The sequence below is a fragment of the Chenopodium quinoa genome, unplaced genomic scaffold, assembly GCF_001683475.1.
Source record: "Chenopodium quinoa cultivar QQ74 unplaced genomic scaffold, ASM168347v1, whole genome shotgun sequence".
Classification (NCBI taxonomy): domain Eukaryota; kingdom Viridiplantae; phylum Streptophyta; class Magnoliopsida; order Caryophyllales; family Amaranthaceae; genus Chenopodium; species Chenopodium quinoa.
This window is the reverse complement of record NW_018743196.1, coordinates 412,123-539,922: the sequence shown is the minus strand read 5'-3', so window position 1 is coordinate 539,922 and position 127,800 is coordinate 412,123. Positions and strand designations below refer to the sequence as shown.

Here is a 127,800-nt window from a genome sequence, read left to right as displayed (position 1 = left end):
GAAATAGTTTCATCCTTGAATTGTAAAGTAACACCTTATCTCCAACATTGAAGGTCTTCTTTTCAATTTGTCGGTCATGCCACTCCTTTGACCGGTTTTGTACAAGCTTGCACAATCATAAGCATCCATCCGTAGTTCCTCTAACTCATGCAAGTCTAGCCACCTTTGTTCACCCGCACTCGCCAAATCAAAGTTGATCTTTTTGATAGCCCATTGAGCACGGTGTTCAAGTTCAACCGGAAGGTGACAAGACTTACCATATACAAGCCGGTAGGGGGTAGTGCCGATGGGGGTTTTGAAAGCGGTTCTATAGGCCCAAAGGGCATCATCTAGCTTGTCCGACCAATCTTTCCTATTCCTAGCCACTGTTTTCTCAAGAATTACCTTGATTTGGCGATTGGAAACCTCCGCTTGCCCACTTGTTTGTGGGTGATAAGTCGTGCCAAAGCGTTGATGGACCCCATTCTTTCTCAGCATCTTTTGAAACACATTATGAATAAAATGAGAACCATTATCGCTAACCACTGCTCTAGGGATCCCAAATCTTGGAAATATCACCTTTTTGAACATCTTCATCACTACCTTGTGGTCATTAGTTGGGGAGGCAATGGCTTCAACCCATTTAGAAACATAATTAACCGCCACAAGGATGTATTGATTTCCATTAGATGAGGGAAAAGGTCCCATGAAATCAATGCCCCACACATCAAACACCTCAAGTTCAAGAATCGGTTGTTGAGGCATTTCATTTCTCTTCGAAACATTACCGGTTCTTTGGCAAGAGTCACATGTTTTCACAAAACCCCATGAATCTTTGAAGATATGAGGCCACCATAACCCGCTTTGTAGTACTTTCAAGGCTGTTTTGTTGGCACCCATGTGCCCTCCACAAGGATCAGAGTGGCACATCTTCAAAACACTCTTCACTTCATCATTTGGCACACATCTACGGAGTAAACCATCTACTCCTCTTTTGAAAATGATCGGATCATCCTATATGTAATGCCTTGCTTCCCTTTTCAACTTCTTCTTCTGGTTCCTTGAAGCATTTGGAGGAAACTCCCCACAAGCCAAATAGTTCACCAAATCCGCAAACCAAGGAAGATCTTTCTCGGCCAACAAGTAAAGCACATCATCTTTTAACTCATCACAAATTGGGACCCCATCGTCATTATCTTGCACGTTCTCTAACCGGGATAGATGATCCGCAACCACATTTTCGGCCCCCTTTTTGTCCCGAATCTCTACATCGAATTGTTGAAGTGATAGCACCCAACGAAGAAGACGAGGCTTGGACTCTTTCTTTGCCACAAGGTACCTAATAGCCGCATGATCAGTGTAGACAATAGTTTTGGAACCAATGAGGTAGTTCCAAAACTTCTCAAAAGCATGAACCACGACAAGAAACTCTTTCTCCGTTGTGGTGTAGTTCCGTTGAGCTTCATTCAAGGTCTTAGACATGTAGTAAATCACGTGAAGCCTCTTCTCTATTCTTTGCCCCAATACTCCTCCAATCGCAACATCACTTGCATCGCACATAAGTTCAAATGGCAAATCCCATCTTGGCCCTTGCACAATTGGAGTTGAGATTAAAGCCTCCTTTAATTTGTTGAAAGCTTGGAGACACTCTTCATCAAAAATAAAGATGGCATCTTTTTGAAGAAGAGCATTTAGGGGTCTAGCAATTTGTGAGAAATCCTTGATGAATCTCCTATAGAACCCGGCATGCCCCAAAAATGACCTTACTCCTCTCACATTGATTGGTGGCGGAAGCTTTTCTATCACTTCAACTTTGGCCTTGTCAACCTCAATCCCTTTGTTTGAAATCTTGTGACTAAGGACAATTCCCTCTTCCACCATAAAGTGGCATTTCTCCCAATTCAAAACCAAATTGAACTTCTCACATCTTGTCAAGCACTTGCCCAAGTTGGACAAACAATCCTCGAACGAAAGGCCCCCTACCGAGAAATCATCCATGAAAACTTCCATTTCGGCTTCAAGCATGTCCCCAAAAATACTCATCATGCATCTTTGGAAGGTTGCCGATGCGTTGCAAAGCCCGAAGGGCATCCTCCTATATGCAAAAGTTCCATAGGGACAAGTAAAAGTTGTTTTCTCTTGGTCATCCGGGTTTATAGGGATTTGAAAGAAACCCGAATAACCATCAAGAAAGCAATAATACTTGTGCTTGGTTAGTCTTTCAAGCATTTGGTCGATAAAAGGGAGAGGAAAATGATCCTTGTTGGTGGATGCATTTAGACGTCTATAGTCTATGCACATCCTCCAACCGGTCACCGTTCTAGTTGAAATGAGATTACCATTCTCATTTTCAACTACGGTCATTCCTCCCTTTTTAGGGACCACATGAACGGGGGAAACCCATCTAGAACTCGAAATGGGGAAGATGATGCCGGCATCAAGGAGTTTGGTGATTTCTTTCTTCACCACCTCCCCCATTTGAGGATTGAGTTTCCTTTGCCTCTCAATGGAAGGCTTAGCACCCTCCTCAAGTGTTATGTGGTGCATACATAAAGCGGGGCTAATACCTTTGAGGTTATCTATGGTATAGCCTAAAGAACCTTGGTGATCTCTCAAAACACCACATAACATTTGAGTTTGGCACTCGTTCAAAGAAGAATTCACAATAACCGGAAAAGTTGAATTGGGGCCCAAAAACTCATACCTTAGGTGTGATGGTAGAGGTTTCAACTCTACCATTGGAACACCCTTACCTTCTCTTGAGGTAGCTACTTCTAATGCATCATGTGTTGTGATTCCCATGCACACTTGCTCATTGCTTGATTCCGTACTTCCTTCAAGCATCTCTTCATACAATGCCATCTCTTTGCTTTGGTCACCTATCTTTTCCTTGTTCAAAAGGACATTCTCAAGGGCATCGTTAGTAGTGAGCAAGTGCTCATGCATAGAAGTTACAATAGAATCAATAGTATCAATCATCATGCAATTATCAAGACTAGAGCTTGGATATTTCATGCTCTCATTCAAATCAAATTCTATCACCTCATCTCCTACTTTTAGTGAAATTTTAGCACTTTGAACATTTATTAAAGCACCCGAAGTAGCAAGAAAAGGTCTTCCTAGAATTATTGGAATGTTAACATCTTCATCCATCTCTAACACAACAAAATCCACCGGGATTACAAACTTCCCCACCCTTAGAGGAACATCCTCTACCTTACCCTTTGGGAATTTAATAGAGCGATCGGCCAATTGTAGGGTGATGTTGGTGGGTAGAAGTTCCCCTATCCCAAGTCTTTGGTATACCGAGTATGGCATTAGTCTAACACTAGCCCCTAGGTCACACAAAGCATTATCAATTTGCATCTTGTATATTGCACATGGGATAGAAAAGTTACCGGGGTCTTTTAATTTGGGTGGCATCTTGTTCATGATAATTGCACTACAATTCTCGGTGAGACTCACCGTTTCAACCAATTCACACTTTCTCCTTCCACTCAAAATATCTTTCAAAAACCTAGCATAGTTAGGCATTTGCTTGATAGCATCGGTAAAAGGAATTGAAAGGTGAATTTGTTTCAATGTTTCAAGAAATTTTCCAAATTGCACATCTAATTTGTTTCTAACAAATTTGTGAGGATATGGTAGTTTTTGCAATTGTTTTGTTTCTCTCTCTTTTTCTCTTCTCTCTTCACTCTCTTTTTCAAAATCTTTCTCTTTCTCAAATTCTTTTTCTTTCTCACATTCTTTCTCCTTTTCATTCTCATGGTTTTGCTCTCTCTCTTGTTCAAAATCACTTTTAAAGGGAGGTTCACTCATGTTCATTCTCTCATTGCTTTTTTTAGGAACACTTTCTTCCAAAACTTTACCACTCCTTGTTGATATAACATTTACGGGCCTCTTAGGATCTAGTCCTTGGGGTGGTAGTTTAGAAGTGCTAGTCCCTTCCTTCAAAGCATTGGCCAATTGTGAAATTTGTGTCTCTAGCATTTTATTATGGGTCATCACTTCACTAAATTTCTTTTCACTTGAGGCCATGAAAGAATTGAACATTTTAGTTTGATTTTCCATCATTTCCTCCCAAGCTAGACCTACTATGTGGTGCTTGTGCATAGTGGTTGTCTTGGGAAGCCCTATTACCTCTAACATTCGAATTGGACGTATTTTGATTAGAAGAACCTCTATTATTATTGTTGTTCCAATTGTTCCGATTATTAGAGTTTCCCCCTTGGTGAAATTGCCCTTGATTCCCATAGTTTCCTTGATTATTATGATTATGGTTACCATAACCACCTTGTTGGTTGTAGTTACCTTGGGGATTTTGGTCCCTTTGGTTCCTACTTCCCCATTGATTTTGATTATGGTAATCGTAATCATTTCCTCTTTGGTTATAGGAATTCCCCCCTTGTTCTCTTCTATTTGGTGGTAAGTATCTTTGATTGTCATTCCTATGTCTATTATCATAAGACAAGGCATTGACTTGTTCATTTTCATTTTCATTACCATCTTCGTATTGGGGTTGGGGTTGGAAATCATAACTACAAGAAGAGGTATCATGGTCATAAGACCCACAATTTTCACAAAACAAACATCCATGAGGCATGTTATTAGAAGTAGAGGGAGAAGAGTTAGAATTCATACCTCTCCCCTTAGATTGGGAGGGATGCTCTTGTGTTGAACTAGAGGTCTCTAGTTTTGCCTTAATGGACGTCATCTCCTTTCCAAGGTTGGCGATTTGGGAGGTCAAATTGTTGATGGCATTAAGGTGATCAACGGAGTAAACCGCATTTCCTCCCTTGTTTAGAGAATCTCTCTCTCCTTCTTGCCAATCCATGTGGTGCCTCACCACATCCTCAATTATCTCTATGACTTGCTCCTCCGTCTTGTTCATAATCGGGCCACCCGCTCCTGCATCCAAGCTAGTCTTTCCTTGTGGGCTCAAGCCCCCATAGAAAATTTGAAGCACTTGATATGGCGGAATGCCATGATGAGGGCACTCCCTTTGATATTCCTTGTATCGTTCCCATGCTTCATAAATGGTTTCACTAGCTTTTTGACGGAAACCTTGGATCAAAGCTCTTGCCTCGGCCGTCTTCTTTTGGGAATAGAATCTTCCTAAGAAAGTCGTGGTGACCTTGTCCCAAGTTCTCAAAGAGTTAGGCCTCACCTCCTTCTCAAGTCATTCGAGAGCTCTTCCTATCAAAGAAAAAGGAAACAACTTTAGTCTCACAAACTCTTGAGTTACCCCATTTACCTTGATCGTGTTACAATATTTTTCGAACTCGTTCAAGTGTGCAAGAGGGCTCTCATGTTTTGCTCCACTATATTGCCTCCTTTCAATCAAATTAATCATTACGGGCCGAATCTCGAAGTCATTGGCTTGAGTAACGGGTGGAGCAATGCCGCTTGAAGCTCTATAAGCTCCCGGAGTTCCCAACTCCTTTAAAGGTCTTTGAGGTGGTGCTTCCGCGTCACCCATTTGATCTCGATCCTCCTCGAAATTGGTCTCTCTAGCTGGGGGAGTAGTAAACGGCCTAAAACCGACTCTTTTTCTCCTTCTATAAGTTTGCTCAATCTCGGGATCGTAAGGTACCAAGATCCTGTTATGAGTTCTGCGCATACACTCTCAACAAACGCAATTAGTACCAAGGCTACAAGTGTAGTCAAAAAGAGACAATATTTTTGAAATTTTTTTTTATGGTGAACTAGACTCAAGTAATCAATTAGCTACCAACAACACCGTTCCCCGGCAACGGCGCCATTTTGATGGGCGTTAGAACGGTCGTACATTCCACACTCAATCAAACACATTTATTAACAAACACCTTACAAACCAAGCATAATGACAAGTAAGAGTTCGGTCCACAAGGAACGGGATATGATTGCCAAAGATCTTTACACTTAAGCTAACTCGAAGTCAATTGGTGAATTGGTGTTCGTCAAGAAGACAAACAAACTATGGTTCTAAATCAATGAATTAAAGATACTAGGGAATGAGATCCACTCAACCAAGGCAAATAGGCAAACGGGGAGTAAAATAGACAAGATATAGCAAGGACTATATGTAAAATCAACCTCATGCAATTAGAAAACAACTCACACTACTAAACTTAGATTCCTCATTAGTTTAGCAATAGATGATACATAATCAAATTACAATAAGTAATGACGTACTCAATTTACACTTCCATGTCAAATTAGGCATATCATACTATCAAGCTCCTTAGTCAAGGGTAGCTAAACCTATCATGAGGAACTAACAAGCAATCTCATATAATCAATTTAATTGCAATACAAACATCAATGCTTCTCCCACATTTGCATAGTTAACCTAAAAGGTCGAGCTTCACCCAACCCCTAGCAAGAAGACTACTCACAACTCATGTTTATCAACATGCGATCAAGAATTAGGGTTCTAAATACTTCAATAATTGGGGAAAAGTGGTTAACAATTGAAATAACTATCATCCAATAACAAATTACCAAGAACTAAGAAGATTTAAATAACATGCAAATACCAAATAAAATCTGAAATTAAAAGGAAAAAGGTTGGAGAAATTACTAATTGAAGCTTCAAATGTTGAATACAAATTGCCAAACTTTGAGAATAATTCTTGAATTTCACTAATACAATGATTTTATTTGATGAAAACTAAGCTAAATTAATCCTAAGGAATTGTTCAAACTAAGAGAGGTTTCTGAAAACTAGGCTACTGTCCTTTTTTTTTCTTTTCTTTTCAAAAACGATCTCGAAAGGACCTTAAAAGTCCGTACAAAATTGGCTGAGATCGGGAAAAGGTCCGACCGAACTCTGGGTAGGTTCGGTCGGACTCAGGGTAGGTTCGGTCGAACCCTGTGTAGGTTCGGTCGAACCTCCCTGATCCTTGTTTGGTCGAACTTTTGAGGTTCGACCTCTCCTGCAAAATTGCTGAAAACTGGTTTGACACTGCCTTCACTGCACCCTGGAGGTTCGGTCAAACTTTTCAAAAGTTTGACCACACAAAGGTTCGACCGGACCTTTCAGAGGTTCGGCCACACCTCCTCTTGCACTTCCTTTTCTTGCTTCCTCTTCTTCCCTTTTGCTCCTCTTGCCTTTGTCCATGGCTTCCATACTTGGCCAAGGGGCCTCCCACCGTGCATAGGACCGTCATGGAACCTGCAGAAGATACCAAAGTTCACGAGAGCATGGGGATGATAAAATAATGCATAAAGATTATCAAAATAAGCGCAAATAAGCATTACTTTTCATCAACACAAAAAGAAGCCATAAGAGGATAATGAGGTGGAAAAACCTAAGAAAAATAAGAGGAAAAAGACCTAAATACTACCCCTAAGAGTGACATAAATGTCACTCATCAGTAGGCTTGAGTTGATGAAATCGGTGCAAGTTGTAAACCGGTAAATTGGTCGTTTAAAGACAAATTGGATGGTTTTACCCACCCAATGGGACTCCCGGACGGTATTAGGGATCATGGTTAATATTTTGGCAAGTTTTATTTACGGGCGAAAAAAGTCAAAAATTACAAAATTGAAGGCTAATATCAACACTTTTTGAGAAATTTTGGTGGATTCGGGTAAAGTTGTCAATTCGGGTAAACGGGTCAGGTTTGGGTCGGTAAGATTGGGTCGGGTCAATTCGGATTAATTCCATAACCTATGTGGGTAGGGTCAATTTCATAACCTATGCGGGTCGGGTTCGGGTTGGGTCATGCTTTAGTCGAGTCATACTTTTTATCGGGTTTGAGTCGAGTTAATAACAAGTCGGGTTACATTCGGGTCGGGTGAGCAAAAGGTCGGGTTTAATTCGGGTTTTCACGGGTTAAAACGGGTTAGGGTAATTTTCGGGTTCGAGGCGGGTTCGGTTCAAGTCAATAATTTGCGGGTTATAATCAAGTCGGGTCATTCTTGAGTTTGAGTTGAGTTCGGTTCAAGTCAATAATTTACGGGTTACAATTATCTCATTTGACCATACAACAAATATATAATATATTTAACTCTTAAATTTGAGGATGAGGCTCCTTTCTTTTGCTGGCCTAGACCGACTTGGTCTCTCTAGACAAAATGCTTTGATCAACAATAATAAGGTGGTCTAAATTGCATTTAAGGTGATTTGAAATCGGGTCAGGAACAATTTAGGTTGAATTTAGGTCGGGTCAATAACTAGTCGTGTTGATTTCGAGTCGGGTTTGTAACAGTTCAGGTTGAATTTTTGGGTCGGGTTAGTAATAGGTCTGTGATAAGTGGTTTATTTGACCACTTATTGTGTAAATTTAAACCCGATTTTGCGATCATTTTCCCTCTTTCTAACCCAATTTTGAATGAAAATGTTTTGTCTCGGCTTTCCCCCTCTTGGTTTGTGTTTGTCCATGTTTTGCAGGTCTATGGACTCAATTGGGCAGGCTTTCGGTGCATGAATCGTGTTTAAGACAAGAGGACTGAAGATTGGAGAGGGCGCTCCAGGGGAGCGGGCGTGCACCTCTCATGGAGCGGGCGCTCCTCGACTCTAGCTACATTCTACGCAAGTTCAGGTGCTGTTAGGAGCGGGCGCTACTCCCTTTGAAGTTGAATCTGCCCATGCTGCTAGAACAGGGGAGCGAGCGTGCATCATGTGAGGAGTGGGCGCTCCTCCCTGACACTTTTAAATCTGATCCTTCATTGAAGCATTCTAGAGAGGGCGTGCAGCCAAAAGGAGCGGGCGCTCCTAGCTTAGGAGCGGGCGCTCCTCATTGTGGAGCGGGCGCTCCTCTCTGGGAATCCGTTTTCTTTTGACGGTTTTCCCTATGTGTTTCGGGGAGTATAAATACTTCCCCTTTTAGCTCATTTAGGGGGAGAGTACAGTAGCCTAGTTTTCAGAAACCTCTTTTAGTTTGAAACATTCCTTAGGATTAATTTAGCTTAGTTTTCATCAAATCAAATCATTGTATTAGTGAAATTCAAGAATTACTCTCAAAGTTTGGCAATTTGTATTCAAAATTTGAAGCTTCAATTAGTAATTTCTCCAACCCTTTTTCACTTAATTTCAGATTTTATTTGGTATTTGCATGTTATTTAAATCTTCTTAGTTCTTGGTAATTTGTTATTGGATGATAGTTATTTCAATTGTTAACCACTTTTCCCCAATTATTGAAGTATTTAGAACCCTAATTCTTGATTGCATGTTGATAAACATGAGTTGTGAGTAGTCTTCTTGCTAGGGGTTGGGTGAAGCTCGACCTTTTGGGTTAACTATGCAAATGTGGGAGAAGCATTGATGTTTGTATTGCAATTAAATTGATTATATGAGATTGCTTGTTAGTTCCCCATGATAGGTTTAGCTACCCTTGACTTAGGAGCTTGATAGTATGATATGCCTAATTTGACATGGAAGTGTAAATTGAGTATGTCATTACTTATTGTAATTTGATTATGTATCATCTATTGCTAAACTAATGAGGAATCTAAGTTTAGTAGTGTGAGTTGTTTTCTAATTGCATGAGGTTGATTTTACATATAGTCCTTGCTATATCTTGTCTACTTTACTCCCCGTTTGCCTAATTGCCTTGGTTGAGTGGATCCCATTCCCTAGTATCTTTAATTCATTAATTTAGAACCATAGTTTGTTTGTCTTCTTGACTAACCCCAATTCACCAATTGACTTCGAATTAGCTTAAATGTAAAGATCTTTGGCAACCATATCCCGTTCCTTGTGGACCGAACTCTTACTTGTCATTATGCTTGGTTTGTAAGGTGTTTGTTAATAAATGTGTTTGATTGAGTGTGGAATGTACGACCGTTCTAACGCACATCAGTCTGGTAAAATTCGGGTCGAGTCATAACAAGTCGGGTTGAATTTGGGTCAAGTGAATAACAAGTCAGGTTGATTTCGAGTCGGGTTTGTAACAGGTTCGGTTAAATTCGGGCCGTTCAGGTCTGGTTAGTTAACAAGTCGGGTTAAATTCGGGGTTTTACGGGTTAAAACGAGTTTGGGTCAATTTCAGTTCAAGTCGGGTTCGGTTCAGGTCAATAATTTAAGGGTTACATTCGAGTTGGGTCATCTCTAGGTCAATCGGGTTCGGGTCTCACATACTCGGGTCTAGGGTTGGTTTCAGGTCAAATCGGGTTTGGGTCACCATTTTTTCGGGTTCAGATGGGTCGGTTAATAATCGGGTTTGAGTCGGTATTTCAGGTTGGGTCAACTTTTAACAGCTCTAGTTCCAAACACCAATGCAGAAAAATTGTTTGAATTTCATAGTTTGTCAAGGTAAAACGATTCTAAATATATTGGCTCACTATAAAAATTAAAAGAACATATTCATTTCAACTAGTCAAAGTGTATATACCTTGTCCTGACCTCCAACATCCCACACAGTGAAGCTGATGTTCTTGTACTCAACAGTCTCCACATTAAATCCTGTTGAACAAAAAGAACAAAGAAAATGAGAAGCAACTCCATCAAGATTCCACCTCTTTCAATAATCATTACCTTCAAAATGCGATGAAGATAAACATACCAATGGTGGGGATGGTGGTGACAATTTCTCCCAACTTGAGCTTATACAAGATGGTAGTCTTACCAGCCGCATCGAGACCTACCATAAGTATACGCATCTCCTTCTTGGAGAATAGTCTGCTAAATAGCTTGGTGAAAGTAAGCCCCATCTTCGCATCCTCTCAACTCCAACAATCTAAATTTAGCCTTATTAATATATGATGTCAAATTGTAATCTACAAATTTTGTATTGCAAATCATATACTCCGTACAATATAAATAGTATTAGATCCTAAAGTTTCCATTTACAATGAATTTATTAAGGTAGCATAACAAATCATGTGGTAAAACATTTGATTCAATTCAACGAAATGTGGATCAAAATACATTGTATTATACTGATTACATATTCAAGTCCATAACTTTGGTTCCCAACACCCAGATCTCAGCCACATTACAAACGTCTTCCAAATTCTAATTAGAACAATTAATGGCAAAAGAAAAAAAAGACAAAATCTTGTTGCGAATTACACAATTTTAAATCCCAGATTATAAACTCCATCACATTTTCTATGGCAATAATATAAATCACAATAATTATTCTAGTTCAAGAGGAAAACACAAGGAAATGTACAAACTATTGTATACTAAACTGCAAATTAAGACAAAGATTCACAACATACTTGAGGGGAATTAAGAAATCATAATGAAGAATTAAATCGAGAATTAACATCCTATGATTAACAGATCAAGAATTAAAACTCAATTAACATATGGATAGTGCATGAACTATAAAAAAATGGGTAAGAGGAAAAGAACCTGAGCAAGGAAGAAATTTGAGATAGAAGAAAGAAATGAGGAAATCTGGAAAGTAAAAGTTAATTTTTGGAATGACGAGGTGTGCAACTGTGGAAGATCTCTCTTGACTCTCTATTCCCAATTGTATGGGGCTTTATTTTAGTTCATTCTTCATTTTTGCCTTTATATATTTGGCTTGCTGCTTTTGGACCTATCTTTCATTTATTTATTTTTTTTTAGATTTGCCAACTCGTAGTAAAATAATTTATATGCACTCGGAATTCAAGGTGTATCAGATCAATTTTTTTTGCTCATTTAATACTTTGTTTTTTTAACTACTATTTTAAATGAGTAAAAAAAACAAAAATCAAATGAGAAGAAAAAAAACTACCCTTGTGCAGAGTTACCTTTATGAATACTCGAGTGCATATAAAAGGTGTCGGCTATTTAGCTTATTTCTTTTTTTCCTCTAATTTAACATTTTAATACTTGAATCGACGCGGTCAATAATTATTTTGTACTACCGTATTTTGAAAAAATCATATGACAATATAGTAATCATTATGTAGTTCCGTTCTTATGTGTGTCACATGCCTTATTCAAAATTGTTACAGAAGTGCATCACTAATGAAACTATTCACCATATGATTAGGGATGAGCAAAAATTCAGGGTACCTTGAACCAGAATTGGAAATGGTGCAACTTAAAAAACGAAGGAAGAATATCACAAGCTAAATGCCAATCATAATTTCTTAATTGCAAACTTTAATCATTATCATTTCAAGAAAGTTAGAAAATTTGGGCAAAGAGTTGCAAAAACTTGGCAGGACTTCTCATTTTCTCAATGTTTTGCCCAAAGGCAGAGCCCCAAACTTTTTAAACCTAGCTCTGATTTGACATGTCATGCCGTCCTCCGGACATCCTCTCTGCTTCTTCTCCCCGCTCACCTGCATATCACAGCCATGCCAAGAAGCAATCTTCATTAAGATGCAGAGGTGGAAAAGGTAAATCTGTAGGTGCTAACTAATGAAAGACTTATTACCAGTGCGCACTCTTATGATGTCAGAAACAGGCAGCACTGCACAAATCGTTACATTACATCAAGTCCAATTATCATTAAACTTAGAAAATATTTCAAGATAAACCAAAGAAAACTATACCTATACCTCTGACTCTGAGAGACCAGGAAAGAACCTCCATGCAGTTTTATAATCCTAACTGTAATGTAATTCCTAACTAGGCCTTGTCTAGCGCCTCAACATTATACTATGAGCCAAAAGCTGCGTATTGGTTTGTAGCTTGATTGTAGTACGATAACAACTGAACAACTAATGTGAACATTTACTTTGGTGTATTTCTTCTTGAATATGAAAGTAATTTGTACAGCAAAAGCATTTCTCATCCATTCCACATTATTTGCAGGTGAGCTTGCAAGGAGCCCAGGGCAACTATACACTTAAAGTTGGTATCAGTAAGTCTTTGTTATCCTTTGTAAAATGGGGAAGTCAAGGGCTTTAAGTGAGCAGATTTCCAAAATGGTACAAAAAGCAGATGATCTGAAGTTGAGAAGGCAGGTGGCAGAATAAAACTCTAGCTTCATAAAAAAATTTCAGCAAGTCTACTAAATCTTACTTTGTATATTTCTAGAGTGACTTTGTCCAGCAACAAACAAGTATATGGACTTCAATTTTCCTAAAGACATCTTACCGAAAATTTTTCCATCACCAATTTCACCAGTCCTTGCTTCCTGTATTATCAAGTCCACAATTGGATCAACCTGAAACGGTGTAACAGTGAACTTTAATAAATCATAATAGGGCTTGGAATAGATCAATGATAAAACAATCAGAAAATTATGCACTAACAATTAGAAAATTATGTACGTATAGTGGCAAGACATGAGAGAAAATAATTCGATGTTTGAGTTCAAAGGGCAATAAAAGTATAGTATTAGCTTTTGACATTAAACACCTGATCTTTGCTGACCACTATTTCCATCTTAACCTTGTTTACAAACTTATCCTCAGAAAATTCAGATCCTGGGAAAAAATAAAAAGTAAAATTAAACCATCAAATTAAAATGATGCACAAAGACTGTAAAACAGAGACAGCATTTTCTGAAAATTATATTTTCAGACAAACAAGCATGCACAATACTATATTCAGGGGAATATATGAGCTACTCTATCTAATGTACATAAGAGCTACTCTATATGCACAATACATTATATGTACAGCATCCTTACAATCGAATTAATCTGTCTAGAATTAGTAGTCACATATACTGATTAAAGATGCCTGGAATAAGTTGTCATTTTTCCTAAACTGGAAATAATTTCTAAGTGGTTTTCTTAATACGCCCCTACACAAGTTAATTGATGGGGAGAGGATGTAGTGACGTAACAGTTAAAAGGGGACTTCTGTATAATCACTTCATATCCGTATTTTTGAGGGGTTAGCAAAAATATGGCAATTATTTCTGGTTGAAGAGAGTAAACAGCAGCAAACTGTTAAGGTTCACATGAGCATCGAGTTTATGATAAACCCATTAAGCTCAGTCTATGCACTTCTGGAGAGAGGGGATACAAATGAGGCCAGAGTGAAATGTTCAAGAAGCAACTTACAAAAAAATGGGATTGCGGTTCATAAAGTGATGGGTAATTTTAAGTGTTAACGACACTGGTCAGAACTCAGAAGTCCTTTCATACAAAACATTGACCTCAGTATAATACTATATGTGGAAGGAAAAATAAATGTGAGTCATGATATTTTTGGCAGGCTATGACTTAATACAGTTTCCATGCCATTTGGTTTCTTCTGCTGCTTTACAGCCTAGTTTGAACATCAGAAAGTACTAACCAGCATGTCTTTCTGCGACTCCTCCTTGTGCTCCAAAACCTCGAACATCAGAAACCGTGACACCGCGAATGCCCATCTTCAGCAAAGCCTTAAATCCATCCCAGAAAATATTGAACAAAAAGTTTAAGAATCTCAAACCAGAAACAAAAGACAATGAGTTCCAAACAATAGTAGCGTCGCCCCAAACTAAAGCATTCAATCATGTTATGCACTCACTTAAGAAAGAGTTTGTCACTTGTTGAGAAAAAATAAGGATGATCGGATCAACAATCAATCAATCAATCAAAGCCTTAATCTTATAAAAGTAAGGGTGATCGGATTAAGAAGAAACACCAAAATAAGTTACCACATAAATGTATATCTCTTCATAAGAAAAGCAATGTAACAAACCAAACATATAAGAAACCGAGGCATACAAGTACGCATACGATTTACATATGAATGTAGTGGCATCAGGGCATAGTGTATTCACATATGTATCATTTGATTAGAGGATGATAATATTTTTGGTTATAATGTACGAGTATGTGGTTATCTCAACATGTTGATTCCCTCAATAACATAGGTGATGCAACCTAAGCATCTCTTCTAAGTGGTATGCAACTATGCATGATAGGGAAAAATGAAAATTAACTTCCTCTACTCCCTACTCCACTTCGTCTTTTGAGCAGCTGCCTTTAGCAGTAAGCATTCCCGGATTCCCCATGCCTCCCCCCTTCCCCCGCGCGCGCACACACACAAAAACTAAACAAAATATCTTCTTGGTATGCATTCACCATCTTGCTATTCTAAATTTCTAATGTATTTCAATATAAGTGTTTAATATGTATTTTGGTAAAATATAAGGCATTATAATTCAGCACACACGAGCAAGTGTAGCATTGCAATTATAATTCACAAAGTTGAATGGGCAGAACATAATAAAGTGTGTTGAAGATGAGTTCTTACCGCAGAAACCTTGGGGATTCTCCAGGGTCTTTCACCAAAAAGATTCATCAACACAGCAGTACAGGCACCACAGAAAAACAACCCCCCAAAATAAAAATATCAGAAGTGAACATGAATATATACAAAAATACTTCTGCGATACCACATTATTATTAATCAACTATAATTCCCCTTTCGTATCGGTCAATGAAATGCGAATGTGATATGCATTCTTCATAAGAATTCCATTAAAATTTTGCAGTAGAATCCATAGCATTGAATTAAGGGGTGTTGCTTAATTTCAATTGTTAATCGAAATAGAGGGATAGTAATTAGTAAAGAAAATGCACCTGAGAATTGCCTCCACTTTGTAAAACTTGGTTTCTGGAACATACTCTAATTGCCAAAAAGCACGATGATTAAAAAACTGCCCATTTGAAAACCCAGGATAGAATAATTGATAACTAAAAACCCAAAAACACAGAAATAGTACCTGAAACAGTTTGAGCTCTAATTAGAGGCAAAGTACGCAGCTTTGCAGAACGATTGAAAGTGAGATTGAGATGAAATGGCTGAAAGTGAGCAAATTTAATTCCAAGGTTGGAGTTCTTGGATGAGAAAGAATGATTCAAGGGTCCTCCACCAACCCCGATTATAGCAGATTTCGATGTCAAATTTACAGCCATTGTTTGTCTGTTGAGAGCGCAGGGTTTTACCTGGGTTAAACCGCAGAGAATGAGAAACCAAGTTAATGAGCCTCATTGACTTCGTTTTGTAAATTAAGGGACTATTTTTTTTTTTTAGGGATTATTTTCATCTATTTAAATGAGGCTGTAAGGGTATTTTCATCTAGTAATGAGGACAAATATTGTAATTTGAGATGAAAACTTAGGACAAGTATTTACGAGAATGTCACTTGGTATGTTAAATTTGATATGTTAGACAAATTGATGGGAAATAATTACATTTATTAATACAATAATACCTTTTTACTTTCTTTTTCAAGGCCCATGTATAGTAACTTTATACTGACAAGTAACAACCTCAAAATACCCTATAAATATTAAATCCTTTTGTCCATTTCTTTTCACCTCTCTCTCACACACGAGCACGTATTCAAACATGTTCCATGGCTCAATCCCGAATAATCTTCACCACAACTATTGTAGTACTCACAATAGCTATTTAGCAAGCACCGAAACACGTTCTCTAGTTGTTGATCTTAATCCTACTAAATGACTCGATATTAATTTGATACTTAATTTGCTTCTTAGTAGATGTATTAAATATTTCAATATTTGTGTTATAAATTATTAGTTGATGTCTTTATAAAAAGTTAATTGTATTCTCGATAATGTATAAATGATTTAGTGCGGCTAGTCATTGTCGATTGACACAAATTTAATAGTTGAAGTGGAGCATATGAGGAAGGGAATGTCATATTACTACTCAAGTACTCATTACATGCGAATTTGATATGTGGTAAGTTTTCTAAATGCTTGAGGCTTCATTACCACCCACCTAATAGCAATCTTGTGTAATTGTAATTTTTTTGGCACAATCACATGTAATTGTAGAAGTAAATTTAGTTTCACTTAATACATTTATAAGACAATGTCATGGTTAGTCTAATTAATCTAGTCATATATATCATTGATTTCTAATCCCCATGCTAATAAAGGTGTGTGAACGATTTTATCTTAAGAAGAGCCATTTTATTTGGCAATCGGAAGTAAAGGACGAGCCAATTTTGACTAGCCGTCTTCTAACTACGAAGTATAATCTAGTAATCTACTTGCATGTTTTTTTTATTTTTACATTCATGCCGGATAAGTTCTTGACAACTAATCCCCAAAATGCCCTTAAAAAAATCCCCAAAAACCAAGATTGAAGTGGAGATTAATTCTTGATTTGGTCCTGTTGAGGAGGTTGTAGTATTGCGAATGGCTCGGGAGAAGGATGGAAAGGAAGAGGAGAAGTACGTTTACAGAATAAGCACCGCCAAAGAGTGGGATGATTTCCAGAGTAATGGTCATACTTTTGGTGCCGATCTTGATAAATCTACTGCTTGCTTTCATCTCAGCACTCTTTCTCAGGTTCTTTCTTTTTCAAACCCCTTTTCTTTCCTGCTTTTTTCCACAATATTTGCTTATTCAACATATAATTTATTGCCCATTAAATTAAGGGCTCAAATTCACTATTTGGGCATCGAAAGAAACATTTTTTTTTTGTTTTGTAAAGTCAATCAAGTTTTAATTTTGTTGTTCAATTGAATTAAATATTGTACTTGGCTTAATCGTTCTCTCTTTTTTAATCATTCTCTTTATTTATTCTTAAATAGAACAATTTTTTTTAGTTTGAATGTGTATGATTGCTTAAGATATAGCTTGATATTCGCGATTGATTAGATACAAGTTAAGCAATTGGGACATGTGTTATCAGGTACAACCAACCTTGCAAAGATTTTTTACAGACACTGATCAGGAGTTATACCTGCTTCAAGTTGATTCAGACAAGGTGCTTTCAATTCTCTTTCTTATTTTGAGGTGACAGTGATCATCCAATTCTGCATTTAGTTGTATGCATTACTCCCAACTCCCAATTTTTGTTCATAATAAGCTATCAAGTTATGTACATATTTCCACTTTCCAGGATTCTTTCAGTCTAAGTAGGATAGGTTTTTAGGTGATGCATTATCAATACTTGGAGAGCACAAGCTGCAATCAATGATTTTGAATTCTTGTCGAATGTCCAAACTCCGCTAAACTTGATCTTGTTTCCCAGCTTTCTTGGAGATGTTTGTTCCATTAGTCTATTGGCTGAGTACATGGGTTGATCTAATCTTATGATGGTAAAAGCATAGTCTTCACTGCTTTAATGCTCTCTAAATATGTCTATTGAAAAGTTGAACAGTGATTACTTATCATACCAGTTGTAGTAGCATATAATACACCGTTACCTCTACATCTATAAAGAGGCTCTTCTGGGTGAGGATGGGGGAGGGATTCATATACACAGCATTTAACATACGTTTATGTGGAAGCTCATTCAGCTGTACATATACAATACATGAAAGTTGTATTTATGAAACCCTTAATCCAAATGACTGATGTGCTGCAATGTGGTGTGCTATAGTGAATTCCAATTAGAACTTTTGATTCAATTTGTTGTAGTTCATAGTTGAAATTTTCCCATTAAATATTATTATGGAATATGGAATTTAATTTCATTGGTCATGCTTTCGTTACTTTTCTTTGCTTTGCTCCCCTGTTTAGGAAATGAGGTTTGATCTGGGGTGCATCACTATTCATTCCATCATTGTATAGAAATGAAAGATAAATTTGTCAGTGAGATGTCTTGACTTACTTCAGATACTCGGAATCTTGAACCTTCTAAACAAAATTATCATCAACAGACAGGATATGATGATTGATGAATGTGTTGGTCAAATCATATACCAATGCGATGATTGGTTGTATACCCTTTTTGTTTTCTGTATCAGTTCCCTTACTGCAGCAATCTAAGTCTCAACATCTTTTTTGCAGCTTGGGGATGGATTGATATATGAGCTTGTGGAGGGAACCCATTGGTTCCCACATTTCTACGGGCCATCACGTAGTTTTGCTCCTCTTCCTCTTGATGCTGTCACAAGGGCAGAAAAGATCACATTCTCAAACGGCAAGTTCACTTGCAGTTTGCTTGATTGAGAGGTTCTGCAAAGAGGGCATTTTACAACTCATTGCTATCAGAACCTTCTGTTTATTAGATTAAGTTATATGAATATGAATTTACTTTGATCTCGTACTTGGTACTATTTATTTTAACTCTTCCCAGACACTTTCAAGATCACTCCATTCTGTAAAACTTCTTGCTATTTGTATTTCGGGGACAGCTTATACTACACCTTTTTTTCAAGTAGAAACTATGAATGTTTTTGTTGACCAAGTATTTTCCTCATTTATGCTCTTAAGCACCACCTAAAAAAACTTTGCAAGTTTAGAAGTTTTGTTGACGGTTGTGTTTGTTTTGACAGACTTGAATCACAATATGCGGGGATAGCTCAGTTGGGAGAGCGTCAGACTGAAGATCTGAAGGTCGCGTGTTCGATCCACGCTCACCGCACTGTCTTTTTCTTTTTTTTAATCCCCACTAATATTACTCCTTACTAAACTACTATATATACTACTATTGGCCTGACTGGCTATCACACTTATCAGTCCAGAATTGCACTATGATACCTATTTTGAAATTTGAAACACCCAACCATACTATATACACACATTCTATATATGTAATTAAAAATAAAAAAATAAAAAAAAAAGGAGGATGTTTGAGGATGAAATTAATCAATTTGACACTCAACCCATTAACTTTTCTTCATGCAAATGAGTCTATTTCATGATGCAGCCAATTCAGTAACTAATCTATATTATGCCACAGGACAAGGGACTTGATTGATGAGGAGGTGTCCCCTGGTGCACTGTATGCTTAGCATTGAACAAAATTGAGCTTCCAATCACCCTTTGTTCATCAAAACTAACCTAAAAGCCTGTTGCTCAAAAGATCCGTTTCTCTAAGGAATGAAATTAGCTTTCCGGGTGAGTCATCTACAACTGATTTAGTCCAATATAATTTCTTGCACAAAGTATATTATACTCTCTCCGTCCGTAGTAATTGTTGTATAGTCTCAATCCATCAACTTTAAGTATTTGGTTTTAATATATAAAACATGATTTTGCTAACATGCACTTTGTGTTTATTGCACCCCTCTCTCCCTCATTCCAAATGACACTATCATATGAAATCCAAGCATGATATATTACTCATTTAACACAACTGTATCAAAATTTCCGAGTACTCCAGGCTAGTTAATGTGATGGCTGATGAGTGACAAAGTATCTGAACACTAAAAACAGTAAAGTGTGACAATTATTACTGGATGAAGGGGGGAAATCCAAACTTCTTCTCAGACAATCTGAACTTGGGTCTTGAATAATGTAGAGGATGAAGGGGAAGCTAAATTATGAAAAGTTTTGATACCAAAGTTTGTATAATAGCAGATGATATGATAGTGAAGTTTTTTCATGTCAGTAATTGTCCAACCTAGGTTTAGTTTTCTATTTTCATTTTCTCAATGATAATATGATATGGGTTCAAATAGTCCAAGAGCAAAGCCACCAGAAAGATTACTGTATGGTAACTCTCAACTGAAAAATGAAGTGTCATGACACAAGGAAAGGCATTCACGTAAAGAGGTAATTCGGATACTCAATATCCAGCCTTTGATTGACGTTATTTTTCGGATACTCAATATCCAGCCTTTGATTGACGTTATTTTGCTCCTACTTACAGAAAAAGGTTGTATACATCATACTTGAGTCATTTTTTTCACCTTAAAAGGTTCTTGTTTAAGGAAAACTAAAATTGCAGATTATGATTAATTAAGTTAGATAAAATAACATTAAGTTCAGTCATGGATCAGTTCGAAACAAAAACTAATACATACATAATGCACTTCCATGTATAAGAAAGATGAGTTAAGATGGAACCTTACCATCTTTCTACACATGATCTGTCTCTGCTCTAGATTCTCCTTGAATTATGTTAAGGATAAATTGAAATACACTTCATAATTGAGTATGTTTGTATATTCTACTTTTAGCATACGGCGAGGACGATCATAGCAGGTAAGAAGGGAATCAATTATACCAAACCAAAATAATGCAGATGAGGACAAGCTTGAAAGTTGAAAGTGATAACTCTCTTAAAGGCTAAAACATCCCACAAGTTTTGTTGGATTCATTGGTGGTAGTCCATTAGTAGTCTGATTCCATCATTGAGTTTACTAATCATAATCATAAGACCATTAAAATGTGACAACAGCAAGTTAGTAATAAAGTATGCAAAATTTTCTAATGCAGAAAGTGTGTATAATGCATTTATTATGAATGATGGCCTAAATTTTGTGTCCTTTATTATCAGTATGATTGCCTCAGCCTTGTGGGGCTTCCCTTCTTTTGATTCTCTCTTTTGCAATTACTTTGATAAGTCACCTTAAACAAATTAATCTCTATTTGTTAAATCTAATCATTAGTTTACTACTTTTTTGATATTCTAGTGTCTCAGTCTGGCTGTCAGAATTATTTGGCTATCTGCTTGTGCTAGGTTCTTGTAATTTTCTTCCCTCCGCATTCAGAAGAACAAAAGAACCTTCCTATTATTAGAAAAAGGATTGTAGATTCTGTGATTATACAATTACTAGGTTGTTTGTAAGCTATGAAGCTCTCTGAAAAGATTGTTTGATGTCAATTTTTCTAACATACTTAAACCATAAGTTGCGGGGATAGCTCAGTTGGGACTTGGGAGAGCGTCAGACTGAAGATCTGAAGGTCGCGTGTTCGATCCACGCTAACCGCATTTTCTATCTACCTTTTTATTCTAATCCGTTGTTAGGTTTAATTATTGTTCTATTACTTTTTGTATGAGATTCCAATGTCTGTCTATCAGCATTATTTGGATTTTGCTGGTTTTTGGAGGTTTGCTCATTCTGTATTCAGGAATGTTGAAGGACCATTGAATTATTTTATTTTTTTTTGTGTTAAAGGCCTTTCCATATAATAAAATAGATACAGTAAGTGTTGATCCTTTGATTCTCCTTCACGAACTTGTTTGCAAGCTACGTAGCTTTCAAAATTATGTCTTTTGTCAAGTATTTAACACATTGTAACCTCAATAGCTCAGTTGGGAGAGCGTCAGACTGAAGATCTGAAGGTCGCGTGTTCGATCCACGCTCACCGCACTCTAGTTACTCTTTTTTGCTCTTCACTGAGACAATGACTACATATTGATCTTTCCGACTAATTTACCCTTCAATTGTTTTCCTATTTTAAATGCAATCTACAAATTTGAGATCTGCTTACAAAGTCAAGGTTTGATGTAGAGGAGTTATCCTAAACATCTCACTTTCAAGTTTACTGCATCCATGTGGCTGTTTACATCTAATGCATTATTTTATAATTCATACTAGACTTTCAAAGTTGTGCGTATGTAAGGAACCGATTTTAATATTTGTTTAATTTTTATCTCAGCTTATTTTGAGGATCAAGGAGAAGATAAACTATCTTTAATTGAGCCAAAATTTAAATACAATTACTAATGGTTGTATTTTCAATTTGTAATGTTTCTCTATTGCTTTTCGAGATAAAAATTATGTCCTCTTGCCAAATTGCTGTATTTTGGAAAATAAAATAAAAATTGACCAAGAAAAGAAATAAAAAGAGAGGATTAAAGATGCTAAGCCTGAGAATAAGTGACTCGCTGGAATAATGATGGAGATTCGGATGATGAGTGCAATGTGGTGTTGGATGAGCATACTGCTGCTGCTGCTGTTACTAACACTCTCAAATGGTGTAGAAGGTACTGGACGTCTGAAGAGGCCCCTTGTTGTTAATTTTGGAGACTCGAATTCAGATACTGGAGGGGTGCTAGCTGGTACTGGACTTCCCATTGGCCTGCCGAATGGTATTACATTCTTCCACAGGGGCACAGGCCGATTAGGCGATGGTCGTCTTATAATTGACTTCTTCTGTGAGTAAACTTTATACCATCGTTGGGAGTGTTATTTTTCTATGTTTGAAAAAATCTAATTCATTGTCTGGCAGGTGAGCACCTGAAGTTGAACTACCTGAGCCCATACTTGGATTCACTGTCACCAAATTTTACCAGCGGTGTTAACTTTGCTGTCTCGGGTGCAACCCTGCTGCCAAAGTTTGTTCCTTTTGCTTTGAGTGTCCAAGTTCGTCAGTTCATTCACTTCAAAAATCGATCACTTGAGCTCCTTTCACTTGGTAAATTAGTAGTATTAACTTACATAACAAGTCCATAATTCTTGAATGAAGCCTATTATATGTATATGGTCTAGAAACTGATGACTTACATTATATGCAGGATCCAGGGACTTGATCGACGAAGAAGGGTTCCGCAGAGCACTTTATACGATTGACATTGGACAAAATGATCTTCTATTGGCCCTTTATGCATCAAATATAACATATGATCCTGTTGCTCAAAAAATCCCATCCTTTCTTGAAGAAATTAGGTTGGCTGTGCAGGTAAGCTCTCAACTTGTGCATTTAGATTCTGGACTACATTCAGGTTCATTGTTAGGTGATTGCTAAAATAATTACAGACAGTACCAATATGGTGGGAGAAAATTTTGGATCCATAACACAGGGCCCTTAGGCTGTCAACCCAAAGAACTTGCCCTGCATCCCCACAAAAGCAGTGACCTTGATCGCGTGGGATGTCTTCGTGTACATAACCGAGTTGCAAAAACCTTCAATAAGGGGCTCCGCACACTGTCTGAGGATCTAAGATCGGTGTACAAGGATGCTGTCATTGTTTATGTTGATGTATATTCTGTCAAATACAGTCTCTCTGCCAACCCTGAAAAATATGGTAATAACTTTCTGAGCTCTCTTAAAGCTTATGTTTATTATTACTGGTAACAAAATAAATAAAATAAAGAAGCCCTCTTTATATATTATTATGACTATTTAGGGGTAAGGTTGTGCCCCAGCGAGATTAATTTTGAGTTATTGCTGTTGTTTAATCATTCTTGTTTATTTCTCAATTAAATTTAAGTTAAAAATGTGGTGTATTGTTCTAGGATTCAAAAACCCATTTGCAGCTTGCTGTGGTCATGGGGCTCCATACTTCTACGACAGAAACGCAACATGTGGGCAGCCAGGTTACAGCATATGCAGCAATGTATCACAGTCCATAGTTTGGGATGGAGTTCATTATACTGAAGCTGCTAATTGTGTAGTAGCTGCAAGAATACAGTCAGGAGTTTATTCTAGCCCGAAAAGTAAGCTTGAGCAATTCTGGAACTAACCCCTGATTTGCACTAATATAGGCTATTACTAGAGTGAGTACATTGAATGTTTGCTTAATCATTTCTTGAAGTGGGATTGAGCAGGAAATTTAAAGAAAAACTTTGTAGTTTGGAATGTTTGCTTCATTCTTTCTGTTTCGGATGAAAACAATGGGGCCTTGCCGAAGGCCCGCTGAAGTGGCTGAAGACTGGTCCGGTCCAATTGATGCTGGGCCGAAGGTTTCCTGCACAACTAAAACACGTAAACTGGCCTCGGGGGTGGATCCGAGGAAGACCCCTCCGATGCCGAAGTCAAACAGTGTTTAGAGAGAGAAAGATATGCAAGAGATTTAATGCTTGAGGCTTTGTTGTGTTGTAATGTATAAATGAATGAATTGAAGGCTTTTATACCTTTGCACATGATGAGGGGAGAGCAATTGGGCCTTTAAATAGTCATGGGCTGACCATGGCAATTCGGACCAAAAGACTCTTGGTTGACTTGGCTTAATTGGAGGCTCGGGCCTTGACCTTGGAATATGAAGTCATTTAGTGATCAGGCCCAATAAGATAATTGGACCCAAATACATGACTAGGCCCAATTAGATAAATTGGACCCAAACACTTTCTTTGACCCAATCAAGGTTGAAAGACCAGAATTTGCATAGTAATAATACTTGCTTCCTGGCTGTGAATTACTTCACAGGAATAACTTTCGTTGTAGCTTAGATAAATAGTCAAAAATCCTGCAGGGGAAATAAGAACCAGAAATCAGGAACAGACTAGTGGAACCCAATTGATCGCAACATGTGACGTTTCATTTACGCTTTAATCTGTCAATGATTAAGGTTCAATCAGAGGTTTATAAACCATGTAAAAACATTAGATGGAAGAGTTATGGACGAAAGAAATTAGGAATACAATAGGATGTGTGGACCATGGGAGAGGAAGAAGATCAACCATTAAATTTTCTTTTTGTTGCTGTTGATGAAGCCCTTAATCTAAAGCAAAGCCACCAGACAAAATCATTGCATGACAATTATTAATAATGGAGGAATTTTAAGCATAAAAAGTATCGAGTTTTTGAAGGAGAACACATAATTCAATAGAGGCGATTAAGGTAACAGTATGAGTAATTAAAAACCAAATTGAAGCTAGCTACCTACTAATAAAAGAAGTGAAGTTGACATGCATACATAAATAAAGATTGAAAAGCTTGGAAAGAAAGAACACTAAGAAATAAGAATGTGAGTATGAACTATTACATCAGCAATCTTATCAGTCCCACAGTCTCCACTATTAAGAGGGAATCCTATAATTAAAGACTGTCTTATCATTAGTTCACTTCCAATTATCAGATACCAAGTGAGCCCTTGCATTTGAATATATAGCTCAAAAAAACCACAATTTAAGTCTTATGTATGTATAATGTATTGGTATATGTCAACCTATGTTGGTTTATTGTACTCCTTGGTATATTGGTAGCTATGTTGGACGGAAATACGGAAGGATGAGGATTATCAAAAGTTCGTTAGTACTACAACGTATTACTATAGTACTTTACTAATCTTTATTAGTGTGTGCATCATTTTACATGTTATATTTCAACAACTAAGATGTATCTTCTTAGAAATATGAATTTTGGTTTGTTTTTTAACCAAATCATTACTTCCTCTCATCTTTATTTCTTCTCTCTTTATATGTTTATATTCTCTCTTCTCATGACTAACCTCGTTAATCATATGTTTTTTTTTTAAAAAAAAAAAACCTCGTTAATCATATGTTTTTTTTTAAAAAAAAAAAACCTCGTTAATCATATTCTTACATTCTCATATCTCATTTTCAATATTATCAGACCCCATTCTTTAATCAATCTATTACTTGTACTTAGTTATGAAATATGTGATATAGAGTACTAATCATACTATAGAATATAATATACAAGTAACAATTTTTGCTTTTTTTTTACACTATACAAGTAATAATTTTGGACTCCCCTATTACTAAATGCACTTATGCAACCCAAAAATGAAAATGAAAATTAAAAACCAAAAAAAAAAAAAAAAAAAAAAAAAAAAAGAGGAAGAAGAAGAAAATTTGGGCTTTGGGCTAATTAAAAGAAGAAGTTGGTAAGAATGGTAAGCATCCAAAATCCGAAAATTCTAAGAACCCAATTAAAAAAAACCCTAGTCCAGAAAGAGCAGTTATAAAAGCATCATCTTGAAAACCCTAATTTTAGTTCTCTGCCGTTCCACACGTTTGACCTCCAATTCCATTCCTGAGTGAGGAGAGAGATGACGACTCGATTGAAGAAGAACAGGAAGAAGAGAGGACACGTGTCAGCAGGACACGGTCGTATCGGAAAGCACAGAAAGCATCCAGGTGGACGTGGTAATGCCGGAGGTATGCACCACCACAGAATCCTGTTCGACAAGTACCATCCCGGTTACTTCGGCAAAGTCGGTATGCGTTACTTCCACAAACTCAGGAACAGGTTCCACTGCCCCATCGTCAACATCGACAAGCTTTGGTCAATGCTTCCTGAAGATGTCAAGGAGAAGGCTTCCAAGGAAGGCAAGGCTCCTGTCATTGATGTTACCCAGTTTGGTTACTTTAAGGTTCTTGGTAAGGGTGTTTTGCCTGATTCTCAGCCTATTGTTGTTAAGGCTAAGTTGATTTCTAAGATTGCTGAGAAGAAGATTAAGGAGAATGGCGGCGCTGTTCTTCTTACTGCTTAGCTTCTTTTTATCTTTTGTTTATGCAATTTTGTCATAGGAATGTTATCCAGGGTTTTAAATTTAGATCTGGAATTTGAGGACTCTTTTTGTTCTTGTTTCATATTCATTTAATGATATGAGCTATTATTTGACCATTTTTGTGATCATTACATGCTATGCTATGAAATTATTATTGTTTTTTTTATAGTGTTGATTGTGTATGAGTAATTTAGAACTGGTCGAAGGGTCTGTTAGGTTTGCCTTTTATGAAATTTGCAGTAATTCAATAAGTTGAAATGACAGGAAAAATAGGAACTTATTGTATTAATATTAATGGTTTCATATCCTTTTGATTTGTAAGGTTCATACTTGAGCTTCTCTGAGAATATTTGTTATTGATCTGAATAGACAGACTATAGGAGAGCTTAGGGGGGCTATGAATTCATGGTCAGTAAAATTGTCGTGGATATTGGATTGCATTGAGGGGCTACTCTGTTACTTTAGGAGACCTGAAGTAGTTTATTTTAATCTTGTGTTAAATTTCTCAAATGATCTGAAGCTGAACAGAGGCTGCATTTGGAGGGTTTTCCCCTTTTCTGCTTTTCTGTGTTTTGTGTTTTTGTGTGGTATAAGATGGCTGCTGCAAAGTATTGCGCATGTATGATATATTAGTGTTAAGGATAGTATTGATAAACACAGGTCCTGTTCTGAAATTAGACAATGTAAAAGTGAATGTACCCCTGTTCGTAATTAGTCCTAGTTTTTGGGATGCCTAGAATTAGTCTTAGATAATAAAATACGTTATACAGAGATCACCTGCTCATCCTAAGAAAATGGTGGAGCGGGTTGCAACACTTGCAAGCTACCGGTAGCTGTCTCTTAGAATTGCACCTAAGGGATTAGAACAGTGTAGCATTACATTCAGTTTCTTTACGTTTTGATGTCGTTTGGAATAGAAACAGAATGTGAGGCGGCGAGGGTTGTGGAAATGTGGACAAATAAGATATTTGGCTCCATTGGAGAAGAAATATGGAAATAATGGGGGTGATGAGAGAGATCAGAATACTACTGTCAACTTATTTTTCTTGTTTGTTCTTATCCATGGATGATGATGCTCTCGACTCTTAAAGCCTCAACTTCAAATCAATGCTACTAAATTTGATTGAATTTAACTACTACCTCCGTTAACTATTATTTGCAACAAAGGGATAAATTCACATGTCTTGATTTTGGAAGAAACTGAATATTAGCACTTTCATATGATTTCATGAAAATGGATAAAAGTTCAATTTGAAGACTCAGTTGTGGTGAAAATGCAAAACTTCTTGTTACAAATAAGCTTGGAATCCTATAATCAATTGAGTTTGGTACTCCCCTAGTAATATGTTCTCCCTATTATGAATAATTTAGTCTCACGGTAAGATTATAAATAGAAAGAACAATATGAAATGGACAGAGGACTAGTGAACTAATCACCTAAAGGCAACCTTATTATAGTAACATTTGGGAAAGAAAGTTATCCAAGGATGTCATGTTCTGGGGAATGAATATTGTTTGAGTATGAACTTCTAAATGAACTGTCTTACTCTTATGAATCTTATCAAAAACTATAACTTTTTAGTACTATCATTGTTAAATACTACGGAGTACCAAAGCTTCATTTCATTAGGGTTTGAGTAGCCATGAACACTCCTAAATGGCCAATTGGAGTGAGTTTTTAAGTGAAGTTCTAACTTTAGTTTAGTCAAAAATTAAAAAAGTTCTAACTTTAGTACTACTTTGTATTATATTATGAGTATAGGCCGCTCTACAACCAAGTTTAGTTTCGCCTTTATAATTAAATAAAGGCGATATTAAATATTCGACTAAAGTCCCAAGATAGGTTGAAATTTGGTGATGCTTAAGTAATGCATTTTCCTGAAAAATGGGCAATCAAATAATCTAAGCTAACTTAATCAATAATATAATTTCCATTCATTAACTAACAGACTGTCTGGTTGACTTGTGATTGCCTCCCTGTGGGTCAGTCCTTAGTAATTGCTCTTGGGAGATGCATATTCATCAGACAGACAGATTCAATGTTTTAAGCTTTGGACTATCAGAAATTTGAATTGCTGGATTTTCTCTAGTTATATGATTGTTACATGCTAAATTTCTTTCAGACAATGTTAAGTGACCAAACTATTGAATTATATTGTTTGATCGCGATCGAGAGCACTGTCAGCCAGAAATCAAAGCTTATTTTGTCTGTAGTTCGAGCACTTGCAATCGAAAGAAGAAATAAAAAAAAAACATATAGTACGAGGATCTCTTTCTTATTTTGTAGTATTGCATCTTTATTTGTTTTGGTTTCTGCATGATTTAAGTATATATGATTTGGTTGGTTTGCATGTATTATGTATAATACTAATTTATGTAGCCTTAGCTTGTAGGAATAGTATCTTAGTTGGACGAGCATGATCTGCAGTTGGTAGGCAAATAAACTAGTCATTCTTTTCACCTTTTTTTTCAAATACACGAGCAATACAAAAATTTCTCCACTCAACTCTTTCTTTAATAAAGCACATTTAACAGACAATGCCGGAAAGAGAAAAGAATAGGTGCTCTAAATTCAGCTGGAATATTCTAGGATTTGAGTTTTGACAACCAAAAGTTTCCAGATATTCAACTACACCCCTTTGAGCTTCTTGTTTTTCTGTACTGTGGAATTGTGGTGTTGGTCATGTTAATGTGGTTTAGAATTGATTTCAGCCAAGATTTTATACTGTTAAAGTGTTAACGACATCAACTTGTGCTGTGTTATATCCCTGGACCTTCTTCATGCAAGGGTAATTTGTGGCTTTTTGCAGTACTTAGTTGCCTTTGTATACATTACTATTACCCTGCTTGATGTTCCAATTAAGTATCAATGAATGGCGCAATGTAAGTCATGGTAGTGGTAGGTTTCTATCTGTGTTATTGTCCTTTGATTGACCTGGTGCAAACAAGTTCAATAAAAAAAAAAAAAAGGATAATATGCTCCATTTCAAGTTGCTAATTTGATCACTGTCAAAAAAAAAAGTTATTAATTTGATACAACTTGTAGCAAATTTGACCTGTTAAAACATACAAGTATGTAGTTATGTAACCACAAAGGCTAGTAGAGTAGATGAAACTGTTCTCGAATTCTGAGTATGTATAATAATTTCTAAACTTTGCCAACAATTGATTGATATCCTTGTACGTCGTACTAAACTAATACTTCCTCCGTTTTCTTTTAGATGCAACACACACTTTTTCAAGGTATTTAAGAAATGTGGGATTCACATGATATAATACACTTTATAATGGGATGAGTGGTTGTTAGGAGTGTAATTTAGTGGGCTATGTGCTTTAAATAAGGGAAATAGTATAGTTTTTCCCTAAAGTAACTTTCCTTTTATAGTGTGTTGCAAGTATTGTGACATTTCCTTTTTAGGGAAGTGTTGCAAGTAAAAGAAAACGGAGGAAGTACTATTCCTTAAATATATAAATATAGTCATTCCTTTTTATTAAGACTTTTATTGAATAAATCGGTATGCTTAGATAATTTATTAAAAACCACTTATAGAGACGACTTAAATAGAAATAATACAAAATAGCTTAAAGGATGAGGATATGTTGTAATAATTCTCCATTGGTAATTTTTGTTTTTTATTTTTCCACTAGGCTATAAATTCGTAGCCCCATAGGCTGGTTGGCATTACAATAATGCAATGTATATTTGTATGTAAAAGAAAAGAAGGATAAAAAGAAAAGTCGTAGGGTGATAAAAGTTGATGCAGTGAACCAGTGAGCAGTAGCCAAGCAGGATAACATAAAAATGTATCTTTTTATCTTGACTGTAATAACTAATAAAGTAATGTGACAATGATATTGTCCCATATTGATAATATATTTATCACCCGACTTTTTTCATGGAAGCTAATTTGCCATGTAGAGTTGTAGGACAATAATTTATTTATTTCTCTGTACTTTGTTTGATTAATTGCCTGCAAGTCTAGAACTGTACATATGGCTATCTCTTTCTTTAAAAAAAAAATGTTAGAGGGGTTATATAGATCTATGCATGCAATCCTTCTGCTATCTCTTTTTCATAAATGTTGAATTAAGTTCTCAACGGAATAACATTCATACTGATTTACGAATATGGGAGGACAAATCTATTTTAGAAGCGTTTTGGATCAACATTTAAATTGGTTCAGGCATGTTGGACAATCATTAATGTGCAGTGTTTCGCAACTTCGAAAATACGGGCGGTACTTATTGTTTCCAGTTTCCGAGCATTAGAGTGCGGAGATAAGCAAGGCTAGAATTGCAGGACTATGTATTTTACGGGGTATACCGTACTACCAGTACTTAAAGTCAAGAGGAAATGCCTTATACTAGTATAAAAATTGTAGGTGTTAGGGAAGGTAGCAGCAACTACTGGTATAATTGTAAGATGCATCAAAAATAAGCTGTATTGAACTGGCAAGCTAAGGCCCATGTCATCAGAATCTTCCGTCTAGGAGCCTATAACTTTGTCCAACCATTTTCATTTATTTACGAGTGGTTTTTAAGTTAAGTGGTGGGTGATGCCTTTAATTTAAATATAACAAATTATAAGCAAGGTCAATATTATGGCAGATTTAGAGCCACATAAAAAATGAAAACTTGGGGGTGAATGTTGATGTTTAACAAAGTTAAATTATTCAACTTCTGAATTTTGTTTTAAAGTACTAACTACTATGTAGATTATGGAGTATGTAAGATCATATTGTTGCTGTATTTTGGCATATATATGTATATATATTACAAAAACTATACTGTAGTCAACATAAAACAAGATATTTCCAAAATTTTGGCGTCTGCTATCAATATCTTAAACTAGAAAATAAATTGTCGCACACCTAATTTTCTCCCATTTTCCGTTGATGTGTCAAATTTCTAATGGTATTGTATGTAGGGTCAACATACAATGGTTGTATGTGTATCAGCTCTCGTGAAATACTAAGGGGTCGTTTGGTTCATTAGGGAAGTGAAAATTCCCATGGAATTACAATTTGTAGGAATTAAATTCTTTTGTCAAAATCATGGGACATCATGAAATTTGTTTGGTTAAAAATGGAGGAAGTAAATTCCCATAGGAATTGTAACTTACCAAAGGGGGATTGGGTAAGTTAATTCCCATGTTTTGAGGGAAGTCAAAATTCCCATGAATTGGCATTGTCCCCATTTTTACTTTTTTGTGTCAACCAAACAAGAAGTCTAAAATGAAATTTATGAAAATTTTGAATGCCCACAAGATATTAAGCCAACCAAACAACACCTAATTCCAATGCATAAGCTCTATCTTATAATGTTTGCCTAACAAAAAAAAAAAAAAAGATTACATGCATGTGTATTGTATAATTATTTGAAGTACTCCGTATAATGTAACAGCAGCATCTTATGACTTTATAATAATGGCAGAGTGAGGTATTTTAAATTTAAACAAAAGGATTTGACCCGCACTTTGCTTGTTTTATTCATCAACTTCTTTGCACCTTTTCCAGTTTCATCACTCAGTACTCACCCACCCTTTGCCTTATTATACTTGTTTTTTTTTTTTTCTTTTTATTAATTTTAATTTTGAAGCTGTTATATATTTGGAGCTTTCCTTCACTTCACAATACTCTCATAACTAATAATATTAAGGGCAAAGCCTAACTTCAGAAACTCACCTCTTAACCTTATTAACCCAAAAAGGTTATTGTGGTAGTTTCTGTTTGGTGGCACTTGCTCTATTCATTCATTCTCTAATCACTACATTAATATACCCTTAAATCAGCTGCTTAATATAATTTCTGTTCTTGGTTTCCTCTTCATATTCAAGATTTCTTCTGCTAATATTTTGTATTTTTTTTTTTTTTGGGCATTACATTCAAGATTTGAGTGAAAAGGAAGGGGGTCTCAGTTTACTTAAATTGCAAATCTTGGAAAATCATGTAAATTATTACAGGCATTTGAATCAGTTGACTATTGTTAACTTTGTTATTTGGAGTATATTTTGGATCCACTTTGTATGCTCTAATTGCAAAAGGAAAAAAAGGTTAGATCTTGAACAAAAATGGAGGAGACATTTATACCATTCCAAGGAATCAAAAATGATCTTAAAGGAAGATTGTTGTGTTACAAGCAGGACTGGACTAGTGGATTCAAAGCAGGATACAGGTATTTTTTTATATGCAGATTCTTCTGCTCATTACATTCTGTTTAATTTCAGTTTGTTTGACTCCTTTTTGTTTTTATTAAATAAATTCAGGATATTAGCTCCTACCACATATATTTTCTTTGCTTCTGCAATTCCAGTCATTTCCTTTGGGGAGCAGCTTGATAGAGAAACAGGTATTCATTCTTCTTAAATTTACTAAACTGTAAAAATAATTAAATAAATAAATTCAGGTTGACTATTGAATGAGAGAATTCATAAAATTAAAATATGAATTGTAGATGGAGTTCTAACAGCTGTGCAAACATTAGTATCAACTGCACTTTGTGGCATTATTCACTCTATTATTGGTGGTCAACCATTGCTGATCCTAGGAGTTGCAGAACCAACAGTAATTATGTACCAATTCATGTTTAAGTTTGCTAAAGACCGCCCCGAATTGGGTCGGAATCTCTTCTTAGCTTGGGCTGGATGGTGAGCTTCTAACTCCTGAATAATTGATTATGTAGTTAGGAGTAATTGTACGTTTTGAATGACTGTCAATTATGTTACAGGGTCTGTGTGTGGACATCGCTCTTGTTGTTCTCTATGGCTATCTTAGGGGCTTGCTCCATCATCAATCGGTTCACCCGTTTGGCCGGCGAATTGTTTGGCCTTCTCATAGCCATGCTCTTCATGCAGCAAGCCATTAAGGTCACTAATTTTGCATATACTACTGCTTTTTCTGTTATACTGCTTTACACTTTATTGATTTATAACTTAACTTTTGTGGTCCAAAACTTCCACTTCAATGGGCCTATAATCACATATGGAAATACAATTTAAGTTTTTTAATTTCTTTCTATTAATTGTATACAAACACCAACCTCCTTACATATTTAATCTTGCTATATGCTAAGGTGGGGTTTGGAGATGTTCAGATTATTTGTGAAAATTCTGTCTACCACTTTTTACTGATAGTTAAGTTTGTGGTGAACGCTTTTTAATGGTTTAGGGACTAGTGGATGAGTTCTACATACCTAGGAGGGAAGATCCGAATGCAACTCAGTTCCTTCCTTCATGGAGATTTGCAAATGGAATGTTTGCTTTGGTCCTGTCTTTTGGACTTATAATCACTGCACTACGAAGCAGAAAGGCAAGATCATGGCGCTATGGGTCAGGTAAAACCATGGTATTCTCAGCTTGAATATGTTAAATCAGATAACCATGTGTTGTCTTTCATTGATGTTTTAAAGTGGAGCATGATACCAAATCTTTCAAAAGTTAATGGTTCTAGTGTTCTACTCCCTTCTATCTACCAGGTTGGCTCCGAAGTTTGATAGCAGACTATGGTGTCCCGCTTATGGTTCTAGTATGGACAGCTACTTCCTACATACCATCCAAAAGTGTTCCACAAGGGATACCAAGACGCCTCTTCAGCCCAAACCCATGGTCTCCTGGCGCGTATGAGAATTGGACTGTTATCAAGGTAAGTGCAAATATAGATTTCTTGTTTCATAATTCTAGTAAGATCCGGACTACAATATTATTGGATTTAAACCCTAAGTTACTAGTGCTTGGTGTAACAGGATATGCTTGATGTTCCTGTTTTATACATATTCGGAGCTATTGTCCCAGCAACAATGATTGCAGTGCTCTATTATTTTGATCACAGTGTGGCATCTCAACTTGCTCAGCAGAAAGAGTTTAATTTGAGGAAACCCCCTTCCTTCCACTACGATTTGCTCCTTTTGGGATTCATGGTAACTACTTGACAACACTTTTGGCTTCTTTTAGCTCCTCTACAGTATTTCTCTTCTAATTCAAGTATTAAGCTATGACTTCCCTCTTTCCTTGCAGACATTGTTATGTGGTCTTATTGGAATTCCTCCAGCAAATGGTGTCATCCCTCAGTCTCCTATGCATACAAAAAGTCTAGCTACCCTTAAGCACCAGCTACTTCGTAACAGAATTGTTCAAGCTGCGAAAAGAAGCATAGGGATGAATGCAAGTTTAGGGCAGCTGTATGGCAATATGCAAGAAGCTTACCAACAGATGCAGACCCCTCTCATCTATCAGCAGCCTTCAGCTCAAGTTCAAGTATAACTTCTAAGCTCTTTACCTAGTTATTTGCATTTAGTTCAAGATAACATGAAGCTTAATTGAGTGAATTTCATTCTTTGATCAGGGTCTGAAGGAATTAAAAGATTCAACTATTCAAGCAGCAGCAAGCATGGGAAATATCGATGCTCCTGTGGATGAGAGTGTGTTCGATGTTGAGAAGGAAATAGATGAGTTGTTACCTGTTGAGGTTAAAGAGCAGCGTGTCAGTAACCTGTTACAATCCATTATGGTTGGTGGATGTGTTGCAGCCATGCCTGTACTTAAAATGATCCCAACCTCGGTACTTTGGGGCTACTTTGCTTTCATGGCCATTGAAAGCTTACCAGGCAACCAGTTCTGGGAAAGGATTCTGCTGCTCTTCACAGCACCAAGCAGAAGATACAAGTAAGTTACTTTGCTTCTCAATTCCTTTTCCCTTCCAGTATAAAGACTGGTTAACTAATTCTTGTCCCTAATTATATGTCCTAAATGCAGGGTTCTTGAAGATTATCATGCAACTTTTGTGGAAACAGTTCCTTTCAAGTCTATTGCCCTTTTCACCATTTTCCAAACATTATATTTGCTCGTCTGCTTTGGAATTACATGGATCCCAATTGCAGGGGTTTTGTTTCCTCTTATGATTATGCTTTTGGTTCCTGTGAGACAATACATTCTTCCTAAGTTTTTCAAAGGAGTACACCTTCAAGATTTGGATGCCGCGGAATTTGAGGAGTCACCAGCTCTGGCATTCGATCTTACAACGGTATAATCACTCAAAACACTCCTTTTTAAAATAATCATACTCAATTATATTGTTTATAATATATAGCATTAGTTGATGTATATTCTAAATATTAGTATATAAAATTCTGATGCTGATATTGATTGCTGAAACAGGAACATGAATTGGCCTCAGGGGCTACACTTGCTGGAGATGGTGAGATATTGGACGAAATGGTGACTAGAAGCCGAGGTGAGGTCAGGCATATATGCAATCCAAAGGTAACAAGCTCAACAACAACACCGTCAAGAGAGGTGAGAGGCATTCAGAGCCCTCATCTTTCATCATACAGTCCTCGATTACACATAAGTCCGCGATCTGGTAGGAACGTACCTTTTAGTCCAAGGTCTGCAGAAACTCAACCCTCAAAACTAGGAAAGAGTCCTGGACCTTCAACAGAATCAACTTCAAAGTAACAGCTTCAAGTTTTGTATTTGTAATTTATTGTTAACTTCAGCTCTTTGTATGGAAGTGTTAGGTCTGCCTGTTGCAATAGTGGTGTTTGTATTAATCAAATCAAAGTGTATAATTTTGGTGGCGCTGCTTTCATAAAGCTTGCAGCTTTTTCTCCACATGATAATTCCAGCAAATACTGGGAATATTATAGTAATTCTTGACCTGTATAATAATATCAATATGAATGTCTGATCAAAATCTAAAGACTTGATTCTATTGAGCAAAGCTTCATATTGAACTCTAAATCTTCTGAGTGTGCAGCCCCACCCCCTCAGAAAGGAAAACCTCAGTTATCAATAAGCAACTCGATTATGAAGATGCTGATTACATCAGAACGGAGTGTTGGCCTCTCTATAAATTGCCTTGTTATTTTATTCTTCTCAATTAAGAAAAAGTAAATAAGAATATATTCCAACAGAAGTTATTGAGGGATTTGGATCGGATTTGACTTTCATTGCTTGTCGTACGGGGTATGTTCCCTCATATTATGGGCATTCCATTTAAATAAGGAGAATAAACTAGAGACTAGAATCAATCCCAGTGACTTAAAACTCCATCGATACGTTACAACAACTAAGCTACATATATAACGTGTTCATAATCGTTACTAAGCCCAACTAAGTATTATATATATTTGTCCTGGAAGAAATTAAAGAAAGAATGATAGAAAGAGAAGTAACCCAGGGCATGGCCACCAACAAGCTTTATCTTTTAAACGACGTGCGCGATCTGAGTGTGAGCTAGCTACCAACGTCAATCTATCATCTATGAGCTAGTCTGAACAAAACAAAGCAATTGGTTTCTCTTTTTTTGGTATTCATTGCAGCTTATTTTGGCTATTTGCTTTCATCCACTATCCACTCTCCCTCATTCCAAATGACACTATCATATGAAATCCAAGCATGATATATTACTCATTTAACACAACTGTATCAAAATTTCCGAGTACTCCAGGCTAGTTAATGTGATGGCTGATGAGTGACAAAGTATCTGAACACTAAAAACAGTAAAGTGTGACAATTATTACTGGATGAAGGGGGGAAATCCAAACTTCTTCTCAGACAATCTGAACTTGGGTCTTGAATAATGTAGAGGATGAAGGGGAAGCTAAATTATGAAAAGTTTTGATACCAAAGTTTGTATAATAGCAGATGATATGATAGTGAAGTTTTTTCATGTCAGTAATTGTCCAACCTAGGTTTAGTTTTCTATTTTCATTTTCTCAATGATAATATGATATGGGTTCAAATAGTCCAAGAGCAAAGCCACCAGAAAGATTACTGTATGGTAACTCTCAACTGAAAAATGAAGTGTCATGACACAAGGAAAGGCATTCACGTAAAGAGGTAATTCGGATACTCAATATCCAGCCTTTGATTGACGTTATTTTTCGGATACTCAATATCCAGCCTTTGATTGACGTTATTTTGCTCCTACTTACAGAAAAAGGTTGTATACATCATACTTGAGTCATTTTTTTCACCTTAAAAGGTTCTTGTTTAAGGAAAACTAAAATTGCAGATTATGATTAATTAAGTTAGATAAAATAACATTAAGTTCAGTCATGGATCAGTTCGAAACAAAAACTAATACATACATAATGCACTTCCATGTATAAGAAAGATGAGTTAAGATGGAACCTTACCATCTTTCTACACATGATCTGTCTCTGCTCTAGATTCTCCTTGAATTATGTTAAGGATAAATTGAAATACACTTCATAATTGAGTATGTTTGTATATTCTACTTTTAGCATACGGCGAGGACGATCATAGCAGGTAAGAAGGGAATCAATTATACCAAACCAAAATAATGCAGATGAGGACAAGCTTGAAAGTTGAAAGTGATAACTCTCTTAAAGGCTAAAACATCCCACAAGTTTTGTTGGATTCATTGGTGGTAGTCCATTAGTAGTCTGATTCCATCATTGAGTTTACTAATCATAATCATAAGACCATTAAAATGTGACAACAGCAAGTTAGTAATAAAGTATGCAAAATTTTCTAATGCAGAAAGTGTGTATAATGCATTTATTATGAATGATGGCCTAAATTTTGTGTCCTTTATTATCAGTATGATTGCCTCAGCCTTGTGGGGCTTTCCCTTCTTTTGATTCTCTCTTTTTGCAATTACTTTGATAAGTCACCTTAAACAAATTAATCTCTATTGTTAATCTAATCATTAGTTTACTACTTTTTTGATATTCTAGTGTCTCAGTCTGGCTGTCAGAATTATTTGGCTATCTGCTTGTGCTAGGTTCTTGTAATTTTCTTCCCTCCGCATTCAGAAGAACAAAGAACCTTCCTATTATTAGAAAAAGGATTGTAGATTCTGTGATTATACAATTACTAGGTTGTTTGTAAGCTATGAAGCTCTCTGAAAAGATTGTTTGATGTCAATTTTTTCTAACATACTTAAACCATAAGTTGCGGGGATAGCTCAGTTGGGACTTGGGAGAGCGTCAGACTGAAGATCTGAAGGTCGCGTGTTCGATCCACGCTAACCGCATTTTCTATCTACCTTTTTATTCTAATCCGTTGTTAGGTTTAATTATTGTTCTATTACTTTTTGTATGAGATTCCAATGTCTGTCTATCAGCATTATTTGGATTTTGCTGGTTTTTGGAGGTTTGCTCATTCTGTATTCAGGAATGTTGAAGGACCATTGAATTATTTTATTTTTTTTGTGTTAAAGGCCTTTCCATATAATAAAATAGATACAGTAAGTGTTGATCCTTTGATTCTCCTTCACGAACTTGTTTGCAAGCTACGTAGCTTTCAAAATTATGTCTTTTGTCAAGTATTTAACACATTGTAACCTCAATAGCTCAGTTGGGAGAGCGTCAGACTGAAGATCTGAAGGTCGCGTGTTCGATCCACGCTCACCGCACTCTAGTTACTCTTTTTTGCTCTTCACTGAGACAATGACTACATATTGATCTTTCCGACTAATTTACCCTTCAATTGTTTTCCTATTTTAAATGCAATCTACAAATTTGAGATCTGCTTACAAAGTCAAGGTTTGATGTAGAGGAGTTATCCTAAACATCTCACTTTCAAGTTTACTGCATCCATGTGGCTGTTTACATCTAATGCATTATTTTATAATTCATACTAGACTTTCAAAGTTGTGCGTATGTAAGGAACCGATTTTAATTTTGTTTAATTTTTATCTCAGCTTATTTTGAGGATCAAGGAGAAGATAAACTATCTTTAATTGAGCCAAAATTTAAATACAATTACTAATGGTTGTATTTTCAATTTGTAATGTTTCTCTATTGCTTTTCGAGATAAAAATTATGTCCTCTTGCCAAATTGCTGTATTTTGGAAAATAAAATAAAAATTGACCAAGAAAAGAAATAAAAAGAGAGGATTAAAGATGCTAAGCCTGAGAATAAGTGACTCGCTGGAATAATGATGGAGATTCGGATGATGAGTGCAATGTGGTGTTGGATGAGCATACTGCTGCTGCTGCTGTTACTAACACTCTCAAATGGTGTAGAAGGTACTGGACGTCTGAAGAGGCCCCTTGTTGTTAATTTTGGAGACTCGAATTCAGATACTGGAGGGGTGCTAGCTGGTACTGGACTTCCCATTGGCCTGCCGAATGGTATTACATTCTTCCACAGGGGCACAGGCCGATTAGGCGATGGTCGTCTTATAATTGACTTCTTCTGTGAGTAAACTTTATACCATCGTTGGGAGTGTTATTTTTCTATGTTTGAAAAAATCTAATTCATTGTCTGGCAGGTGAGCACCTGAAGTTGAACTACCTGAGCCCATACTTGGATTCACTGTCACCAAATTTTACCAGCGGTGTTAACTTTGCTGTCTCGGGTGCAACCCTGCTGCCAAAGTTTGTTCCTTTTGCTTTGAGTGTCCAAGTTCGTCAGTTCATTCACTTCAAAAATCGATCACTTGAGCTCCTTTCACTTGGTAAATTAGTAGTATTAACTTACATAACAAGTCCATAATTCTTGAATGAAGCCTATTATATGTATATGGTCTAGAAACTGATGACTTACATTATATGCAGGATCCAGGGACTTGATCGACGAAGAAGGGTTCCGCAGAGCACTTTATACGATTGACATTGGACAAAATGATCTTCTATTGGCCCTTTATGCATCAAATATAACATATGATCCTGTTGCTCAAAAAATCCCATCCTTTCTTGAAGAAATTAGGTTGGCTGTGCAGGTAAGCTCTCAACTTGTGCATTTAGATTCTGGACTACATTCAGGTTCATTGTTAGGTGATTGCTAAAATAATTACAGACAGTACCAATATGGTGGGAGAAAATTTTGGATCCATAACACAGGGCCCTTAGGCTGTCAACCCAAAGAACTTGCCCTGCATCCCCACAAAAGCAGTGACCTTGATCGCGTGGGATGTCTTCGTGTACATAACCGAGTTGCAAAAACCTTCAATAAGGGGCTCCGCACACTGTCTGAGGATCTAAGATCGGTGTACAAGGATGCTGTCATTGTTTATGTTGATGTATATTCTGTCAAATACAGTCTCTCTGCCAACCCTGAAAAATATGGTAATAACTTTCTGAGCTCTCTTAAAGCTTATGTTTATTATTACTGGTAACAAAATAAATAAAATAAAGAAGCCCTCTTTATATATTATTATGACTATTTAGGGGTAAGGTTGTGCCCCAGCGAGATTAATTTTGAGTTATTGCTGTTGTTTAATCATTCTTGTTTATTTCTCAATTAAATTTAAGTTAAAAATGTGGTGTATTGTTCTAGGATTCAAAAACCCATTTGCAGCTTGCTGTGGTCATGGGGCTCCATACTTCTACGACAGAAACGCAACATGTGGGCAGCCAGGTTACAGCATATGCAGCAATGTATCACAGTCCATAGTTTGGGATGGAGTTCATTATACTGAAGCTGCTAATTGTGTAGTAGCTGCAAGAATACAGTCAGGAGTTTATTCTAGCCCGAAAAGTAAGCTTGAGCAATTCTGGAACTAACCCCTGATTTGCACTAATATAGGCTATTACTAGAGTGAGTACATTGAATGTTTGCTTAATCATTTCTTGAAGTGGGATTGAGCAGGAAATTTAAAGAAAAACTTTGTAGTTTGGAATGTTTGCTTCATTCTTTCTGTTTCGGATGAAAACAATGGGGCCTTGCCGAAGGCCCGCTGAAGTGGCTGAAGACTGGTCCGGTCCAATTGATGCTGGCCGAAGGTTTCCTGCACAACTAAAACACGTAAACTGGCCTCGGGGGTGGATCCGAGGAAGACCCCTCCGATGCCGAAGTCAAACAGTGTTTAGAGAGAGAAAGATATGCAAGAGATTTAATGCTTGAGGCTTTGTTGTGTTGTAATGTATAAATGAATGAATTGAAGGCTTTTATACCTTTGCACATGATGAGGGAGAGCAATTGGGCCTTTAAATAGTCATGGGCTGACCATGGCAATTCGGACCAAAAGACTCTTGGTTGACTTGGCTTAATTGGAGGCTCGGGCCTTGACCTTGGAATATGAAGTCATTTAGTGATCAGGCCCAATAAGATAATTGGACCCAAATACATGACTAGGCCCAATTAGATAAATTGGACCCAAACACTTTCTTTGACCCAATCAAGGTTGAAAGACCAGAATTTGCATAGTAATAATACTTGCTTCCTGGCTGTGAATTACTTCACAGGAATAACTTTCGTTGTAGCTTAGATAAATAGTCAAAAATCCTGCAGGGGAAATAAGAACCAGAAATCAGGAACAGACTAGTGGAACCCAATTGATCGCAACATGTGACGTTTCATTTACGCTTTAATCTGTCAATGATTAAGGTTCAATCAGAGGTTTATAAACCATGTAAAAACATTAGATGGAAGAGTTATGGACGAAAGAAATTAGGAATACAATAGGATGTGTGGACCATGGGAGAGGAAGAAGATCAACCATTAAATTTTCTTTTTGTTGCTGTTGATGAAGCCCTTAATCTAAAGCAAAGCCACCAGACAAAATCATTGCATGACAATTATTAATAATGGAGGAATTTTAAGCATAAAAAGTATCGAGTTTTTGAAGGAGAACACATAATTCAATAGAGGCGATTAAAGGTAACAGTATGAGTAATTAAAAACCAAATTGAAGCTAGCTACCTACTAATAAAAGAAGTGAAGTTGACATGCATACATAAATAAAGATTGAAAAGCTTGGAAAGAAAGAACACTAAGAAATAAGAATGTGAGTATGAACTATTACATCAGCAATCTTATCAGTCCCACAGTCTCCACTATTAAGAGGGAATCCTATAATTAAAGACTGTCTTATCATTAGTTCACTTCCAATTATCAGATACCAAGTGAGCCCTTGCATTTGAATATATAGCTCAAAAAAACCACAATTTAAGTCTTATGTATGTATAATGTATTGGTATATGTCAACCTATGTTGGTTTATTGTACTCCTTGGTATATTGGTAGCTATGTGGACGGAAATACGGAAGGATGAGGATTATCAAAAGTTCGTTAGTACTACAACGTATTACTATAGTACTTTACTAATCTTTATTAGTGTGTGCATCATTTTACATGTTATATTTCAACAACTAAGATGTATCTTCTTAGAAATATGAATTTTGGTTTGTTTTTTAACCAAATCATTACTTCCTCTCATCTTTATTTCTTCTCTCTTTATATGTTATATTCTCTCTTCTCATGACTAACCTCGTTAATCATATGTTTTTTTTTTTAAAAAAAAAAACCTCGTTAATCATATGTTTTTTTTAAAAAAAAAAACCTCGTTAATCATATTCTTACATTCTCATATCTCATTTTCAATATTATCAGACCCCATTCTTTAATCAATCTATTACTTGTACTTAGTTATGAAATATGTGATAGAGTACTAATCATACTATAGAATATAATATACAAGTAACAATTTTTGCTTTTTTTTTACACTATACAAGTAATAATTTTGGACTCCCCTATTACTAAATGCACTTATGCAACCCAAAAATGAAAATGAAAATTAAAAAACCAAAAAAAAAAAAAAAAAAAAAAAAAAAAGAGGAAGAAGAAGAAAATTTGGGCTTTGGGCTAATTAAAAGAAGAAGTTGGTAAGAATGGTAAGCATCCAAAATCCGAAAATTCTAAGAACCCAATTAAAAAAAACCCTAGTCCAGAAAGAGCAGTTATAAAAGCATCATCTTGAAAACCCTAATTTTAGTTCTCTGCCGTTCCACACGTTTGACCTCCAATTCCATTCCTGAGTGAGGAGAGAGATGACGACTCGATTGAAGAAGAACAGGAAGAAGAGAGGACACGTGTCAGCAGGACACGGTCGTATCGGAAAGCACAGAAAGCATCCAGGTGGACGTGGTAATGCCGGAGGTATGCACCACCACAGAATCCTGTTCGACAAGTACCATCCCGGTTACTTCGGCAAAGTCGGTATGCGTTACTTCCACAAACTCAGGAACAGGTTCCACTGCCCCATCGTCAACATCGACAAGCTTTGGTCAATGCTTCCTGAAGATGTCAAGGAGAAGGCTTCCAAGGAAGGCAAGGCTCCTGTCATTGATGTTACCCAGTTTGGTTACTTTAAGGTTCTTGGTAAGGGTGTTTTGCCTGATTCTCAGCCTATTGTTGTTAAGGCTAAGTTGATTTCTAAGATTGCTGAGAAGAAGATTAAGGAGAATGGCGGCGCTGTTCTTCTTACTGCTTAGCTTCTTTTTATCTTTTGTTTATGCAATTTTGTCATAGGAATGTTATCCAGGGTTTTAAATTTAGATCTGGAATTTGAGGACTCTTTTTGTTCTTGTTTCATATTCATTTAATGATATGAGCTATTATTTGACCATTTTTGTGATCATTACATGCTATGCTATGAAATTATTATTGTTTTTTTTATAGTGTTGATTGTGTATGAGTAATTTAGAACTGGTCGAAGGGTCTGTTAGGTTTGCCTTTTATGAAATTTGCAGTAATTCAATAAGTTGAAATGACAGGAAAAATAGGAACTTATTGTATTAATATTAATGGTTTCATATCCTTTTGATTTGTAAGGTTCATACTTGAGCTTCTCTGAGAATATTTGTTATTGATCTGAATAGACAGACTATAGGAGAGCTTAGGGGGCTATGAATTCATGGTCAGTAAAATTGTCGTGGATATTGGATTGCATTGAGGGGCTACTCTGTTACTTTAGAGACCTGAAGTAGTTTATTTTTAATCTTGTGTTAAATTTCTCAAATGATCTGAAGCTGAACAGAGGCTGCATTTGGAGGGTTTTCCCCTTTTCTGCTTTTCTGTGTTTTGTTTTTGTGTGGTATAAGATGGCTGCTGCAAAGTATTGCGCATGTATGATATATTAGTGTTAAGGATAGTATTGATAAACACAGGTCCTGTTCTGAAATTAGACAATGTAAAAGTGAATGTACCCCTGTTCGTAATTAGTCCTAGTTTTTGGGATGCCTAGAATTAGTCTTAGATAATAAAATACGTTATACAGAGATCACCTGCTCATCCTAAGAAAATGGTGGAGCGGGTTGCAACACTTGCAAGCTACCGGTAGCTGTCTCTTAGAATTGCACCTAAGGGATTAGAACAGTGTAGCATTACATTCAGTTTCTTTACGTTTTGATGTCGTTTGGAATAGAAACAGAATGTGAGGCGGCGAGGGTTGTGGAAATGTGGACAAATAAGATATTTGGCTCCATTGGAGAAGAAATATGGAAATAATGGGGGTGATGAGAGAGATCAGAATACTACTGTCAACTTATTTTTCTTGTTTGTTCTTATCCATGGATGATGATGCTCTCGACTCTTAAAGCCTCAACTTCAAATCAATGCTACTAAATTTGATTGAATTTAACTACTACCTCCGTTAACTATTATTTGCAACAAAGGGATAAATTCACATGTCTTGATTTTGGAAGAAACTGAATATTAGCACTTTCATATGATTTCATGAAAATGGATAAAAGTTCAATTTGAAGACTCAGTTGTGGTGAAAATGCAAAACTTCTTGTTACAAATAAGCTTGGAATCCTATAATCAATTGAGTTTGGTACTCCCCTAGTAATATGTTCTCCCTATTATGAATAATTTAGTCTCACGGTAAGATTATAAATAGAAAGAACAATATGAAATGGACAGAGGACTAGTGAACTAATCACCTAAAGGCAACCTTATTATAGTAACATTTGGGAAAGAAAAGTTATCCAAGGATGTCATGTTCTGGGGAATGAATATTGTTTGAGTATGAACTTCTAAATGAACTGTCTTACTCTTATGAATCTTATCAAAAACTATAACTTTTTAGTACTATCATTGTTAAAATACTACGGAGTACCAAAGCTTCATTTCATTAGGGTTTGAGTAGCCATGAACACTCCTAAAATGCCAAATTGGAGTGAGTTTTTAAAGTGAAGTTCTAACTTTAGTTTAGTCAAAAATTAAAAAAGTTCTAACTTTAATACTAACTTTGTATTAATTATGAGTATAGGCCGCTCTACAAACCAAGTTTAGTTTCGCCTTTATAATTAAATAAAGGCGATATTAAATATTCGACTAAAGTCCCAAGATAGGTTGAAATTTGGTGATGCTTAAGTAATGCATTTTCCTGAAAAATGGGCAATCAAAATAATCTAAGCTAACTTAATCAATAATATAATTTCCATTCATTAACTAACAGACTGTCTGGTTGACTTGTGATTGCCTCCCTTGGTCAGTCCTTAGTAATTGCTCTTGGGAGATGCATATTCATCAGACAGACAGATTCAATGTTTTAAGCTTTGGACTATCAGAAATTTGAATTGCTGGATTTTCTCTAGTTATATGATTGTTACATGCTAAAATTTCTTTCAGACAATGTTTAAGTGACCAAACTATTGAATTATATTGTTTGATCGCGATCGAGAGCACTGTCAGCCAGAAATCAAAGCTTATTTTGTCTGTAGTTCGAGCACTTGCAATCGAAAGAAGAAATAAAAAAAAACATATAGTACGAGGATCTCTTTCTTATTTTGTAGTATTGCATCTTTATTTGTTTTGGTTTCTGCATGATTTAAGTATATATGATTTGGTTGGTTTGCATGTATTATGTATAATACTAATTTATGTAGCCTTAGCTTGTAGGAATAGTATCTTAGTTGGACGAGCATGATCTGCAGTTGGTAGGCAAATAAAACTAGTCATTCTTTTCACCTTTTTTTTCAAATACACGAGCAATACAAAAAATTTCTCCACTCAACTCTTTCTTTAATAAAGCACATTTAACAGACAATGCCGGAAGAGAAAAGAATAGGTGCTCTAAATTCAGCTGAATATTCTAGGATTTGAGTTTTGGACAACCAAAAGTTTCCAGATATTCAACTACACCCCTTTGAGCTTCTTGTTTTTTCTGTACTGTGGAATTGTGGTGTTGGTCATGTTAATGTGGTTTAGAATTGATTTCAGCCAAGATTTTATACTGTTAAAGTGTTAACGACATCAACTTGTGCTGTGTTATATCCCTGGACCTTCTTCATGCAAGGGTAATTTGTGGCTTTTTGCAGTACTTAGTTGCCTTTGTATACATTACTATTACCCTGCTTGATGTTCCAATTAAGTATCAATGAATGGCGCAATGTAAGTCATGTAGTGGTAGGTTTCTATCTGTGTTATTGTCCTTTGATTGACCTGGTGCAAACAAGTTCAATAAAAAAAAAAAAAAAAGGATAAATATGCTCCATTTCAAGTTGCTAATTTGATCACTGTCAAAAAAAAAAGTTATTAATTTGATACAACTTGTAGCAAATTTGACCTGTTAAAACATACAAGTATGTAGTTATGTAACCACAAAGGCTAGTAGAGTAGATGAAACTGTTCTCGAATTCTGAGTATGTATAATAATTTCTAAACTTTGCAACAATTGATTGATATCCTTGTACGTCGTACTAAAACTAATACTTCCTCCGTTTTCTTTTAGATGCAACACACACTTTTTCAAGGTATTTAAGAAATGTGGGATTCACATGATATAATACACTTTATAATGGATGAGTGGTTGTTAGGAGTGTAATTTAGTGGGCTTATGTGCTTTAAATAAGGAAATAGTATAGTTTTCCCTAAAGTAACTTTCCTTTTATAGTGTGTTGCAAGTATTGTGACATTTCCTTTTTAGGGAAGTGTTGCAATAAAAGAAACGGAGGAAGTACTATTCCTTAAATATATAAATATAGTCATTCCTTTTTATTAAGACTTTATTGAATAAAATCGGTATGCTTAGATAATTTATTAAAAACCACTTATAGAGACGACTTAAATAGAAATAATACAAAAATAGCTTAAAGGATGAGGATATGTTGTAATAATTCTCCATTGGTAATTTTTTGTTTTTTATTTTTCCACTAGGCTATAAATTCGTAGCCCATAGGCTGGTTGGCATTACAATAATGCAATGTATATTTGTATGTAAAAGAAAAGAAGGATAAAAAGAAAAGTCGTAGGTGATAAAAGTTGATGCAGTGAACCAGTGAGCAGTAGCCAAGCAGGATAACATAAAAATGTATCTTTTATCTTGACTGTAATAACTAATAAAGTAATGTGACAATGATATTGTCCCATATTGATAATATATTTTATCACCCGACTTTTTTCATGGAAGCTAATTTGCCATGTAGAGTTGTAGGACAATAATTTATTTATTTCTCTGTACTTTGTTTGATTAATTGCCTGCAAGTCTAGAACTGTACATATGGCTATCTCTTTCTTTAAAAAAAAAATGTTAGAGGGGTTATATAGATCTATGCATGCAATCCTTCTGCTATCTCTTTTTCATAAATGTTGAATTAAGTTCTCAACGGAATAACATTCATACTGATTTACGAATATGGGAGGACAAATCTATTTTAGAAGCGTTTTGGATCAACATTTAAATTGGTTCAGGCATGTTGGACAATCATTAATGTGCAGTGTTTCGCAACTTCGAAAATACGGGCGGTACTTATTGTTTCCAGTTTCCGAGCATTAGAGTGCGGAGATAAGCAAGGCTAGAATTGCAGGACTATGTATTTTACGGGGTATACCGTACTACCAGTACTTAAAGTCAAGAGGAAATGCCTTATACTAGTATAAAAATTGTAGGTGTTAGGGAAGGTAGCAGCAACTACTGGTATAATTGTAAGATGCATCAAAAATAAGCTGTATTGAACTGGCAAGCTAAGGCCCATGTCATCAGAATCTTCCGTCTAGGAGCCTATAACTTTGTCCAACCATTTTCATTTATTTACGAGTGGTTTTTAAGTTAAGTGGTGGGTGATGCCTTTAATTTAAATATAACAAATTATAAGCAAGGTCAATATTATGGCAGATTTAGAGCCACATAAAAAATGAAAACTTGGGGTGAATGTTGATGTTTAACAAAGTTAAATTATTCAACTTCTGAATTTTGTTTTAAAGTACTAACTACTATGTAGATTATGGAGTATGTAAGATCATATTGTTGCTGTATTTTTGGCATATATATGTATATATATTACAAAAACTATACTGTAGTCAACATAAAACAAGATATTTCCAAAAATTTTGGCGTCTGCTATCAATATCTTAAACTAGAAAATAAATTGTCGCACACCTAATTTTCTCCCATTTTCCGTTGATGTGTCAAATTTCTAATGGTATTGTATGTAGGGTCAACATACAATGGTTGTATGTGTATCAGCTCTCGTGAAATACTAAGGGTCGTTTGGTTCATTAGGGAAGTGAAAATTCCCATGGAATTACAATTTGTAGGAATTAAATTCTTTTGTCAAAATCATGGGACATCATGAAATTTGTTTGGTTAAAAATGGAGGAAGTAAATTCCCATAGGAATTGTAACTTACCAAAGGGGGATTGGGTAAGTTAATTCCCATGTTTTGAGGGAAGTCAAAATTCCCATGAATTGGCATTGTCCCCATTTTTACTTTTTTGTGTCAACCAAACAAGAAGTCTAAAATGAAATTTATGAAAATTTTGAATGCCCACAAGATATTAAGCCAACCAAACAACACCTAATTCCAATGCATAAGCTCTATCTTATAATGTTTGCCTAACAAAAAAAAAAAAAAAAGATTACATGCATGTGTATTGTATAATTATTTGAAGTACTCCGTATAATGTAACAGCAGCATCTTATGACTTTATAATAATGGCAGAGTGAGGTATTTTAAATTTAAACAAAAGGATTTGACCCGCACTTTGCTTGTTTTATTCATCAACTTCTTTGCACCTTTTCCAGTTTCATCACTCAGTACTCACCCACCCTTTGCCTTATTATACTTGTTTTTTTTTTTTCTTTTTATTAATTTTAATTTTGAAGCTGTTATATATTTGGAGCTTTCCTTCACTTCACAATACTCTCATAACTAATAATATTAAGGGCAAAGCCTAACTTCAGAAACTCACCTCTTAACCTTATTAACCCAAAAAGGTTATTGTGGTAGTTTCTGTTTGGTGGCACTTGCTCTATTCATTCATTCTCTAATCACTACATTAATATACCCTTAAATCAGCTGCTTAATATAATTTCTGTTCTTGGTTTCCTCTTCATATTCAAGATTTCTTCTGCTAATATTTTGTATTTTTTTTTTTTGGGCATTACATTCAAGATTTGAGTGAAAAGGAAGGGGGGTCTCAGTTTACTTAAATTGCAAATCTTGGAAAATCATGTAAATTATTACAGGCATTTGAATCAGTTGACTATTGTTAACTTTGTTATTTGGAGTATATTTTGGATCCACTTTGTATGCTCTAATTGCAAAAGGAAAAAAGGTTAGATCTTGAACAAAAATGGAGGAGACATTTATACCATTCCAAGGAATCAAAAAATGATCTTAAAGGAAGATTGTTGTGTTACAAGCAGGACTGGACTAGTGGATTCAAAGCAGGATACAGGTATTTTTTTATATGCAGATTCTTCTGCTCATTACATTCTGTTTAATTTCAGTTTGTTTGACTCCTTTTTGTTTTTATTAAATAAATTCAGGATATTAGCTCCTACCACATATATTTTCTTTGCTTCTGCAATTCCAGTCATTTCCTTTGGGGAGCAGCTTGATAGAGAAACAGGTATTCATTCTTCTTAAATTTACTAAACTGTAAAAATAATTAAATAAATAAATTCAGGTTGACTATTGAATGAGAGAATTCATAAAATTAAAATATGAATTGTAGATGGAGTTCTAACAGCTGTGCAAACATTAGTATCAACTGCACTTTGTGGCATTATTCACTCTATTATTGGTGGTCAACCATTGCTGATCCTAGGAGTTGCAGAACCAACAGTAATTATGTACCAATTCATGTTTAAGTTTGCTAAAGACCGCCCCGAATTGGGTCGGAATCTCTTCTTAGCTTGGGCTGGATGGTGAGCTTCTAACTCCTGAATAATTGATTATGTAGTTAGGAGTAATTGTACGTTTTGAATGACTGTCAATTATGTTACAGGGTCTGTGTGTGGACATCGCTCTTGTTGTTCTCTATGGCTATCTTAGGGGCTTGCTCCATCATCAATCGGTTCACCCGTTTGGCCGGCGAATTGTTTGGCCTTCTCATAGCCATGCTCTTCATGCAGCAAGCCATTAAGGTCACTAATTTTGCATATACTACTGCTTTTTCTGTTATACTGCTTTACACTTTATTGATTTATAACTTAACTTTTGTGGTCCAAAACTTCCACTTCAATGGGCCTATAATCACATATGGAAATACAATTTAAGTTTTTTTAATTTCTTTCTATTAATTGTATACAAACACCAACCTCCTTACATATTTAATCTTGCTATATGCTAAGGTGGGGTTTGGAGATGTTCAGATTATTTGTGAAAATTCTGTCTACCACTTTTTACTGATAGTTAAGTTTGTGGTGAACGCTTTTTAATGGTTTAGGGACTAGTGGATGAGTTCTACATACCTAGGAGGGAAGATCCGAATGCAACTCAGTTCCTTCCTTCATGGAGATTTGCAAATGGAATGTTTGCTTTGGTCCTGTCTTTTGGACTTATAATCACTGCACTACGAAGCAGAAAGGCAAGATCATGGCGCTATGGGTCAGGTAAAACCATGGTATTCTCAGCTTGAATATGTTAAATCAGATAACCATGTGTTGTCTTTCATTGATGTTTTAAAGTGGAGCATGATACCAAATCTTTCAAAAGTTAATGGTTCTAGTGTTCTACTCCCTTCTATCTACCAGGTTGGCTCCGAAGTTTGATAGCAGACTATGGTGTCCCGCTTATGGTTCTAGTATGGACAGCTACTTCCTACATACCATCCAAAAGTGTTCCACAAGGGATACCAAGACGCCTCTTCAGCCCAAACCCATGGTCTCCTGGCGCGTATGAGAATTGGACTGTTATCAAGGTAAGTGCAAATATAGATTTCTTGTTTCATAATTCTAGTAAGATCCGGACTACAATATTATTGGATTTAAACCCTAAGTTACTAGTGCTTGGTGTAACAGGATATGCTTGATGTTCCTGTTTTATACATATTCGGAGCTATTGTCCCAGCAACAATGATTGCAGTGCTCTATTATTTTGATCACAGTGTGGCATCTCAACTTGCTCAGCAGAAAGAGTTTAATTTGAGGAAACCCCCTTCCTTCCACTACGATTTGCTCCTTTTGGGATTCATGGTAACTACTTGACAACACTTTTGGCTTCTTTTAGCTCCTCTACAGTATTTCTCTTCTAATTCAAGTATTAAGCTATGACTTCCCTCTTTCCTTGCAGACATTGTTATGTGGTCTTATTGGAATTCCTCCAGCAAATGGTGTCATCCCTCAGTCTCCTATGCATACAAAAAGTCTAGCTACCCTTAAGCACCAGCTACTTCGTAACAGAATTGTTCAAGCTGCGAAAAGAAGCATAGGGATGAATGCAAGTTTAGGGCAGCTGTATGGCAATATGCAAGAAGCTTACCAACAGATGCAGACCCCTCTCATCTATCAGCAGCCTTCAGCTCAAGTTCAAGTATAACTTCTAAGCTCTTTACCTAGTTATTTGCATTTAGTTCAAGATAACATGAAGCTTAATTGAGTGAATTTCATTCTTTGATCAGGGTCTGAAGGAATTAAAAGATTCAACTATTCAAGCAGCAGCAAGCATGGGAAATATCGATGCTCCTGTGGATGAGAGTGTGTTCGATGTTGAGAAGGAAATAGATGAGTTGTTACCTGTTGAGGTTAAAGAGCAGCGTGTCAGTAACCTGTTACAATCCATTATGGTTGGTGGATGTGTTGCAGCCATGCCTGTACTTAAAATGATCCCAACCTCGGTACTTTGGGGCTACTTTGCTTTCATGGCCATTGAAAGCTTACCAGGCAACCAGTTCTGGGAAAGGATTCTGCTGCTCTTCACAGCACCAAGCAGAAGATACAAGTAAGTTACTTTGCTTCTCAATTCCTTTTCCCTTCCAGTATAAAGACTGGTTAACTAATTCTTGTCCCTAATTATATGTCCTAAATGCAGGGTTCTTGAAGATTATCATGCAACTTTTGTGGAAACAGTTCCTTTCAAGTCTATTGCCCTTTTCACCATTTTCCAAACATTATATTTGCTCGTCTGCTTTGGAATTACATGGATCCCAATTGCAGGGGTTTTGTTTCCTCTTATGATTATGCTTTTGGTTCCTGTGAGACAATACATTCTTCCTAAGTTTTTCAAAGGAGTACACCTTCAAGATTTGGATGCCGCGGAATTTGAGGAGTCACCAGCTCTGGCATTCGATCTTACAACGGTATAATCACTCAAAACACTCCTTTTTAAAATAATCATACTCAATTATATTGTTTATAATATATAGCATTAGTTGATGTATATTCTAAATATTAGTATATAAATTCTGATGCTGATATTGATTGCTGAAACAGGAACATGAATTGGCCTCAGGGGCTACACTTGCTGGAGATGGTGAGATATTGGACGAAATGGTGACTAGAAGCCGAGGTGAGGTCAGGCATATATGCAATCCAAAGGTAACAAGCTCAACAACAACACCGTCAAGAGAGGTGAGAGGCATTCAGAGCCCTCATCTTTCATCATACAGTCCTCGATTACACATAAGTCCGCGATCTGGTAGGAACGTACCTTTTAGTCCAAGGTCTGCAGAAACTCAACCCTCAAAACTAGGAAAGAGTCCTGGACCTTCAACAGAATCAACTTCAAAGTAACAGCTTCAAGTTTTGTATTTGTAATTTATTGTTAACTTCAGCTCTTTGTATGGAAGTGTTAGGTCTGCCTGTTGCAATAGTGGTGTTTGTATTAATCAAATCAAAGTGTATAATTTTGGTGGCGCTGCTTTCATAAAGCTTGCAGCTTTTTCTCCACATGATAATTCCAGCAAATACTGGGAATATTATAGTAATTCTTGACCTGTATAATAATATCAATATGAATGTCTGATCAAAATCTAAAGACTTGATTCTATTGAGCAAAGCTTCATATTGAACTCTAAATCTTCTGAGTGTGCAGCCCCACCCCCTCAGAAAGGAAAACCTCAGTTATCAATAAGCAACTCGATTATGAAGATGCTGATTACATCAGAACGGAGTGTTGGCCTCTCTATAAATTGCCTTGTTATTTTATTCTTCTCAATTAAGAAAAAGTAAATAAGAATATATTCCAACAGAAGTTATTGAGGGATTTGGATCGGATTTGACTTTCATTGCTTGTCGTACGGGGTATGTTCCCTCATATTATGGGCATTCCATTTAAATAAGGAGAATAAACTAGAGACTAGAATCAATCCCAGTGACTTAAAACTCCATCGATACGTTACAACAACTAAGCTACATATATAACGTGTTCATAATCGTTACTAAGCCCAACTAAGTATTATATATATTTGTCCTGGAAGAAATTAAAGAAAGAATGATAGAAAGAGAAGTAACCCAGGGCATGGCCACCAACAAGCTTTATCTTTTAAACGACGTGCGCGATCTGAGTGTGAGCTAGCTACCAACGTCAATCTATCATCTATGAGCTAGTCTGAACAAAACAAAGCAATTGGTTTCTCTTTTTTTGGTATTCATTGCAGCTTATTTTGGCTATTTGCTTTCATCCACTATCCACTCTCCCTCATTCCAAATGACACTATCATATGAAATCCAAGCATGATATATTACTCATTTAACACAACTGTATCAAAATTTCCGAGTACTCCAGGCTAGTTAATGTGATGGCTGATGAGTGACAAAGTATCTGAACACTAAAAACAGTAAAGTGTGACAATTATTACTGGATGAAGGGGGGAAATCCAAACTTCTTCTCAGACAATCTGAACTTGGGTCTTGAATAATGTAGAGGATGAAGGGGAAGCTAAATTATGAAAAGTTTTGATACCAAAGTTTGTATAATAGCAGATGATATGATAGTGAAGTTTTTTCATGTCAGTAATTGTCCAACCTAGGTTTAGTTTTCTATTTTCATTTTCTCAATGATAATATGATATGGGTTCAAATAGTCCAAGAGCAAAGCCACCAGAAAGATTACTGTATGGTAACTCTCAACTGAAAAATGAAGTGTCATGACACAAGGAAAGGCATTCACGTAAAGAGGTAATTCGGATACTCAATATCCAGCCTTTGATTGACGTTATTTTTCGGATACTCAATATCCAGCCTTTGATTGACGTTATTTTGCTCCTACTTACAGAAAAAGGTTGTATACATCATACTTGAGTCATTTTTTTCACCTTAAAAGGTTCTTGTTTAAGGAAAACTAAAATTGCAGATTATGATTAATTAAGTTAGATAAAATAACATTAAGTTCAGTCATGGATCAGTTCGAAACAAAAACTAATACATACATAATGCACTTCCATGTATAAGAAAGATGAGTTAAGATGGAACCTTACCATCTTTCTACACATGATCTGTCTCTGCTCTAGATTCTCCTTGAATTATGTTAAGGATAAATTGAAATACACTTCATAATTGAGTATGTTTGTATATTCTACTTTTAGCATACGGCGAGGACGATCATAGCAGGTAAGAAGGGAATCAATTATACCAAACCAAAATAATGCAGATGAGGACAAGCTTGAAAGTTGAAAGTGATAACTCTCTTAAAGGCTAAAACATCCCACAAGTTTTGTTGGATTCATTGGTGGTAGTCCATTAGTAGTCTGATTCCATCATTGAGTTTACTAATCATAATCATAAGACCATTAAAATGTGACAACAGCAAGTTAGTAATAAAGTATGCAAAATTTTCTAATGCAGAAAGTGTGTATAATGCATTTATTATGAATGATGGCCTAAATTTTGTGTCCTTTATTATCAGTATGATTGCCTCAGCCTTGTGGGGCTTCCCTTCTTTTGATTCTCTCTTTTGCAATTACTTTGATAAGTCACCTTAAACAAATTAATCTCTATTTGTTAAATCTAATCATTAGTTTACTACTTTTTTGATATTCTAGTGTCTCAGTCTGGCTGTCAGAATTATTTGGCTATCTGCTTGTGCTAGGTTCTTGTAATTTTCTTCCCTCCGCATTCAGAAGAACAAAAGAACCTTCCTATTATTAGAAAAAGGATTGTAGATTCTGTGATTATACAATTACTAGGTTGTTTGTAAGCTATGAAGCTCTCTGAAAAGATTGTTTGATGTCAATTTTTCTAACATACTTAAACCATAAGTTGCGGGGATAGCTCAGTTGGGACTTGGGAGAGCGTCAGACTGAAGATCTGAAGGTCGCGTGTTCGATCCACGCTAACCGCATTTTCTATCTACCTTTTTATTCTAATCCGTTGTTAGGTTTAATTATTGTTCTATTACTTTTTGTATGAGATTCCAATGTCTGTCTATCAGCATTATTTGGATTTTGCTGGTTTTTGGAGGTTTGCTCATTCTGTATTCAGGAATGTTGAAGGACCATTGAATTATTTTATTTTTTTTTTGTGTTAAAGGCCTTTCCATATAATAAAATAGATACAGTAAGTGTTGATCCTTTGATTCTCCTTCACGAACTTGTTTGCAAGCTACGTAGCTTTCAAAATTATGTCTTTTGTCAAGTATTTAACACATTGTAACCTCAATAGCTCAGTTGGGAGAGCGTCAGACTGAAGATCTGAAGGTCGCGTGTTCGATCCACGCTCACCGCACTCTAGTTACTCTTTTTTGCTCTTCACTGAGACAATGACTACATATTGATCTTTCCGACTAATTTACCCTTCAATTGTTTTCCTATTTTAAATGCAATCTACAAATTTGAGATCTGCTTACAAAGTCAAGGTTTGATGTAGAGGAGTTATCCTAAACATCTCACTTTCAAGTTTACTGCATCCATGTGGCTGTTTACATCTAATGCATTATTTTATAATTCATACTAGACTTTCAAAGTTGTGCGTATGTAAGGAACCGATTTTAATATTTGTTTAATTTTTATCTCAGCTTATTTTGAGGATCAAGGAGAAGATAAACTATCTTTAATTGAGCCAAAATTTAAATACAATTACTAATGGTTGTATTTTCAATTTGTAATGTTTCTCTATTGCTTTTCGAGATAAAAATTATGTCCTCTTGCCAAATTGCTGTATTTTGGAAAATAAAATAAAAATTGACCAAGAAAAGAAATAAAAAGAGAGGATTAAAGATGCTAAGCCTGAGAATAAGTGACTCGCTGGAATAATGATGGAGATTCGGATGATGAGTGCAATGTGGTGTTGGATGAGCATACTGCTGCTGCTGCTGTTACTAACACTCTCAAATGGTGTAGAAGGTACTGGACGTCTGAAGAGGCCCCTTGTTGTTAATTTTGGAGACTCGAATTCAGATACTGGAGGGGTGCTAGCTGGTACTGGACTTCCCATTGGCCTGCCGAATGGTATTACATTCTTCCACAGGGGCACAGGCCGATTAGGCGATGGTCGTCTTATAATTGACTTCTTCTGTGAGTAAACTTTATACCATCGTTGGGAGTGTTATTTTTCTATGTTTGAAAAAATCTAATTCATTGTCTGGCAGGTGAGCACCTGAAGTTGAACTACCTGAGCCCATACTTGGATTCACTGTCACCAAATTTTACCAGCGGTGTTAACTTTGCTGTCTCGGGTGCAACCCTGCTGCCAAAGTTTGTTCCTTTTGCTTTGAGTGTCCAAGTTCGTCAGTTCATTCACTTCAAAAATCGATCACTTGAGCTCCTTTCACTTGGTAAATTAGTAGTATTAACTTACATAACAAGTCCATAATTCTTGAATGAAGCCTATTATATGTATATGGTCTAGAAACTGATGACTTACATTATATGCAGGATCCAGGGACTTGATCGACGAAGAAGGGTTCCGCAGAGCACTTTATACGATTGACATTGGACAAAATGATCTTCTATTGGCCCTTTATGCATCAAATATAACATATGATCCTGTTGCTCAAAAAATCCCATCCTTTCTTGAAGAAATTAGGTTGGCTGTGCAGGTAAGCTCTCAACTTGTGCATTTAGATTCTGGACTACATTCAGGTTCATTGTTAGGTGATTGCTAAAATAATTACAGACAGTACCAATATGGTGGGAGAAAATTTTGGATCCATAACACAGGGCCCTTAGGCTGTCAACCCAAAGAACTTGCCCTGCATCCCCACAAAAGCAGTGACCTTGATCGCGTGGGATGTCTTCGTGTACATAACCGAGTTGCAAAAACCTTCAATAAGGGGCTCCGCACACTGTCTGAGGATCTAAGATCGGTGTACAAGGATGCTGTCATTGTTTATGTTGATGTATATTCTGTCAAATACAGTCTCTCTGCCAACCCTGAAAAATATGGTAATAACTTTCTGAGCTCTCTTAAAGCTTATGTTTATTATTACTGGTAACAAAATAAATAAAATAAAGAAGCCCTCTTTATATATTATTATGACTATTTAGGGGTAAGGTTGTGCCCCAGCGAGATTAATTTTGAGTTATTGCTGTTGTTTAATCATTCTTGTTTATTTCTCAATTAAATTTAAGTTAAAAATGTGGTGTATTGTTCTAGGATTCAAAAACCCATTTGCAGCTTGCTGTGGTCATGGGGCTCCATACTTCTACGACAGAAACGCAACATGTGGGCAGCCAGGTTACAGCATATGCAGCAATGTATCACAGTCCATAGTTTGGGATGGAGTTCATTATACTGAAGCTGCTAATTGTGTAGTAGCTGCAAGAATACAGTCAGGAGTTTATTCTAGCCCGAAAAGTAAGCTTGAGCAATTCTGGAACTAACCCCTGATTTGCACTAATATAGGCTATTACTAGAGTGAGTACATTGAATGTTTGCTTAATCATTTCTTGAAGTGGGATTGAGCAGGAAATTTAAAGAAAAACTTTGTAGTTTGGAATGTTTGCTTCATTCTTTCTGTTTCGGATGAAAACAATGGGGCCTTGCCGAAGGCCCGCTGAAGTGGCTGAAGACTGGTCCGGTCCAATTGATGCTGGGCCGAAGGTTTCCTGCACAACTAAAACACGTAAACTGGCCTCGGGGGTGGATCCGAGGAAGACCCCTCCGATGCCGAAGTCAAACAGTGTTTAGAGAGAGAAAGATATGCAAGAGATTTAATGCTTGAGGCTTTGTTGTGTTGTAATGTATAAATGAATGAATTGAAGGCTTTTATACCTTTGCACATGATGAGGGGAGAGCAATTGGGCCTTTAAATAGTCATGGGCTGACCATGGCAATTCGGACCAAAAGACTCTTGGTTGACTTGGCTTAATTGGAGGCTCGGGCCTTGACCTTGGAATATGAAGTCATTTAGTGATCAGGCCCAATAAGATAATTGGACCCAAATACATGACTAGGCCCAATTAGATAAATTGGACCCAAACACTTTCTTTGACCCAATCAAGGTTGAAAGACCAGAATTTGCATAGTAATAATACTTGCTTCCTGGCTGTGAATTACTTCACAGGAATAACTTTCGTTGTAGCTTAGATAAATAGTCAAAAATCCTGCAGGGGAAATAAGAACCAGAAATCAGGAACAGACTAGTGGAACCCAATTGATCGCAACATGTGACGTTTCATTTACGCTTTAATCTGTCAATGATTAAGGTTCAATCAGAGGTTTATAAACCATGTAAAAACATTAGATGGAAGAGTTATGGACGAAAGAAATTAGGAATACAATAGGATGTGTGGACCATGGGAGAGGAAGAAGATCAACCATTAAATTTTCTTTTTGTTGCTGTTGATGAAGCCCTTAATCTAAAGCAAAGCCACCAGACAAAATCATTGCATGACAATTATTAATAATGGAGGAATTTTAAGCATAAAAAGTATCGAGTTTTTGAAGGAGAACACATAATTCAATAGAGGCGATTAAGGTAACAGTATGAGTAATTAAAAACCAAATTGAAGCTAGCTACCTACTAATAAAAGAAGTGAAGTTGACATGCATACATAAATAAAGATTGAAAAGCTTGGAAAGAAAGAACACTAAGAAATAAGAATGTGAGTATGAACTATTACATCAGCAATCTTATCAGTCCCACAGTCTCCACTATTAAGAGGGAATCCTATAATTAAAGACTGTCTTATCATTAGTTCACTTCCAATTATCAGATACCAAGTGAGCCCTTGCATTTGAATATATAGCTCAAAAAAACCACAATTTAAGTCTTATGTATGTATAATGTATTGGTATATGTCAACCTATGTTGGTTTATTGTACTCCTTGGTATATTGGTAGCTATGTTGGACGGAAATACGGAAGGATGAGGATTATCAAAAGTTCGTTAGTACTACAACGTATTACTATAGTACTTTACTAATCTTTATTAGTGTGTGCATCATTTTACATGTTATATTTCAACAACTAAGATGTATCTTCTTAGAAATATGAATTTTGGTTTGTTTTTTAACCAAATCATTACTTCCTCTCATCTTTATTTCTTCTCTCTTTATATGTTTATATTCTCTCTTCTCATGACTAACCTCGTTAATCATATGTTTTTTTTTTAAAAAAAAAAAACCTCGTTAATCATATGTTTTTTTTAAAAAAAAAAACCTCGTTAATCATATTCTTACATTCTCATATCTCATTTTCAATATTATCAGACCCCATTCTTTAATCAATCTATTACTTGTACTTAGTTATGAAATATGTGATATAGAGTACTAATCATACTATAGAATATAATATACAAGTAACAATTTTTGCTTTTTTTTTACACTATACAAGTAATAATTTTGGACTCCCCTATTACTAAATGCACTTATGCAACCCAAAAATGAAAATGAAAATTAAAAACCAAAAAAAAAAAAAAAAAAAAAAAAAAAAAAAAAGAGGAAGAAGAAGAAAATTTGGGCTTTGGGCTAATTAAAAGAAGAAGTTGGTAAGAATGGTAAGCATCCAAAATCCGAAAATTCTAAGAACCCAATTAAAAAAAACCCTAGTCCAGAAAGAGCAGTTATAAAAGCATCATCTTGAAAACCCTAATTTTAGTTCTCTGCCGTTCCACACGTTTGACCTCCAATTCCATTCCTGAGTGAGGAGAGAGATGACGACTCGATTGAAGAAGAACAGGAAGAAGAGAGGACACGTGTCAGCAGGACACGGTCGTATCGGAAAGCACAGAAAGCATCCAGGTGGACGTGGTAATGCCGGAGGTATGCACCACCACAGAATCCTGTTCGACAAGTACCATCCCGGTTACTTCGGCAAAGTCGGTATGCGTTACTTCCACAAACTCAGGAACAGGTTCCACTGCCCCATCGTCAACATCGACAAGCTTTGGTCAATGCTTCCTGAAGATGTCAAGGAGAAGGCTTCCAAGGAAGGCAAGGCTCCTGTCATTGATGTTACCCAGTTTGGTTACTTTAAGGTTCTTGGTAAGGGTGTTTTGCCTGATTCTCAGCCTATTGTTGTTAAGGCTAAGTTGATTTCTAAGATTGCTGAGAAGAAGATTAAGGAGAATGGCGGCGCTGTTCTTCTTACTGCTTAGCTTCTTTTTATCTTTTGTTTATGCAATTTTGTCATAGGAATGTTATCCAGGGTTTTAAATTTAGATCTGGAATTTGAGGACTCTTTTTGTTCTTGTTTCATATTCATTTAATGATATGAGCTATTATTTGACCATTTTTGTGATCATTACATGCTATGCTATGAAATTATTATTGTTTTTTTTATAGTGTTGATTGTGTATGAGTAATTTAGAACTGGTCGAAGGGTCTGTTAGGTTTGCCTTTTATGAAATTTGCAGTAATTCAATAAGTTGAAATGACAGGAAAAATAGGAACTTATTGTATTAATATTAATGGTTTCATATCCTTTTGATTTGTAAGGTTCATACTTGAGCTTCTCTGAGAATATTTGTTATTGATCTGAATAGACAGACTATAGGAGAGCTTAGGGGGGCTATGAATTCATGGTCAGTAAAATTGTCGTGGATATTGGATTGCATTGAGGGGCTACTCTGTTACTTTAGGAGACCTGAAGTAGTTTATTTTAATCTTGTGTTAAATTTCTCAAATGATCTGAAGCTGAACAGAGGCTGCATTTGGAGGGTTTTCCCCTTTTCTGCTTTTCTGTGTTTTGTGTTTTTGTGTGGTATAAGATGGCTGCTGCAAAGTATTGCGCATGTATGATATATTAGTGTTAAGGATAGTATTGATAAACACAGGTCCTGTTCTGAAATTAGACAATGTAAAAGTGAATGTACCCCTGTTCGTAATTAGTCCTAGTTTTTGGGATGCCTAGAATTAGTCTTAGATAATAAAATACGTTATACAGAGATCACCTGCTCATCCTAAGAAAATGGTGGAGCGGGTTGCAACACTTGCAAGCTACCGGTAGCTGTCTCTTAGAATTGCACCTAAGGGATTAGAACAGTGTAGCATTACATTCAGTTTCTTTACGTTTTGATGTCGTTTGGAATAGAAACAGAATGTGAGGCGGCGAGGGTTGTGGAAATGTGGACAAATAAGATATTTGGCTCCATTGGAGAAGAAATATGGAAATAATGGGGGTGATGAGAGAGATCAGAATACTACTGTCAACTTATTTTTCTTGTTTGTTCTTATCCATGGATGATGATGCTCTCGACTCTTAAAGCCTCAACTTCAAATCAATGCTACTAAATTTGATTGAATTTAACTACTACCTCCGTTAACTATTATTTGCAACAAAGGGATAAATTCACATGTCTTGATTTTGGAAGAAACTGAATATTAGCACTTTCATATGATTTCATGAAAATGGATAAAAGTTCAATTTGAAGACTCAGTTGTGGTGAAAATGCAAAACTTCTTGTTACAAATAAGCTTGGAATCCTATAATCAATTGAGTTTGGTACTCCCCTAGTAATATGTTCTCCCTATTATGAATAATTTAGTCTCACGGTAAGATTATAAATAGAAAGAACAATATGAAATGGACAGAGGACTAGTGAACTAATCACCTAAAGGCAACCTTATTATAGTAACATTTGGGAAAGAAAGTTATCCAAGGATGTCATGTTCTGGGGAATGAATATTGTTTGAGTATGAACTTCTAAATGAACTGTCTTACTCTTATGAATCTTATCAAAAACTATAACTTTTTAGTACTATCATTGTTAAATACTACGGAGTACCAAAGCTTCATTTCATTAGGGTTTGAGTAGCCATGAACACTCCTAAATGGCCAATTGGAGTGAGTTTTTAAGTGAAGTTCTAACTTTAGTTTAGTCAAAAATTAAAAAAGTTCTAACTTTAGTACTACTTTGTATTATATTATGAGTATAGGCCGCTCTACAACCAAGTTTAGTTTCGCCTTTATAATTAAATAAAGGCGATATTAAATATTCGACTAAAGTCCCAAGATAGGTTGAAATTTGGTGATGCTTAAGTAATGCATTTTCCTGAAAAATGGGCAATCAAATAATCTAAGCTAACTTAATCAATAATATAATTTCCATTCATTAACTAACAGACTGTCTGGTTGACTTGTGATTGCCTCCCTGTGGGTCAGTCCTTAGTAATTGCTCTTGGGAGATGCATATTCATCAGACAGACAGATTCAATGTTTTAAGCTTTGGACTATCAGAAATTTGAATTGCTGGATTTTCTCTAGTTATATGATTGTTACATGCTAAATTTCTTTCAGACAATGTTAAGTGACCAAACTATTGAATTATATTGTTTGATCGCGATCGAGAGCACTGTCAGCCAGAAATCAAAGCTTATTTTGTCTGTAGTTCGAGCACTTGCAATCGAAAGAAGAAATAAAAAAAAAACATATAGTACGAGGATCTCTTTCTTATTTTGTAGTATTGCATCTTTATTTGTTTTGGTTTCTGCATGATTTAAGTATATATGATTTGGTTGGTTTGCATGTATTATGTATAATACTAATTTATGTAGCCTTAGCTTGTAGGAATAGTATCTTAGTTGGACGAGCATGATCTGCAGTTGGTAGGCAAATAAACTAGTCATTCTTTTCACCTTTTTTTTCAAATACACGAGCAATACAAAAATTTCTCCACTCAACTCTTTCTTTAATAAAGCACATTTAACAGACAATGCCGGAAAGAGAAAAGAATAGGTGCTCTAAATTCAGCTGGAATATTCTAGGATTTGAGTTTTGACAACCAAAAGTTTCCAGATATTCAACTACACCCCTTTGAGCTTCTTGTTTTTCTGTACTGTGGAATTGTGGTGTTGGTCATGTTAATGTGGTTTAGAATTGATTTCAGCCAAGATTTTATACTGTTAAAGTGTTAACGACATCAACTTGTGCTGTGTTATATCCCTGGACCTTCTTCATGCAAGGGTAATTTGTGGCTTTTTGCAGTACTTAGTTGCCTTTGTATACATTACTATTACCCTGCTTGATGTTCCAATTAAGTATCAATGAATGGCGCAATGTAAGTCATGGTAGTGGTAGGTTTCTATCTGTGTTATTGTCCTTTGATTGACCTGGTGCAAACAAGTTCAATAAAAAAAAAAAAAAGGATAATATGCTCCATTTCAAGTTGCTAATTTGATCACTGTCAAAAAAAAAAGTTATTAATTTGATACAACTTGTAGCAAATTTGACCTGTTAAAACATACAAGTATGTAGTTATGTAACCACAAAGGCTAGTAGAGTAGATGAAACTGTTCTCGAATTCTGAGTATGTATAATAATTTCTAAACTTTGCCAACAATTGATTGATATCCTTGTACGTCGTACTAAACTAATACTTCCTCCGTTTTCTTTTAGATGCAACACACACTTTTTCAAGGTATTTAAGAAATGTGGGATTCACATGATATAATACACTTTATAATGGGATGAGTGGTTGTTAGGAGTGTAATTTAGTGGGCTATGTGCTTTAAATAAGGGAAATAGTATAGTTTTTCCCTAAAGTAACTTTCCTTTTATAGTGTGTTGCAAGTATTGTGACATTTCCTTTTTAGGGAAGTGTTGCAAGTAAAAGAAAACGGAGGAAGTACTATTCCTTAAATATATAAATATAGTCATTCCTTTTTATTAAGACTTTTATTGAATAAATCGGTATGCTTAGATAATTTATTAAAAACCACTTATAGAGACGACTTAAATAGAAATAATACAAAATAGCTTAAAGGATGAGGATATGTTGTAATAATTCTCCATTGGTAATTTTTGTTTTTTATTTTTCCACTAGGCTATAAATTCGTAGCCCCATAGGCTGGTTGGCATTACAATAATGCAATGTATATTTGTATGTAAAAGAAAAGAAGGATAAAAAGAAAAGTCGTAGGGTGATAAAAGTTGATGCAGTGAACCAGTGAGCAGTAGCCAAGCAGGATAACATAAAAATGTATCTTTTTATCTTGACTGTAATAACTAATAAAGTAATGTGACAATGATATTGTCCCATATTGATAATATATTTATCACCCGACTTTTTTCATGGAAGCTAATTTGCCATGTAGAGTTGTAGGACAATAATTTATTTATTTCTCTGTACTTTGTTTGATTAATTGCCTGCAAGTCTAGAACTGTACATATGGCTATCTCTTTCTTTAAAAAAAAAATGTTAGAGGGGTTATATAGATCTATGCATGCAATCCTTCTGCTATCTCTTTTTCATAAATGTTGAATTAAGTTCTCAACGGAATAACATTCATACTGATTTACGAATATGGGAGGACAAATCTATTTTAGAAGCGTTTTGGATCAACATTTAAATTGGTTCAGGCATGTTGGACAATCATTAATGTGCAGTGTTTCGCAACTTCGAAAATACGGGCGGTACTTATTGTTTCCAGTTTCCGAGCATTAGAGTGCGGAGATAAGCAAGGCTAGAATTGCAGGACTATGTATTTTACGGGGTATACCGTACTACCAGTACTTAAAGTCAAGAGGAAATGCCTTATACTAGTATAAAAATTGTAGGTGTTAGGGAAGGTAGCAGCAACTACTGGTATAATTGTAAGATGCATCAAAAATAAGCTGTATTGAACTGGCAAGCTAAGGCCCATGTCATCAGAATCTTCCGTCTAGGAGCCTATAACTTTGTCCAACCATTTTCATTTATTTACGAGTGGTTTTTAAGTTAAGTGGTGGGTGATGCCTTTAATTTAAATATAACAAATTATAAGCAAGGTCAATATTATGGCAGATTTAGAGCCACATAAAAAATGAAAACTTGGGGGTGAATGTTGATGTTTAACAAAGTTAAATTATTCAACTTCTGAATTTTGTTTTAAAGTACTAACTACTATGTAGATTATGGAGTATGTAAGATCATATTGTTGCTGTATTTTGGCATATATATGTATATATATTACAAAAACTATACTGTAGTCAACATAAAACAAGATATTTCCAAAATTTTGGCGTCTGCTATCAATATCTTAAACTAGAAAATAAATTGTCGCACACCTAATTTTCTCCCATTTTCCGTTGATGTGTCAAATTTCTAATGGTATTGTATGTAGGGTCAACATACAATGGTTGTATGTGTATCAGCTCTCGTGAAATACTAAGGGGTCGTTTGGTTCATTAGGGAAGTGAAAATTCCCATGGAATTACAATTTGTAGGAATTAAATTCTTTTGTCAAAATCATGGGACATCATGAAATTTGTTTGGTTAAAAATGGAGGAAGTAAATTCCCATAGGAATTGTAACTTACCAAAGGGGGATTGGGTAAGTTAATTCCCATGTTTTGAGGGAAGTCAAAATTCCCATGAATTGGCATTGTCCCCATTTTTACTTTTTTGTGTCAACCAAACAAGAAGTCTAAAATGAAATTTATGAAAATTTTGAATGCCCACAAGATATTAAGCCAACCAAACAACACCTAATTCCAATGCATAAGCTCTATCTTATAATGTTTGCCTAACAAAAAAAAAAAAAAAAGATTACATGCATGTGTATTGTATAATTATTTGAAGTACTCCGTATAATGTAACAGCAGCATCTTATGACTTTATAATAATGGCAGAGTGAGGTATTTTAAATTTAAACAAAAGGATTTGACCCGCACTTTGCTTGTTTTATTCATCAACTTCTTTGCACCTTTTCCAGTTTCATCACTCAGTACTCACCCACCCTTTGCCTTATTATACTTGTTTTTTTTTTTTTCTTTTTATTAATTTTAATTTTGAAGCTGTTATATATTTGGAGCTTTCCTTCACTTCACAATACTCTCATAACTAATAATATTAAGGGCAAAGCCTAACTTCAGAAACTCACCTCTTAACCTTATTAACCCAAAAAGGTTATTGTGGTAGTTTCTGTTTGGTGGCACTTGCTCTATTCATTCATTCTCTAATCACTACATTAATATACCCTTAAATCAGCTGCTTAATATAATTTCTGTTCTTGGTTTCCTCTTCATATTCAAGATTTCTTCTGCTAATATTTTGTATTTTTTTTTTTTTGGGCATTACATTCAAGATTTGAGTGAAAAGGAAGGGGGGTCTCAGTTTACTTAAATTGCAAATCTTGGAAAATCATGTAAATTATTACAGGCATTTGAATCAGTTGACTATTGTTAACTTTGTTATTTGGAGTATATTTTGGATCCACTTTGTATGCTCTAATTGCAAAAGGAAAAAAGGTTAGATCTTGAACAAAAATGGAGGAGACATTTATACCATTCCAAGGAATCAAAAATGATCTTAAAGGAAGATTGTTGTGTTACAAGCAGGACTGGACTAGTGGATTCAAAGCAGGATACAGGTATTTTTTTATATGCAGATTCTTCTGCTCATTACATTCTGTTTAATTTCAGTTTGTTTGACTCCTTTTTGTTTTTATTAAATAAATTCAGGATATTAGCTCCTACCACATATATTTTCTTTGCTTCTGCAATTCCAGTCATTTCCTTTGGGGAGCAGCTTGATAGAGAAACAGGTATTCATTCTTCTTAAATTTACTAAACTGTAAAAATAATTAAATAAATAAATTCAGGTTGACTATTGAATGAGAGAATTCATAAAATTAAAATATGAATTGTAGATGGAGTTCTAACAGCTGTGCAAACATTAGTATCAACTGCACTTTGTGGCATTATTCACTCTATTATTGGTGGTCAACCATTGCTGATCCTAGGAGTTGCAGAACCAACAGTAATTATGTACCAATTCATGTTTAAGTTTGCTAAAGACCGCCCCGAATTGGGTCGGAATCTCTTCTTAGCTTGGGCTGGATGGTGAGCTTCTAACTCCTGAATAATTGATTATGTAGTTAGGAGTAATTGTACGTTTTGAATGACTGTCAATTATGTTACAGGGTCTGTGTGTGGACATCGCTCTTGTTGTTCTCTATGGCTATCTTAGGGGCTTGCTCCATCATCAATCGGTTCACCCGTTTGGCCGGCGAATTGTTTGGCCTTCTCATAGCCATGCTCTTCATGCAGCAAGCCATTAAGGTCACTAATTTTGCATATACTACTGCTTTTTCTGTTATACTGCTTTACACTTTATTGATTTATAACTTAACTTTTGTGGTCCAAAACTTCCACTTCAATGGGCCTATAATCACATATGGAAATACAATTTAAGTTTTTTAATTTCTTTCTATTAATTGTATACAAACACCAACCTCCTTACATATTTAATCTTGCTATATGCTAAGGTGGGGTTTGGAGATGTTCAGATTATTTGTGAAAATTCTGTCTACCACTTTTTACTGATAGTTAAGTTTGTGGTGAACGCTTTTTAATGGTTTAGGGACTAGTGGATGAGTTCTACATACCTAGGAGGGAAGATCCGAATGCAACTCAGTTCCTTCCTTCATGGAGATTTGCAAATGGAATGTTTGCTTTGGTCCTGTCTTTTGGACTTATAATCACTGCACTACGAAGCAGAAAGGCAAGATCATGGCGCTATGGGTCAGGTAAAACCATGGTATTCTCAGCTTGAATATGTTAAATCAGATAACCATGTGTTGTCTTTCATTGATGTTTTAAAGTGGAGCATGATACCAAATCTTTCAAAAGTTAATGGTTCTAGTGTTCTACTCCCTTCTATCTACCAGGTTGGCTCCGAAGTTTGATAGCAGACTATGGTGTCCCGCTTATGGTTCTAGTATGGACAGCTACTTCCTACATACCATCCAAAAGTGTTCCACAAGGGATACCAAGACGCCTCTTCAGCCCAAACCCATGGTCTCCTGGCGCGTATGAGAATTGGACTGTTATCAAGGTAAGTGCAAATATAGATTTCTTGTTTCATAATTCTAGTAAGATCCGGACTACAATATTATTGGATTTAAACCCTAAGTTACTAGTGCTTGGTGTAACAGGATATGCTTGATGTTCCTGTTTTATACATATTCGGAGCTATTGTCCCAGCAACAATGATTGCAGTGCTCTATTATTTTGATCACAGTGTGGCATCTCAACTTGCTCAGCAGAAAGAGTTTAATTTGAGGAAACCCCCTTCCTTCCACTACGATTTGCTCCTTTTGGGATTCATGGTAACTACTTGACAACACTTTTGGCTTCTTTTAGCTCCTCTACAGTATTTCTCTTCTAATTCAAGTATTAAGCTATGACTTCCCTCTTTCCTTGCAGACATTGTTATGTGGTCTTATTGGAATTCCTCCAGCAAATGGTGTCATCCCTCAGTCTCCTATGCATACAAAAAGTCTAGCTACCCTTAAGCACCAGCTACTTCGTAACAGAATTGTTCAAGCTGCGAAAAGAAGCATAGGGATGAATGCAAGTTTAGGGCAGCTGTATGGCAATATGCAAGAAGCTTACCAACAGATGCAGACCCCTCTCATCTATCAGCAGCCTTCAGCTCAAGTTCAAGTATAACTTCTAAGCTCTTTACCTAGTTATTTGCATTTAGTTCAAGATAACATGAAGCTTAATTGAGTGAATTTCATTCTTTGATCAGGGTCTGAAGGAATTAAAAGATTCAACTATTCAAGCAGCAGCAAGCATGGGAAATATCGATGCTCCTGTGGATGAGAGTGTGTTCGATGTTGAGAAGGAAATAGATGAGTTGTTACCTGTTGAGGTTAAAGAGCAGCGTGTCAGTAACCTGTTACAATCCATTATGGTTGGTGGATGTGTTGCAGCCATGCCTGTACTTAAAATGATCCCAACCTCGGTACTTTGGGGCTACTTTGCTTTCATGGCCATTGAAAGCTTACCAGGCAACCAGTTCTGGGAAAGGATTCTGCTGCTCTTCACAGCACCAAGCAGAAGATACAAGTAAGTTACTTTGCTTCTCAATTCCTTTTCCCTTCCAGTATAAAGACTGGTTAACTAATTCTTGTCCCTAATTATATGTCCTAAATGCAGGGTTCTTGAAGATTATCATGCAACTTTTGTGGAAACAGTTCCTTTCAAGTCTATTGCCCTTTTCACCATTTTCCAAACATTATATTTGCTCGTCTGCTTTGGAATTACATGGATCCCAATTGCAGGGGTTTTGTTTCCTCTTATGATTATGCTTTTGGTTCCTGTGAGACAATACATTCTTCCTAAGTTTTTCAAAGGAGTACACCTTCAAGATTTGGATGCCGCGGAATTTGAGGAGTCACCAGCTCTGGCATTCGATCTTACAACGGTATAATCACTCAAAACACTCCTTTTTAAAATAATCATACTCAATTATATTGTTTATAATATATAGCATTAGTTGATGTATATTCTAAATATTAGTATATAAATTCTGATGCTGATATTGATTGCTGAAACAGGAACATGAATTGGCCTCAGGGGCTACACTTGCTGGAGATGGTGAGATATTGGACGAAATGGTGACTAGAAGCCGAGGTGAGGTCAGGCATATATGCAATCCAAAGGTAACAAGCTCAACAACAACACCGTCAAGAGAGGTGAGAGGCATTCAGAGCCCTCATCTTTCATCATACAGTCCTCGATTACACATAAGTCCGCGATCTGGTAGGAACGTACCTTTTAGTCCAAGGTCTGCAGAAACTCAACCCTCAAAACTAGGAAAGAGTCCTGGACCTTCAACAGAATCAACTTCAAAGTAACAGCTTCAAGTTTTGTATTTGTAATTTATTGTTAACTTCAGCTCTTTGTATGGAAGTGTTAGGTCTGCCTGTTGCAATAGTGGTGTTTGTATTAATCAAATCAAAGTGTATAATTTTGGTGGCGCTGCTTTCATAAAGCTTGCAGCTTTTTCTCCACATGATAATTCCAGCAAATACTGGGAATATTATAGTAATTCTTGACCTGTATAATAATATCAATATGAATGTCTGATCAAAATCTAAAGACTTGATTCTATTGAGCAAAGCTTCATATTGAACTCTAAATCTTCTGAGTGTGCAGCCCCACCCCCTCAGAAAGGAAAACCTCAGTTATCAATAAGCAACTCGATTATGAAGATGCTGATTACATCAGAACGGAGTGTTGGCCTCTCTATAAATTGCCTTGTTATTTTATTCTTCTCAATTAAGAAAAAGTAAATAAGAATATATTCCAACAGAAGTTATTGAGGGATTTGGATCGGATTTGACTTTCATTGCTTGTCGTACGGGGTATGTTCCCTCATATTATGGGCATTCCATTTAAATAAGGAGAATAAACTAGAGACTAGAATCAATCCCAGTGACTTAAAACTCCATCGATACGTTACAACAACTAAGCTACATATATAACGTGTTCATAATCGTTACTAAGCCCAACTAAGTATTATATATATTTGTCCTGGAAGAAATTAAAGAAAGAATGATAGAAAGAGAAGTAACCCAGGGCATGGCCACCAACAAGCTTTATCTTTTAAACGACGTGCGCGATCTGAGTGTGAGCTAGCTACCAACGTCAATCTATCATCTATGAGCTAGTCTGAACAAAACAAAGCAATTGGTTTCTCTTTTTTTGGTATTCATTGCAGCTTATTTTGGCTATTTGCTTTCATCCACTATCCACTCTCCCTCATTCCAAATGACACTATCATATGAAATCCAAGCATGATATATTACTCATTTAACACAACTGTATCAAAATTTCCGAGTACTCCAGGCTAGTTAATGTGATGGCTGATGAGTGACAAAGTATCTGAACACTAAAAACAGTAAAGTGTGACAATTATTACTGGATGAAGGGGGAAATCCAAACTTCTTCTCAGACAATCTGAACTTGGGTCTTGAATAATGTAGAGGATGAAGGGGAAGCTAAATTATGAAAAGTTTTGATACCAAAGTTTGTATAATAGCAGATGATATGATAGTGAAGTTTTTTCATGTCAGTAATTGTCCAACCTAGGTTTAGTTTTCTATTTTCATTTTCTCAATGATAATATGATATGGGTTCAAATAGTCCAAGAGCAAAGCCACCAGAAAGATTACTGTATGGTAACTCTCAACTGAAAAATGAAGTGTCATGACACAAGGAAAGGCATTCACGTAAAGAGGTAATTCGGATACTCAATATCCAGCCTTTGATTGACGTTATTTTTCGGATACTCAATATCCAGCCTTTGATTGACGTTATTTTGCTCCTACTTACAGAAAAAGGTTGTATACATCATACTTGAGTCATTTTTTTCACCTTAAAAGGTTCTTGTTTAAGGAAAACTAAAATTGCAGATTATGATTAATTAAGTTAGATAAAATAACATTAAGTTCAGTCATGGATCAGTTCGAAACAAAAACTAATACATACATAATGCACTTCCATGTATAAGAAAGATGAGTTAAGATGGAACCTTACCATCTTTCTACACATGATCTGTCTCTGCTCTAGATTCTCCTTGAATTATGTTAAGGATAAATTGAAATACACTTCATAATTGAGTATGTTTGTATATTCTACTTTTAGCATACGGCGAGGACGATCATAGCAGGTAAGAAGGGAATCAATTATACCAAACCAAAATAATGCAGATGAGGACAAGCTTGAAAGTTGAAAGTGATAACTCTCTTAAAGGCTAAAACATCCCACAAGTTTTGTTGGATTCATTGGTGGTAGTCCATTAGTAGTCTGATTCCATCATTGAGTTTACTAATCATAATCATAAGACCATTAAAATGTGACAACAGCAAGTTAGTAATAAAGTATGCAAAATTTTCTAATGCAGAAAGTGTGTATAATGCATTTATTATGAATGATGGCCTAAATTTTGTGTCCTTTATTATCAGTATGATTGCCTCAGCCTTGTGGGGCTTCCCTTCTTTTGATTCTCTCTTTTGCAATTACTTTGATAAGTCACCTTAAACAAATTAATCTCTATTTGTTAAATCTAATCATTAGTTTACTACTTTTTTGATATTCTAGTGTCTCAGTCTGGCTGTCAGAATTATTTGGCTATCTGCTTGTGCTAGGTTCTTGTAATTTTCTTCCCTCCGCATTCAGAAGAACAAAAGAACCTTCCTATTATTAGAAAAAGGATTGTAGATTCTGTGATTATACAATTACTAGGTTGTTTGTAAGCTATGAAGCTCTCTGAAAAGATTGTTTGATGTCAATTTTTCTAACATACTTAAACCATAAGTTGCGGGGATAGCTCAGTTGGGACTTGGGAGAGCGTCAGACTGAAGATCTGAAGGTCGCGTGTTCGATCCACGCTAACCGCATTTTCTATCTACCTTTTTATTCTAATCCGTTGTTAGGTTTAATTATTGTTCTATTACTTTTTGTATGAGATTCCAATGTCTGTCTATCAGCATTATTTGGATTTTGCTGGTTTTTGGAGGTTTGCTCATTCTGTATTCAGGAATGTTGAAGGACCATTGAATTATTTTATTTTTTTTTGTGTTAAAGGCCTTTCCATATAATAAAATAGATACAGTAAGTGTTGATCCTTTGATTCTCCTTCACGAACTTGTTTGCAAGCTACGTAGCTTTCAAAATTATGTCTTTTGTCAAGTATTTAACACATTGTAACCTCAATAGCTCAGTTGGGAGAGCGTCAGACTGAAGATCTGAAGGTCGCGTGTTCGATCCACGCTCACCGCACTCTAGTTACTCTTTTTTGCTCTTCACTGAGACAATGACTACATATTGATCTTTCCGACTAATTTACCCTTCAATTGTTTTCCTATTTTAAATGCAATCTACAAATTTGAGATCTGCTTACAAAGTCAAGGTTTGATGTAGAGGAGTTATCCTAAACATCTCACTTTCAAGTTTACTGCATCCATGTGGCTGTTTACATCTAATGCATTATTTTATAATTCATACTAGACTTTCAAAGTTGTGCGTATGTAAGGAACCGATTTTAATATTTGTTTAATTTTTATCTCAGCTTATTTTGAGGATCAAGGAGAAGATAAACTATCTTTAATTGAGCCAAAATTTAAATACAATTACTAATGGTTGTATTTTCAATTTGTAATGTTTCTCTATTGCTTTTCGAGATAAAAATTATGTCCTCTTGCCAAATTGCTGTATTTTGGAAAATAAAATAAAAATTGACCAAGAAAAGAAATAAAAAGAGAGGATTAAAGATGCTAAGCCTGAGAATAAGTGACTCGCTGGAATAATGATGGAGATTCGGATGATGAGTGCAATGTGGTGTTGGATGAGCATACTGCTGCTGCTGCTGTTACTAACACTCTCAAATGGTGTAGAAGGTACTGGACGTCTGAAGAGGCCCCTTGTTGTTAATTTTGGAGACTCGAATTCAGATACTGGAGGGGTGCTAGCTGGTACTGGACTTCCCATTGGCCTGCCGAATGGTATTACATTCTTCCACAGGGGCACAGGCCGATTAGGCGATGGTCGTCTTATAATTGACTTCTTCTGTGAGTAAACTTTATACCATCGTTGGGAGTGTTATTTTTCTATGTTTGAAAAAATCTAATTCATTGTCTGGCAGGTGAGCACCTGAAGTTGAACTACCTGAGCCCATACTTGGATTCACTGTCACCAAATTTTACCAGCGGTGTTAACTTTGCTGTCTCGGGTGCAACCCTGCTGCCAAAGTTTGTTCCTTTTGCTTTGAGTGTCCAAGTTCGTCAGTTCATTCACTTCAAAAATCGATCACTTGAGCTCCTTTCACTTGGTAAATTAGTAGTATTAACTTACATAACAAGTCCATAATTCTTGAATGAAGCCTATTATATGTATATGGTCTAGAAACTGATGACTTACATTATATGCAGGATCCAGGGACTTGATCGACGAAGAAGGGTTCCGCAGAGCACTTTATACGATTGACATTGGACAAAATGATCTTCTATTGGCCCTTTATGCATCAAATATAACATATGATCCTGTTGCTCAAAAAATCCCATCCTTTCTTGAAGAAATTAGGTTGGCTGTGCAGGTAAGCTCTCAACTTGTGCATTTAGATTCTGGACTACATTCAGGTTCATTGTTAGGTGATTGCTAAAATAATTACAGACAGTACCAATATGGTGGGAGAAAATTTTGGATCCATAACACAGGGCCCTTAGGCTGTCAACCCAAAGAACTTGCCCTGCATCCCCACAAAAGCAGTGACCTTGATCGCGTGGGATGTCTTCGTGTACATAACCGAGTTGCAAAAACCTTCAATAAGGGGCTCCGCACACTGTCTGAGGATCTAAGATCGGTGTACAAGGATGCTGTCATTGTTTATGTTGATGTATATTCTGTCAAATACAGTCTCTCTGCCAACCCTGAAAAATATGGTAATAACTTTCTGAGCTCTCTTAAAGCTTATGTTTATTATTACTGGTAACAAAATAAATAAAATAAAGAAGCCCTCTTTATATATTATTATGACTATTTAGGGGTAAGGTTGTGCCCCAGCGAGATTAATTTTGAGTTATTGCTGTTGTTTAATCATTCTTGTTTATTTCTCAATTAAATTTAAGTTAAAAATGTGGTGTATTGTTCTAGGATTCAAAAACCCATTTGCAGCTTGCTGTGGTCATGGGGCTCCATACTTCTACGACAGAAACGCAACATGTGGGCAGCCAGGTTACAGCATATGCAGCAATGTATCACAGTCCATAGTTTGGGATGGAGTTCATTATACTGAAGCTGCTAATTGTGTAGTAGCTGCAAGAATACAGTCAGGAGTTTATTCTAGCCCGAAAAGTAAGCTTGAGCAATTCTGGAACTAACCCCTGATTTGCACTAATATAGGCTATTACTAGAGTGAGTACATTGAATGTTTGCTTAATCATTTCTTGAAGTGGGATTGAGCAGGAAATTTAAAGAAAAACTTTGTAGTTTGGAATGTTTGCTTCATTCTTTCTGTTTCGGATGAAAACAATGGGGCCTTGCCGAAGGCCCGCTGAAGTGGCTGAAGACTGGTCCGGTCCAATTGATGCTGGGCCGAAGGTTTCCTGCACAACTAAAACACGTAAACTGGCCTCGGGGGTGGATCCGAGGAAGACCCCTCCGATGCCGAAGTCAAACAGTGTTTAGAGAGAGAAAGATATGCAAGAGATTTAATGCTTGAGGCTTTGTTGTGTTGTAATGTATAAATGAATGAATTGAAGGCTTTTATACCTTTGCACATGATGAGGGGAGAGCAATTGGGCCTTTAAATAGTCATGGGCTGACCATGGCAATTCGGACCAAAAGACTCTTGGTTGACTTGGCTTAATTGGAGGCTCGGGCCTTGACCTTGGAATATGAAGTCATTTAGTGATCAGGCCCAATAAGATAATTGGACCCAAATACATGACTAGGCCCAATTAGATAAATTGGACCCAAACACTTTCTTTGACCCAATCAAGGTTGAAAGACCAGAATTTGCATAGTAATAATACTTGCTTCCTGGCTGTGAATTACTTCACAGGAATAACTTTCGTTGTAGCTTAGATAAATAGTCAAAAATCCTGCAGGGGAAATAAGAACCAGAAATCAGGAACAGACTAGTGGAACCCAATTGATCGCAACATGTGACGTTTCATTTACGCTTTAATCTGTCAATGATTAAGGTTCAATCAGAGGTTTATAAACCATGTAAAAACATTAGATGGAAGAGTTATGGACGAAAGAAATTAGGAATACAATAGGATGTGTGGACCATGGGAGAGGAAGAAGATCAACCATTAAATTTTCTTTTTGTTGCTGTTGATGAAGCCCTTAATCTAAAGCAAAGCCACCAGACAAAATCATTGCATGACAATTATTAATAATGGAGGAATTTTAAGCATAAAAAGTATCGAGTTTTTGAAGGAGAACACATAATTCAATAGAGGCGATTAAGGTAACAGTATGAGTAATTAAAAACCAAATTGAAGCTAGCTACCTACTAATAAAAGAAGTGAAGTTGACATGCATACATAAATATATCTTTTGACTTTTATCAAAGTGCCACCTGCCCATATCAATCCAATCATTATATTAAACTGCTTAACGTATGTATTACTTTGGTTACTTGTCAAACTATTTCTTAATCATCTTCATCTTGTTTTATTTGTAGCTAATTATGCTCAACAACACATCTATGAAATCCTGCACATGTCCATTTCATCCTTGGATTGCGTCTAAGATCTGTTTCATTCCTGTATGCATTTAGTCTACTGATATCGTGTTTAACGTTACTTGAACTACTTGGATACTCATGTTAGCCCTTAGACGGGCATGGTATGACAAGTGCTCATATCAATGTCAAACTCAACGAGGATACTTGGGATAAATTGAAAAGTACAATTAAATATAGATCATACAATAATCATCCCTTGGCAGTTGATTAAACAGGAACGTGTCAATTAAGTTTGGAGTATGTAGTCAGCATTATTCCCTTAAAGTCTTATCAATAACTATAAATCCTACTCAAAACAAAAGGGAGAGTGTGATTATAATTAGATAACAGAAAGAATGATCTTATACTAGCTTAGCCAAGGTGACAGCATAATGAAGAAAAAGAAGCTTTAATTCAGTGAAAAGTTGTGGTTAGAATTTGTTAGTGTTGTAATTCATGATGCTTCATGGCCTACGATCTCAATTACAGCCAACAAGGTCACTGATTTTAAATTTTGGATTTATATTTGAAATGTACATTTCACATAGCCTTTGACCTATGGATTGATGCTTCATTTTGATTGAAAATACTTTGGTGGATGGAAATAACTTTAATTTGGTCCTCCCATAATAATTTCGCGATCTTTGTCGGACTTCTTCCTTTTTTTTTGGGGGGGGGGGGGGGGCATGCAACTCCAAAAGATGAATAAATATGCATATTAATTTATACATGAATTGAAAGGTATTATTTGGAATGTGAGAAGGAATTTGACATACAAGTTGACTCTATTTATACTATTTTAATCAAGGGATGAGAAAGTTAACTGACTTCTTACCTCTTAGAAGAAAAAACATATAACATCACCATTCTTAATCTATGGCCCCTCTCAATCTCTCATATGCCTAAATTGATCCTAGTGCGTGAGCTTTACTTTGATGAATAGCAAAGTCTAGTATGCGTGAAAAACATGGTCATCCGTTCTAGCGCTTACAATTAACATTCAAGCAAATAATTTAACACTACACACCCGCCTAATAGAAATTTTCTACACTATAATTAATAAATTAATAACAATTAGTCAAATATGTAATAGAGTAGTCTTTATATACTAGTGTGAATTGACATCAAGTAACTCATAAAACACACATAATAATCAAAGGTGCATGTACCATTTTATAGCACTTACTCTTAAATGTACTGCACCCACCACTCCTACTGCTTGCAAATAACTTCAAACACTTGGTGATCAATTTCAAATTTACTTAAGCTCATCTTTAATAGTATGAGTAATACAATTTGGTAGTCTTTATCTCTAATTCTGTATCCTTAATCCCTATGTCTCTTCCATCTTCTTTAATAAGCGTGCTAAAAGATAATGTTAAAGTGTTTGCACATTAGAAAACAAAGTTCTTCTTTGAATTTTGTATTAAGTGCTTACCGTTTTTGAAAGAGCATTAAGTGTTTATTTGGTTAACAATGAAACATATAGAAAGTGGAAGTTTCTAAAAAGTGGAGAAACTGGTATTTTTGTTGACAAAATTACAAAATGATGTATTTCTAAGGTTTTTTTGAGTAAACGAAACTTTTCATGACGCGTTGTTATTCGAGTGATTAACCAAATAAAGTTTGTTTGTAACTGTCTTGAAAATGGGACTAAATAGTGTCAATTGAATTTTTAATACAGGAAGAGTGTTTTAAACCAATTGGGCTCGCTAAAAATAAGTCTATAAGATTGAAAGTTGTGTACCAGTTATAGCTCAGACTTCAGACTAGCACATGAACAGGCCTTAAAGGGACAGGTTACCCATTGGTTACTCTTTTAGGTTTAGTTTCACTTCAAACTTAAAAGTATTACAGAGTACTACAACGAACTATTCTGAATCTAGCTAGTCTTATGACAATCTAGGTTGGCCCTTTTTACAGGGCCCAATCAGTCCAGATTACTCGCAACTTAGAGGTATTATTTGTGAGATATAAAATATTCCAAAGTTGCGAGTAATTTGGACCATAGGTAGTATTTTGTTTTTACGGGACCTTATACTTATACTTAATTAAAACGCACTCCCTCCAATTTTTTTTATGGAGCCTTTTTTTTTTTTAAAAGTATCCCATTTTCATACTTGGATATGGCTAGGAACAAAAAAAATATGAAAAAGCTAGGGAGATAGATTTAAATAGAGGCCACAAGGTATAATATGAAAGGAAAAAATGTTACATGTATAAAATAATAAAAGGATCAAATGGAAGAGAGAGAAATAATACAGTAATGTGAATAGGGTTTCTAAATTTAGTGATAAGACACTTAAATAAAAATAGAGGGAGCATGGTAGTAGTTCCCCTCAAAAAAAAAAGAAAGGAGTATAGTAATAGTAAATTGGCTTATCTCATCATTTTTAACATTTTTAATTTGACTTAATTTATTCAGAAAATAGTGTTAATAAGATGAACAAAACATGACCTTAATATCAAAAATAGAAAATAATTTTTTATTTTGGATAAAATATACGCTTACTACTGTTAGTGGACCATCTCAACCAAAAGGTTAAACTGATGGTTGAGCCCTAGGAATATGTTTTATACTCTATCAACTACTCAGTATTTTTTTATACTTGCAACCCACCTTTTTGACACAATATTTGAAGAAGTGATTATATTAAGTAATTAGACGAATTAAGCTAGCCGAGTATAAAATTTGAAGAGTGACCTCATCACTTTCTTCTTATTGTAAATTATGTCAATTAATTTGTCCATTTATCTGGTCTTCTTCCTAAATTATGTCAATTAATTTGTCCATTTATCTGGTCTTCTTCCTTAAAGCACGTACTAAAATGGTGTGTTGCAACTTGCAACTAAAAAAAAAAAAAAAAAACAGAAGAAGTCCTTGATACTCGTATAACGTTAACATGCTTATTTCCAAAGAGAAATTAATACTGATAACAAGGCATAGGGACCAAACAGTAAGAGAGCGTACGTGGCAATCATATTCAACAACTTGGCAATTGCATTTTTCGCAGTGAAATGAAGTAACAATGACAGAGATGGGGAATCCTAAGCTGTGTATCTCTTTAATTTCTACCAAGTACGAGTATACAAATTATAATCAACCATTTATTTATTACTCCACAGACCACAACCAGTTGTTATATATGCGGAGTGTTTTATTTGGATATGTACACTACGCATTGAAAGCTTTTACATCCAATGTTTTAAATCAAACATTTCAATCCTACCTAATAGTCATAGCAGTAATTCATTACCAACAGTTAACTCAAGTTTGGCCTTTAACTAAAACTAGCACAATGCCAAATTGTTGTAATTTATGGGTATAGCTTTGGTCCTTCGGAAGATGATTAGGATTATCGAGTAAATCATATTTCTTTAACATCGGAAAATAGAATGAAATTGAGTCTGATTGCACATGGGAGAATGAATCAGAAGGTTCACTTGAACCATAGAAAGAACAGTTAACTGGTAATACAATATTGATATTAAAAAAGAAAGGAACTAAACAACCACAATTCATACGGAATACTCCGTAATCAACATTGATCCATTATCCAACCTTACGCGGTATCCCAAAGACGATCTTCAACCTTAAAATCTAATTTTAAAATTTAAAAAAAAAAAAAAAAAAAAGGCCTAATTAATCCTAAATCTAATTAAGGATTAAAGTAATTGGTTAAATCAGAGGGTAAGATTGAGGTCCAATCTGGGACTTGAATATTTATAGTGATCAGCGGCGGTGATCTCACCATCATCGTCATCATTGACGTCATCCATCTTCCTCTTCTTGTTCAAATTGATGATATTATAATCATGAAATTTGGATTTATCTGGATGAGGTTGCAGAAAATCAATTGCAGATTTTTGAGAAGAAATGACCACCTGATCTCGATCACTCTCCTGATGATGTCGAAAATCCTCCCATTTGAAGTAAGGCATCCAGGTCGTCTGAGTATCTGTACCAGATCCTTTACAATTATAATTTAAATTCACATCATTCTTCTTCTTCGTCTCATTATTATTATTATAATTGCCATTTAATTGAGGTTGATTTTGATGACGATTTCGCGCTTCATTGAATCTTCTAATCAATTCGTAAAACTTGTCCATCTTCTTTTCTTCTTCATCGTCGTATTCAAATTCCTCTGCTGCTGCTGTTGATGTTGCTCTTTCCTTCTCCATTTCTGATTTTTGAGAATACCAAACTTTGTTTTGGGTTTTCAAAAAAGGATTTTTGTTAGACTTCCACAAAGACGATTCTGGGGTGGTCTTTATAAATAGTTGTAAGGAGGAGTTCTTGTTTTTATACTACGGGGTATTTTGGTTTCGGTCAACCTAAAAGAATATTGAATACTACCTGTAACTTGTGGAAGACTAGTAGGTGGGTCCGTAAGGGTGGTAATTAGGTCGATTGGATTATCTCCAAACAATTTCAATTCTTAGGAATTTCAAATTTTCATGTCTTTATTTGTCAACCAAATAACGTCTAAATTTACGTCAAACATCATGTAGCTTCAATTGGGTTTTACCTCGTTTAAGTTCATTTTATTATCATGTTTGTAGAAAAAAAATTAAAAAGCGAGGGATGGGAATAAGATGTTAAGGATTGATGAATTCTAATTTCTAGCTAATGTTTGTTTAAGGGATGATGATATGGATAAAACAATTCGTCTTCTGCGCGAACTTCTCGTTTTTCCTTAAACGGGGTCTTTTTTTTTTCTTTTTGACTCGTGATCGGTTGATCCAATCATGATATTGAAGGATGAGACCTTTTCTTGAAAAAATATGTATCAAGAATAGGCATTCTTTTTCATCTTTGTACCGGGTATATTGAACAACAACCCAATCTCGATCAAATTAAGAGTGAATCGATCAAATCATTCCAATCGGATACCATTGATCGTCACCTTGTTCCTACCTACAACAAATGGATCCATCGAGCGAAGTCTTGGTTCCTTATCCCTTCATTTTTATACTTAGGGGATGGTATTTTAAAGAAAAAACGGAATAAAAACAACCACCTCATCCAAACATTGTGTTTGGATAAAGAGAGGAAAAGAGGAAGTATGAGGGGAGGAGAAGGGATGGAAGGGAAGAGAAAGGAAAGCTAGGAAATAATGATGAATTTTCCTTTTAAATCTCTCTATAGATAACTTTTCTACAACTTAGAGCTTAATCTCTTCAGATTATTTTTTGTTCGGTTCAGCTCTAATAAGTTCAGTTCTTAATTTCCTTCTCTCATAAAATATTCATTTCAGTTCTATTCAGTTCAGCTCCAATAAGTTCAGTTCAGTCAATCAGAAAAGACCCTTAATCCCTTCATATATCTTCCCTTCAATCCTTTTTCTTCCTTATTTGTTATCCAAAAGAATAATATTTAACCCTTTTCATTTATTTTCCCTTCGCTTATCTTTATTTCCTTCAATCTAAATATGTTTTTTATACTCTATCAAAATTAATGAAATAGAAAGAGTAAGGCGATAATAAGAAAGTTAAGGTTTGTTTACTTCAACTTAATTTTAGTTCAGTTTAGCTCCGATTAGTTCAGTTTAGTTCAATAAATGTGAATAGACCCTTAATAAGGGTAAATTACTGTTGTATCACTTACCTCAAGGTTAGTTTCAATACATATCAAATACAAGATAATAATAATTATTATATTTATTACAGTATTATTATTCCATCAATTAATTTATTACCCTTATTCTACCTTTTTATACCTATCTCTCATGTCATATACGTGTGAATTACTCCAATATTTAAAACTGAATTGATGGTACAATAAAATCTTATTAAGTACAGTACAACAAAGCCGAAAATATTATTGGGCTATAGCCTAGGGTCCTAGGCCTATAGCCAAGTTCCAAAATACAGCAATCACTTGAGTACAATTGAATCGTTCACAAATTAAATCACACAATAATTAACCTCATACATCTATGTAGTTTTAAAAATAGAAATAAAAAATGTATTCCGTACTTTATAAAAAATGCTCCTTCATCTGTACATGAATGAAGTACATAAGTATGTTATTTACTTTAATTTATTTTATTCGTTTGATAAGTTTTTTGCTTTAGACGGTTCTGTAGGTGACGTGGTATACAACAAGAATAATGACGTCAGGTAGAGCGAGAGGATGATCACAAAGAGTGAATCATTAAAAAGAAAAATCAGTATTGGTAGAGAGGCAAGCGGCAGAGGTTAGGTGAGATGGGCCTGGACAGTGTGCAAATGGGCCATTTGTAGTTGGTAAATTTCTGTCTCTGTCCCCTCTTGTATATGCCTATTTGGCTATTTTTAATAACAGTCATTTTTTTGTTTGACCTTCCTAATTCTATCTCTCTCTGTTTGGTGGGCCTCCACCTCCTTTTTCTAATACGAGTATCGCATTTTCACCCCACACTTGCCAACTTACCAATCAATTTGATCACCACATTTTCAAAAGTTGCTTTCATTACACTTCTTATTACCAGTAGAATATTTAAATTATCACCGATAGATAATAATTAGTTACGGCAAGATAAGTATGACGCGTGAAATGGCTTTTTTTGTGATATTCGTGATTTTGTTTAGGTGGCGTAGTTATAGAGGGAATGCAATAATATATGTTGGAATTGTTTAGAATTCAAATGGCAGAAGTAAGATGTTTAAAAGAGGGAAAATAGTGATTATATAATCATGTGCTTTGTACTTTAGTTTCCAAAGACTTCTAATTGACTTGGCAAATGTGTATTAGCTAAAACATTGATTGTCAAGTTCTACTTAATAGGGTGTCTAAGACACTATCGTTACTACAGGCCAGTCCTTATTACATAGTTTCAGTACTCTATATACATATCTGATGTTTATAGGGAACATACGATGCCCAAAATGTTCCTTCTAAACATCCAAAAGCTTTTCAAACTTAGCAAACTACCTTATAATAGAGATTCATTAGTACTAATATTCTTTTAGCAAACGCTGCTTAGTATCTATATATTTTTAGCTGGTTTCATTCATAAATTTTTGAGGATGCTTTCAGATTACCCTTTGTTTTCAGAAATTTCTTTCTCAGCAGCTTCCTTGAACAGTGCTGTTCGGAGCTTCTTCCTAGGAACATGATCTTCATCATCTGAATCCTGCATCTCATCAGCAGACATTGGCTCCTTATTCTTGACACTGCTTCGTGTGCGAGTAAGCTTGTTCCATGTAGGAAGTTCAGTGACTGAAGTTGGTGGCTCTGAAATTGTAAGTCCTTTATTTGGTTGCTGAATTGAAATATCAAAGCAATCTGTGTCAAATGCTTCAGAAGCTAGCCTGAATTCATGAAGCTGGGCTATTTCAGCAAGAACCTCATCGCTTGTTTCTGTATTGTCCTGACTATAATTAGCATTGCTATCTAGTCTAGAAGCAGCAATTGCTTTTCCATGAGCCTTAGTTGTGCTTGGTGAGATGTTGAAGTCTTTCTTGCTATGAGCCGCAGCCTCACTCATGAATGCCTGGTCTGTCCTGTGTGCCTTATCAGGTGTAAAGGGAGTCTGATCCTTGTTAAGATTAGCAGATGATGAACCTAGGACTTGAGTCTCTGGCTGTGCATCTTCTACCTCAATGGCTTTCAAAGTCCATAACAGAACACTATTCCTCGCTAACTCCAGAGTCGGAGTTACCTGAATGAAGAAAGGCTTTGTCGATAGTGTTTCTTGTACAGCCTTGAATGTTTCCAAATTCCCCTACAATTGTGAAGTTGTCACATAAGAAGCAAGCGCAGCATAATGAATATGTATACTGCCATATAGATTGTGTAAAAGTAAATACTACTTTGTTAAGTGGTTTTTGTGTTGGTTGAATGTAAAAGGAGATAGGTAAATCAGCTAAGTTGTATACAATTTGAGCTGTAGCGTTTACCAAGGACCATGCAGTAAACATCATAACTAATCACAACTTATTTAAGACTGTTGTATCAGTTAATTTTGGGCAGATATATCATAAATAATTTCTTGAAAGTGGATCAATAGTTATTGAGAGCAGCACAGTTCAAGGATAGGAATAAGGTAAAAAAAAAAAAACTGACTTGCATCATTACTATTAGCAAAGTTTTATTATTACAGCAATTATAGTGTTTGGAAAACCATTTAGACTCAGCTGCATTATAGTAGTTCAGATAAGAATAGACAGAGTTGAAATAAACTTGGAAAGACCGGAAGAGGATATCAGTGGTATTGATACTTACAGTGGTTTTCATGTTCCAGATTTCAGATGCTGTCATACGGAAAAGCTTTTCTGTATCATCACTAAAGGTTGTAAATGACATCATTCCACTGTCATCGACAGCCTCAAACTCGAAAGTAACTCTGCAAGAACACACATTATAATGAAATGAAGTTTTATAATACATTTATAATATCAAGCATAACATATGTATTGTTTTAGAATTATACCTAATGCATGCAGAATATACTAAAAGGGAAAAAAGCAGTAAAATAAATGCAGTAAGATGAGATATTCCAGAATCTAGTGTGAGAATGTGAGCTTAGAATGAGAAGCCAAAAACCTAAATATGAGTCAGAATATATAAAATTATGTAATTGCAAATATAAGTTATATCATAACAAAGAAACAAGAATTATGTAAGTCAAAGGTTTGTTAAGAAGTTTTTTTTTTCATAGAAAATCAGGTAAGAATTCCATGGATAGTAACCACTCTTGATGCTAAGATAACAAAAAGAATTTCAGAAAAAGAAGGAGAATATACCATGCTAAGGAATGAAAATGCAGGAAATTTTTTGCTGCTCTAAAAAGTAGAAGCTAATTTGGTATTTATAGCCAACGTTTGGGAGCAAGGTTACCTTCCTGTTTTCAGATATTCACTGTTCAAAAAGTAAATTACTGTTGCTTTCTCTATTTGGTTACAGCTAGAAACTGAGCAATTCTTTCCTTATGTAATAAGCAAAAAGTAAGTTTTTATGGTTAATATAAAATTCAATTCTTGGTTAATGCAAAATATCAGTTTTTTTTTGTGGCTTAAATAGAAGCAAAGTACAATTCACATATTTAATTAATAAGTTTACCATGAATAGTAGCATTGACTTGTACTTTGTTACTCTTTTCTATGAAGTGAGTTGTACTTTAATTTAAACCTTAGTAGTTGTATATTTTCATGCAAGAGTTTTAACATTGCTGTTGTTAGTTTGGGCTGGGCTCAACAAAGCCATTCATATTTTATTTTAATGACAAACACAGCCCAAATTAAGCGCCAAAGAATACAGCTATTATTGTTAGGTGCTAAAATATACTATAGTATCTGTTGCATATTATTTGTAACTGCACGCATTACATGTTAGGCGGGCGCAAAATACACTACAAGTGCAACTAACGTATAATGTATATGGAAGCATAATTATATACCTAATAATATATGATCGACTGATATGCAAAACTTTATGTATTAGTTCCGGAAAGTCGATCATACTCTATTCCAGTCTATATTCTTTACTTATCGAGTTACTGGAGTGGTATGACATACACAAGTAAGAAAGTCTTACATTGACCTGCTGCACAGAACATGCTACATCCGAAGCCTCTATCACCCAAGTGAAATAAAATGCACTTGTTACTACAGGAATAAATAAAAGGAGAAGATCAGCACTAATGACCATAATACGAAAAACATTAATTTTGATCTTGAGATACTACTATATTATGCAATTTTATAAGCACATATAAGTATTCAAGAAAACGGATTTAAAACCATTGTCGTGCAAGAAAGTAAACTACCTTTTGAGGTTATGCTAATTGCATCAATAAACTGGTGAAAAGGGGATAGTCCCACGACATTTGTCTTCATACCTTGAACCACATTGGTAGCATCACATTCCATATGAACCTTTGAGTAGCCCATCCTCAGTGCGATTTGTACACCAAACCAGCAAGCAGTCGTTTCTGCCACAATAGCAGTCCACCTCGCAGCTTCAGCATGTACCGCTGCCACCAAAATATTACCCAAATGGTCCCTGGAAACCACACCAAATCCCGTTACATTACCAATGTGGGTATCACAATTAATTTTAATCACATCTTCTTGCGGGCAACTCCAAGATTTTATTGAAGCAAAAGACTGACATTGGATTGGTTCTGCGATCCTCACAGCATACTCCTCATAATCATGAACCATCTTCATAAACCCAAAGGCAAGGAAAACCGAGCTCACATGTGAATTTTCAAAGTTTTTCAGATTTCTCCCACGCTACGCAGCCCACGCCAAATAAGAGAACTCCATTAGTTCAGTCTTAGAAATCTGTGATGCTACCCACATCCATCTATTAGCAAAAGAAGCAGGGGAATTTAAACTATACAATAAAATAATTAGTACCTTATGTATAAAATAGCTATAGCCTGATCATACAACACCAAAGCTTCTTCATATTTACCCTGCTTGTACTTGTCATTTCCCAAGGATTTTAACTCCTCAGGATCCAATTTACTGAGTGAACTCTGAAATCGCGGTTCATCAGTACTGTTTCTCCTTAGTATATATCCCATGGTAACATTATTAATTTCCAAAGTCTTATTGACAATGGTGTTACTGTTAGGAGTAACACACTTCTGTTTCAGGCTATTGATTTGTGGCAACTGCAGTATGTTCCCTGAAGGAGCTCGTGGAGTTCCAGCCTCGCTTTGATCACCTGACGACTGTCGTTCCTGAATTCTGTTAGCAGAAGAGGAGGAAGATGATGTTGTGGAGATTCTTGCAGCATCAGAAAGTCTCCTACTCTTATTATGATTATGTGAAACCGAACACCTCGGACTTGCCACATTAGACTTTACAGTTGGAGTAACTGATTTTTCTGTTACAACTTTTTCAGGTCTGCATTTAACAGCAGCAGCAGCAGCAGAAGTCTCAACATGCTTACCCAAAACAAAAATAAAGATTTTGTTAACTCCCAATTCTTGAGAGTTGAGACCTACCATCCATCAGCTCGCAACATATAAAGAGGACTAACCGACTAAGCCAATCAAATCAAATCAAATCATATAACATAGGAATGAGCAAAAGAGGTCAAGCAAGACTATTCTACATAATTGCAGCATGTATATGGATAGCAATGTATAGAGAAGAGTAGCCACAGATATAGCAGCAAGACATGGAATTTTTCTTAATTCTAGAAATTTGAACTTCACTTCAAGTTGCTAAGGAAGGGAATATGTGAATCATAGGGCTGTAGACACTTCTCAAAGACAACACCGCTCTGCAAAACATATTTTCTGTAACAGTAAGAATACAGTAATTTTGAGTAAACACACACAATACTCAACCACCAAGAACAAAAGCTGTTAAAGGCTAACAATTTGGTCAACTTGATACTTTGATAGTGAAGCAGTTAATCCTAAAGTAAGCTCACCATAATATTAACGATAATTTCTTGAAACACACAAATAATCCAAGAATTTTAGTATAGTCTAATCTATAATTCAAAGGAACAGAACAGACTATATTGGAATTCCAGTGAAGATTGCAAAATCCTGAAATTAAACTTTTTCAGACAAAACCAAATGATTAAAATAAGAGTAACAAGACGTTCAGAAGTCTGCACCTCCACACCACTCTTAGACAGATCATTCAAAGCAGTCTTGCGCTTATTTGAAAGAGTCGGTGGAAGAGCTAGAGCTGGAATCTGGTTTGCTTCAGCAGTTGGTGTGATACATTCAGCGTTCACCAAACAATTAGCAGGTTCAGGTTGGCTAGGACTTCTTTCCAAGCACTCAATATGACCTTTCAAAAGCAAATACTTCCCTCACTAAGAAACACTCTTCACTGATCTTCACAGCTGCACCATAGTTAGCATCTACTATCTCTAGGTTAAACACAGAAGCTATGAAGAAGCATGCTTTCTTTGCAACTCTTTGCTCAGCAATGGTTGTTTCAGGGCAAGGGTCACTAAAAATGCACTCCATGGGAATATTATTAGGAGGGCAGGTAACCATTAGCCAAGACATATAACCATGACCTTCTAACTTAGTAGTCTCAATGGCAGTCACAGTAACACCGGTCTTTCTCACTAAAACCCCCAAAAACGCTGCAAAATCAACCGAGACATGAGCATCATTAAATGCCACACCCTCTCTTGTGCTGCACTCTGACCGAAAAGCGAGTCAAGTCTTCTCTGTCCTGCACTAATTCAGCGCATCGATTCTTATACAACTTGACACACAAACGATACATCTTAATGCGCTCATATGTGAAATCAGACACCCAAACACTAAACCGACATATCAATCTCTTCACAGCCTTATGAGCCGCTCTCTCACGAGATTCTTCAACTGAACTGGCATCTCCACCATAGAAGATGAACCGTGCACGGGAGTTTGGCCTATTAACCCGTACAAAGACATTGTTCTTATCGGCATCTATGAATCCATACACTGGAGATGGAAAATGCAGCCAAGCAACAACCTTTTCCAAAAGAGGCTGAAAAGGGACAAAGACTTTGTTTAAACGTCTAGCCATAACCTGTAATGGCAAAATCGATGTTCAGGACAGAGTATTCAGAACACAGGGTTTCACCTCCCAAGGAACACCACTAAAGTCTAGCTATACCAAGTAACAAAATCCACAGTAATTCGAAATCTAAACAAAGCACGTAATCACAAAGCAAAGCATAGCAGCAGCTCATATAGCACATGGAAAGTAAATACATATCAACCGAAGATCAAACCCATACACACTACCACTAACAATTTCGGATGCACGCTAAAGAAAGACATTTCCATATAAGGCATCATAAACTTTGAAAAGAATGGAATGAACATGTGAGAAGCATGCTAATTACTACAAAGCACAACTTAGTAGCAATCCATAAAGCACATGAAAGGTAGATACACATCGAAAGAACACTGAACTCATACACACTACTACTAACAATTTCAGATGCACACTAAAGCAAGACACTTCCATATAACAAGGTATTATAAACTTGTAAAACCAAGGAATGAACATGTGAAAAGCATGCTAATTACTACACAACACCTACTACACAAAAGGAATCATAGAAATTACCTTAACAGATTTTCTAACAACACCACAACAGGGAAAACTCCAACAGCACCGGCACGAACAATGCTACCAGCAAAACTGTAACCCCAAGAAGAAATAAGTTCACATACATAAATCCATCTATCTACCTGCTGTACTCACCATTGTAAGAAATAAGCAGACATTTTTCAGAGCCAATTGACCAAGGAAAATTATGTGCAAAGGCAGTTGACAAACTCACTAAATCAAATCGACAATAGCATTCATTATTTACACTACAATTACCACACAGAATGGATTTGAACTAATTAAAATTTCAAAGGCTATTTTTAGAATAGCTGTCAAAACTGTGCAGGTAAAATATACTTTCGAATGCTGTACAGAAGAACAGGTCCAAATGGATATAAAGCATATATACAAACACAAGAACGAACTAACGAATCATGCAAATAAATTACTCAATTATCTGAACCTTAGACATAGCTGGATAAATAAATACATTTATGTAGCAACCAATAAGAGCAGAACCCATTCACCCAAAAACACCCTTAAATTTACCAAATTCAATGTAGATCCAAACACAAAACAAAATATCTTCCCATAGAACAGATGAATTTAAATTACTCTTAAACAAGCTTGATTTAATAGCAAGTTATTAATTTTAAGTTCAATTTGTCAGGCAATTCGAAATATGTAGTCCAAAATACACATGCAAGATTGTACAATAGACAATCTAATGCCATTTAAAGGAAAGCACCAGCTCTCAAACGAATACCTCTGCAGAGCTAACTCAGATCACTCACAACCAGAGAGAATTCACCACTGAAGCTGCTATACCCCAGAACGAACCCCCATTACTCTATATATAGGCTATGGTAAAAAAGGGCACCCATTCATAATAACCCTACAAATATGCGACAAACAAAGTACACCTAAGTCATCCCCAAGTCTTTGTTATATTCCTAAAAAAGAGCACTGCAGTTCGCCCAAGTAAGCTACTCCAATCCAAACACATCCAAAGCTAATCGCAATCCTAAACATCCTAATCCAAACACATCCAAAGCTAATCGCAATCCTAAACATCCTAATTCAGAAAGGGATGCATCGAAGCTAACATGCAATGTAATATAACAAACCAAACTTCAAACTGGAAACCAGAAAAAGCTTAAAAAGTCAAATAAACATACCACCCATTCTTAGGCAAGCACCCAAACGAAAGCATCTTTCTTCCACACCTCATCATCCAACCCAGAGCGTGCCAAAACCACAGCAACACAAAATACCCCAGCCAAGGCCAAACCAAATTCACGAGAAGCACCCGAATCCCCAGCTGTCACTGCAACAAAAGCCACTAAGAACAGCTGGCCTTTCCAATTCAGATGGCAAAATCCAAGTGCCTAAACAAGGGAAAAGTTGGCAATTCCTTAAAATTAAGGGCAGCTATGTCATAATACCAAAAAATACTATTCATAAGGAATAGTAGCAAATTTTGCACTTTTATAATGGTTAAGGATTACGTGATACACATTTAAGATGCCACCGGATGGCCAACCCACCATCAGTCCATCACAAATATGTGTAGTCTTGGCTGGTAGGTTATGCTTGGATACACTTTAAAAAAATTTCCGTTGAATACTGTCGTTAAACACTATGTAAGTATGTAACATGACATATTATCAAAGACAATTGAAATTTGATTGTTGTATACACATTAAGTTGCTTGTTTGATCACATTTCAAATCTAGAAAACTATCATAATATACAACCTGACATCACAACATGTTACAATGTAAAAATTAATTGAAATTGATCTATCAATCTATCATACACATGAAAATAGCATAATCAAACTTGTGTTGCCCAATTCTCTCAATAAGAATTTGAATTTGAAAAAATAGCATAATCAAAATTTATTGATTTGTAGCGTAATTGTTTGAATTGGAAAACTGTTTTTGAAGACTCGGTTTTCAGTATACGACATTCCTCAATTTTATTTATAGTCTTGTAATTTAATTTTTTAGTGTTTAGAGAACAACAAGGATAGGTGATGATAATCGTTTGCAATAAAATTGGGAGGAAAGAAATAACCGCTTGAACTATTCCTGTCACCCTCACCAAGTCTTGTAATTAAAATAATATCAAAACTGAAGTACATCAAATTATCAATATCATTTAAGGTCAATTTACACCCCCGCTCTGAATAATCCTACAATTCTAGCCTTGTCAAATAACTTCAAATCTCCAATAGAGGTCAATAAGTCATTACGTATGCCTAGTGATGTCATGGGATACTTAAACTATGACATATGAATATATGATCTATACTGGTACACATTTTGACAGATAATATACCAAGTTTTATTAAATGCTATCACTTCTTTATTACTATTAAAATAGGAACTAAGTAGTGGTGGTCTCTACTTGTTAATTTAATTTATTTAATTTGTTTGGACCATTACACTTTTTGTGGTTTAATTTTTAAGAAATTATCATAAATAATCATTAATCTATAAAAATTAAATGGATTAATGTTATACTAACCCTTAAGGCTACAAATAAGTATCAATATATTAGCTTGTTTGATATTTCATTTAGGAATGCATGATAAAAACACACGTAAATTAATGTATTAGTGAAAATATTTTATTAATCCTTTCCTATTTTAACTTCTTAATTAATAATATTTTTCCAAAAAATTATAGTTACATGGAATCTTGTTAGATTGTCTTAAAATAACACAAAGTTTCATATGTGTCTGGCGTGTGGCAAGGGTTACTCGATCAGTTAGAGGTTATCCGGTCAGGGGTTACTACCAGTGGTTACCCAGTCAATGGTTGGGTGTGTGTCAGCTTACCACACGTTGTGGTTGGCCAAAAAAAAAAACATTGTTAAATTAATGTTTCAATAAAACTTCACTTAATTTTAATAATTTTGCATAAATGGAGTTGAAGATATATATTTACGTTTTTACCATATGTTTTCGAGATTGTAAACAGTCAACTTGAACAAACAAAAAAAGAACAAGGAAAGTATAGGTGTAGAATACTCCAATGAAATACTTCAATGAAGTTGTAACAAAAAAAGAACAAAGGAAGTACATGTGTATAATACTCCAATGAAGTTGTAACAAAAAAGAAAAAAGAAAGTATAGGAGTAGATTATTAGAGTTGTGAGATCCACTTACGTAAAAGGAACTTTAGGGTGAAGATTTTTATCAACGAAAAAAATGAATCACACATCAGAGTTTTATAAATTTAAGGCAGTGGATGAAGGAGTGAAAAATGTATCTAGTTCTGTACATTCCTAGGATCACTAAACACTCAACGTTCAACATATCCTGAAATTGTCTAGTAATTTGGATTAGTATTTAAACATTATTTTGGTTCATATTTGCACCGATAAATTAGATGCAAAATCAATGTACGTACTCCGGAATTGTAATCCAAATGTTTAGAGGTAAAGATCGGAATGATTCTATTCGGTCCAGCCCATTCGAACTGCTTAGACTGGTTTTTGAAAAGCCCTAAATCACTATTCTGAATTCATAGTTGGTATACACTAGACCCTAGTGTAGGTAGCCCAACCTACACTCCCTCTAAACGCAGCGTTTAGAGTTACTACCCACACCCCCTCCACTAACCCACAATAATTACCCACTCCCCACAATAACCACAGTAACTGCATAACTAACTTCCCCTACCCCACATATATATACATAAAAAAAAAAAAAAAAAAATCAATTTCAAATCATTTTCTCTCTCTAAACACCATCTTCTTCATTTCTCTAGAGTTTCTCTCTCATCAAACCCAACGAATCGGAACAAATTTCAATTTAAATCACTGAAAAATTGCTTCAAAATACTCCAAAATTGCTTCAAATGTCTGATATTCGAGAAGAAATTAAACAATCACAACAAAAAGAGTAAGTAATTTCGTTAGTTTTGTTCATTTTTTGAGATTGTAGTGCAATTTTATGTGTGAAACCTTAATTTTGTTCATTTTGTTGCGATTGTAGTGCGATTTTGCAAAAAACCACTACAGAGAAGAACATGAAAGAAGAAACTGCAAAATCGGAGCAAAATGTATCTAAAGAGTAAGTAATTTTGTTCATTTTCTTTCGATGACAATTATAGTGCGATTTTATGTGTGAAACCTAATTTTTGTTCAATTTTTTGCAATTGTAGTATGATTTTGGAGAAAAATACTTCACAGACGAGTAATTTGTTGAAAATTTCTGAAGAAATGTATGAACCCTAACTTTTGTAAAACCTAATTTGTTCATATTCTTGCGATGAAAATTATAGAGCGAATTTATTTGTAAAACCTAATTTTTGTTAAAATTTTTTGCGATTGTAGTAATTGTTCTAAGATTTTACTGAAAATAACTAAAACATTAACAATTTATTAAATAAAACAGAGACGATGATGATGATGTACCTCTTCAGTCAAGAGTAGACAAATTGAAAAAAAACCGCCAAAATGATCCAATTGTAGATCCGGAACTTTTAAAAGATATTGACAAGTCAATTGGTACGGATTTAACAATGTCTCCACTACCAAGGTAATTAGTCATTTACAGAATATATTATGTTCATGTCTAATATGCTAGTTGTATTTGATAAAATTGGTTTTATCTTTGTTTAATATGTTATTTGTATATGATCATATTTGATACTCATAATGTTCATTTATAGATATAGTTATGATCATATATTTATATTTGTTCATATGAGTATTTATTGAGATTTAAAAACAAAAGTACATTTCATTGAAACATCATTGTATATGATCATATTTGATACTCATAATGTTCATTTATAGATATAATTATGATCATATATGTATATTTGTTCATTTGAGTATTCATTGAGATTTAAATAACAAATATACATTTCATTAAATCATCATGCACATATATAAATATGATAATAATCATTTCAGTGATATGCATTCAAACTAATGTCATGTAATTAATTTATAATGTAGTGATGTGCCATTTAGAGTGATACACTTGCTTCAATTTAGAGATGGGAAATCTGAACCATTAACTCTAAAGAAGGTTATAGAACAAAATGAATATGGTAATAGTTATGAAAGATACACTTTAAACAAGTAAGTCTATATGTATAAAATAATTGTTTTTACATTCAATTATTGTACATTGTATATATATACCAAACTTATTAGGTAATTCTTAAAATTTTAGTGAAAAAAAAAAGGTTCGAGTGAAATTTGTTATGTCAAAATCAAGACCACCAGAGACAAATCAAACAATAAGGTATAAAAGCTTTATACAAAATAACTAATTATCTTCTTCATTGTATAAATTAGTTCATACTTTAATATCATATTATATAAAATAATTCTGTTTTTTTTAAGTGAACAAAGTGAGAACATTCCTGCTACTAATGCAACAACTAAGAGTGTGTCTGCTACACATAACACAACTGACAAAGAGAGTAGGGATGAAAGGTATACTAATGATCAATTTTATATAAACAAATGTTCATTTTTATAACAGTATATTTTATGTACAATTTATGTGCATTTTTTATTTAAAGTATTTCTTAATATTGATTTCAGCAAGCAAGAAGAAGTTCAACCAAAAGTGCAAAGCAATCCAGTAAAGAATAGTCTTGGCCAAAAGTAAGAAAACTTAAATGTTCAATTTAGATAGACTATATGTTCATTTGAAAATCAGTACAAAAAAGTTTGCTCATGACCAATAGTAATATAAGTTATATGTTCATTTTTTTATTTACTAATCAAAATTGTAAATTCAAACATATTTTTAATGAAATATCAGAAAACCCAAAGATGATTCAAGAATAACAACATTAAAGGACAAGATGCAAGAAATACATTTAGACATAGAGAGAAACCCAAAGTATGTTTAAATTTAAATAATTGAATTAATTTAATCAATTAATGAATATATTTCAAAGTTAATATCATACATTTACAGAAAGTACAAAGAATCGACAATCAGAATTATGAGAAATCTCAAAAGAATGGAAAAGGCAAGCAAGGAAATCAGGAAAGGTAAATGATCATATTTATTGAATATTTTTGTTTAATAGTCATAAATATCAATTTTAACAATACTATTACTTTTGAAGGTGAAGCAAAAAAGAAAGAAAAAGGGCCAATAGAAGAGAAAACTGTGGAAAAAGGTAAAAATTTTAAAATGTACATTTTTATTACAAAAAATGTTCATATTGGAAAAGCATAATATTAAATATTCAATAAGATTAAAAAAATTAAATTTTAACTAAATAAATTTTAATAGAAGGACAAGAAGGAAAAAAGGGACTGAAAAAGAGAAAAGCCCTAAAGACAAAACTGTGGAAGATGTCTTTCCAAAGACAACAAATGTAGAAGGTAAAAATTTATAAATGTACATTTTTATTACATAAAATGTTCATATTGGATCTACATAATATTGAATGTTCAATAAGATTAAAAAAATATATAAATATTAACTAATTAAATTTTCATAGAAGGACAAGAGGGAAAAAAAGAGCCTGAAAAGGAGAAAATCCCTAAAGAGAAAACAGTGGAAGATGAGTCTACAAAGACAACAGATCCGAAAGGTAAATAGTGGAAAATGTACATATTCATTACCTGAAATGTTCATTTATATTGTATATAGTAAACATTTGTCATCCAATTTAATAAATGTTTATTTAATCTTTTATATTTGATCATTTCATATGCAGCACAAATTGCACCTGATTTTGTTCAAATTGAGGATGAAACTTATCTTCTAGATCAAGATGATGATAAAGTTTCCACAAAACTTAGTGAGGAGACAGCTCCATCATCACAAAAAAGTGATCAGTCAACCAAAATGAAAACAAGATACAAAATGGTTGCAAGGAAAAACAAAAACAAAAGCCTTGTTGTTGTGCCAAGTGGTAGAATTACAAGGAGCCAAGGTAATCATAATACTTTTCTGTTACACAATAAATATTACACTTTCAAATATACTAACATAAATTTTTTTTAAAAACAATAGATGTTCTGTTAGATGAATCTGAAAAGGGAAGCCTGAAGAAGGATGTTGAACCTGCTAAAGAAACCGCAAAAATAGGACAGAAGAGAAGAATGTCTACAAGGAATTTTCCTATTCAAAAGGAAGCTGATGCACCACCTCCAGCACCTACTCCAATAAAAAAAATGGCAGGTGCTCCTGCTGAATATCCTCCAGACCAAGGCAAAAAGGGTAAATGTTCAATCTTAATGTATAGAATGATCATTTATGATGGTATATCATTAATGTTCAATTTCAATATATAGGTGGGAAAAAGAAAACTCTAGAAGAAGTGAAGAAAACTTCTAAGGTTGCTGGCAAAAGAAAAGCAGGTATATAATGATATATTATAAATGTTCAATTTCTATATATAGAATGATCATTTGAGAAAACAATTTTGTTCATTTTATCATTTGCTTACTGTACATTTTCAATACTTAAACAAAATTATATATTTAATTTTCAGATGTCAGTCCTGCCAAGAGAAATGCTGGAAAGAGAAAAAAAATACAAGAAGTACCATCAGATGAACCCTCTCAAGATCCTACTGATGAAAGTTCTACTGACAGTGATGATGATAGTGAAGAGTCAGTTTATAGAGCAGAAGAAGAGCCTGTCAGTGAGGATGATTATGAGGTGGAGGAAGAGGAGGAAGAGGAAGAAGTAAAGCCAAGGAAGAAACAGGCAAAGAAAGGGAATTCAGTGAAGGCAAAGGTTGAAAAGGAGGAGCAAAAGATGGTACTGTATGATGAAGGAAAGATTGAAGGTAGGAGAAAAAAGAAAATGAAAACTGAAATGGTTCAAGCAATAGAAACTGATGAAGTTGAGGAAATTCAGGAAGATGAATTTGAGGAAGAGAAATCTTCAAAGAGAGGAGGACATGTGAAGTTCATTGCATGGATAAAAAAGATGACACCTACCCAAAAACAACAAGTTATTGATATAGGGTTAGGATCACTTCTTGACATTAGTTTACCTCAACTTGATCAAAAGTTCTGTAACTGGTTATTGGGAAGTTTTGAAGAAAATAGCCAGTGTTTTGAACTACCAAAGAATGAAAAAATAGAAATTGAGGTAGAGGATGTTAGGGTAGTTTATGGCTTGCCTACAGGAGAAATTCCAATTGTTGAGCCAAAGTCTGATAAAATTAGTGAGGAGTATGCAGAATTTCTGAAGAAATGGAGAAAATCATGGTCAGGAAAAACTCCATCAGTGAGTCAGGTATGATCAGTTTTAAATGTTCATTTTAAATACATTAAATGATCAAAAGTATAAATGTTTTGTTCATTTTGTTTGCAGATTGTGAATGGATACATAAATGATAAATTCACCAACAACAGACCACCAAGTGAACATTTCATTACTAACTTTTTAGCAGTGGCTGTGAACTGCTTGATGAAATGTGTATCAAACAATCAATGCCATTTCAAATTTCTTTATTCTATGATGGACAAAGAAAACATAAAAAATTTGAACTGGTGTCAGTTTGTATATGACTCACTTATCAAATGTCATGTTGATTGGAGAAAGCAGCAAGGCAAGGGGTTCTACAAAGGCCCTCTTCAATTTCTGATGGTATATTCTTAGATACAAGATGTTCATTTAAATTTAAATAAATGCACTTTTTTTTATTGTTTATGTTCTGTTCCATGTTTTCTTTTTTCTTGTAGTTGTTCTATTTTGATAGAGTTCAGAGGTTAGACAAAAGGCCTCCAAGAACAATTCCTATCATATCTGCATGGAATAGAGACATGGTTCTTGAGAGGTTGAAGATTGAATTAGAATTGGGATTTGGGAGAGGGAAAATTCTACCAAGGATTGCTGCAGAAGTTGAAGAAAGTCCTAAGGTTATAAAATGATCACTTTTGTTAACATAAATGTTCATTTGTATAATCTGAAATGTTCAACTGCATAATTTTTAATATTCATTCATATAGGTTTTTATGGATGATTTTGTTTCCCTGGTAAAAACAACTTGTTCAAACCTGTCAAAGCTTTCTTCAAAATTGGTGAAGGCAAAGGATATCTTCCCTGGAAATGACTTGGTGAAAAAAGTTGATGAAGTTTTAGGAAAGGTGGTAGCTAGGGAACCATCAATTCTAAGCCAAGATGAAGAATTCTTTGGCAGTGAGGATTTCCTAAATGCACTTGCACAAGCTGAGAAGAATCTGATGCAAGGGTCTGAAAAGCAAACAACTGAGAAGCAAATGACTGGGAAGAAATTAACCAAAAAGGGAAAGGAAAAAGAACAAGAATATGACATCAGAAAAGCTTTCAGCTTGGGGTTGACTCCACCTTCTCCAGCCATTGGTAAATTCTAACTAAAAGAGACTATATATCCTAATTTTTATATGAAAAATTCTAAATTTGTGGTCTAAATTGTCCTAAACAGAAACAGGGCCCACCTTTTCAACACTTGGTGATATAATTGAACAACCAATAATTTCAACAAATGGTAATATGTTCATATATTTAATAATAATGTACATAAACTTAAGTAGAAATGTTCATTTCTAATTATTATGTGTAAATACTATTAACTTAGTGTATCTCCAAAATGATGATTTATAATACAGCTGGAGAAAAGGATGTGGGTAAAACTTCAGCAGCTTCAGAACAAAGAATTGAAGAATTTTCTAGAACTGGTATAATGTTCAATTAAAAAGTGTAAAATGTTCATTTACAAACAAGAAATATTCATTATTAATTGTATTTTTTTGTTAGACGCAGCAACTGGTTCAAAATTTGATGCTGACACTAGGTCAGATAATGAAGGATTGCCTAGAACAGGTATAATGTTCAATTATAAATACTCAAATGTTCATTTACAAAGAAATTATATTATATCTAATTAAATTTTTTCTTAGATGCAGGATCTGGTTCAGTGGTTGATGCTGACCCTAGGTCAGATGGTGGTGAAAAAAGTGATGATCCAAAAAACACAGTTGAAGGTGGAAAACAAAACAAGGAAGATGTTTTTGAAAAAACAAAAAATGATGAAAAAGTGGAGGGGTAAAATCCTGAAGACATGTCTTACTATTAGGGTTATGTAATGGTGTAGGATAAAATATCTAGATGGAACAATTTAACTTATGTTACTATCGTGTTGTAACTTGAAACTGGTGTTTCTCAAACTATTGTATGTGTGAACATTATTTTGTTGAATATGTAATATGAATGTGTGGTTTATGTTAAATCAATAGGTTTATGTTAAATCAATATCTTTCATTTTATGAATTGAAAATGATTCAGGGTGTTACATAAGAAGCTTTTATTTTATTAATATGTACTGACATTGTTTCACTTTTCAGTGAAAACAAGAAGATTGTTGCTTCATCCTCAAAAGTCACAAAAAGGTACATTATTTATATTAAGTAAATGTTCAAAAATAATAATGAACATTTTCATATACCTAAATGTACATTTGTGTTATGTAATATGACCAGGAATGATGATAAGAAAAAGTCAATTGCAGAAAAGAAGAAAAAAACTGAAAAGGAAAAGGTTGAAAGGTATAATTTCAAATTTATTTATATACACTCAAATGTTCATTTATGTTCCTCATAATTTTCTTAATTTAACAATATTTTATATTGAACAACAAGACCAAAACGCGAAAAGAAAACAATTCCTCCTGCTTTCCGATCTCCTTACTTGGTCAAGTACAAGGATCTGTTTAAAGATGAGAAAGCCATGAACCAAATTGCAGTAGACTTTGCTCTTGGTGGAAAAGATGAAAGGTAATTACTTACACTAATTAAACTTAAGGTTTAATATCTTTTATAAAAATATGTTCACATTCATATTATTAAATGTTCATAATGCAGTGCACTCTTATACTATGATGGCTTGAATCTCATCAATAGAAATGAAATGAAAACTCTTGGAGATGATGTTGAAGTGACAAATTGTGTCATAGATGGATGGGCAAGGTTTCTTAATCATAAAAAGCCGAGAAACAAGATTTATTTCTCAACAGTGCTTCATGTTAGTCTTTCTTCTTTTTTTATATTATTGATTCTATTTTCCTATGATAAATAATTGCTAAAAATTCATTTAACTTCTATATGTTTGTTTGTATTTCAACAGCACATTATGTGCACAAATAGAGTTTGTCAAGAAGGATCATCAATGAAGACAAGAATTAATGCCTTCATAGAAAGAATTGACAATGAACTGAAGTTGAATAAAATTGACAGCATTGTTGGATATAAACAGGTATTAATTCTTGTTTAATACAAATGTTCAATTACCTTCAATATATTGTCCAATAACATTATATAATTTGTTCAGGTCTTCTTCCCAGTATCAACTTCTCAACATTTTTTTCTGTTGTGCGTCAATCATATAGAAGACAAAATTCATATAATTGACAATAGAAAACTACCAAAAAAGGTATCAGTCAAAGCAAAATATGAAGAACAACCAAAAATGATGGTGAGATAATATGTTCATTTATAGTTGACTACATGATCAATTATATTTTATTAATTGTTCATGTCTTCATCACAATACAAACTTCTAAACAATTTTTACTCTTTTTTCTATCAGTTAAAAGGATTGGCAGAGTACATGAAACACCTTGGATATCAAGATGCAAAAAGAATTGAAGACTACACAGTTGTTTTGGAAAAGATGAAATGGCGTAGCAACAATGACTATACAAACTGTGGAGTTTACATTATGAAGCATATGGAAACCTTCACTGCTGATCCTAATGAGAGCTGGATTTGTGATTTAAAACCAAACAATGTAAGAGTTATAAATGATCAATTATTTAAGATATAATATTCATTTATGAAACAGTAAAGATTGTTTAATTAAAATTTGACAATTCATTTTGTTCAACAGGTGGAACAAATTAGAAATCTAAGGCTCCAATACACAGCAGAACTGATGTTATTTGAAGAAAACACTGAATCAAGAGCAAATAGAAGGAAAGCTAGAAAATTTGCAACTTTGTAGTTTCAAATGTTCATTTACAACTATGTATATGTTCATTTCTTATATATGACTATTTTTTTTTTTTTAGAAGTAGACTTATGGATTTTATTTTAATATTATTGTAATTGATATTTCATTTTAATCTTTGAATGAATGTTTTTTATATAATAGATCGAAAATTCAAAATTACAAAATAGTAATTAAATCAACATTACAAAAAAGTCTAATGTTTATAAAGTTCTGGAATACTAATTATTTATCTTTATTAGCCAAACGTTTAGCTACACTTGTATCAAAAAAGGATAACAACCTATCATATTTAGAAGAAATCTTTTTAGAACCTAATTGAACATTTCTTGATTGAAGAATTGGAACACGAGCACCTTGATCATTTCTTTGAACTGTGGGAGGAGTAACTTGAACATTCTGAACAGGAAATCCTTGATCATTTATTTGAACCGTAGGAGAAATAACTTGAACATTTGTTGATTGAACATTCCTGGAGTTGGATATGATCATTTCTGGATTGGTGTTTGAACAATTCTGAGTTTGATTTTGAACATTCCTGGGAACAGTAGGTTGAATAACAACAGGAGATTTTGTTGACGCACTAGTATGAATTGGAACTCTTGGATTAATTTGAGAGTAAGTTTTAACACCAGAAGCACCTTTATTTGCACCAAAATTAGAACAAGGTTGAACAGCAGAAACACCTTCAAGATTTAAATCCTTCGCCTTTAAAAAAAATTAAATTGATCATTAATAAACCAGTATATGATCAGTTACAAACACTTATACAAACAAATATGGAAAAAAAAAACCTTAGCAATAGATGAAATATCAACATCAATAGATATGATAGATGAAAGAGAGCTTTCACCAGTAGCCTACAAAAAAACCAAAAAAAAATATAAAAAATAAAAAATTAAATAAAAAAAAATTATAATATAGATCATAAATGTTCATATACCTGATCAAAATCATTGGAAATACTATGATTTGATTCCTTAGAACTAGAAGGAATTTCTTCTACAACAGCTGATTTTAAGCCGACCTATATTTTTAAATTATAAAAATCAATATTAATAAAATATAAATAAAATGTTTTTTTTGGCACATTTGAATTTACCTGAGCCCGTTTATTGCTCAAAACAATCAATTCAATGGGATCACTAATAGAATTAGCATAAGTAACAGCACAACCGTTCTCATCAAGTTCCTATTTAAAAAAAAAAAAACATAAATGATCATTTACGAAAACTGAAATGATCAATTTGAAAATATGAAATGATCATATACCTGTACAACTGCTTGCCCTATACCCCTTTTGTAAGGAGTGTACAGAGACTTTTTCCTCTTGAAATTACCCTTTGCCTTGTTACACTGCTTCTCCAAGGTACTCTTAGGCCTTACATTCCTCTCACCTTTAGGCCTAGCTTTTGGAGGATTCTTGATCTCAAGATCAACAATTTCAACCTCTTTAACAGGTTCACTAAAGTCAATTACACCTGATACACTCTCAACCTTTTCTTTTAACAGATTGAAATAACACTCAACCTCTGCCCTTGCATTCAAAGAATTCTGACAACTTGTTATCAACTTAACAAACTTTCTGATTGTTTGTGACCTCCAAACACTAGTAGCCACAACATTTGTCCTCAAAATAGGTTCTTCAATACCATGACTACACATGGCAGCCTTTGTCCATCGTTTCATTATATACTCTTGTGGAATATTACGCACACAATGCAAATGATATACTCGAAGAGAATGAGAACAAAGTAAACCAGTCTCACTAAAGTACATGCATGTGCAACAAATTGCATGTGTTTCCTTATTAAAAACAACTTCATGCTTAATTATATCCTTCCCAGGCCTCCAAAGAAGATATGAATATTCTGGAAAACGCAAACCATTATCAACATGATCATAAGCTGTCCCCCTAATGAACTCCTCTTCAAAAAGAACATAAGCTTGAATAGTGTACAATGATCTTGCATGAACTAATATACCAATATTAGCAAAAGCTAGGTGCCTATTACCCCTCAGAGTATTGTAATCTCTTGCACCTTCCTTACTTCTCCACTCAGAAATGACATCAAGAAAAACATGATAAAAATCACATAAACCTTGAGTCTTATTAAGACGTTGTGAAACTGACTTATTAGTAGTTTCACTACGTTGAGAAGACAATATACCACCAGACCAATACTTCTTAGAATAAGCAGGACACCACATTTCCTTTATTTTATACAAATCACATAACCAATCATCATTTTCACATTTGTATTTATCACACATCCTGTATAACAGAAATGATCATATATTAATTTAAAAATGAACAAAATATAAATTAAAATATGTACATTTGTGTAAGGAATAATGATCATAAACAATATGGACACTAATAATATTATGATAACATACATAACAAAGTAAATTGTATGATCATATGTAAAACACTAAATGTTCATATATATATCACATAATAATCAAATATATCACATAATAAAAATAAAAAATAAATACAAAAAACAATAATTTACCTTTTCCAGAAATATTCAAATTCAGCAGGAGTTTCACAATACTTCAAAAGATATCCAAACAAATCTGTAAAGCCTTCCAAAGCTCTCAATGCTCCAATGTGTTTCTTAGAATTTTGTTCAAGATGCCATACACATAAACGATGATGAACAGTTGAAGGAAAAATGTTTCTTATACCCGCTGCAATCGCTTGTGCTTGATCAGTCATAATTGTAATGGGACTTTTCCTCCCCATTGAGTGCAAAAATGTATCAAACAACCAATCAAAAGACTCGGTGCGCTCATTAAGAATAAAACCCATACCAAACATGACATTGTTACCATGATGGTTCATCCCAACAAATGGAGCACATATCATTCTATATTTATTAGTTCTATAAGTTGTATCAAAAACCAACAAATCTCCAAAGTAATGATAATCTCTCATCATCCTACCATCACGCCAAAAAAAACTAACTAAAGCACCACTATCATCTTGTTCAAAATCATAATAAAAATCTGTCTCATCCACATGTCTCTTGGCAAAATATTTAATCAATTGGTTACCATCACATCCTTCAATTTGGGCAGCTTTTTCAGATGACAATGCATTATAAGCATCAGAAGCAGTAAAACAAAGATTAGGAGATCCCCCAACCTCCTTCTTTAGAACCCTCAAAGAATCAGTAACTTTGACTCCACTCAATTTCATTGTTGAAATGAAAAGAAGCTGCTCTTTATTCACATCTCTTTGAGACCTTATCAAATGCCTTTTTTCAGGAGGAATCATAGCATGATTATGAACCATTTCATGTCTTGTACATGTATAGACCCCTAAATGATCAATATGAAACTGCACAAAAGCTAAACAACCAGTTCGATGATCCAACTTCTCATAAATCCTTTTATTCTTACACTTATTATCTTTGAATCCCTCATTACAACAAACAAATCTTTTCATCAAAAAAGAATCATCTCTTCTTCTCTTACTCTTCCCAATTCGAATTCCAAAACCTTTCCTAAAAGCATATTCATTATACGCTTCGAAAGCTTCATCTTCAGATTTAAATTCTTTATCCTTTAATTCAGACTGTTCTGCTTCTAAATACATAATATCATCATTTTTTTTCCACTGCACAATATACAATTATAAATGATCATAAAGAGTTTCATGAATGAACAATAACAAATAAGTAAAATGTTCAATATCAAAACAGCACATGATCAATTGCAAAAAGAATTTCAGCACATAATATTTTGAACAATATTTTCATTATTTACCACTACACATAATATCGATATAAAAATGTAAAAATAAATGATCAAAAATGACTTTAAGACTGAACATAAACACATTAGTAACAATGAATAAGAAAACATAAACGATTAATTGAAAGTATAATCTACAAAATATACGACAAAAACACACAATTCTAAAACACAGAGAAAACAACAAATGAAACAACAAATGAAGCAACAAAATGTTCATACAAAGTACAACAATCCAAAAACGTTCATCATAATGTAATCAAAGTAGTAAATTCAAAAATCGAAAGTGAATAATAATACATCAATTAAGTTCAAATTAACAGAGCATTATAACAGAACAAATTAGGGATAATTAAAAATTGAAAAATTATGATCACAATTACTCACATTGTTGCACAAACGAATCAACGAAACGAAGTCCAGAAGGAAACACACGCTCGCAATCGCGATCAAAATCAACGCAATCTCCAGATGCAGAATTCGCCATTGATGATCGGTAACAATTAACGAATTCGTTCAAAAAATCAAATGAAGAAGATGAATTAGCGAGAGAAAAATGTAGATCAAAAATGGAGGTTGGTTGATCAATTGAAGAGAGAGAAAAAATAGGGTTTAAAATCATATATATACATAAATTGAATAATAAGAATCAAAGGAAAAAGGAAAAAAGAGGAAGAAAAGAAAAAAAGAAAAAAAGGAAAAAAAAAAAAAAAAAAAGGAAAGAATCGCAAAAGGGAACTCAATACCAGCTACAAAACGACGTAGCATAGGGGGGGTGTAGGGAACACACCCTACACTAGGGTGTAGGGTAAAATTTTCACTGAATTCAAGGCCTGTATTTGGTTCTGTAATCTAAACCAAACAATAAAGTCCGTTGTGGTTGAGTACTATTAAAACAAAGCAGGTTGGGCTTTTCTGCCTGAAGACTTGGATACTATAACTTTACTGCTTCTAAATTTTACGTAGTATTTCATCTGTATTGCTGGCCTGCTGAGTGCTGACTTCACTCTATATCTTTCGGTCTTTCCCACTGATTTTGCTAATGCCTAAATCAACAGCATCAACAACTGAACTGCTCTTTTTTTTTTCTTTATTGAGGTACATTACAATTAATTAGTGTGCTCCTATATATGCTGTTGTTGTTGTAGTTTATACACCTCCATTATTTCTGTTTTCCTTACAAGGTAATGGATTTTCATCCCTAAACAATCGTGTTTCTTAATTATATATATCTATTACCACTCGATAAGGCCTTGAACGGAGAAGTGGATATAGGATACATATGAATAAAAAGAGATAATTGAAGTATAAACAAACATTAGCACAAAGTCTTTTATAACAATTATGCTTATGATCAAAGCTTTTTTCTTGATAAATAACAAATTGTCCCAAGTTTATCATTTAAACCTTAACACACATCAATTTCTAGACATGTATAACTTTGGCAAAAAGTTGTCCGCATCCTTGTCTCATGAGGAACTAATAATGTAGATTAGGTATTGAATAAACTATGGTTATGGACACAGCACATAGAAAGTAAACATACAATATGACAAGAAGTTTCTCAAAATATACTACTACTACTATTATTATTATGTGAGTGGTTTGAAATTAATAAATTCTGATGTTTGTTGTTGGTTGAATCCCTTTTCGCAAATGACCAATGCAAGGAAAGAAAGTCTAGTTAAGGCCTTTTCACATTTACTTAATTTGAGTTCAGTTCAGTTCAGTTCATCTCTAATTAGTTCATTTCAATTCAGCTCCAATCAGTTCACTTCAGTTCAGCTCCTAATTTCCCTCGACTCTCTCATGAAATATTCAGTTCAGCTCAATTCAGTACGGTTCAGCTCCAATCAGTTCAGTTTAGTTTAGCTAAGTACAATTCATTAAGTATGCATGAACAGGCCCTTACTTTAATGTTATGTTCAAAAAAATTTGTATGAGAATCACAGGTAATTAATTAGGGGATGAAAATAAATTGCACCGATTAAATTAACTCAAACCTACTACGAACATTAATGACAACATATAATGATCATATATGGTTCCAAACTACATTATATGACCCCGAGATGTATCCCCTAAAATCTAAAGGCTTTTCGACACCGGACCCCCGAAACCTCCTAAATTTCTTAAAAATCGTGGATATTAGTCTTTAAATTTGGATTTTTTTTTTTACTTTTTTCCTCGGAAAAAAAAAAATCGCCAAAATGTTAGCCATGGTCCCTAATACCCTCCGGAAGTCCAATTGACTGGGTGGAACCATCCAATTTTCCTTTAACCGGCCAATTTACCGGTTTACAACTTTTGCCGATTTCATTAACCCAAGCCTACACAAACATTTATGACAACATATAATGATCGTATATGGTTTAAAACGACATTATATGACCCCGAGATGTATCTCCTAACATCTAAAGGATTTTCAACACCGGGCCTGAAACATCCAAAATTTCTCAAAAACCGTGGATGTTAGCCTTTAATTTTGGAATTTTTTTTACTTTTCTTTGCCCGGAAATAAAAAGTGTCGAAAATTTTACCATGGTCCCTAATATCCGACGAGAGTCTAATTAGGTGGGTGGAAACATCCTATTTGCCTTTAAATGGTCAATTTACCGGTTTACAACTTGCACCGATTTCATTAATTCAAGCCTACCACGAACATTTATGACAACATATAATGATCATATATGAATCCAAACGATATTATATGAACCCTAGATTTATCTCGTTGAATTTCAAGACTTTTCAACATCGGGCCCGAAACCTCCAAAATTTCTCAAAAAGCGTGAATATTAGCCTTCAATTTTGGAATTTTTTGACTTTTTTTCGCCCAGAAATAAAAATTGCCGAAATGTTTAGCATGGTCCCTAATATCCTCCGGGAGTCCAATTGGGTGTGTTGAACCATTAAATTTGCTTTTAAACGGCCAACTTACCGGTTTACAACTTGCACCGATTTACCGGTTTTCAACGGTCAATTTAATTAATTTGCACCGAACTCGACTTGAACCGAAATTGACCCAAACCCGTTTTAACCCGTCAGAACCTGAATTTAATTCGACTTGTTACTAACCCGACCCGTTCTTAACCCAACCCGAATTTAACCCAACTTGTTACAAACCCGACCCGAAATCAACCCGACTTGTTATTGACCTGACCCAAATTCAACCCGACTTGTTATTGAACCGACCCGAATGTTACCATTCCTATAACTTACCCAACCCAAATATTCATCCCAATCTGTTACTAATCCGACTCAAAATTAACACGACTTGTTATTGACCCAACCTAAATTCAACCCAAATTGTTTTTGACCCGATTTCAAATCAACTTAAATGCAATTTAGACCACCTTATTATTGTTGATCAAAGAATTTTGTCTTGAGAGACCAAGTCGGTCTAGGCCAACAAAAGAAAGGAGCATTATCCTCAAATTTAAGAGTTATATACAATATATATATTTGTTGTATGTCAAAGGCAATAATTATCTTCCTAAATTATACACTATATAGTTCACTACGTGAAAAAATGAATTTGGCACCAGTTCAAACCCGGCCTAAGCCAATGTGGGGGGTGCCAAAAAGGGGTTTAAAAAGGCACCGGTTTAAACCGGTGCCAAAAATCGAAATTGGCACCGGTTAACCGGTGCCAAAAAGGCCCACTAAAAATTATTTCAAAGTTTTTGGCATCGGTTAACCGGTGCCAAAAAACCCCCAAAAATCAATTTTTTTTGTCTTTTTTTGCTTAAAAATTAAATAAACTAAATTAAATAAAACACAAAATATAAATCAAACATCACAATCAATATAAACGATTCTGTTTAATATATATTTAATCAATAAAATTTTACAGCATAGATCAATAAAAAAAATTACAACATATAAATAAAAAAAAATTACAACATATAAATAAAAAAAAATTACAACATCACAATCTAAAAATCCCCATATTCTTGATTCTTCGATTATGTGTACTTGCGCCAATTAAAACATCAAAAATAAATTGATTAAAATGAATAAGCTGCGAAAAAAATAAAAAAAAAAACCAGAAAAAAAAAATCGAATTAAAATCGATTAAAATAAAAACAAAATCGAAAAAACCCAGAAATAAAAAAATAAAAAAAAAATCAAAAAAATAAAAACAAAATCCCAGAAAAAAAATGAAAAAAACCCAGAAGTAATAAAAATAAAAACAAAATCGAACAATTAAAAAACCCAGAAATCAATTAAAATAAAAACAAAAACAAAAAAAATTGAAATCGAAAAAACCCAGAAAAAATCGAAAATTAAAATCGAAAAACAAAAATCAAAAATCAAAATAATACAACGAAAGTAAAAATCGAAACACAAAAATCAAAATCGAAAAAAAAAGAAAAACAAAAATCAAAATCGAAAAACAAAAATCAAAAATCAAAATCAGACAACAAAAGTAAAAATTGAAACACAAAAATCAAAATCGATAAAAAAGAAAAACAAAAATCAAAATCGAAAAACAAAAATAAAAAATTGAAAAACCCAGAAATCGAAAAAAGAAAAACAAAAACGAACAAATAAAAAACCCAGAAATCAATTAAAATAAAACAAAAACGAAAAAAAAAATTAAAATCGAAAAAACCCAGAAAAAATCGAAAATCAAAATCGAAAAACAAAATTCAAAAATCAAAAATCAAAATCAGAAAACAAAAACCCAGAAATTGAGGGAGGAGGAGACGTGTTCGTGGTGGTCTCCGTGGTGGTGTTGCATGTGCTCGCGGTGGTCTCCGTGGTGGTGTTCGTGGTGGTCTTCGTGGTGGGCTTGAAGGAGAAGGAGACGCGGTAGCTTAGTCTTGAGGGAGAAGGAGGAGATGAGAAAGGGAAGGAGGAGATGAGAAAGACTGGTTAAGTGGAGCGAAAGAGGAGGAGAGGAGAAGAGGAGAGAGAAAGAGTAGGAAAGAAGAGGAGAGGAGAAGCGGCGAGAATGATGAAATAGGGTTTGGGGGGTATAAATATGGCTGTAGGGAATAAATTTCAAGCCTTTAAAATCCCACTAGCTTGAACCCCACTGTGATCATACACTAAAGTACGGTGGCGTCCAATAGGGAAGAAGATAGAGCAAAAGACTCGCCAACAAGTATTTAAGGAACTTGTAAACCGTTCATAGGATGAAGGTTACACCCCTTAACGATCCAAGAGATCGTCAACTCCATAAGGTCATGAACCAAATAAGGGTTCGGGGATGATGGTACAAATCCAACCTAAAAGAGATTGAACCTGCCCTAATAATAGGCCTCTACTTTATTCTGATCGTATTCATGTGCGCTTTCTGATTAACATGCAATCAATAAGATCAACCCTAAACTTGTTTAATCTATGTTGGTTGAACATTAATGCACAAATAAATCTATTATTGGCGATCACTTGAATTATAATCACAATTAACCCTAAACAAGATTATTAAATATCTTATTAAGCGTGATTACAAGTACAAATTCCCTTTAAACATGCATAAAAGGTGTGATCAAGTAATAACAATATAAATCAAGCAACATAATAAATAATCAATATCACGAATAATAATTATAATAATAATAACCATCATCATAAATAAAATCATCATCAAAATAATAATAATAATAATATTCATAATCATTATAACAATTATAATCATAATCATGTTCATGTTAACATTAAAGCATAATAATAATAGCAAGATCCTAGGCATGATAGTAACAAGATTAATAACAAACCCTAGCATGTCACTAAGCAATAAAAATCAAATCTTTAGCCCTAACATGATACTAACAATCATAAGCATTAGGAAGAGAATAGGAAGCATTGCAGGAATCATAATAAGCATATTTGATATTAAAATTACCCTAGACATGATACTAGGAATATCATAATAACAATATAAACATGATTTCTACATCATAATATCAATAAAAAATCAGTTAAAGTACTTACTTTGATGCTTCGTACCTCTTTCTAATAACAAAATACACACGTTAGTAACTTCAAGGAAAATAATAATCAAAACAATTAAAATAAATAATTGAAAGAGAGATTCGGGACCAAACCCTCAGAAATTAAAAACCTTTCACGTCTAGGGCGAAAGCAACTTCGAATATGGCTAGGTGTTTCTTGATCTTGTGAATGCGGAATTTTGTATGAAAACAAAGTAAGAAAGAAAGATGAATGTTTTAAAGAATGCTAATTAAAACTTGTGAATGAGGAGAATTGGTGAATGATAGATGTAGATGAGAATTGATGATTCAAAACGGAGTTTTTGATACGATATTTATAGAGAAAATCAGCCAAAAAAGATAATTTAACAAAACAGAGTCTGACGCTCAAGAAACAGAGCTGGCGCCAACCCTGGGTAGCTGGCGCCAGGCACCAACGGCTAGCGCCAGGCGCCAATGGCTAGCGCCTGGCGCCAAGCCTGGTTCCAGGCGCCAAGGCCTGGGGTTGGACGACAAGCTTGATTTCGACGCGTTTTCGAAAATCCGATAAGTTTACCGTACTGGAGGATAAAATAATATAATTTCTTCGAAAATGCTATTTGATTTTGATTAAAACTCCGAAAAGTCAACAAAGTCAACTTATCAATGCTAATTGAATTAGGAATGAAAACAACCTTCTAGAAGATTCTAGAAGACTAAAACCATTCCTAATTTCATTAGGAATAATAAATCATATTAGGCCCTCCCCTAGATCATTGGGCCGTACATAAAGCTCAAACCGGGCCCAGTTTAGTATATTGGCCATAACTTCCTCAATATTCATCGGAATTGGGCTTATAATATATCGTTGGAAAGGTCTTTGCAAGCCCCATCCAACTACACCATATTGGACCCATATCATGGACCAACCAAACTGGATTGACTGTTTTCTTAAAATAAAGTTTTCAAAAACAAAGAGAAGAGAAAAGAAATAAAAACTTTCCGCAACACTAGACCTTTCCACACTTTCGTTTCATTCGATTATGATTCGACGTGAAAGGTACTCATCACTGGGTTTGGTTTTGGGGAGACACAAATGGCCCGAATATGACCTGACTTGGAAATGACCCGACCTGATTGTAACCTGCAAATTATTATTAACTTGAACATAACCCGATTTGAATCCGAGAATGACCCGACTTTGAAATGATCCAACCTGATTATAACCCGCAAATTATTGACTTGAACCGAACCCGACTTGAACCCGAGAATGACCCGACCTGATTATAATCCGTAAATTATTGACTTGAACCGAACTCGACTCAAACCCGAGAATGACCCAACCTGATTCTAACCTGCAAATTATTGACTTGAACCGAACCCGAGAATTACCCTAACTCGTTTTAACCCGCGAAAATCTGAATTAAGCCCGACCTATTATTCACCGACTCGAATATAACCCAACCTGTTATTAATATATGAATTACCCAAATTCGACCCGTTTACCCGAATTGAAAACTCTTGCATTGTTCACATATGAATTGAAGTAGATAATAAGACCGCAATATCCAATTAAAACTTTGGAATCCTTGCTCATCCAATATAATAATGTTGGCCTGGTAAAGCTAAAAAAAGGAGATGATATAATAATAAAGTGAAAAAAAAAAATAAAAGGTGGTAAAGCTGAAAAATAGGAAGTCGAAAGAATAGTGGAATACCCATAAGGCCGGTGAACTTGGGCAGACCACAATAACATATACTCGTATAGATGGATGATGCTGTTATCATCAACAAACTTAGTCAACGGCATGCATTCATGGGAACTTTGGAACGCATCCCAACGGCCATTTCAGTTATCATTTGGCTATGGAGTATGTATGCCCTATGGTCATGGACCTCACTCTTGTCAGCTAATATACAGTACGAGTTTATAATATACCTATTTTTTTATCTTGTATCTTAAACTAGCGAACATAATTCGTTCTCAAATAATTGCATTGTGTACTGCTTAGTTTGTATTTATGCAGTAGAGATGTCCGATTACTCCTAATATGCATGTCCAATATAAAATAAGATGGAATTGCATACGGAGGGAGTGGTTGAATATGTTTGTGAAGTTGCACTATTTATTGTAGCTAGAAATCAATGTAAACAAGATAATATAGTGACTAAATTTAAACATTAATATGATGAATATGAGAGTAGAATATAGCTAGTTTATATTCAATTTGAAAGATAGAGTTCATGATTGAAAAACATGTAAAGTCAAAAAAGACGAAATTGATACATATACTAATTAATTAATGTTCGGTAAGTTGCATATTATATTATATTGGAATTAAACCCGTGCACGGAGCACCGACTAACACTAACACCTTTAGTGAAAGAAAAGAAAACATATTATTGTATTGAGGTAGCCTACAAAATAGCATACCATCTCCTTCTTGAATTGTAGCTACATAATTCTCGAGTTTTAGGAGAACCCCATGATTATTATACCTCCTCTGTCTATGCGCATGAAACTCCCTCTTCTTTAAAGTTGCCATTCCACTTCTCCGCCTTCCCTTTTTAAGATTCTTTTCTTCCTTTTCTTCTATTTTAAGCCTTTTATTTAATCAATCAACTTGGACACTTGGACCTATTATACCAAGTATATATTGCTTATCTACCTATATTAATACTTTTCTTGTGTATTGTACAAATACATTACTTCTATCTAAAATAAAACATGACATCACCAATCCTTTCACCTAATCATTAATCAAGATAGACTAATCCGCACTATATATGTTATATGTATAAGTACTCCTTCGATCTATTGCCAATTTGCCATATCTTTCCAGTATGAGCAATATAAATGTATGGGAGGAAATGTAGGATGGGCCGACATCTTTTACGGATTTGGATTTAAACCCGGTAGACCTGGTTAATGGGCAGATATGTTTGGTAAAGCAGACATATCGGCCTGTCGATACTTGGCACGTGGCAAGAGCAGCTTGACACTTGGCAGAAAAGGGTTTTGCATGCTTTGTGGACACCTGTCATGATACCTATTATAAATAGTAGGTTGGGAGTCATTAATGAGGTATGAGTTACACTCTCTCTCTCTCTCTCTCTCTCTCTCTCTCTCTCTCTCTTTCTCTCTCTTCTTTCTCTTTCTTATTTTCCTTCTCTAAAACACATTCTAACTTTGTCATCGGAGTGGTTGTCCCCGGATCACCCCGGGGTTAGCTAACTTCTGTTCAAATTGTGTAGGTTCTCGGGCTGCCGATAGGGGTGTCAGGATCTCGGGTTCGGGTTCTCGGGTTATCGGATCCAGACAGAAACAATTTGGCGCTAGAAGGAGGGGACCAGTGATTACTTCTATCGCCTAAGAACCACACACATAAAAATAACAATAATTATGGCCGGAAACAATATGACACCGATAATAAGTAAAACAATAAATCAACCAATCACAATACAGCCAGAAATTGAGATAGAAGATGAAACACATACATTGGAGGAAAATCAGTTTCACATGCCGTTAACCCCCAAAAGACAAAGGGGAGCAACGGTAGATCCCATGGCAGAGTTTACGCCAGAAGAATTGCAGGTAGCAGCAAGGGTAATGACTGCAATGAGCAAAAAAAGAAAAGATGCCGAAATGGCTCAGGCAGAAGGGGGTGTGCCGCTAACTAGTCAAGGTGAACAGTCCAATCGAATAACAAGCTCACCAAGGCTCCACCGACAAGAAACATCGGTAAGGACGCATATTGCACCGCGTCACGCAGAGGGGGAGTCATCAAGCCGAATTGTTATCACAAGAACCTATTAGCAGAGAAGTTCCCAGGTTGAAAGGCAGGTACCGCGAGCTGTGGTACAATTAAGGGCGTCACCGTTTGCGCAAAGCATCTTGGATCAGCCGATGGAGAAGATCAAGATGCCGACATGTAGGTATGATGGAAGAGGAGATCCGGGAAGGTTTATAACGTCATACGAGGGGCACATGATGCTTTACACAAACTCAGATGCTGTATGGTGTAAGGTCTTTCCGACTACATTGATTGGGGCTGCAGCTGATTGGTTTAACAATTTGGAGAATGGGGTAATAGATAGTTTTGAAAGGTTGACTGAGATGTTCATCGGGCAGTATGTTAGCAACAGTGTGCGGCAGAGGACATCAGGAGAGTTGATGGTAGTTGAACAGAGGGCAGATGAGTCTTTGAGGGATTATATCAGGCGATTCAACAACGAGGCAAACACGATCCCAAAGTTGCAACAAGAGATAGCAGTAATGGCTCTTATGAATGCCCTGAATGATTCTGAGTTCAAGCGATATCTGACGCGAAAGAACTTCTCAACGCTGGCAGCAGCCTTCAACAAAGCTCATGATTACATCAAGAGCGAGGAGCTAATGAAGACAAGCAACAAGAGTGTGACCGCTAGTAAGGGTTAGTTTCAATTTGAAAGTGCAGCTTCAGGAAGCGGAAGGCCGAGAACCTCGACTCAAAATAGAGGAGGGGGAAGTCGGCAGGAAGTTAGGGCTGCAAAACCGCCGATGCGGTACAGTTCATATACACCGCTGAATGCACCACGAGCGGCGATCTTCTCAGTGAATCAGAACAGAGAAGAATGGACAAGGTCGATTCCTATGAAAGCCAGGCCAAGGGATGCTAAAAAGTATTGCATGTTCCATAGAGATGTGGGTCACTATACAGAGGAATGTACGCAGCTGAAGGATAACATAGAAGAACTGATAAGAAGGGGTCATTTATCTCAGTACCGGCTAAATCAGAGTGGAAGCCAGCCCCCACCCCGACAATTTGAAAGGTAGAAGCTTGATGTAAGGCCGGAAAGGCCGCAGGGTAGTGTGATCTGGCAGGGGGTTGGAGGAATTCCGCCGTTATCAACAGGGAGAGGGGTTGATGTGATAACTGGAGGGTCGGTGCATGGAGGGACAATCAGTGGGGCAAAGAAGCATTTGTCAGAACATCGCCACATAATTAATGCCCTTGATACAGATAGTCGCCCAAGACCAACTTCAATCCCGGATGTTGTGTTTACGGAAGAGGATACAAGGGGGATAGTCTTTCCACATGATGACCCGCTGGTTCTGATAACGAAGATAAATGGGGCTGACATAAAAAGAGTTCTGGTAGATGGAGGAAGTTCAGCTAATGTCCTTTTTATGAAAGCCTTTAATGAGATGATGATTGGGAGGCAATACCTGACGCCGGTATCCTACCCAGTTATAGGATTTAATGGATCTTCCGTACGACCAGAAGGGAGCATAGTCTTGCCGGTAAGGCTGGGTGATGGACCCACAGCAAGAGATGTGATGGCAGAATTTTTGGTGGTTAATGTTCCCTCGGCCTATAATGCTATTATCGGAAGACCGATAATTCATGATGTACAAGCTGTTGTATCAACATACCATTTGACAATAGCGTATGTGTCAAACTTGGGAGTTGTGGAAAAGGTTCATGGAGGGCAGGTTATGGCGAAGTCTTGTTATTTAACGGCTTTGAAGAATCCAGTCGGAGATGGGTCAATACCGAGTAATCCTAAGAAAGAGCTGGAGCCTACAATACTTGATTTATCCATGGGTAACTTTGACACAAGACCGGAAACAACTCTGAGACCGTTACCGGGTGGTGAAACGGTACAAGTTGAGTTGTAGCCAGGTGATTCCAGCAGAATGGTAAGGGTTGGAGCTGACATGGATATTGATATGAGATGTAATCTGATAAGCCTGATGCATGAAAATGCAGATGTCTTTGCTTTCTTAGCAAGTGAAATGCCAGGAATAAATCCGGGGGTGATGGAGCATAAATTAAATGTCGACAGGGGATTCAGGCCGATTAGACAGAAAAAGCGGAAATTCTCTATTGAGAAGATAGAGGCTATTCAGGCTGAGGTTAACAAACTCTAAGCGACGGGTTTTATTGAGCCATGCACATATCCGGAGTGGTTGGAATATGTTGTTATGGTAAGAAAGCCGACAGGAAAATGGCGAATGTGTGTCGACTTTACTGATTTGAATAGGGCGTGTCCTAAGGATTGTTATCCGTTACCCCAGATAGACAGATTGGTGGATTCAACTGCCGGTCATGAAATGCTCAGCTTCTTGGATGCATTTTCAGGGTATCATCAAGTCAGCCTTCATAAGGCCGATAGACCAAAAACGGCCTTCATAACAGATGCTGGTGTATTTTGCTATAAAGCCATGCCGTTTGGGTTAAAAAATGCTGGGGCAACATACCAGAAGTTGGTTGATAAAGTTTTCGAAAGACAAAAGGGCCGGAATGTAGAGGTGTATGTAGATGACACAATTGTTAAAAGCAAGAAAAAACAGGATCACATAGCGGACTTGAGGGAAACATTTAACACCTTGTGAAAATACCAGATGAAATTGAACCCTGAAAAGTGTGTATTCGGAGTCCGATCAGGGAAGTTTTTGGGCTTCATGGTTAGTGAACAGGGGATAGATGCAAATCCAGATAAGGTGAATGCGGTGCTTGAGATGAAGCAGCCCAAGACGATTCGAGATATACAGAGGTTGACTGGCCGTATGGCAGGGTTAACTCGCTTTATTAGCAAATCAGCTGATAAGGCACTTCCCTTTTTTGTGGTTCTACGGAAGAACAAGGTGTTTGAATGGGGAAAAGAACAGCGGGACGCGCTGGAGGTGGTACGAAACCACTTGAAATCTCTACCGACGGTTGCAAAGCCAGAGAAGGGAGAACAGTTACAGTTGTACATTTCAGCATCTCCGAAGACAATAGCTGCACTGCTTGTAGTAGAAAGGAAGAAGAAGCAAATGCCGGTATATTATGTTAGTCATGTTCTGAATGCGGCAGAGCGCCGGTATCCAATAATTGAGAAAATGGCTATGGCAGTAGTGGTTGCAGTAAGGAAATTAAGACCTTACTTTGATGCACATCCGATAGATGTGCTAACAAATTATCCATTGGAAAAATCACTACACAAGATGGACACATCAGGAAGACTGCTGAAATGGGCTGTTGAATTATCGGAGTATGAGATACATTACAAGCCGAGGGTTTCGATAAAGGCACAGGCCTTATCTGACTTCATAGTAGAAGCTTCATATACGGATGAAGAAGAAGATATAGGCACTTGGAAGGTTTCAATAGTTTGTAATTTAATGATCAAAGTTTAATAAATTTTTTGGTGTTTTCACTTCCTATTATATAACGAATAATCAAATGCATATCTATCTTATGACATGTTTATTGTGGCTAACATATAATGACATAGGTATCTGTGGATGGATCTGCAACATTAATGGGATCAGGGGCTGGCATAGTCATAACGTCACCAGATGGCCAGGTATTTGAATATGCAATAAAATTCAAATTCGGAGCAACGAACAATGAAGCTGAATATGAAGCAGCGGTAGCAGGAATCCAATTATCTCTTACGGCTGATGCAAAGCGTCTAACACTTATAACTGATTCTCAACTTGTTTCGAGTCAGTATAACGGAGAGTATGAAACACGGGATCCAGCAATGATTAAATACCTGGAGAAGGTAAAGCAATTATCGGCACAACTGCAACATTTTGAAATAAAGCTGGTGCCGAGAGCTCAAAATGTGCAGGCAGATGCTTTGGCAAGGCTGGAAAGTTCGAGCTTGAATAGCTTAGAAAGAACTCTGATGGTAGAAATTCTAAAAGAAAAGAGCATAAGTGAAGCACCAGAACAAATACACTCTGTTGAAAGGACAGCTCAATGGTATGACAATATACTAGCATATCTCATCCATGGGGTGTTACCGGCAGAAAGAGGGGAATCACGAAAATTGCGAAAAGATAGTGTATGGTTCGTTATGCATCAAGGGCAGCTGTATAAAAGAAGCTTCTCATTGCCACTGATGAGGTGCATAGGTGATCTTGAGTCAAAAAGGTTGATAGAAGAAATACATGAAGGTACATGTGGTAATCACCCCGGGCCGAGAATTATATCAAGAGAAGCAATGAGGAGAGGTTACTACTGGCCAACCATGAATGAAGATGCGGTTCGATATGTGAAAGCATGTGAGAAGTGTCAAAAGTTTGCACCCGTTATCAACCTTCCCCCAAATGATTTAACACCGATATTAAATCCAATCCCTTTTGCACAATGGGGAATGGATATAGTAGGACCGTTTCCATCAGCAACAGGCAGCAGAAAATTCCTATTAGTAGCTGTTGATTATTTCACAAAATGAATTAAAGCCGAGCCGGTTGCAAAGATAACAGCAGCGGAAGTAAAAAAGTTTATCTGGAAAAATATTTTCACAAGATTCGGATTGCCGATGGCCATGGTCTTCGACCATGGATCTCAATTTGATTGTAAGCCGGTAAAAGAGCTCTTATCAATGTACAAAGTCAAATTTGATTATGCGTCGGTATGTCACCCACAATCAAATGGGCAAGCGGAAGCAACTAACAAACAGATAGTAACGGCAATTAAAAAGAAGATAGAAGATGCAAAGGGGTTATGGGCTGACTTAGTCCCAGAAATATTGTGGGCTAACAGAACAACGGCCAAGGAGGCAACAGGTGAATCACCTTTTACATTAGTTTTTGGGACAGAGGCAGTGGTACCGGCAAAAGTAGGGTTGCCGACATTCAGAATTCAACACTATTGTCAAGAGCAAAATGATCTTTTATTACGACAACAACTAGATTTCCTACCAGAATTACGTGAAAAGGCAGCAGTCAGGTCAGCTGCTTATAAGAAAAGAATAACAAAAGCTTACAACAAACGTGTCAATCATCGATCTCTTACTGTAGGAGATCTTATACTACGAAGAACAGCTGCAACCGGAAAAGGGAATGAAGATGGAAAGTTAACGGCAAATTGGGAGGGTCCTTATCGTATTAGAGAAATGGTAATGCAAGGTTCATATTACTTAGAAGCAATGGATGGAAAGCCGTTAAAAAATGTCTGGAACACAGTTGTATTAAAGAAATATTTTGAATAGTACGTTGTACTTGGAAATGTAAGCAATATTAATACAAGCGTTTATGAGGAAATATTTTCTTGATATAGGCATCCTCTACTTAACGTAAGTTTGTTATGTAGGACGGACAACTAAAAACCGCTTCCGTGAAACCAGTGAGTTTATAACCTGATCAGTTATAAATATTGGTTCGCGAGGTTGCTGGTTCACTGTATAATACCGGTTAAATCGATTCAAGTATATGCTGAGTTGAAGCGTAACTTTGAATACGATCGCTGAGAGGATACTTAACTGGCTAAAGTTATAGCGTAGTAAGTGATCAATGTTATGCAATAAATCAGCAACAAGTGTATATAATTATTTCTTAACCATATACACTGTGGGGGTGAAATGGATATGTATATATATATATATACATAGCGCTGTGTTCGAATTGTTTTTAAATAAGTTTTCTTCAGCTATGGTGAAGTTGCTGGTAACTAATAAAGTCAATAGTAAAGTCCGACAGTCGTAGAGCAATAGAATGGATATTAAAAAAAGAGCCGATAGCATATAAAAAAAAAGTTGATAGCTGTTAAAATTATTTTAAGATAATAAGGCAAATGTGAAAGTGCATGACATGTTAAAAGTTTCGAAGAATATATGACATGTTCAGAATGATATAAGTAGTTAGACACAATAGTTGACAGGCATCACCACAAAAAGGGCATATGCCGATGTAACAGCATTATGAATACAAAGTCCAACAAAAGCAAATAAATACAGGATTTAAATCAAAGCTGATAAGGCCCAAAAACGCAAGACCCGCAAGAAGATGCCGGTGATGACTGCCCGCCCCATTAAGCTTGTGTACCGTCGGAAGCTGGAGAGTCCAAGATGCTAGGGTCCGAAATACCCTCATCTTCTGCTGGAGCAAGATTAAAAAGATCTTCGTCTGCAAACTCTTGCTCCTCAAAGCCGGATGGGATCTTGAAAACTTCCTCGTTAAAGGCCTTTTCAATGGCAGTCCAGTCCTCTTTCTTCCAGCCGACAGTATGGGCAATGCACCTTTGGGCAGAGGTCAATCCTCCATCAAAGCGATTCTGAATCCGCGTACAAAACTCTTGAGATGTCAAGAAGCGTCTAACAGCCCTTTGGCGGATTCCAGGCTTATATGCCTCCAATACTTTGATTTTTTCTTGAAGGTCACGAACAGAGCCCTTGGCGGCCTCGAGATCCTTCTCAAGAGTAGAAACGCGGCTGACAATTTTGTTTTTCTCGGTAATTTGAGTCTTCAATTTCTGCACTTCTAGCTCGAGATCTTTAACCTTAGAAGTTGTTTCCTTGAGAGACGACATCTCAAGGTCATCTCTTTCTTTTGCTTCTTTTAGTTTTTGCAGAGCCTTATCAGCGTTATCCAGGGCTGTTTAAAGTGCGTTTTGACTAACAGCAGCTTGATGGTGTTGTTCTTGATAATACTGGTACATTTCAACAAGCTCAGTACCAGACATAACGGCCTGCGAAGCCATAAAAAGCAGAAAGTTAGTAAAAAGTATGTAAAAAAAAATGAAAATGATGATAATAAATAATAATAAAAATATAGCATATATATATATAATGAGGGCAACCTTCATCATGTTGTGCATGTGCATAGCAGCCAAAAGACCAATGACGCCAGCAGGTCTATCCACTGGGAGGGTTAAATTGCTTAAAAGACGATAACCCAAAGTCCCACCTAACATAGGGTCATCGGTAATCATTGACTCGTTCCGGCATGCATCTATAGCAGGTTGCCATTTATCCCCGGAGTGGCCGAGAAGGACAGAAAATCCTTTGAGAACAACCTCAGGTATTCTCTCGTTGGGACGCTCGATCCGCTGATTGGATTGGTAGATAAGAGCAGGAGCACTAGTATCGGAACCCCCAGCAGCAGTGGTAACGGTCTGAGGAGCTGGTTGGTCCGGTATATTAGGTTGAGGCAAGGTAGGGGATTCAACGTTGGTGAGATCCTCAACGTCAATACTGTCAACCACCTTTTTGATGACTGCATCAGAACTCTGAACGACCGTTTTCACTTGAACCCTTGGGGAAGGCGGTTTTTTCTTATTCTCGGCCTGATTCTTTTTGTTGCGATCCTCAGGTTGCCGAGTAATGCCTGATCTGGGAAAAGTACCCCACCGATTGGCCAGGGAGGTTGTTTTTCTTTTCTTGGCGTTTTCGTCAGCCATGCTCTCGGCTTTTCTTTTTGCACTGACGGTCGGAGTACGTGAGTAATGTGTGGTGAGAGTATCGTATAAAGGCTTTGTAGCCTTAGGACAGCGTCTGATAACTCTCTTGCTGTCAGCAGAAAGCCCTAGCAGTTTGTTATCTAACTTATCAACACCTGCAAAGAATATTTACATAACATCAGAATCATACTATGAATTGATGTACAAAAAAAAAAAAAAAAAAAAAAAAGAAGAGTATATGTGTATATAACTAAAGGCTTGGAAAATAGACAACACAATGGAAGGAGATATTTACTAATAAGTAGGTTAGTACTATATTGGTCAGTCCAGCAAAGACCAACGTGAGATAAAGGGGCGTTGGCGAGAATATATCCAGCATTCGGCACCCACACCTTAGGAGTAATACGAACCCGACCGTCTCCATTATCAGATTCGATAATGGCAAAATGGTTGACGGCCCTACGCTCGTGTTTGCCAAGGTTTCGTTCAGGAATAGATTCAAACTTTGGATGGGGCCGAAAGAATGTCCTCCTGAGTGGGAAGTCATCAGGAACTGACATAAAAAAGAACTTGTCTTGCCACCCTTTGCAGCTCGATAATTTTGGGTGAACGGTATACTTGTGAGGCTGAGTGTATAAAGACCACCACCCATCAGACTGCCCATCTCTCTTTAAAGTTAACAGTCGTCTAAAGGCGTTAAGAGTTAACGGATAGTTACTATGAAGCAGAACCCAAATAAGGGCAATAACGACACGAATGGTGGGAGGGGTAAGCTGTACAAGACAAACATTCCAGGCCTTCAGAATTTTGACTACAAAAGGATGAAGAGGGAAACGGAGACCGAAATCAAAATGCTTAAGGTAAATGGCAACATGACCATCTGGGCAATCGAGCACTGAAGATCCAGAAGGAGGAACACAAAGGTCATATCCGTCTGGAAGCTTATAAAATCGCTTGGCACGCTGACAATAATCTTTTTCCAAAGCTGTTTGCCTAAACTTTTCATTTATCTTGGCTCCTGCAACTTTTCCTCTAGCAGCTAAGGCAATAGGTTGTCGGAATTCAGCCCCATCGGTTTCGGAGTTATACCCTTCGTCAAGATTCTCTTCTTGAATAATTTCAGCTGTCATATCGATTATGTCATTCCTGTTATCAGCATTGACACTATCCTCTTGAGCGTCATCATCACCCAAGATAGAATTAAGGGTCGATTCATGGACTGGTGAAGGCTCATCTCTCTCGGCATTTGAAGGGTATTTGTATCATCAGATTCGGAAGGCAAGGCAACTTGATCTTCTTTAGCTTTTTTGCTCGACTCAGCCTCTTCAGTGGCATCACGAGCAACAACCTCAGGCTGATAACTGGTACTCCTAACTCTTGGCATGGTACTTATACCTATATGCCCCACGTTTGAGCTGTATTGGTCAAATTGAGTATCTGCAAAACTTCTCAAATGATAACGGACACTAACCGGTTCAACCTCAAGAATTTCAGTGTCTTCCGGTATGTTAGGGTTAACAGGACGGTTAGTTTTTTCACATTCGACTAACAATTTATGACGGTAAAATGCCTTCTTTTGCTCTTCTACAGATAACGACTGAAAAGGGTCGTCAATGTTGTCAGAAAGTGAAGATGTGGTTTCTCCAGTTCGACCAAGGTCTTTCCATAAAGATTGTCTAATAAGTCGGCGCCTAGTAGTATTAAGGGTAGGTTGTTCTTCTTCAATGCTACTGTTGGACATCTAATTCTTGGTTCACAGACTTCAAAGTGAAAGGAAACAAAATTTAAAACATGCAATTGGGTCTCTTCTTTTTTTAAAAAAAAAAAAAAAAAATTTAAAAAATTATTATTATTAACCAAAGAACTCGAAATCAAAATTAGTTAATTGGGATTAAAGTTTCGTGAGTACCTTAAGCTATTCGCCAACGATGGAACGCTCCAACAATTATCTGAGGTGACGATAAGGCTAGCTCAGAAGAACAGATGATGGCAGGAAGGTATCTTAATTTGTAAATCCTTTTTGTCGAACAAATATCTCAAGAATATGTTTTGTTTATCAGAAAATGGCGAGAAAAGTAAGGTAAATGAATAGTAAGGGTTGCGAATTAATGGTTAAATATATAAAAAAAAAATAAAAAAAAAAACGGTTGACATGACAACCGTGTCAGAAATCTAACGGTTTAAAAATTTGAAAATTAAAATTGCAGATTCACATATTAACGACACGTGTTTGTCTCTAATAGTTGTTTCCCGCTTATTTTACTAGTAGACGCTTCATATACTTAACTGACCCGATTTATTTTTTCTAAAGTAGACCTCGTCTGCTTACGGCAAACAAGGTCACTTGGGGGAGAAAACGGAGTTTTTTCTGCTCCCGATTTATTGTTTCTAAAGTAGACCTTGTCTGCTTACGGAAAACGGAGTTTTTTCTGCTCCCGATTTATTGTTTCTAAAGTAGACCTTGTCTGCTTACGGCAAACAAGGTCACTTGGGGGAGAAAACGGAGTTTTTTCTGCTCCCGATTTATTTTTTCTAAAGTAGACCTCGTCTGCTTACGGCAAACAAGGTCACTTGGGGGAGAAAATGGAGTTTTTTCTGCTCCCGATTTATTGTTTCTAAAGTAGACCTTGTCTGCTTACGGCAAACAAGGTCACTTGGGGGAGAAAACGGAGTTTTTTCTGCTCCCGATTTATTGTTTCTAAAGTAGACCTTGTCTGCTTACGGCAAACAAGGTCACTTGGGGGAGAAGACAGAGTTTTTTTCTGCTCCCGATTTATTTTTTCTAAAGTAGACCTCGTCTGCTTACGGCAAACAAGGTCACTTGGGGGAGAAAACGGAGTTTTTTCTGCTCCCGATTTATTGTTTCTAAAGTAGACCTTGTCTGCTTACGGAAAACGGAGTTTTTTCTGCTCCCGATTTATTGTTTCTAAAGTAGACCTTGTCTGCTTACGGCAAATAAGGTCACTTGGGAGAGAAAACGGAGTTTTTTCTGCTCCCGATTTATTGATTCTAAAATAATATACAACGTAACTGATATACATACCAAAAAACAACAATAAATTATTACAAAATACAATCTAAAATAATTTATTCAAAACCCAAATACATAATCTTAATAAAACGCTCGAGAGCAAGAAATAAAAGCCTGAACATATCATAAAAAGTTATACAGTAAACATTTCTAGAATTGTTGCGAAAGTATGAACGTCGACAATTTGTCGGACGTCCACACTTGGGGGACTAGTTGTATGGGAGGAAATGTAGGATGGGCCGACATCTTTTACGGATTTGGATTTAAACCCGGTAGACCTGGTTAATGGGCAGATATGTTTGGTAAAGCAGACATATCGGCCTGTCGATACTTGGCACGTGGCAAGAGCAGCTTGACACTTGGCAGAAAAGGGTTTTGCATGCTTTGTGGACACCTGTCATGATACCTATTATAAATAGTAGGTTGGGAGTCATTAATGAGGTATGAGTTACACTCTCTCTCTCTCTCTCTCTCTCTCTCTCTCTTCTTTCTCTTTCTTATTTTCCTTCTCTAAAACACATTCTAACTTTGTCATCGGAGTGGTTGTCCCCGGATCACCCCGGGGTTAGCTAACTTCTGCTCAAATTGTATAGGTTCTCGAGCTGCCGATAGGGGTGTCAGGATCTCGGGTTCGGGTTCTCGGGTTATCGGATCCAGACAAAAACAATAAATTAGGTCATTAATTGTACGGCATTTATGTACTTGAAAAATACAAGCATAATATTCCGATCCCACAACATGTCAATATTGAAAGTTATTGTACTTTGTAGTTTTTGCGTAAAAATTAGCTTAGTTTAGGGTTATCTCTTAGTGATGATCACTTTTTTATCAAATTACTTAACTTAAATGTCTTTCAATTTCGAGAATCTCATGTTCACCATGACTGACTAATAACCAAGGAGTGTACGTATATGTTTCCAATTAACTTTAAATTACCCCGGGATGTATTCCTTACGATCACTTTAGTTTTTGACAAAAGGTTTAAAAGTTTCCAAAAATGGTCCGAAAGCATGAACTATAACCTTTACTTTTTTGGGTCCGAAAGACCTAAAAACGGTCCAGATTCATGGATTATAACTCTCACTTTTATAGAATTCCTTATTTTTCCGCATCTTGAAAGAAAGAGGGATTAAGATATTTTTCATGAATCTCACTGGAGGGTTATGTTTATGTACACTTTACTTTATTCAAAAAATGTACACATTTTTTTTTTTTTTATCTTTGTGTATAACAAGGTTCGGGAGGAGGAGAGTCTGGTCCACAAACAAGGCTTAGGAGCTTTCACACTAAAACCAATTGGCAATAGTAGGAGTTACTCTTCTACTTTATAAAGGGGAACCAACTCTTCTCTTTCTTCAATATAGGATATTCATGAGAGGACTACAATGAATTTCAATACAGTAGATACTACGTAATTATCAAGTTAAACCCTTCGCTCTTTTTGTAGGTTACGTACGTTTATTAAAAAGTAAAATGTTTACAATTTGCTTGATGGTGGTGGTCAAATGTAGGATTATATTAATTTTTACCCAACTAGGTTAGTTTAAAAGGGGTATATTAATGTACAAAAAGTGAATAATATTCTTCACTCTGATATTGATCCAAGGTAGAAATGTGATGCACAACTTAGAACCCCAACAAAGTGAAACTCTGATTGTGCACACTATCGTTCGCGAGTCACGACCGCTTTATTATTAACCTCCTTTTCAGTTTAAGCAAATTTGCGCCACACTTTTCTCATATTATACTCCCATTTGATTAAAATAGTACTACACTACTACTCGTAGTGAGTGATTAGAAGTTGAGTGCACTTTATTTAAACTTTCGGAGGTGATTAATCATTTTAATATTAACGTATCATGAAACAGTATTTGAGGATGATTTGATTTTCACTTCAGAAACATACTCACGTATATCGATACATAATAATGACTCTATATACAATGACTAGCTAGTCAAAGACTATAAACTGGACCATCCTTTGCATACAAATTAACATAAGTAG

At 35.5% G+C, this 127,800-nt stretch overlaps 16 protein-coding genes, 1 non-coding gene and 1 pseudogene across 25 annotated transcripts; 14 read left to right on the top strand and 4 right to left on the bottom strand.

The window, feature by feature from the left end:
* Window positions 1-7,082: 7,082 nt before the first annotated feature.
* On the bottom strand, window positions 7,083-11,568 carry LOC110732985 (ADP-ribosylation factor-like). The gene is made up of 4 exons (XM_021912983.1): window positions 11,267-11,568; window positions 10,470-10,643; window positions 10,299-10,369; window positions 7,083-7,135 (listed from the first exon to the last, which is right to left on the bottom strand). Exons 2-4 carry the CDS (start codon window positions 10,615-10,617, stop codon window positions 7,127-7,129), a joined length of 228 nt encoding a protein of 75 aa, XP_021768675.1. The 5' UTR covers window positions 10,618-10,643; window positions 11,267-11,568; the 3' UTR covers window positions 7,083-7,126.
* A 368-nt stretch (window positions 11,569-11,936) lies between these two features.
* On the bottom strand, window positions 11,937-15,800 carry LOC110732982 (nitrogen regulatory protein P-II homolog). The gene is made up of 8 exons (XM_021912978.1): window positions 15,525-15,800; window positions 15,382-15,427; window positions 15,053-15,080; window positions 14,105-14,192; window positions 13,217-13,284; window positions 12,953-13,022; window positions 12,288-12,323; window positions 11,937-12,192 (listed from the first exon to the last, which is right to left on the bottom strand). Exons 1-8 carry the CDS (start codon window positions 15,715-15,717, stop codon window positions 12,128-12,130), a joined length of 594 nt encoding a protein of 197 aa, XP_021768670.1. The 5' UTR covers window positions 15,718-15,800; the 3' UTR covers window positions 11,937-12,127.
* Window positions 15,801-16,752: 952 nt separating this feature from the next.
* On the top strand, window positions 16,753-19,149 carry LOC110732984. 3 transcript variants are annotated; one of them, XM_021912981.1, is made up of 4 exons: window positions 16,767-17,127; window positions 17,474-17,548; window positions 18,577-18,709; window positions 19,065-19,149. In XM_021912981.1, the coding sequence occupies exons 1-4, from the start codon at window positions 16,975-16,977 to the stop codon at window positions 19,088-19,090; spliced, it is 387 nt and encodes a 128-aa protein (XP_021768673.1). In that variant the 5' UTR covers window positions 16,767-16,974; the 3' UTR covers window positions 19,091-19,149. The 3 variants fall into 3 exon arrangements, with proteins under 3 accessions (XP_021768674.1, XP_021768673.1, XP_021768672.1); XM_021912980.1 differs by lacking the exon at window positions 19,065-19,149 and having other exon boundaries at window positions 16,770-17,127; window positions 18,577-18,956; XM_021912982.1 differs by lacking the exons at window positions 17,474-17,548; window positions 19,065-19,149 and having other exon boundaries at window positions 16,753-17,127; window positions 18,577-18,956.
* Window positions 19,081-19,153, top strand: TRNAF-GAA. The gene has a single exon. It is a non-coding gene; the product is annotated as a tRNA-Phe (tRNA).
* Window positions 19,154-19,625: 472 nt separating this feature from the next.
* On the top strand, window positions 19,626-24,042 carry LOC110732986 (GDSL esterase/lipase At3g62280-like). The gene is made up of 5 exons (XM_021912984.1): window positions 19,626-22,618; window positions 22,693-22,878; window positions 22,979-23,157; window positions 23,224-23,488; window positions 23,700-24,042. Exons 1-5 carry the CDS (start codon window positions 22,357-22,359, stop codon window positions 23,924-23,926), a joined length of 1,119 nt encoding a protein of 372 aa, XP_021768676.1. The 5' UTR covers window positions 19,626-22,356; the 3' UTR covers window positions 23,927-24,042.
* Window positions 24,043-26,071: 2,029 nt separating this feature from the next.
* LOC110732983 (60S ribosomal protein L27a-3-like) lies at window positions 26,072-26,775 on the top strand. The gene has a single exon (XM_021912979.1). The coding sequence runs from the start codon at window positions 26,198-26,200 to the stop codon at window positions 26,639-26,641; it is 444 nt and encodes a 147-aa protein (XP_021768671.1). The 5' UTR covers window positions 26,072-26,197; the 3' UTR covers window positions 26,642-26,775.
* Window positions 26,776-32,229: 5,454 nt separating this feature from the next.
* Window positions 32,230-36,243, top strand: LOC110732981 (boron transporter 1-like). The gene is made up of 11 exons (XM_021912977.1): window positions 32,230-32,833; window positions 32,925-33,007; window positions 33,113-33,305; window positions 33,386-33,524; window positions 33,826-33,991; window positions 34,133-34,299; window positions 34,400-34,573; window positions 34,671-34,910; window positions 34,999-35,318; window positions 35,409-35,676; window positions 35,811-36,243. Exons 1-11 carry the CDS (start codon window positions 32,730-32,732, stop codon window positions 36,108-36,110), a joined length of 2,154 nt encoding a protein of 717 aa, XP_021768669.1. The 5' UTR covers window positions 32,230-32,729; the 3' UTR covers window positions 36,111-36,243.
* Window positions 36,244-39,351: 3,108 nt separating this feature from the next.
* On the top strand, window positions 39,352-41,250 carry LOC110732980 (GDSL esterase/lipase At3g62280-like). The gene is made up of 5 exons (XM_021912975.1): window positions 39,352-39,826; window positions 39,901-40,086; window positions 40,187-40,365; window positions 40,432-40,696; window positions 40,908-41,250. Exons 1-5 carry the CDS (start codon window positions 39,565-39,567, stop codon window positions 41,132-41,134), a joined length of 1,119 nt encoding a protein of 372 aa, XP_021768667.1. The 5' UTR covers window positions 39,352-39,564; the 3' UTR covers window positions 41,135-41,250.
* Window positions 41,251-43,273: 2,023 nt separating this feature from the next.
* On the top strand, window positions 43,274-43,976 carry LOC110732979 (60S ribosomal protein L27a-3-like). The gene has a single exon (XM_021912974.1). It carries the CDS (start codon window positions 43,399-43,401, stop codon window positions 43,840-43,842), a length of 444 nt encoding a protein of 147 aa, XP_021768666.1. The 5' UTR covers window positions 43,274-43,398; the 3' UTR covers window positions 43,843-43,976.
* Window positions 43,977-49,333: 5,357 nt separating this feature from the next.
* On the top strand, window positions 49,334-53,445 carry LOC110732978 (annotated as a pseudogene).
* Window positions 53,446-54,228: 783 nt separating this feature from the next.
* Window positions 54,229-60,397, top strand: LOC110732976 (GDSL esterase/lipase At3g62280-like). Its single transcript, XM_021912973.1, has 5 exons — window positions 54,229-57,031; window positions 57,106-57,291; window positions 57,392-57,570; window positions 57,637-57,901; window positions 58,113-60,397. The coding sequence occupies exons 1-5, from the start codon at window positions 56,770-56,772 to the stop codon at window positions 58,337-58,339; spliced, it is 1,119 nt and encodes a 372-aa protein (XP_021768665.1). The 5' UTR covers window positions 54,229-56,769; the 3' UTR covers window positions 58,340-60,397.
* Window positions 60,398-60,500: 103 nt separating this feature from the next.
* Window positions 60,501-61,190, top strand: LOC110732975 (60S ribosomal protein L27a-3-like). The gene has a single exon (XM_021912972.1). It carries the CDS (start codon window positions 60,613-60,615, stop codon window positions 61,054-61,056), a length of 444 nt encoding a protein of 147 aa, XP_021768664.1. The 5' UTR covers window positions 60,501-60,612; the 3' UTR covers window positions 61,057-61,190.
* A 5,456-nt stretch (window positions 61,191-66,646) lies between these two features.
* Window positions 66,647-70,657, top strand: LOC110732974 (boron transporter 1-like). Its single transcript, XM_021912971.1, has 11 exons — window positions 66,647-67,248; window positions 67,340-67,422; window positions 67,528-67,720; window positions 67,801-67,939; window positions 68,241-68,406; window positions 68,548-68,714; window positions 68,815-68,988; window positions 69,086-69,325; window positions 69,414-69,733; window positions 69,824-70,091; window positions 70,225-70,657. The coding sequence occupies exons 1-11, from the start codon at window positions 67,145-67,147 to the stop codon at window positions 70,522-70,524; spliced, it is 2,154 nt and encodes a 717-aa protein (XP_021768663.1). The 5' UTR covers window positions 66,647-67,144; the 3' UTR covers window positions 70,525-70,657.
* Window positions 70,658-71,605: 948 nt separating this feature from the next.
* On the top strand, window positions 71,606-75,665 carry LOC110732973 (GDSL esterase/lipase At3g62280-like). The gene is made up of 5 exons (XM_021912970.1): window positions 71,606-74,241; window positions 74,316-74,501; window positions 74,602-74,780; window positions 74,847-75,111; window positions 75,323-75,665. The coding sequence occupies exons 1-5, from the start codon at window positions 73,980-73,982 to the stop codon at window positions 75,547-75,549; spliced, it is 1,119 nt and encodes a 372-aa protein (XP_021768662.1). The 5' UTR covers window positions 71,606-73,979; the 3' UTR covers window positions 75,550-75,665.
* Window positions 75,666-83,575: 7,910 nt separating this feature from the next.
* LOC110732972 lies at window positions 83,576-91,474 on the bottom strand. Of its 7 annotated transcripts, none has more exons than XM_021912963.1 (8): window positions 91,103-91,474; window positions 89,940-90,014; window positions 87,255-89,393; window positions 87,005-87,187; window positions 86,660-86,895; window positions 86,428-86,498; window positions 85,117-85,237; window positions 83,576-84,616 (listed from the first exon to the last, which is right to left on the bottom strand). In XM_021912963.1, the coding sequence occupies exons 7-8, from the start codon at window positions 85,198-85,200 to the stop codon at window positions 83,930-83,932; spliced, it is 771 nt and encodes a 256-aa protein (XP_021768655.1). In that variant the 5' UTR covers window positions 85,201-85,237; window positions 86,428-86,498; window positions 86,660-86,895; window positions 87,005-87,187; window positions 87,255-89,393; window positions 89,940-90,014; window positions 91,103-91,474; the 3' UTR covers window positions 83,576-83,929. The 7 variants fall into 7 exon arrangements, with proteins under 7 accessions (XP_021768655.1, XP_021768658.1, XP_021768656.1 ...); XM_021912966.1 differs by having other exon boundaries at window positions 86,732-86,895; XM_021912964.1 differs by having other exon boundaries at window positions 87,005-87,179.
* Window positions 91,475-100,321: 8,847 nt separating this feature from the next.
* On the top strand, window positions 100,322-101,977 carry LOC110732971. Its single transcript, XM_021912962.1, has 6 exons — window positions 100,322-100,688; window positions 100,776-100,935; window positions 101,038-101,166; window positions 101,242-101,385; window positions 101,500-101,700; window positions 101,800-101,977. The coding sequence occupies exons 1-6, from the start codon at window positions 100,642-100,644 to the stop codon at window positions 101,911-101,913; spliced, it is 795 nt and encodes a 264-aa protein (XP_021768654.1). The 5' UTR covers window positions 100,322-100,641; the 3' UTR covers window positions 101,914-101,977.
* Window positions 101,978-102,144: 167 nt separating this feature from the next.
* Window positions 102,145-106,523, bottom strand: LOC110732914 (protein FAR1-RELATED SEQUENCE 5-like). Its single transcript, XM_021912899.1, has 6 exons — window positions 104,439-106,523; window positions 103,192-104,194; window positions 103,022-103,111; window positions 102,863-102,946; window positions 102,714-102,779; window positions 102,145-102,627 (listed from the first exon to the last, which is right to left on the bottom strand). Exons 1-6 carry the CDS (start codon window positions 105,524-105,526, stop codon window positions 102,145-102,147), a joined length of 2,814 nt encoding a protein of 937 aa, XP_021768591.1. The 5' UTR covers window positions 105,527-106,523.
* Window positions 106,524-116,145: 9,622 nt separating this feature from the next.
* Window positions 116,146-117,984, top strand: LOC110732912. Its single transcript, XM_021912898.1, has 4 exons — window positions 116,146-116,311; window positions 116,501-117,193; window positions 117,359-117,504; window positions 117,667-117,984. Exons 1-4 carry the CDS (start codon window positions 116,146-116,148, stop codon window positions 117,982-117,984), a joined length of 1,323 nt encoding a protein of 440 aa, XP_021768590.1.
* Window positions 117,985-127,800: the final 9,816 nt, after the last annotated feature.

Excerpts from the sequence above, each read along its gene's own strand:
- LOC110732972 (XM_021912963.1), bottom strand. The coding sequence starts at position 85,200 with ATGATGTCATTTACAACCTTTAGTGATGATACAGAAAAGCTTTTCCGT. Across the intron at positions 84,617-85,116 it reads TCTGGAACATGAAAACCACT|GGGAATTTGGAAACATTCAA; the intron begins GTAAGTATCAAT and ends TCACAATTGTAG.
- LOC110732985 (XM_021912983.1), bottom strand. The coding sequence starts at position 10,617 with ATGGGGCTTACTTTCACCAAGCTATTTAGCAGACTATTCTCCAAGAAG. Across the intron at positions 10,370-10,469 it reads CACCACCATCCCCACCATTG|GATTTAATGTGGAGACTGTT; the intron begins GTATGTTTATCT and ends TTTGTTCAACAG.
- LOC110732914 (XM_021912899.1), bottom strand. The coding sequence starts at position 105,526 with ATGTATTTAGAAGCAGAACAGTCTGAATTAAAGGATAAAGAATTTAAA. Across the intron at positions 104,195-104,438 it reads TTTGAATATTTCTGGAAAAG|GATGTGTGATAAATACAAAT; the intron begins GTAAATTATTGT and ends TCTGTTATACAG. Across the intron at positions 102,780-102,862 it reads TTTCCAATGATTTTGATCAG|GCTACTGGTGAAAGCTCTCT; the intron begins GTATATGAACAT and ends GTTTTTTTGTAG.
- LOC110732971 (XM_021912962.1), top strand. The coding sequence starts at position 100,642 with ATGAACCAAATTGCAGTAGACTTTGCTCTTGGTGGAAAAGATGAAAG. Across the intron at positions 100,936-101,037 it reads ATTTCTCAACAGTGCTTCAT|CACATTATGTGCACAAATAG; the intron begins GTTAGTCTTTCT and ends GTATTTCAACAG. Across the intron at positions 101,701-101,799 it reads GTGATTTAAAACCAAACAAT|GTGGAACAAATTAGAAATCT; the intron begins GTAAGAGTTATA and ends TTTGTTCAACAG.
- LOC110732981 (XM_021912977.1), top strand. The coding sequence starts at position 32,730 with ATGGAGGAGACATTTATACCATTCCAAGGAATCAAAAATGATCTTAAA. Across the intron at positions 34,574-34,670 it reads TGCTCCTTTTGGGATTCATG|ACATTGTTATGTGGTCTTAT; the intron begins GTAACTACTTGA and ends CTTTCCTTGCAG. Across the intron at positions 34,911-34,998 it reads AGCCTTCAGCTCAAGTTCAA|GGTCTGAAGGAATTAAAAGA; the intron begins GTATAACTTCTA and ends TTCTTTGATCAG.
- LOC110732982 (XM_021912978.1), bottom strand. The coding sequence starts at position 15,717 with ATGGCTGTAAATTTGACATCGAAATCTGCTATAATCGGGGTTGGTGGA. Across the intron at positions 15,428-15,524 it reads TAGAGCTCAAACTGTTTCAG|AGTATGTTCCAGAAACCAAG; the intron begins GTACTATTTCTG and ends TTTGGCAATTAG. Across the intron at positions 12,193-12,287 it reads CATCATAAGAGTGCGCACTG|GTGAGCGGGGAGAAGAAGCA; the intron begins GTAATAAGTCTT and ends TGTGATATGCAG.
- LOC110732974 (XM_021912971.1), top strand. The coding sequence starts at position 67,145 with ATGGAGGAGACATTTATACCATTCCAAGGAATCAAAAATGATCTTAAA. Across the intron at positions 67,721-67,800 it reads TTCTTAGCTTGGGCTGGATG|GGTCTGTGTGTGGACATCGC; the intron begins GTGAGCTTCTAA and ends ATTATGTTACAG. Across the intron at positions 70,092-70,224 it reads TGGCATTCGATCTTACAACG|GAACATGAATTGGCCTCAGG; the intron begins GTATAATCACTC and ends TTGCTGAAACAG.
- LOC110732975 (XM_021912972.1), top strand. The coding sequence starts at position 60,613 with ATGACGACTCGATTGAAGAAGAACAGGAAGAAGAGAGGACACGTGTCA.
- LOC110732986 (XM_021912984.1), top strand. The coding sequence starts at position 22,357 with ATGATGGAGATTCGGATGATGAGTGCAATGTGGTGTTGGATGAGCATA. Across the intron at positions 22,619-22,692 it reads TCTTATAATTGACTTCTTCT|GTGAGCACCTGAAGTTGAAC; the intron begins GTGAGTAAACTT and ends ATTGTCTGGCAG. Across the intron at positions 23,489-23,699 it reads TGCCAACCCTGAAAAATATG|GATTCAAAAACCCATTTGCA; the intron begins GTAATAACTTTC and ends GTATTGTTCTAG.
- LOC110732976 (XM_021912973.1), top strand. The coding sequence starts at position 56,770 with ATGATGGAGATTCGGATGATGAGTGCAATGTGGTGTTGGATGAGCATA. Across the intron at positions 57,032-57,105 it reads TCTTATAATTGACTTCTTCT|GTGAGCACCTGAAGTTGAAC; the intron begins GTGAGTAAACTT and ends ATTGTCTGGCAG. Across the intron at positions 57,571-57,636 it reads TGCAGGTAAGCTCTCAACTT|TACCAATATGGTGGGAGAAA; the intron begins GTGCATTTAGAT and ends AATTACAGACAG.
- LOC110732984 (XM_021912980.1), top strand. The coding sequence starts at position 16,975 with ATGGCTCGGGAGAAGGATGGAAAGGAAGAGGAGAAGTACGTTTACAGA. Across the intron at positions 17,128-17,473 it reads ATCTCAGCACTCTTTCTCAG|GTACAACCAACCTTGCAAAG; the intron begins GTTCTTTCTTTT and ends ATGTGTTATCAG. Across the intron at positions 17,549-18,576 it reads TTCAAGTTGATTCAGACAAG|CTTGGGGATGGATTGATATA; the intron begins GTGCTTTCAATT and ends TCTTTTTTGCAG.
- LOC110732979 (XM_021912974.1), top strand. The coding sequence starts at position 43,399 with ATGACGACTCGATTGAAGAAGAACAGGAAGAAGAGAGGACACGTGTCA.
- LOC110732973 (XM_021912970.1), top strand. The coding sequence starts at position 73,980 with ATGATGGAGATTCGGATGATGAGTGCAATGTGGTGTTGGATGAGCATA. Across the intron at positions 74,242-74,315 it reads TCTTATAATTGACTTCTTCT|GTGAGCACCTGAAGTTGAAC; the intron begins GTGAGTAAACTT and ends ATTGTCTGGCAG. Across the intron at positions 74,781-74,846 it reads TGCAGGTAAGCTCTCAACTT|TACCAATATGGTGGGAGAAA; the intron begins GTGCATTTAGAT and ends AATTACAGACAG.
- LOC110732912 (XM_021912898.1), top strand. The coding sequence starts at position 116,146 with ATGCGGTACAGTTCATATACACCGCTGAATGCACCACGAGCGGCGATC. Across the intron at positions 116,312-116,500 it reads GGGTCACTATACAGAGGAAT|GGAGAGGGGTTGATGTGATA; the intron begins GTACGCAGCTGA and ends CGTTATCAACAG. Across the intron at positions 117,505-117,666 it reads TAGAGGCTATTCAGGCTGAG|ATAGACAGATTGGTGGATTC; the intron begins GTTAACAAACTC and ends CCGTTACCCCAG.
- LOC110732983 (XM_021912979.1), top strand. The coding sequence starts at position 26,198 with ATGACGACTCGATTGAAGAAGAACAGGAAGAAGAGAGGACACGTGTCA.
- LOC110732980 (XM_021912975.1), top strand. The coding sequence starts at position 39,565 with ATGATGGAGATTCGGATGATGAGTGCAATGTGGTGTTGGATGAGCATA. Across the intron at positions 40,087-40,186 it reads ACTTGAGCTCCTTTCACTTG|GATCCAGGGACTTGATCGAC; the intron begins GTAAATTAGTAG and ends CATTATATGCAG. Across the intron at positions 40,366-40,431 it reads TGCAGGTAAGCTCTCAACTT|TACCAATATGGTGGGAGAAA; the intron begins GTGCATTTAGAT and ends AATTACAGACAG.